At 34.6% G+C, this 131711-nt stretch overlaps 5 protein-coding genes and 1 non-coding gene across 6 annotated transcripts in view; 4 read left to right on the top strand and 2 right to left on the bottom strand.

Annotated features, from left to right (window-relative positions):
- Smp_194710 (putative voltage-gated potassium channel) overlaps positions 1-2643 on the top strand; it is a gene marked incomplete at both ends in the record, with an annotated part of 6940 nt that extends 4297 nt beyond the window's left edge. The window contains 3 exons of the mRNA XM_018798824.1: positions 290-550; positions 1115-1909; positions 2297-2643. Coding sequence (XP_018650674.1) covers positions 290-550; positions 1115-1909; positions 2297-2643 — 1403 coding nt within the window. The remainder of the gene's footprint in view (positions 1-289; positions 551-1114; positions 1910-2296) is intronic.
- A 4255-nt stretch (positions 2644-6898) lies between these two features.
- Smp_tRNA_01513_Pseudo_TTG.1.1 lies at positions 6899-6968 on the top strand. Its single transcript has one exon. It is a non-coding gene (tRNA).
- A 15711-nt stretch (positions 6969-22679) lies between these two features.
- Smp_194720 (family S33 non-peptidase homologue (S33 family)) lies at positions 22680-59833 on the top strand (the record flags this gene model as incomplete). Its single annotated transcript, XM_018798823.1, has 13 exons — positions 22680-22709; positions 24133-24189; positions 24230-24284; positions 24331-24448; positions 25288-25350; positions 25412-25472; positions 25585-25671; positions 29256-29333; positions 32745-32842; positions 50129-50164; positions 52149-52308; positions 57323-57374; positions 59634-59833. The coding sequence occupies exons 1-13, from the start codon at positions 22701-22703 to the stop codon at positions 59831-59833; spliced, it is 1074 nt and encodes a 357-aa protein (XP_018650673.1). The 5' UTR covers positions 22680-22700.
- Positions 59834-64554: 4721 nt separating this feature from the next.
- Smp_121880 lies at positions 64555-76834 on the bottom strand (the record flags this gene model as incomplete). The annotated part of the gene is made up of 9 exons (XM_018798822.1): positions 64555-64889; positions 65461-65592; positions 68388-68494; positions 70515-70627; positions 72979-73220; positions 74280-74343; positions 75393-75602; positions 76588-76704; positions 76742-76834. The coding sequence occupies 9 exons, from the start codon at positions 76832-76834 to the stop codon at positions 64669-64671; spliced, it is 1299 nt and encodes a 432-aa protein (XP_018650672.1). The 3' UTR covers positions 64555-64668.
- A 1478-nt stretch (positions 76835-78312) lies between these two features.
- On the bottom strand, positions 78313-79756 carry Smp_121890 (family C48 unassigned peptidase (C48 family)). The gene has a single exon (XM_018798821.1). It carries the CDS (start codon positions 79667-79669, stop codon positions 79019-79021), a length of 651 nt encoding a protein of 216 aa, XP_018650671.1. The 5' UTR covers positions 79670-79756; the 3' UTR covers positions 78313-79018.
- A 12540-nt stretch (positions 79757-92296) lies between these two features.
- Smp_194730 (hypothetical protein) lies at positions 92297-130089 on the top strand. Its single transcript, XM_018798818.1, has 19 exons — positions 92297-92506; positions 93161-93392; positions 94032-94536; positions 95692-96020; positions 96893-96994; positions 102847-103135; positions 104699-104873; positions 106932-107203; positions 113807-114083; positions 115603-115888; positions 117952-118216; positions 119221-119362; positions 121245-121341; positions 123321-123659; positions 125471-125812; positions 126293-126699; positions 127410-127758; positions 128753-128908; positions 129939-130089. Exons 3-19 carry the CDS (start codon positions 94125-94127, stop codon positions 130017-130019), a joined length of 4320 nt encoding a protein of 1439 aa, XP_018650670.1. The 5' UTR covers positions 92297-92506; positions 93161-93392; positions 94032-94124; the 3' UTR covers positions 130020-130089.
- The last annotated feature ends 1622 nt before the right edge of the window (positions 130090-131711 follow it).

The following is a 131711-nucleotide window of genomic DNA, read 5'->3' as shown; positions in this document are numbered from 1 at the left end:
TATTGGCAAAAAACATTTCATACCAATGAACCATCATCTGATAATTCATATAATATCATAGAGAAAACAACAACAACAACAACAACAATCCCACCAACAACTACATGTCATATAAATTCAATAACTAATGATAATACTATACAATTACATCATATTCCAACTACTAATCTATATCATACTATAACACAATATTCACATGAAAATCAACAACGTATTGTATTAAATATATCAGGTTTACGTTTTGAAACACAATTTAGTACATTAAGAAAATTTCCAAATACATTATTAGGTAATCCGAAAAAATTAGATCGTTATTATGATTCATTAAGAAATGAATATTTTTTTGATCGTAATCGACCTAGTTTTGATGCTATATTATATTATTATCAAAGTGGTGGACGTTTACGTCGTCCAGTTAATGTACCAATTGATGTATTTACTGAAGAAATTAATTTTTATGAAATTGATGAAGATGCTATTGAAAAATATCGTGATGATGAAGGTTTTATACGTGAAGATGTAAAAATTTTACCAGAAAATAAAATTCAACGTAAATTATGGTTATTATTTGAATATCCTGAAAGTTCTATAGCAGCACGTTGTGTTGCTATATGTTCAATATTTGTAATTATATTATCAATTATTATATTTTGTATTGAAACATTACCATCTTTCAAACATTATAAATTTGTTAATTTATCTTCATATAATATACCACCTATATCATTACCCCTGTCATCATCATCATCATCATCAACATCACCACCACCATCATCAATACCGTCATTATTATCATTGCCAAATTTAAATATCACATCAATCAATACTAATCAATTAATTAATGATTTTAATTTATCAATAAAAACTACAGAAGATTTATTTTTAACAATAATTGATTGTAAACAATATTATGATCCAATGAAATGTTTACTTATTACTGAAGATGATATACCAACAGTAATAGATCCATTTTTTTTAATTGAAACAATATGTATTATATGGTTTACATTTGAATTATTAATACGTTTTGCATCATCACCAGAAAAAATTGCATTTTTTAAAAATATTATGAATTTTATTGATATAGTAGCAATTATACCATATTTTATAACAGTTGGTACAATGGTTGCTGATGAAAGTAAAAGTCAAAATCAAGCTATGTCATTAGCTATATTAAGAGTAATACGTCTTGTTCGTGTATTTCGTATATTTAAATTATCAAGACATTCAAAAGGTTTACAAATACTTGGTCAAACATTAAAAGCAAGTACACGTGAATTAGGTTTATTAGTATTTTTTTTACTTATATGTGTAATATTATTTTCATCAGCTGTTTATTTTGCTGAAGTTGATTCAGATAGAACATATTTTCGTAGTATACCAGATGCATTTTGGTGGGCTGTAGTTACAATGACTACAGTTGGTTATGGTGATATGAGACCTGTAACAATGTGGGGTAAACTTGTTGGATCATTATGTGCTATTGCCGGTGTACTAACTATTGCTTTACCAGTACCTGTGATTGTTTCAAATTTCAATTATTTCTATCATAGAGAAACTGAAACTGAAGATAAACAAACATTTATCCATGTACAATCGTGTACAAGTTATGCTAATTTGAGTTTAAGTAGCTTAAATTCTAACAGTAAATGTGATACAGGATCAATGATAAACGAAAAACGACAACAATATAAACCAATAGATACTGGAATAAAGAATGATCAACTTATTGACACGAAACATCAAAATCGAGCTAAATCATTGGCAAGTTGGCCAAATATACATCAAGAGGATAATTATCTAGCTAAACGGAATGAAAATAGATCATCGTTTAAAGAAAATAATGAGTATGATGACCTTTTACTGTCAAAATCAACAATTCATCCCCCACCATCCGTAAATATATTGAGTAACGAGACCACTTGTACATTCGTTAACTCAAGGATTAATGAAGATACTAAAGAGCTGAGAAAAACAAAATCAACAAATGATTCTGGTCCTCTTCCACCTATCCAAATAAACTCAAGTATTCAAGAAGAAAAGAGTGCACCAAATTTAAGCAAAAAGGATGTAAGTCCAACGCCATACATCAGTAAAATTACTCGAAGTTTATCTCTCCCTCTCTGTATTAAAACAGAAGGAGAAAATATGCCAAAATCTGCCCACTCATTTAAAGTTAGTGAGCACCTTAAAGGAAGATTATTAAGTTGTCTACATGAAACAATAAATGAATCATGTGAAAGTCAAGTTGTGGACTCTAAAAACAACCAATATTTACCTGTGAGATATTACTTAGAAGAAAATATTGATAATCATCAAGATGGTCGGGATGATAAGTATAATACTAACGAAACTAGTACAGATAAAGAGATAAACGAAGTCGATATATCAGAGAAGTTATTCAGTGAACAAAAACAACCGGTACTTAAAATTACAGATGACATTACAATCTCAACCTCGCTTGTACAACAACCAGATGATAAAACATGTCATAATTCACCAGCTCAGTTTCTTTCCAATCATGACTGCATCAAAAAGCATGTAAGTAACACTGGTAGTGAAACTGAGAAGACGAAAAAATCTAAAGCCTTCCCTTCTAAACAACAACAGTCATTTAATAAAACTATTGAAACGGACGTCTGATACACCTGACAAAATCAGTGAACTACTTTGAATCCAATACTTTTTACAATATTACCCGAACTCACATGAATCCTATATACATATAACTGTCGTTATATATATTATCTGAGCATATATAGTTATGGTTGCAGTCGATAATCTAAAATAATTTCAATATAACCGTATTCAATAAATACGTATCATATGCTGATGTTAGCGTATATCCAGCAAACTACTTATTATTTAAATTAGTAGCTAAACGTTTGTCTGTAAAAAAATTCCCACATCGTTCTCTCACATAAGTATCGAAGTTTTCAACGGTACATTACAAATATATCAATAATTCTGTCTTCAATTGTAAATAAAATGTAATTTTTCAATAAAATAAAAAGTGCATACTTCCACTATTCCTTTGAGATTATTATTATTCAAATTGATCTATTTTACTCTTCTCTTTTTTTTTATCAAAGATTTCCTTGAAAACTGTGTGTGAACCTTTTCTTTTCTTTTCCAATGATACAAATCTACTTTCACTAGCTGTGTATTTCATAATTATAAAAAGTAAAGTATTCTCAGTGAATAAAGAGTACTTTTACTGAAACAAAACCGTTTCCGTTTTATTCTCTCTACACACTTACCCTACTGCCACTACTAATACTAATACTATTACTACTACCACTACTAATACTAATACTACTACTATGTATAAATAAATATATATATTTGTATTTTTGTAACATTCTCTTATAGTTGTATAATATTTCAGTCATGTATTATGATCTATGAAGATCAATCAGGACTGTTTTGTTTTGTTCTTTGTTGTTTTTGAAACAAATAACATTTTATTTATGTATGGGTATGATCATTTATTAGATTATCTTAATTATTTATTTATTATATGTTAGATGATTGAAAATAATTGGTAAGGACATGTAAATGCCAGTTCTTTATGGAATAATACTAGTTAAGAAAAAATCTGTCATGTGGTAGTAACTAATGATTCTAGTTGAGGGTAGCAATTAACACCGTTGGATGCCGGCTAGCTCAGTGGTCTATCGGTTAAGTGCTCTGGTGCGATACTGGTAGGCCCTGGTTTCGAATCCCGCTATTCGGTGTCGCGGATATGCACTGCCAAGGAGTCCGACAATAGAACGAAACGGCCGTCCATTTCTCCCAGGTTTTCCACGGTGGTCTAGCTTCAATTGACTCATGATCTTAACTATATAAGATTCTAGTAAGATTTGAATTTGTATGTTATCACTAAGCTAATTTTGTAGTGACTATCCTAGTTTGATGACCTATAGTTTTCTTCTAAACTACGTCTGCATCAGTATATATCATGCATAGAGGTATGAAATAGCTGCGGATATACCATATAAGTTTTAACTTTGGTTAATACTAAGTAATCAGCTTTTATAAGAAATATCAATGATTAGTAGTAATAAAGATAGTTTGTTAAATTGTACCATATGAAAGGATAGGAACTGTAACTTTCTTAATAATCTCAAAGCCATGTTAGGTTTACCACTGATCATAAGAAAACATTATTTAAAATAAAGCACTTGATCTATATAAAATATATGGCTCATGATAATGTAATCACAAATAGCTGTTAAGCTATTGATATATTTCAGTAGTAGAGCGAAAAATGACAGTCACATTGTTTCTCATAATCATTTCAATAAACTGATTATTTAGTATATGAGCTGTTGTTAAGCTATTTCACACTAGTCTTAAGCTTCAGCAAATAAGTAATTAGCACATAGTACAATTGGTTAATTTGCTTGTTAGCTCAGGGTAACTTGAGATGATGAGCTCAACCACATATATGAGTTATATCTACTTGTTATGAACAATGGTGAATTTTGTACTTTAGAAAATATAAATTTAGTCTGACTTAGAAAACAAAAAATAAAGAATAAAAATGTCATTTACAACTGCTTTATTTACTGAACAGTGACAAATGTCAATGTTTGTCCAGTCTTTTAGATTCAGTCGAGTTCTATTGGTCAGGTTATAATCTATCTATTATCGTAAGGGACTCAATATCAGATGAACTACATTTAGATGTTAGGTAGTTGTAGGTTGTCGACAGGAAACCCTTTTGACTTAGGTTTCATGCCATATGGAACTCTTCAGCAATGCGAGAAGATTGATGCTCTCTGCGGGATTCCAACTCATGTCATCTAATTTCACTGTCTGTGGAGTTACAACTGAGCTTTTCTGGCTAAAAATAACATTATGCAAGACTAAGATATTCACAATGGTTAATCATGGAGCTGGGAATGAATTTCAGGTTTATTTGATCTATTAATTTCTGAATGGGCTTTATCATTGTAAATGTTTGTATCATTCTGCTTTTAAAAATTCATGACAAAGTTCGATCAGTCTATTTTGACAATATTTGCCTATTGAATTTGTGCTTCCATGTTAAAAACATCCATAATTACATTGTAACAAGTAATAAAATTCAAGATCTGTATCATAAAATCTATTTTCCTAAGATTTTCTGCTTATCTTCCTAATGTGTGCATTATTATCAACGGAAACATATTGTTAACAATCGATTGATAGACTTAGGTCTGGCTTCATTCACTTAAATATTTATCCTGTTTCCACTATCCACCTAACCTAAATAATTGTAGAGATAAAGAACCCAAGTCGATTTGATTATTTGAATCCTACTCTCAAACTTGATAGGAATACTCCGTAAACTTTGATCGGAAATGAAGTTCATTTCAGTACGAATCATCTCCACTTGTTAGTTTCTTACGTCTAACTCTATCGAACTATAACATATTGATTGGAAACTATTTCGGTCATGTGTGGCTCAATTTTGTCGATTATTTGAAGTTAGACATTTCGGCCCAGTGGTTTACAGGTTGAGTGCTCGCGCGCGAGATCTATAGGTCTTGGGTTTGAATCTCGCTAAGTGGGATCGTGGATGCGCACTAATGAGGAGTCTAGCAATGGGACGAAACGGCCGTCCAGTGCTTCCAGGTTTTCCATGGTGGTTCACCTTCAATTTACTAATGATATTTACTATTAAAATTACTATGTTATCCACAAAAACCCCTTCTGATATTTCTGTCATATCTTCAAAAAAAAAGACATTTCGTATACTTCGTTTTTTCCCTAGATAATCGGGTTATTTATTATAAAAGTAAATTAGTATCGCGTCTACTTAGTTATTATTTCTCCCGGATCTTTTCTAGAACTACTCACCTAATTTATCAATGATCATGACCAATGAATAAAGATCGAGACTTGGAATTCTATTGGTCTTTAGGTTCTTCCCCAACCAATGTCCAAACAAAAAGCATCAACCTTCAATCTAAAATCTGATAAACAGTAGATCAATAGTGAACAACAAGAAGCTCAAATAATCCCAAAGAAACAACTTCAATATTGGATAAAGATGAATTTTAATTTTTTATTCAAGAATCAAGAGATGAAATAGTTTATACCAAAACATTAAGTTATCAAATTATATTCATAGTTGAAAACGTGATTCAATTGAAGCTAGACCACCAGGGAAAACCTGGAGGAGTCCCACAATAGGACGAAACGGCCATCCAGTGCTTCCAGGTTTTCCCTGGTGGTTTAGCTTCAATTGACTTACGCTTTCAACTATGAAAATACTAAATCTCCACAAAAACCCCTTCTGATAATATCAAATTATAATTTAATGTCGTAATCATTTATTGGCATCCTATCTATCAAATCAGCAAATTTTCGAGCTGAGAAATGAACTTCAGTTTCATATTGTTTGACAGTTATTAGATTGGTTGTTTTAAATTTCACAGTTTATATCATGTACTGATTGTATGTAGGTAACCATAGTAAAACAAGAAGCACTGAACAACTATTTTAACTCCTCGGTAGTAAATATCACTAATTCCACTCAAAATTGAGTCAAGGACCTCAAAGTCATGTAACTAACTCCTAACCTTTAGACTACTGAATAAACACCTAATAAGTTACATTTCTAGACTGAATCAATTTTATATTTGAATTGTATTATTTCTTCTATATACCAGCTGACGAGTCCCAAATAGAACGAAAGGCGCATCCTGAATTCCACTGCTAGCCACTATCCATCTTTGTTTATAATGCTTGTGTATTAAGGCTATATCGATGCAATACGCACAGTATGCATATATGCCAATTAGAGATTGACCAGTTGCAGTCGTAAACATCAATCGAAAGATTCAAACAAACAATACTAAGTGAATTCAAACTTCACCCCATTGCACAAGCAAGTGGCTATCAGAACTCAGTTGCTAAGTGGATAACGCGATGGCGTTTGAAGCGAGGGTACTGGGTTCGAGTCCCAGAGTGAACATAAACTCTGAGATGCAAGTACATCCAGCTGACGAGTCCCAAATAGGATGAAACGCGCGTTCTGGATTCCACTGCTAGCCACTATTGATCTTTGCTTATAATGCTTGTGAAATAAGGCTATATCGAGGCAATACGCATAGTATGTACATATAACCAATAAGAGACTGATCAATTGCAGTCTTAAACATCAATGGGAAGATTCAAATAAACCATATATACTATCATGTTTTAATCACTATATCCACCCCTAAATCAACTTTCTTCTAATCATCAAAATGTTGGATATAAAACTATAATTTTTCGAGTATTTACAAAAGAAACGTAACAAATAGTTTTTATTGTTGATGAAAAAAAAGAAGATTAGCGACGATATAATTATTAAAATATTGTTACTTTTTATATAGACTAATAAAACGTTGATATGTACTAAGTATCCATTTATTAAAATTACCATCTACCATTTGAAAGAAAAAAAGAAAAACAAAATGTCCGAAAAAAAAACGTTTTTTTTTTTGAAAATAATTTTACACCTTATTTTCAGTTATTATTATGAATTAATATTGTACAATTAAGATTATTTGTTTAATATTTCAGTATCTATGATAGATACTAACTCCGGCTGTAGCTCTCCTAGAGTTGCTGACAGTCCTAAGCCTGGGTAAAGGAGAAGGATTGAGTATGAGGTCAGCAACTACACCCCGTATAAAACAACTTCTAGATTCGTTGGTTGGATATCATCAGTGACGACTTAATATGCCAGAGAATAAACTGGTCTCCATCTGAGGAGGAAATTAGAAAAAGACAATGGTGGTGCATAGAACATATATTACGGAAATCATCAAACCGCATTAAGAGGCAAGTGTTAATTTAAAATTCTGAAAGGAAACGGAAAAGAGGGAGATCAAAGAATACACTGTGTCAGGAAAAGGAAGGAGACATGAAAAGAATGAATAGCAACTGGAAAGGATTACCCAGGACAGAGTTCAATAAAGAATACTGGTGAGTGGCCTATGCTTCTTGATGTGGTGTAACAGAGGTAAGTAAGTAAGTGATTATGATAGATGCTATGTTCTTAAAGATGACCTCTGGATAGAAGAAAACAAGTGCTGATTTAAAAGTAAGTTGTTATACCGATGACAAGATCTATAGAAATTGATGACAGTGAATGTCAACATAGTTGGAGTATTAGTTTTGTTTATGCTATTTTTCAGCATTCATGCATCTATTTTAGTTGAATCTATTTATTTTAAATTCAATTGGCTAATGTATGGGTGAATCAGGTTTGATTAAAGGTGATAGGAAGAACATCAAAGAGAAGTATTGATTTTCAGTTTCTTTTATATAAACCTTAAGTGTTTCAAATAATTGTTATTGTATATAAGCTGTTAAGGCATAAAAATTCCATTATTGTAGTTCTGTCCTGTAATTTTTTATTTGCCTTTGGTCTCGCCAGTTGATAGAAAGTTTGTGCAGACTGTATTTTAAGTCTCGAATACTGACTGTCAACAAGGCACCTCCAAAAATGTACTTTAATTTGTATTTCCTTCTTCACTCCTTTGAAGTACGGAGCTAACATATCAAAAGCTTTCATGAATAAACTGTTTGTCACCATCATTAAACGATCGATCTTTGGGTTCTGCGGTGACCTTCTAAGGTCATTATGATTACCCTTATTCAATTTTCTTTATCATATCTCTTAAGATGAAATTCCACTCTATGATGTGAAAAATCGTGAAGTGACATTTGCACTCATACCTCTAACTAGTTGCATATTACTGACTGACTTGTCTCCTTTACCATCTTGAAAAAAGTAAAAATGAAGACTTGTGCAGGACAACATGAACTGATGTCATCAATTCGTTATGGTTTTTGTCAGCTGCTAACATCCTGTAATGCTTAAAGTTCAAAATTATACGTAAAAGTTAACATAATTAAACAAATTAAGTTAATCAACTTTGTATAATGTTAATTGCTAAATATTGTAGTTAGTACTCAGTTGACAAAAACTAAATAAGATGAATTTGTGTTTAATTCTACTCAAATCGTTCTTCTTGTTGTTATATCGATTGCTTGAGTGCCCTGTTTGATATATGAACGTGATGATCCCCGCCAATCAGAGAGGAGTAAATTATCGATCACAGTTATGATACACAAAGGCCTTATGAGCAGTCTTGAGTACTTATCAGTCCTACTATCTGTCTAGCCCGGTCAGTTAAGTCCACAACACCAAGAACAGCCTCTGCAATATGAATCATTATTCTCAAACATACTGAGTTTATATACCAAACAGACAGATTACATCGTACCATAAAATAGAAAATAACATTTGTACAAGATTTAGCTAAATGAGGCTGTGAATAGGGGGAACAGTAATCAATATACTGGGGATACTCAAGAATGGTAAATCGAATAATAATAGTCTATAGGTCAAAATAAAGCTTATGATAAGAGGGACACGAATACGATTAGTTAAGTTACTTAACAATTATACAATAGGAAATATACATATCACATTGGTCCATAAATAGTCCTCAAAGTTACCATTCACAAATCTCCACGGGATATAACACCCACTTCAAAACATTGAATATAGGAACAAAATTTGCTGGGTAAAAATGCAGAATTTTTAACAATTATTTACTGGTAGATCACAGTTCAACTGGACGCTTCGAAATAACTTACGCGTTACAGTATTTTAAGTGATTAAATTTTGAACAACAACAAGGTTCACAATACAAGAACGAATTTAATTAATCATGTTCACTTCCTAACTTCAGCTGCGAACAACCTTGAATTATAGAGGGTAGTGAAATTACAATCAAGGTTTTAACCTACTTTTGCTACTGACCTTTGGATGGTTGCACGATATGGATATAAAAGTCATAATAAGAAAAATAAAACAGATATTGAGATCACGAAACGATCAATGTTAGACCACCATTGAAAACCTGGAAGCACTGGATGGCCATCTCATTCTATTATGGGATTCCTCAGCAATACGCATCCACCTGCAGTCCGCATTCAACCTTATGTAGATAAAATAGATGTTTATTGTTTATTTTGAATTAATAAATGATATCCACTTAATTCTTATCATCCATCAGGTACCTATCAATTGTATTTGTGAAAAATGTGTTGTCTTTCAGATGAAACTTTATTGTAAAATGTATATAAAACCTAGTGCTTATAGTTGCAAGTATATAAGTAGAACAGGTTTGCTATTTGAAACTAATGGGAAATCATAGATTAGAATGAATTCATTTCATTATTGAAGGCTTGTTGCACTAGCTCTGTTTCAATTTGTCAATGGATCTAGTTGCATAATTTAATTTTTCTTCAGGAAAGTCCAAGACAGTGAATATATAGGATATTGAACTTATCTTTACCATATTACTATAAACCTTCGTCAGTCTTGCCAAATAATTAGGAGAAAAATGGGAACTTCATTATGCTTCATTCAAGCAGTAGCTATTTGAAAATTCAAAAGAATGTATATGTTCAGAAAGAGGTAATTATCAGCTTATTACCACCAAAATAAATCCATAGTTTCTATTAAATCATCCCCAATGGTTAATATTATTATTGTCTGTATTTTATGATTGAAGATAAACCCCAATCTCGTTCACAATTTCGACCTTGCACCTGGCAACCAACCAAAAGGAATCGAGAATGGTTATTTACACTATCGTAATTCATAAAGGAAGGAGTGTTGGCTGGGTATGAACCCCACGTTGTCAAGGTGGTATAGCTTTTGTTATGTTGAAATTTTTCTCCCATCATGACTGACTCGCTACACTTGACACGTCCGTAGCATGATGGAGTGGTGTTTTCGTGATCGAAAAATCTACATTTTTCATGTAAACCAACAAAATGGCTGAGAACAAAATGCAATTTTCGTTTAGCTAATTATTATGTCATCCATTTTAAAATGATCACTTCACTCATTCTTTAATTTTGTTAACCAATTTCTTAAAAGTTACGTAAACACTTCAAATCATCTGTAATTATTGCTTAATATATATCTCAACAATTTTGAATCCAAGATAATTACTGCCTCACGCACTACTTTGACTTATATATCTATTATTAAATGATTTTATACATTGCTTGTTCACAAATAGGAGTACTGATAGCCCATGTCATTTCAATTTTCCAAAGACCTGTGTCTGTCATTTACTATTCTATTTTATTTTGATTTGAATACCACCGATGAGAACCGACAAAATAAAGGTGAGTTTACATTAACATGCGTACGCTATTGTTCATACTTCATTGGAACTCTGAAATGAGAATAATTGTGTGACGTTGTATTTGCTCTTCAACAATGTGTCAAAAGATAATCGCATGTAATTATGGATTTCACGAAATTTGATAAAGTATCATTTAATGTACCCGATTTATAGAGGGAAACTAGAAAAAACTTCAGATCCGATGATACCCAATGTTACATGCTAATCCAAATGAAGCTTCAAAATTAGATAATTAATCTAATAATTATATTAAATGATGGTTACGCTCTGTATCACAGATAGAAGTTTAAAATATGTACCATGTGATTTTGACTATTTGAATGACATTCGTTTAGTGTCATGATGATAAGAATTCCTGACTGTTAATTCTGTATAGAGCCATGTCTATGTGTTATTAAACATTCCCTAAGAGCAAAACGAATAGCTGACTTAGAATTACTTCATTTTTCTTTGTCAAATGACCTATCTACTGACATCAGGTCTTAATAAAAACCACCTCAGAAATAAAATGAAAAACACTACAAGAAATATCCACACCATCATCAAGTCACAGTTTTAATATTTTTCTCCTATGTTTGAAGATATTATGATATTAACTAAATCGAGGGATGGAATGAAGGTCTGAAACCCAACAACAAGACAAGATAAACTATTCCGATGCGCCCCAGCCTTGCTAACCAAAGGTAGAAGACCAGATTCAGCTAAGGGAAAAGTATATTCCACAAGCAGCCAGAAGCGCAAACAAACAAGAACACAACTCAAGCGTATATATATATATATATATATATACGGCATAAAAAAATGTTCTTGGGAAACGTCAAAAAATGGCGTATTAAAAGATGAAACGAAGCAATAACATTTAAGATCCTTACAAGTGGGAAATCTAATCTAAAAGTAAAAATGAGGTGCTTTTAGAGAGAAATTTAAATCTCCAAACTAAAATTACACAAAAAATAAAACTTTGATCAAGTTACAATCCTTGCAAATTTCTACTTTTTCTTCAAGGTAAATAAATCAAACGTTCTCAGACAAAGTAAACCAAAAAATAACTACTGATCAGTTGTAGTCGTTTTTGTTTATCATTCACCTGATTACTTTCTTATTTCCTTGTATGTTTACTTATTAGTCTGATTATATTTGACTAAGTCATTTTATTTCTTTTTCCCTCTCTTCTTAATATCTCTTGTCTGTTTATATTCAAGGAAAAAATAGTAATCAAATAAATTAAACATACAAATGGATATATATTTGAAGGGGGATTTTGTGGGGATTGTAGTGATTTAATATAGTTGAAGTCATGAGTCAATTGAAGCTAGACCACCATGGAAAACCTGAAAGGACTGGACGGGCAACTCGTCCTATTGTGAGACTCCTCACTGGCTGTGAGCATCCACGATCCTGCCTCGCAAGATTCGAACCCAGGACCTGTCAGTCTTGCACGCGAGTACCCAACCGATAGACCATTAATATTCTGTAATTTCTCAACTGATGTCGTTTAATAGTCAAAGCTAAGTTTGACTGAGTCGGTTCTAAAAACAGTAGAAGAATTATTTACTTTATAACAGCTAAAATCAACTGGAAAGGACTGCCCAGGATAGAGTTCAATAGAGAATGCTAATGGGCAATTTATGCTCCCGGACGAGGGATAACAGGCGTAAATAAATAAATGATGTATCCTTAGTTGACATTTGAGCTTTAAAATGTTTCTATTACAAAAGATTAAAGAGTTGTTTACCGATAAAAGATAATTTGTTAAAGGAAAGCTTTTAAGAATAGTATATCTCTTCGTAAACCTATCTGTTTATTCATGAATTTTATTGAGTCAATTGAAGCTAGACCACCATAGGAAACCCGGGAGCTTTGCTTGTCGGCCGTTTTGTCCTATTGTGTGATCATATGCTCACTAGTGACTGGCTCCATGACGTATTTCCTCGAGTTCTAGTGAGAAGCAGTAATCAGTGGAGTTCAACCAGGTCTGTTGCGAGATATCAACTCACTGAAGACATTGGTGAATGGTTGCTCAATTTCGTGGATTGGTTGAAGTTAGAGATCAACACCGTTGGATTTTGGCTCAGTGGTCTACCGGTTAAGTGATCTTGCGCCATACTGGTAGGTCCTGGGTTCGAATCTCGTGAGGCGGGACCGTGGATGCTCACTTCTGAAGAGTACCACAATAAGACGAAACGGCCATCTAGTGCTTCCAGGTTTTCGATGGTGGTTTATCTTCAATTGACTCATGATCTCCACCATATAAAAGGATAAGTGATTAACATTTTTTGCTGCAACAACATTTTAAACTTATCAGTATGGATTGTGAAAATTATTAGGTTTTTGATTGAGATCATGAATCGATTGATGTTAGATCACCATTGAAAACCTGGAAGAGGTTAGGTATTTGCGCACTAGACTGAAGGTACTGGTTTTGAATCTCGTTAGCGAGATCGTGGATGCGTGCTGTTGAGGAGTCACAAAATAGAACGAAACAGCTGTCCAATGCTCTCACGTTTTCAATGGTGGCCTAACATCAATCGTCTGATGATCTCAATCAAAAAATTTCAATTTTATTAAGTCAAATTCAATAAATGGTTCTTAAATTATGATTATGTACAGAAAACTATCCATTAATTCATTACATTAAACTTCAGGGAATGGTGTTAAGCTATATGTTCACTGATCGATACTCTCTCTATCCTATTTCTGCTCAATATTTTCAGCAATCTTCTGTTACTCAATACACTAGTATCATAAGAACTAACATTTTAAAGGCGACGAATCGAGGATATATATATATATATATATGATTTACAACAGTGAAATAATGCTCACCCAGTAGTTAGGAGACGTAATATTTATACAATGACATATTGATTACAAAATAGCATTGACCAATTGGAAGAAAGAGGGTTATAATAATCAAAGTAATTATTCAAAAATCAAAGAGTTGTCACGTATAATATATAATATAAAGGAACTAATTAAATATCTTGATGGAAGGTTAGTATAATAGTAGCTAAGTGAGAATCAAGGAAAATAATCTTGAGTATAATTTAAATTGTGATGTTTGAATGAACTAATCATTCCTTTGTACTTATTGATTGCTTGATTCCGAATTCCAAATACAATATATTTGTTCGTGCTCATCTAGTACTTATTGATTAGATTTCGTTATTTCTGGGATTCCTAGTTTGTAATATAATTCAAATACTCCTAACTATCACACTAGCGTCACGATAAAGCCTGTGATGGAACAGTTGAAAATTCATTCATCTTCTGAAGCTTTCGAGGATTATTTGGAAAGGTTTCAGATATGGGGCATGACAAAGTAAAATGTGAAGGGTGATAAGACTGTGGAACATTCCCTCACATTCATCAGTAAAGAAGCCTACAGTTTATTAAAAACTTTGGCATATCCAGCAAAGTCTACCTCACTTCCCTATGTAACTATTAAGGAACTACTATTAAATCATGTAAAGTGCACCAGTTTTGAATGTCATAACAAGCAAAAGGTTAGGGAATCCATCCTTAAATTGCAAAGACATGCTGCCAAGTGCAATTTTAATGATCTATTTCGACAACAATTAACTCCTTTTAGTCTGTTCAAATAAAACTTTCTTCCATTTGGTTTAAGTTGTTCTTCAGCCATATTTCAGGCAGTTATGAATAAGGTAGTCAGTGTTCATGAAGGTGTTGAAGTTTACCAAGATGATCTCATTGTTCATGGTACTGATAAAGTACTTCATAACCAGAGACTTATTGCTTTTTTGAGTCGTTTGATTGAGAAGAATATTACAGTGAATCCAAAAAAATGTTCATTTTGTGTATCTAGTCTCGAATGTCTTTGATACCTAGTTGATGGTAATGGTTTTAGACCAGATATGAAACGACCAGCTCCACTAGCAAATACACCATCTCCAAAACTCACAGAATTACGTTCACTAGTGGGTGCTCTTTAATACCATTCCCGTTTTATTCCTAATTTTTCTTGTCGTGCCAACTGTTTACCTAATATTTTGACATCCAATGCATTCAAATGAGGGACAAGAGTCATGCCTACGAAGTCTGCTGAAGTTTCTTCAGAGTGATGCTGCTCTTCGAACTTACTCACCCAGTGTACATTTTGTACTTATTACTGATGCAACACCTGTGGGTATTTGTGCAGTTTTGGAACAGGAAGATAGAACAGTTATCTGTGTTTCAGGCAAACTTACGGTTACCGAACAAGGTTATTCACAAATTCTGCGAGAGGCACTGGCTGTTTTTTGGGCTGCTAAAAGACGTATTAAATATTTATTTGGAAAGAACTTCACCATTATTACTGATTGTGAAGCTTCAAAGTTCATTTATCATCCTGAAAAATCCTTAGCATGTTCCTCAGGTGCTATGGTTCAACGCTGGAGTATTGCTTTGATTGCTTATGAGTATATGAATGAGCACAGGAGTTTCAAACAAATTCAACAAGTTGACCACATTACTCGACAAACACTACAAGATAGACTTATCAATACTTCAGAATATTTGCTAGTGCAACCATTACCGGTGAGCCGTCAAGATCTCATTAGAGAAACTCATGGATACTTGGGTTGTATACTCAGTGCTATACGGAAGGGTTGGAATGCTAATCTGAAACGTTAATTTCCTGTCTATTATTCAAAGCGGGACGAGTTATCTACTACTCCTGATGGTATTTTGTGTCTAAATAATCGTGTTGTTATTCCTCCATCATGACGTAAATCTGTCTTTGAAGATCTTCATAGTGGACATTTAGGTGTTGAGAAAATGAAGTCCTTGACAAGACTCATGTTGGTGGCCAGATATAAATGCAGATATATGTCGTAGAGCAAGCAATTGTGAGAAATGTCATAAGCTAAAAAGTCGGCCTTCGAAGTGGACTCCATGGCCTGTATCCTCTGAGGTCTGGCAGAGAAATCAGAAAGACTACTGTGGTCCATTTTTTGGCAAATACTATGCACTTGTAATTATTGATTCTTTTTCTAAGTGGCCTGAAGTTTTTTCACAACTTCACCGAATTCTGACTTCATAATCCCAGCATTAAGGAAGATGTTTGGTCGAGGAGGAGTTCCTAGAGTGTTAGTGACTGATAATGGCTCTCATTTCACTGCGGATTCAGTCACTAATTGGTTGAATGGTATAGGGTGCAGACATATGTTTACTGCTCCCAGGCACCCTTGTTCTAATAGTCAGGCAGAAAATTTCGTAAGAACATTGAAAACTGCTATTGATTCTATTGCTGCTTCAACATTTAATAAACTGGAGAGGGGAGTAGATACATTTCTACTTCAATATAGAAATGCTAAGCATTCTGTGACGTAAGAGACTCCATCAAGGCTATTAAAAGAAAGAATTCTTTGTTTGAATATGAGGTGTTTGGAGTCTACAGAAGTTATGCATTATCGTGGGAACGATCTTCAACCAGCCACGGGGATTATGGTGAAGAATGTAGGAAAATCTACGGTGCAAACTCCAGATATCAATGACTTGAGTATACTGTGATGTTTAAATAAACCAATGACTTCTTAGTATTGATGACTGTTGTAATTTTGAATTCCAAATACAATACATTCGTTCGGGCTCATCTAATACTTCTTGATTACATCGCGTTATTCCGGGGATTACTAGTTCATACTACAATTCAAATACTTCTGATTATCATATTGGCGTCGCGATTGAGCCTGTGATGGAACGGTTGGATATAAATTCAGATTTTAATGCTTTTGAGGAGTACATGGAGAGGTTCGAAATCTGGGCTTTGACCAAGGAAGATGATGAAGATTTTAATATTGTGGCACATTTTCTTACATTCATCGGTCAAGAAGCCTACAGTTTACTAAAAACCTTGGCATATCCAGATAAGCCGATTTCACTCCCATATACAACTCTCAAGGAATTACTATTAAATCATGTGAAGTGCACCAGTTTTGAATGTCGTGAGAGAGCAAAATTTCATAAGGTGATTCGTCAGGATAACCAGAAGGTTAAAGACTTCATCCTTGAATTGCAAAGACAAGCTGCCAAATGCAATTTTGGTGATCAACTTCATGTACAGCTGAGAGATCGGTTAATTGCAGGAATTACCATACCAGGTCTGGAAAAGGAGCTGTTAAGAATGCCAAACTGTTCTTTTCAAGATGCTAGAACTGCATGTATTAACTACGAAGCAGTGAATGAACTTGATATTCAATCGATGAAAATTTCTAATACTTTGCTTAGTCGTCATGATGAAATACAATCTCAGGGTCGATCAAATTTGCGTTCGTTTAATCGTGATTTCTATTCTCGTGGAAATATGAAAGGTGATTCAACAAGGGACTGCCAAAGAAGCAACAGAGGTGAGAATAATTTTGGTAAATGCTTATCTTGTGGCAAATTTCATTCTCGTAATTCATGTGCATTTTGTAATGCTAAATGCTTTAACTGTGGTGAAGCTGGACACATTCAGTCAGTTTGTAATGCCATGCTTCATTTTGCTGTAAGTAATGCTAAGATGGATGTTTCTAATGATCAGTTATCTTTATCTAGAAGTGGTATAACGTTATTTAACAGTCCAGAGTTGAATGAAACCCAGTGTCATTGGGAGACGAAAATTCCCAACCAACCAACTGATCAGATTTCTCATGTTATTGTACCAAATATGGTTTTTCATAATGATTCACATACTTCTGATGAAATTTCCTACAACTCTGAGAATAAAATGTTGAATGAGTCGAATCATGATCAGAAAGCGGATTCACTTTTAGTAGATGCTGATTTTTCTAATGATCCATTATTCTCTAATGAAACTCTTAATCAATTTGAGGAAAATATTTCAGAGAAATCGAATTCTGATATCATATCAAGTGTCAGTGGTCCTCACAATCAATTTATCTCTAATGATATTCCTAATGAATGTGAAAAATATGTTCCGAATGAGTTGAATTCTAGTCATATTTCTGATGTTTTTGTGTCAGATGTTGGATACTCTTACGAACAATGTATGTTGAATAGAATCCCTAGTCAGGGGTATGATGAATCAAAGGGGATAGCAAAATTCACCGAAATAATCAGAGAACCAGTTTGCCCAGAAGTGGAGTTTGCACAGGTAGAGAATCCAAATCAAGTCCAAGATTATCCTAATGAATATGAGGCAGATGAATGTTTTCTATTCGATTGTTTCGCAGGTAAATCAAGCCTAGTTGAATCACATGTGTTAATTACATATATCAATGCATATCCATCTGTGTATTCTAATATGAATAACAAAAAGAATATGTATCATGATTTTTATTCAAGTCAAAGTCACATGATGGAATACCTCAAATTATATATCAGTGTTTATCCCCAAATACTCATATACAGTAGTCGATGCGTGAGATTTAAGAAGATACTGCAAATTGGAAATGTCATATTGGCTAAAACATTGCGACGCAAGGACCCAACATTATTTCGTGGGGGAGGATATTGTTGGAAATTCTATGATGCAAATTCTAAATATCAGTGGTTTCACTACACAACCGACATGCTGATTGTATACAATTCTAGAACCCAGGTGAGTCTGTTCCAATTTCCGTTGTTAATTCTAATACTAATGAGTGCATTCTAGATAATACAGAGTGTACATTCAATACACCATCGGACAGATACACCTACACTTCAATTCGAGCTGTGGCGGATGTGATGTTTAAATAAACCAATGACTTCTTAGTATTGATGACTGTTGTAATTTTGAATTCCAAATACAATACATTCGTTCGGGCTCATCTAATACTTCTTGATTACATCGCGTTATTCCGGGGATTACTAGTTCATACTACAATTCAAATACTTCTGATTATCATATATACATAACCCACATGTTGATCAAACACAATAGCAGTAACCAGATGTCAATGCTATTACTAATGAGTACATTCTAGATAATACAGTGTCTTTATCCAATGTATTGTTGAACAGACATATGATGAACTTAAGGAGAAGAACAATCGATTACAGACACTTAGACTCTTGTTTAAGCAGTAGTAAATGTGGTGTTTGTATGAACTAATCATTCCTTTGTACTTGTTGATTGCTTGATTCCGAATTCCGAATACAATATATTTGTTCGTGCTCATATAGTACTTATTGATTAGATTTCGTTATTTCCGGGATTCCTAGTTTGTAATATAATTCAAATACTCCTAATTATAGCAGGTTATTCGGAAATGTGAAGTTAGCAATTTGATTAAGAAACGTCACGCTTATACCGTACATTTACAAACGAAGAATTTCCAAATGGAAACTGCACAATTCTGGCTCCTTTGGGAAAAAAGTAATCACATCGTCAAAGCCCTCAATATTGTCAGCACAACTGATTTTAAAAATTCTTACTAATCACAGAGGTTGGAATTTCAGATGTTTGGATCTGTCAATGTTACAGGACAATTAACAGAAGGTGGTTTAGGAATCGCACTAGTCCTGAAAACTGTCCTCAAAAGTTAAGAGCAACATACAGGCATCAAGACTCGAATTTTTCGAATTCTCAGACTCAAAAGGTCGGAATGGGTGGAATACATGTGAATAAGAGACGACAGCAAATACAGATATTTCAAACAAGCAGGGAACCGCGTCGCAAAAGCGATTGGATAAGATGGGCTCTAGTATTAGATAAAGCTGACCGATAAATTTGTATCCGATCCGTAAAGATTATTTAAACCCTTCGACAAGACCAAACTGGGGTTTCTCCAGTGCAAGGTCCTAATGGCCAGACCGCCCAAGCTTCTACCAAAACAGCTTTTTCCCAATATTTTACCCACCACATACAGACATAATCAACAAGAGCTTCACCAGAAACTCAAAAAGACTTTCAGAGGTGAACGAGTCCTGACGTAGTGTATTAGGGTCTCCATCGTCTGAACAAGGATATATCTCCTGACACGGATATGGTTCACTTTGCTATACAGAGAGAAGCTAGAAGCTGGGATTAGTTCTTTCAATATTCCTGAAAGTTATGGAGTACTTGATAAACGACGGTCTACGTGACTACTAACTATCTATAAACTCCTCTCCACTCTAATTACACGGTTTCAGGAGGCGTCATTCCTCTGTAGCCAACCTTTTGACTGTAGTGGACAGATGGACAGCCAATCACAAGAAGAAGGTTGATGTCATGAACCTTAACTTCTCAAGAGCTTCTAATAAGGCAAATCGTAAGTGCCTCATCGATGATCTGAAACTTTTAAGCATCAAGTTACCGTTAATAGACTGGTTTACTTCGCATCGAAACACTTGACTTTATAAAGTTATCGTAAACTTTACCTTTCTTCAGGCTAAAGAATATCCTTGTTGATCTGTATTTGTATTAGAGTTTAACTGCACGATCTTTGAAACTGAAAATATGATGACTGAGAAGATGTACATACAGAACCTAATACGGAGAGGTCAGAAATCGTGAACACAGAAGACTTAATAGAGTAGGGTATGGCTTGATCATGCGGACTGGTTATTATGTAGGCTGTTGCTTTCTTTATCAGCTATATTGTTCTGTTACCAGTCAAAATGTATTGTGCAGACGTTCTTCGAAGCAGACACTGACTATCACGGTAGGATGAGTAAGTATGATTAGTGATGTGAATTCCAGCTAAGGTCTGACAGATTAGGTAGTCACATTATGAAAAACCCATAAATGTGAAATAAGTCTCTTGTTCTTGTAGGATAGACAAATGCACTATATACCGACCAAGACCACAATTCCACAGGGTCCCCAGAATTCGGCGCTGGGACCACTTCTTGTCCTAGTTAATATCAATTACCTCTTTCAGCAAGTATCGTCTGATTTATTACTTTACCCTGACAATAATAAAAAAACATTCCGGGAATTCGGAAAGATCTGACTCGACTTCAAAGTTGTGCGGTTAACAAAGGACTTACTTTTAACACTTCAAAGTGTAAAGCAATCCTTCTGATATGAGCTGCAGACCACTAATACAACCTAGTTATCTCCTCTTTGGAGGCCTCCTAAGTTGAAAATGATCTAACAGTCTTGGTACTCTATGTTCTAAAGTCTTACTCTGATTACGACTAAAATACCTTTCGAGTAATGCTTGCACTGATAACCCTGAAGCGCATTTTTGACCAGCTTGACGGTAGAACTTTTCACTCACGTTTCATCAGTTTTATTTGATCCCATTTAGTGCATTGAAAATTAGTGTTCCCTCTCCAATCTCTAAAGGATATGAATACACGACAGAGTATCCTATGGTAACCAACAAAATCAGTCCAAAGACTAAGATTCAAGCCTTTTAAAGTACTCCTTAAATCTTTGGATGATTACCTGTTAGAGCATAGACTCCTGGATATACTCTTTAATACTAACTTAAGGTCAGTCGCAACAGAAACCTTAGCTGTAACACCCGGAAAATAAAGATTCAACCTAGCACGTTGGAATGTAGGAATATCTATTACTTTTTAGGAATAGTTGAACCCTGGAATTGTTTGTCGACTGAGGTGGTCCGAGCGACTTCCCAAGAGTTTTTCAAACAGAAAGTTGACATACTTTTAAGGACTCAGAGCAGCCTTTCACTACAACTTACTAATATTTCCCTTTTACCCGTTGAGTAGACGTCGTTACAGAGCTAAATTCATCGTTGATCCACTGCTACTAAATACGGAGGCCCGTTGGGCGACAGTGTCTTCCATTCCTTCCAGAATCATTTGAAACGTTTGCAAAACTTCATTGCTCAATCGTGCATTGTTCTATAGCAGCTTTCGTAATACCCACAGGTGTTTTAATTCTTTCTGACAACTAAACGTTTCATCCCTTCTGCGTCAAGTAATATGACTTTCCTACATACTTTATTATTTGTGGCCTTGTTAGTTATGTCACATACGCTTTTACATATGCGTTCATCCTTCACACTCCATCCGGTTATCGGTATAAGAAGGTTGATTCCTTCACCGAGTTGACTGTTTTCCGTCTTGAACTTCCATCTCTTAATATATGTGTACTTACGCACTCCTAACTCAACTCTTATTTAGCTTTCATCATTATCCTCTATCTGCGGAGTGAGCCTTAGTATGGTATACGCAATTAAACAGAGAAATTATGTTTCTCGGTTCATCCACCGTCGTTCAGTTGAAGTTAAATAGTTGCTGAAAGACATCATAGTCATTTCATTATTTGTATATTTTACTGTCGACACCTAAAAGCGTCAAAATTCGAAAAGTGTAGTATAACAGTGCAAAACAATATTATTCGAGTCATACTAGTTCGTTGCAAATATATTAGTTATCAGATATTGGGATGCATAATTTGGTCTTTAAAGTAGATAACAGTTTCACAACAGCATTCTGACTTAAGCTCTAGAATTAATATCGATGAATATAACGAAAAATATTTATTTGGACTCACTCTATGCGCTTTAAAACAATTTGTTTACTGAACGTGTTTGTTTGTATCAGTATTCCTATTATGCTCGTGCACTTTTTCAAATAACTTCTGAGTTTCAGCTAACAATGTCAGGAGTGAGTTTTTTAAATATAAAAGAATACGCACCGATTCATTGAGTTCAGCTCATATCATGGCGAAATTTCATTGTTTTTTGGTGAACTCATGAAAAGATTGAAATACCTAAATTATTGTCTTTGAAATAAAAATTTTGTCTGTGGACTGCAATTTTGTAAAATTCCACACTTTTTGATGGAATGTTTCACCATCTTAAGGAGGGCGATGAATCACGGAGTTTATTGATGTTCAAAGTCTTTTTGTAATAGCTGTTTGAAATATTTCGTTCAAACGCTATTTCAAAGGATATTGAATTATCACATATTATACAGATTACATTGTTATTTATAAAACGCATCGCTTTATACCGTGTTCGAATATCCAACATCCACTTGCAAAGTGAAGACGATGTTTTTTGTGCGGTTTAAGGCTTCTAACTATCAACTTTCCGTTGACATTTATTATTTTCATTTCTTTTACCTATAAAGAGAGATCTACTTAATTTCAACTATTTTCGAAAGGGACAGATGTAGCTTTTCCATCTGATTGAGACTACAAACAAATAGCAGTTTACACTTTTAAGCGTAACTACCACTCCAAAAGTATCTAAATACCCTGATCATATACATTGCAAGTATCTTTCACAAAGATATTTCGTCTGTCCCTAGCTGGATACCTCAAAAAGCGTTCAGCATAAGGGATTGTAAAGTTAATGTTGAAAGTCTGTTGCCTTGGCAGAGGCATTGGAACTCTATCGGAAATGAATAACTGGTCAACCTCAGCGAAGTAGGAAAATGTCATTTATTCAGTCAAGAACACAAGATGAATAGTGCTGATAGTCTTCGAATTTTCGAGCAATTAAAAAAAATTATCAAGGTATATAGGGTCGCTCTTATAATTGATTTTGAGCTTGTTTTTAATGAAAAAACGATCAGGATGCGAGTCCATAGTGAGCGAACGTTTTAGATATAGTTCCATCATCGACCGTTGATTATGGCGAAACTATTACGTAGACCATCACTAATAGTTGCGTTTCCAAGGCAAAGGATTTTCTGGGGCATTTACTTCACTCGTCTGTTGAGCTTTCAGAACCAAATTTAAACAAGTACACTTGTTTATAGGAGTACACAAAGAAGTGACAGAATTCCCACTACACTCCAGATTAGTGTTACTATTACTAGTTACCCTTGGTTTTCATGGCGCTTATGCTCATTTAATTCAAAACTTTGTAATAATTTACAAAGCACTTTAAGACAACCACGGGTAAATCATAGCAATTATTTTACAAACCAATACAAATGTCTGCTTGTCTTTTGTTCACTTCATTTAACTTTTCAATTGTCCCAAAATTACAGTTTTAAAAAGCAAGTACAAAATCATAAATTAGGGTGAGATTGATACAATTGTACACTGATTATCACTTAAATACTTATTTTCCGTTAGGTAGAACATCAAGTTGTGAACACTGAAAGTTGTGGAAAAATTAACGTATTCATACAGGTAAAATCACTTATCTTGGAAGTAAATATTCCATAAACAGGGTCCACGTAATACAAAAGTTGCTTTCTTGACAGTTCATGATCTTGGATGCAATCGTATGCTGAATGTTCAAAATAGTTTAAAATGTGCTAATCACTACAGATAATGAAATTGTTAATTTTCTTGCACACGAATCCATGGAACCGTTAGTTAATCGATGTACCTGGGTACATGTAGATGTTCCAGGACAAGGAGACGGGGAATCAGATTTACCTGCAGAGTAAGTCATTTAACTAAAAAAACTTTCACCAGTTTTAAATGACCCTTCAATGATAACGACATTTACAGCTAACTATATAATGTTCGAGAATATCTCAGATACTTACAGTTCATGACGAATTACGCGTCATTTTTAGGTATAAAGGAATAATAATTTCCTGTTTAGTGTCGGTAAAGTAAGCAAATCAACTTGTATTTTGACACATCAAGAAGATGCTCTTCATCTAAATTTCTGTTTAACATAGTTTGATGGCTATGAAAACCCGGTGTGTTGATCTTGATTTATAACCTAAACTTTTGACCTAGGAGCATTTTAATGGACAATGTGGTAAAAACAAAACTATTCACCAGTTTCACAGGCTGAACATGCTTAAAGTTTTGATAGTATCGTTGGCTATTAACATTCTGCCTCCCTACAGACATATAAAAATGTAGATAGTATGTTAGAAGCCTTATAAAATGCACCGATATAATCAGTTTCAAAGAGATCGCATTACTGTTGATCTCAAGCGTCATGACTGTCGATGTCTAGTTTTGTGGAGTTTACCGAGGTCCAATTAAATCTTTGAGGCCAGTTTTTGTGATATATGAAACCCACCTATTTAATGACTTTCAATATACTATAAACGTAGATGTGCTATGTTTCTATGACCGTTTCCAAACAGACTAAGGTAAATAAAAGATGTTATGAGATTTATGAAGTGCGAATAGTCTCTAAGAAATTGAATTTCTTTAAGTATCTTATTTTACTTAAAGTTGATCGTGTTCCAAGCACACATTCTAACTATCCTTTCAAAACTTTAAACTATTCAATATTTGCCATTCTATTGTTTTTTCCAGTTATACATTTCCTTCAGTTCAACAACTTGCAGAAGGCATGAGTGAAGTATGCAATGCACTTAGGTAACCTTTACGTTTTCTAATCAGAAAAATATAAACAATGTTTTTCTTACTATATTACTAGATTACAGTATGTTGTTGTTTTCGGTGAAGGAGCTGGAGCAAATATATTAGTTAGACTGGTGGTATGTACTTTAGAATTCTGTAGTTATAGGAATTAATCATCTTCCTAAACTGATTATCTGATTGATTTAATCCGTATTGTTTTATTTTTGCAATGTGTATATATTATTTCAGATGTTAAGATATGACATAGTTTTGGGTGCTGTTTTAATTCATTGTACTGGGACAACTGCAGGGTTATCTGAAAATCTTCGGGATAGAGTAAGACATTTATCTTTCATGTTGATAGCACCTTCTTTACACTGTTTCATGTTAACATTTAATTTTATATATTTTGTATGACATTCTTATCGTTCGAATCAATAGGTCACGTTTAATTGTCATCAGATTTAGATTATTAAACCCGTTGGAAAACAAAAATGCTGATTTTCATTGCCTATATGTTTCTGTAACATAACCGAGCAGCTACCTTCCCTCCAAGACTTATTCGGAAGTGGTTATCGGCAACGGTCATGAGTGAGATCATTTAAGGCTACTTTGGGAAATGATGGAACCTCTTTATTAAAATCTTAGTAGAGAGAGTTTAAGATCAGATTCATTTTGACGTATAAGTAAGTTGAGGGGCCTAACTACATTTACTCACCAAGAAATACGATCTAGTTAAAACTGCTCAGAAATATAATCTTTAGAATTCGACCTCCATTTTAGTGAACTCCTATAAAGTTTCAACGATTTCAAATCATTTGAACGACAATTTAATCCTCTGATCTCTTCATTCCGTCTTAATATTGAGACAATTAATTATGGTCGTCAGATGAAACTAACCAACTTGTAAGATGGAAATAACGAGGATGAACGTTTCAGACATGTAACACCGACTAAATGTTATTCTTTTTTGACAGCAAATAAGGGTTTCGCGATCCAGAATATGCAGTTAATTCGCGTTTTAGATCAATCTGTGTTTATGAATAACAGTTTTCATTCATAAACCTTGGGAGGTTGAAATTCAAATCCCAACTCGGTGACGTAAACTTATGGTCAATATTACGTATTATGACGAGCGAAATGATTCTCAACCATGACACTTTATTCTAGAGACGTGTATATTTGTACTCATTTCATTGATGAACTAATATTGCTAACATTGATGATTGCGTATGTAAGTGTTAGTTTCATTAGTAAATAACATTTTCCAGCATCTTAACAGAATGCACTTTAGCATTCTGTACGCCCAATCATCCTGGTGTAACATCAACATTCATTCGAGTCCCACATGCGGGATCTTGGGTTCTCAATGCTGAGGAGTCCCACATAAGGACAAAATGGTTGTCCAGTGTTTTCAGGTTTTTATGGCGGTCTAGCTTAGGTCAACTTGTGATTTGAACTGAGAAACAACTATAATCTCTACAAAACACTACATACAAATAAAAATTATATGTTAAGCTTCAAACGCTTTTTGTATTCATTTAAAAGAGACTACAAGTTTGAAATGGACAGGTATATCCGTAGCATTTTCATACCCATCACGTACACTAAATCATCAGGATTCCATCCTCTTAAAATATTTTAAACTTGTTGCAGTTGTGCAGCTATCTTCATTATTTATCTTTTCAAATCATGTGTTTATTTCCATTTTATGCATTATGTCCTTTAATCTTATTCATTTTTCCTAAATATATATTTTTAATGATATGGCTTTTAATTATGTGAGGTGTGTTATTATTATGCCTCTACCTCTACAGCCTATTATCCTGTCAATGTAACCTATTTTAATGTGACAACTTATGGAGAAACTTATATATTACAGATTTTACAGTCTTAATAGCTGACTGATTATAAACTAATTTCTCTAGTTTATTTATTTTGATTTAAACAGATTATTTTGACATATCTGATTCTGTTTAATAATACTTTTATGTACACCTAACTGACTTTTTATTACTATTATTTAAACAAATAAATATTGGTACAAGGAAGCATGAGATATATATGCGCCGCACAAATCTCATTTGATTTGTGTGAGGGCTGTGATACTGCGCAGGTGCCCAAACAGAAGCAAGTGGTTTTTCAGGGGACCACACGCCGAGCCTTTGACCTAGAGGTCTGGTCCACAAGGCAGTAGAGCATCGTAAGGAGATGCAGTCACATGGTAGCCGGTGACCAACAATTAATTTATACGCCATTTGTTCCCTCGGGATACTGGAACCCATGTGCACCATTGGTTTGAAATCAGGGTTTTCCAACTCCCCTAGGTGGACTCTCTGTGTCCACCAACCCGGTTATAGCGCCGGACATTCGCTTTTCGTCCTCTCAATTTCGTAAACAACACCTGTGGTACGAGAAGGCAGTGAGTAGGACTTCCCTAGCAGAGGCTAAATAATCGTGGCCATATGAGAGCATTTGGAGAGGGAGAGCGGACTCTACCCACTGTCGGCCGTACCAGGGCATTCGGGGGCAACTGACCTTTAATTAGTGATCAATTTCATGTTTGTCTGGTCTTTCAGAACTGATCTGATTCTATCGGTCAAGTTATCGTTTGACTACTGTTCTAAGTAACTCAACATCATTAATCAGTTTTTAAGAGGTTGATAAGTTCCCTTAGGATTGCAAGTATTGACAAGAGGCGAATCGCACGAAACCTGGGTGAAATAGGATTCACTGCTGACTATCTCTGATCATTTGATATACTGTATATTGTTTTTCAGATATGGATTATTATGTATGTTAATTCATTTGAATTCCATACATTTTAACTTAAAAATAAAATTATGAAATACCGCTATATAAAGCAATCTATACTCTCTGTTGACTTAAAATGTTGAGAATAAAATTATTCATTTGATATTCGTTAACTTTTAGTAATGATAAATTCAGTATGAAAAAAAGGCAGAATAGTTTGTGAGGGTTTGTACTTTCAATTTGTCAATCTTCAGGACGATCTAGTCTATTACTTTTCCATATCCAAACGCTTCGTCCCTACTCCACCTCTCTACAATGTACTATTTATAGATCTCGAGTGAGAAATGACAAAACCAATCATAAACGATTGGTAAAATTCCCTCTGAATTCTTTTCACTAATCCGAATTATTTTATGTTCATTCAAATTCAATCTTTATCTTAACAAATGAATATTGTCCCAGCCAAATGACCAAACTAAAGTAAGAAAAAGGGAGAAAAATATAATACCGACTAATCTGATTAGGATAAAATCCTGAAATAATGTTGACAATATTCAACTTTGTTCTTTTTCTACGAGGTACGTACTTTCACCTATACCGTACATGGTCTACAAACAAAATAAAAAGTTTTTCATGTATCATTCAGTCTCTTCTGAGTTTTATACTGATAGAATTATTCAAATAATAAGTAACTGATATATTACAACAACAATGATTCTTTGAGGTAAATAGGATATTTAAAGAAAATTGAATGTATAAAATAATGATTTTTAGTGTAGAAACTATTGTTGGTGATAGTATACGACTGAATAGTGTATAAAGTTATCCTTTTCAATTGTCTGTAAACTGAATAATTCAACTCGATTATTCCTTACTAGTCCTTCGTTTTCCCAGTTCATATCTGTATTGGTGTAGTTTAAATCATCGTTCTTGATTTCATGAAATAATTTGTCAACTTAAGTTTTCCAGGAGTTCTACTACACAATAAAACTTTATCTTTTTCCCAAATCTATTCATTTTAATTACTCAAGTTGAAATCTGATCGGTTTGTAATTGAAAGTTGTCCGTTTGATAAACTCCAAACAAAATTCTAATAAATAATAAATATTGAACATTTGTGTGTTTAGTTTAATGTAACCACTATTTTTTTTTTTACAAAATTTCAGTTAATTGGATGGAAATTAAATACAGTTGGAATGAATCCAGCTGCGGAATCATATTTATTAATGCATCGTTTTGGTTCGGTAAGTCTAATCAATCATTGTCTTTAAACGATATAAAAAGAAATTCTAACTAATGTTTAATATAAATCATCACAATTCATTTATAAGCATAAAAATTAAGGTGAATTAGGTAAACGTATCGTGATTATAGGTGGTCGAAGGTAGTCAGCAGAAAATCCTGGCTAGCTTAGTTTTGATGCTGTTTGATATTCGTTAAAAAACCGTAAGAAGTACCAATATTTCCAGTGGATTTCGAACCAGCATGATCCGGCTTCATAGTCTGAGATGTTATCACTGAAATGTTTAGACTTCAACTGACCTATTAGACTGAAATATAGACGATTGGTTCAACACTGAGGTGAAGCGTGCATGAATTTGTAACGAAGCCTCAGTTCCTTTAAGACTACTTTGTTGATTAATCCTAAAACAGCACGGAACCTAAGTTCAGGGATTCCCGCCTACTATCTCCAACCACCTAACAATGAAAACTGATCTATTTTTTCAAATACCTACCAATAACCTCTACAACAATGTGATTAGATTCTTTAAAATATAAGTTTCTCACTGATTAATACTGACCTCTAATAACAGCCACAAAAACACCTTGATAAATAACATTCAATCAGTGTAAATAATCATACAACGTGACATCGCCCTATATTCAATGAGTCTCTAGTATAATGAATGTAACTAAGTCAGCTGTAGTTACGTTATATATATATATATATATATATATATATATATATAATGGCTAACAAAGATATCTTGGATCATATGTTTTAAGATCAGCAGTACTAGGGGAGATCTATTCAGTAATTCATTTCGGTGAGACTATAATTTTTGGATGACCTTTCAGCAACGCTAGACTGACCTTGAGGGTGTCCATTTAATAATCAGGACCAAATGAGAGTTATAAACCAGTGTGAGGAATTAGAATTACGATTTACAGTTGATGATTAAGATTACGAATTAGATTTAGAGTTTCCATCAGGAAATAACATCAGCTATAATCCCAAAACTCGATTTAGCCAAAGGGATGAATGAACCTCGCGCTGAAGTACAAGACCTGTTATCTTATATTTGATTAGTTCGTCCATAAATTATAATCTCGCTGTATATTTTCCTCTCCTGTTATCTTAATATGAAATATGGAGAATTAAACTAAGAAGCATACTGACAAAATAATGATCGAATATTCATATAAAATATTCCAGTGAAAATTTTATAAACAGTTTCAGTTTTATTCGAAAAACTTACAAATCTCATACATTATATCTATGAACGTTATGTTACTAGTATATTCCATATCCATGTCTTAAATTTATGAAAAACATAAACTGTATTATGTCCTGACTATGAACTATTTAATTGAATAGATCAGTGAAAATTCTCTTTTCTTAATAAACAAAGTGTATTATTGATTATAGTTTGGATAATAATAAATAGCGGAACTGATTTTAAGATTCATCAAAGGAGGTTTACTTCCCTCCTTTATTTTAAGACTGATGTTAATGTATCACTGATTCCAAGCACCTCCAGATTGTACTTTCTCATTTCTACAATAATTTGGGAGACTCTTCCGGTCTCCCACATTGTACAGACATTCCATGTACCTATAAAAATTGTTGCTCTGGTTGTTAGAAGGTACATCGGCCTCATGACTTCCGAAGGAACTCGGCTTTCATCATGAAGCGTCATAATTATTGCTTCTACTCCCAGGGCAGAGTTTAAGTGGTTTGAATAATTTTTTCTGGTTAGCGTTTTTTTAGCGAGTTAGTTTTCTACGGAATGGGGTCGCTAACCCCATACCCAGCCCTTCTCCTTTACCCGGGCTTGGGACTGGCAGTAGCCCCCGGAGGAGCTACAGGCGGAGTTACTGATGTTAATACTAAGACTCAAATCTAGTACTCATCTTAATAAACTGTCAATGAAGTTACTCATTAGGAATCTCAGCATAGTGATACAGATACATCCTGGTGATGTGTCTTAGATTCCACTGCTAGTCACTAACATAAATCCAACCAGCTATTGGTTACACTCAATATCATGATATTCTTTCAATGAACAAATATATGTCGACAGACAGCGACAAGTATGAGTGTTACGAACCGGAAAATATAAATGATTGTAAATAATAATAATAATAATAATAATATGAACATATCCATCCAAACATTTATCTGAATATAAGTAAATGAACATTTTAAAAACATTTGAGTAAATTTTCTAGCTAACTAATTGACTAAAAAGTCTTGAACAACTCTCATGCTCACTAAAAGGATAATTAGAATGAAGAAATATTGCTTTTCAATTGGTTTTTCTATTATGGCTCTACAGTAATACACGCATATACATCATTTATAGTAATAATAAAATAATACTAATCAAGTTGTAAAGTTAAATAATATAAAATTTTCAAAACTGATTATGAAAATAATGTTAAATGATTAGCTAAGTGATTAGAAGAGGGAGGATGTGCTAAATATATGATAATCAAAGTAATGATTTGTAAATAGTAAAAACATGTAATCAATAGTAAGCAAAGATGGATAAGGCTATATGGAGGCAATACGCACAGTATGCACATATGCCAATTAGAGACTGACCAGTTGCAGTCCTAAACATCAATGGGAAGATTCAAACAAATAATACTAAGTGAATGTAATCAATTGGTTATCAGATTGTATCATATTATTATTAATGACTTTATTCAATATTATATTTTCGGTACAATATAGAATTCTTAGCGCAAAGTATTTCAACAAGTTTCCTGTTCTTATTTCTTGATCGGTCCTGATGATAAATATTGTGTGATCACATGTTAGATGTAAGCAGTTCAAGAATTGACGTCTGAATAATGTTCCTTCTTTTCGACACATATTGCCAGTCATCCCGATGTCGTTGATTGTACATTTTTGTAACCCGTACAGCGAAAGGTTATAAACTTTTCATAAATGCACCTAAATAGGTCATGCGATTAGTAGACATAATGGTGTGTTAAAACAAACGAAAACAGATAACTTCTTGAAATATTTACATGGCAGGAACAGGTAGCCCAGGTATTCAAGCAGGCCAGAGAGTTAATACAATATTTTGATAAGAAGTCAATTTTATAACACTAAGCAAGAATTAAGCGACAAATATTGAAATCATGTAAATAACTGAAAAATTAGAGAAATTAAAAGACATTTTATAAAACAACCAGATGGATCAAATTTTAATTAATAATTACTTCAATATTGATGTCTAATGTAGACAAAAAGAGTTGAATAGACGTTTTTTAGTACAAAAGTTAGCTTTTTGAATGTGGATGCTAATAGCTTCAGAGGTACCCAAAAGACAAGCGCTCAAAGCATGTGAAAGATCTGATGGATTACAATAGATAACTGTGAAAGCTTTGTTTAAATCAGCCTATTATCCTGTTTCCAATAGATGAAAGAGTATAGAAAACATAATCATTTTGAACTGTCTTTCGCTCAATCAGAATGGATGGTATTCGACGATACGATGACAGACTTATCGAATCGCACGTCATTTTTAACTAGCTTATCATAATTACCGAAATCGTTCTTCCTCCAATCGCTTAATTAATCATTCGAAAACATTTTGTAATCAATTATGAAATTCTAAATTGTGTAACACTGCTAACCAATTAGTATCAATTTATTAGTAATGCAATTCAAACATATATATGCGTATAATGTTGATTGAAGAAAAGGGTTTTTTTCTCCTTGTCCTTTTAGTAATATCCTAACGGGAATTTTCACTCTACCGAAACCTTTATAGATCAGAAGAGGTTTTGTGGTGATTTCACTATTTTCATAGTTGAAATCATGAGTCGATTGAAGCTAGACCACCATGAAAAACCTGGAAGCACTGGACGGCCGTTTCGTCCTACTGTGGGACTCCTCAGTGGCAGCGCGCATCCACGATCCCGCCTCGCGAGATTTAAACCCAAGACCTACCAGTCTCGCGCCAGAGCACTTAACCGATATCATCACAAGTTGGATTTATATATATATATATATATATATATATATATATATATATGAATTTAATTAAGAATGCAATCCTCTTTTCTTTAATTTATCTACCATCGTTCTTTTTCAATCACGACATCATGATAGAATTTTATGAATGAAATTTCTCAGTTAAAATAGATATCTAACATTATTAACATACAAATGTGTAGTGGTGGCTCAATGATTAAGGCTACTGAATTATAGTCCTAATGCTTCAGGTTCTAACTCTACTCTACTTATTTCAGTTTAGAGCAACCGGGTTATGTCACGAATCTTCAACCTTACTGTGGCTCAAAGCCATATTAAATAAATCCACGTGTGGAAAATCAGTAAATCTATATCTGTAACGGTGTATAACTGATGACAGTTATAGAATATTGAATTACTGAAAGTTTTTAAATTATGTTGAGGCTTTTAATCGAAATGTAAACCTTAATTTTGTCTATGGATTATATGGCTGTCTAAGCTTGAGCTAAAATTATGTAATTCTGTCTCCATTTTGAAGATACACATGAATGTGAAATTAACCACTGGAGAAAGTTTACAAGTTCATTGGTTTACGATCATAGGTATTTAGTCTAGAAACTATCAGTTGCTTCAATAAACGTTTCACACATGACATTGTTCGGATTCTCAATCGTAATCAATTCAAAGACTCAATATCATAGGCTGACATCTATCACAGAAATGTTGAACAACGAAGGTCAGTAAGATAATCATTCCATCGTATTAAAAGCTACTCAACATGAATTACATTTGATATCACATAAGTTCTAAATCAAGAATTTAAAATCTCATTATAACCAAGACTTGATGCTAACAAACCTTGAACTGAAAATCTGCTATTTCAAAATATAGCATTTCGATAACTAGTACAGATTTTACTGACCCTGAGATAAAAAAACACCAGATGGTATTAAGAGCTTTTTACTGCAAAACGTTTAATCAACTACTCTCATTTCTATAAGTCAAATGTTGTTGTCATTTCGAAACCATAAAATTTGTATTGGAGAAAATCCTTGAAACATATTTTCTATAAGAAAAAAGTCTTTATGATTAAATTCACTTAGTATTGTTTGTTTGAATCTTTCGATTGATGTTTACGACTGCAATTGGTCAGTCTCTAATTGGCATATGTGCATACTGTGCGTATTGCCTCGATATAGCCTTAATTCACAAGCATCCTAAGCAAAGATGGATAGTGGCTAGTAGTGGAATCCAGTTTGACGCGTTTTTGTCTTATTTGGGACTCGTCAGCTGGATGTACCTGCATCTCAGAGTTGACGTTCACTCTGGGACTCGAACCATTCATGATTGTTAGTTCTGAAGTTGAATGCTTTGAATTTTAAATATCCAGTGTCTTTTCAGGCACAGCTTTACAAGATTTTACCGCAGTGTGCCATGTTGAAAGATACTGACCACTGATTTGAAATTTGAGAAACAATTCCGATCAACAGTTGAAGATGTTAACTGTCATGATTTAAAACAGATTGCATTCGTTTGTATACATTTGTTGATTATCTTCTCTTAGAAGGTAAATTCCTATTTTCTTTATATTTTATTGAACCATATTCGCAGTCTTTAGTTTGTCATTATTCCCACTATTATTAAGGCTCTTTTTCTACTTACGACGTTAGTTTCATTTTGCTTTATTTTTATGGTATGGTAAGTTGAGCTAATGTTTTACGTTGATCACAACTAAACAACCTTATTATTAACTAAATCTCTAAAATTATTGCCCTGGATTATGATGAGCAAATTACTCTAGTGTAGTTTATCATATTCAAATATTTTACGAAGGTTTGCTAAAAATAAATGTTTTAATGCTAAGGCGACAAAAAAAAAACAGAATAATACAATCTTATAATAAAACACTTGACTGGTAAAATACTAAAATGAAAATTGACTTTATAACTAAAGTAATGGTCTAATAAGACCTATAGGTAAGGCGTGAATAATATGGGTGAAACTCTTTTTAAAATGATTTGGTCGTCGTCAAATGTATTCAGGATTACACCGATTATTTGTAAAATTTATGTCCATATACACGAACATGAACAAAATCTCTTCATGATAATTACCAGTCGTTTTTTGTTCAACCCTACGTTTATCCACAAAACTGTCATATTTTCCACGTAGTATTCCTCCTACCTGTTGTTGCAAGCCGATGGCGACCATATGCAAAATTCTGATAGCTTATTTTTTCTGTAATTCGCAATGATAGTGCCGTCTAGGAAGACAGAATCGATAAAAATGTTTGCATCGAAATATATTTCGTTTTTTATAAATTCGAAATAAAACACCTGCATGTGTATCCATACGTATATGTCACATGCGTAAGTAGACTAGGATCCGGGGAGGTCGTGAAACAGTAATTCGTGAATAACACCAAATGAAGATCACGTCCAAACGTAAAATAACTACGGTCAAAGATTTGAACTACTGGATCCCAACATGAAAATTCAAATACATTGTACTTTCCATGAAGTTTCAATGTAATGGGTTGAATCCTGAGTAACATCATGAAAATGCAATCCTTAGAGGTACGAAAACAGAACGAAACAAACGTTTATATCTTCCTACTTTTTAAAGTCTCCGTTTGATGTGAATTTGAGTTGAATTTATCATTTAATAAACATGGTAATTCATGTTTGAACAATTTATCTGACTATAAAGTGTTGTTAAGTAATCTCAGTTAACTAGTTAATAAACATTCAATGATGAATAGATATATATTTAACCTATCTACAGAATCATTTTCACTTAAAATAATCATTAATTGTCGAAATCGGCCAATGAAAGAACTGATGGGTATTTCAAAAACTAGTGACATTAACATAAAGACATTCTTAGGATACAAGGTTTCTGAAGACTGTTAACTTTGAGGATCACGCTCTCCACATTTCTAAGAGTCTAAGGTTTCATCCAAAGCAAAAACGTGAGTGAGATTTTATAAAGTAACCCATACTGAGACGAAACAGTGATGGGTTATTCCTTGGTTTTCCACATTTGTTTGAAATAAACTATTTTAATGAACAAACATATCTACCTTTAGTCATATTGTTTTTCTAACTACTTACGTTGATACAAACCTGTTTTAATGTATCTTATATCCTATTTCAACGGAATCCGAGAGATAAATTAGTAAGTTTCCCTGTCATCATTTTTATATCATCCAAGATACTTTTGACTGACTCTAGCTTGAGGTGTCACCAATGTAAACATAACTTTTGATTGATTTGTCCTTATTTGACCTGTTAAAAAAATTGTCAACTCCTTAAAACTTCCGTTCACCTAATTTGTTTATATTGGTTAACCAGCCAACCTTTTTCCCTAAAGATATTCTGTTACATTTTACTAACCTCATATATATATATATATATATATATATATATATGCTAATTAGAATTAATTGACCAGATGTTGTCCATCAATTCTGTGGTCGGATTTAAGTCGCTAATATAAAAACTTGTGAATTATCGCTAGTGAATGACTTCGAGAGGTGAATACAGGAGTTCTAGTGAGAAGCAGTGACCAGTGGAGTTCAAACCACGTCTGTTGTGAGATAGAAACTCACTAAAGACAATTGGCGAACGGTTGCTCAACTTCGTGGACCAGTTGAAGTTAGACATAAACATCATCGGATGTCGGCTCAGTGGTCTATTGGTGAAGTGCTCTGGCGCGAGACTGGTAGGTCCTGAGTTCGAATCTCGTGAGGTGAGGTCGTGGATGCGCACTACCGAGGTAGTCCCACAATAGGACAAAATGGCCGTCTAGTGCTTCTAGGTTTTCCATGGTTGTCTAGCGAAAACTTATCTTTCAAGAAGTATATTATCGGTTTGAATCCCATCATGGTTACGTTGGTTTAGACAGCTAAGTAGTATCACTGGCTCTTACACAAACAGTAAAGGTCACTAGAGTGCACATAAATTTGTAATCGATAGGTTAGTTACATTATTAATAATTTATACCTCGCTTTGGTAAGATGCAAAGTAAAACAACCTCGTTTCCATTATTTATAATAAAAATGAATTACTGGTCATTGTTCAAGTTCTCTTTGGAATAATAATTAATTATTCTTTTGTTTTTACCAGTTTCCCTAAATTCTTAAAATATAACATTGTTAGAGATTACAGGCGTATAACAGTAAAAAAAGTGTATTTCTATCTGATTAACTTCAACGCCCATTTACATTTACGTTACATATTCTTCTATACACTGAGGGTTGTGCTATTATTAATATTAGTCTTTTGACTTCATAAAATTGTAATTGATTAGTTTACATCACGAACAGACCTTAGAAAAAGATTTGAAACTAAGAAGCACTTAATAGCTACTTCGTTTCAGTATGTAAATCCTAAGCAATGTAGATCAATGACCCCACTGGTAGTCGAACCCAGGACCTACAGGTTGTAATGCAAGCTATGAAGTTTGACAATCTCTACAAATCTCTTATATTGGAATTTTAATTATCATGATATTTAAATGATAAGAATTAGATAACAGTTGATCACATTTTGTGATCTAAACATTAAACAATAATCAACGCTGGTCAATCAATATTGATCTGTTTTTTTAATTTGCCATTGAAATGATCACTTCATAAGTCGTTTCGTGAATGTATTTTGCTGTAGAAACTTTAGTAGAATGAAATACCTATTTAATATTCCCTATTTCTAAATCACTTTACATCTTATATCAATTGCCAATGGAAAAACTACTCACATTTTATTCCACGTTTATATTTCTTCGATTTACATGTATATCTTCTAATTCACATTAATATTTACTTCCTACTAGTGTTCTGCCAGTCCACTTTTACCATCCACTAGATTAGGTTATTTTGAACATATAAAAGACATGAATTCGGAAAATAACTTTAAAAATTCTGTCTTATGAAATAAATGATAGACAATAGTTGAATATAATCTTACTTTACTTACACCTGTTACTCCCAATGGAGCATGGACCGCCGACCAACATTCTCCAACCCACTCTGTTCTGGGCCTTCTTTTGTAGTTCTATCCAGTTTTTGTTCATTCTTCTCATGTCTGTCTCTATTTTTTGGCGTAATGTGTACTGTGGTCTTCCTTTTCTCCTTTGGCCTTCAGGATTCCATGTGAGGGCTTGTCTTGTGACGCAATTGGGTGATTTCCTCAAAGTGTGCCCCTATAATCACTTACAACTAATTTTTTATTTGATTTATATGATATTACTGAAAGCTAGAATCAAAATTCTATACCGAGATTTCCTAATTCCTTCAAAATCACATTTTCAAAGTTTTATACATTTATATTTCTTTATGATGAATGTTGTTTGAAATCTAAACAATTAACGGTACGTAACTGAAGAATGTTGATAGCTTTCGTCAAATGTAATTTTATTCCTATTATCATGATGTCATCAGTTAATTAGTTTACTTTAAATTAAGAAAGCCCTGTTACACCTCTACTTGGTTATTAATTTGCACTCATTAATCCTGTCTTGGAGTTTTGTTTAGTGATTTTGTTAATTTAGAATAAGTTTTCTCATCAAGATATACGATTAGTTTGTAAGTGTATCAGTAGTAAATCTCATTATCAGTCTATCAGTTAATAGAGTATTTTAACAAATGTTTTTTTTAACAGGAATAACATTTCAAAATAATTCTACTACTAATCAATAATAAGACGATTAATTGAGAGAGTAAAGAGTACCGGAGAGATGTCCCATTTAAGCATACCCTCATAACCTGTTAAAAGATTCAGAACTTCATAGTGATCACGAAATTATTGAGCTGTTGAATCAAATTTTCAGGCGTTTACATTTTTAAATCAAATCAATTAATAATACGCCATAGCCTTTATTCAGTATTATCGTTAGGTAATCAATGCACTGCCAACTGACTTGATTGATTGGTGTTTTTTCTTATGCTCTGTTCTAAAGTTGTAAAGCTGAATACAATAACGAAACAATCTTTGCTTACAATGCTTGTAAATTAAGGCTATATCGAGGCAATAAGAACAGTATTCCCGATCCTACCAACGATGATAGTGTTTAAAAGCATGCGCAAGTATTTACAGAAATATTTCAGATGTCCGTTAAAGATTACTCATTAAAAATACTAGTTTTGTACAATTTGATTCAGTCTTACATAGCCAGCTGAAATGTTTTACAAAATTGTGAATCTTTTTAAAACTCTAACAAAAATATCACATTTCCGCTGACGCCACAGGTCACTAAATGTTGTGTTATTGGAAATTGATTATTTTATATAAGCTTACTTTTTTTCTCATAAAAATTGATTAGTCGTTTATTCTGCGATTTTTTCTATTTATAGGCTGCAGATTCAGAGGATGAAGTAGAAGTACGAGAAGTCCTTATAAAATTTCGTCAGTCACTTAGAACGGCGATTAACCCAAGAAATTTAAACAAATTCATTATGTCATTTATGTCGTAAGTGATATGAGATTTTTGAAAATTAATGCATTTATATTAATGAATATGAGGATTTGTGAAGAATATTGAGTGTCATGTAGATAACGAATCGATCTATGATAAACAACCATTAAAAACTAGGAACCATTGGGCAGTTGGTTTGTCCCACTGTGGGACTTTCAGTTCCAGGGAGAGTCCTATAGTAGGACGACTATTTCACTATTCACCTTCTAAATTAATCTCGCCGTGCTACTGTGATACTAGATCTTGGTCTACAGTACATTTTTGCTAGACTTTATGGTGACTGATTACTGAAGTGCAATCTACACTTTGATATTTTGTCTATGCTGGTTTGCGAACAGTTTCAATAGATAAACACAAAACTAAAATAAAATTAATCGTAGATGACAGGATAAAAAAGATTCCTATTCATAATTTAAAAGTAATTTCATCACTCACTGTGGTATTTATTAGAAAAGCTATCTAATGCGTTCATTTTACACGTTTTTAAAAACTCATCAAGGGAATTTAATCTTAAGCCGTTTTTAACCTTGAAACTACATAGTATTTACTCTTTGTTAATATTAGGAACTATAATCGATCAGTCTATATTGGCGTATGTGCATCTTGAGGGGTTCACCTCAGTAAAATGTTATGTTATGGTTTGTTTCAATCAAAATTGAATAATGTCGAGAGGTGGAATTCAGATACAGGATTTTAGTCTCATTACGAACATCAAGACGTAGACTCAGGTGCACTCAGCTGACGAGTTCCAAATAGGATAAAGTTCACAATGTGGATTTCATTCCTAGCCACTATCCATCTTTGCTTTAAAATGCTCGTGATTGATGACAGTACTGTGACAATCCGACCAGGATGCACAAACGCCAAAAAAAGACTGATTAACTGCAGTCCTCAACATCAACAGTGTGGAGATTCAAACCCTTACAACTGGATTTTTCTTTATTCCGTTGGATAAAGCCATTGAATATCTTGGATTGGAAAGTTAGGTCGATAAGACTTTGGCGTTTGAAGTGAAAGGGACTGGGTTCTAGTGTCAGGATGAACATCAACACTGTGCTGAAGGTACATCCAACTGATAAGTCCCAAACAAGACGAAATAAAGATCCGAGATTTCAGTGTTAGCTGTAATTCAACTTTACAGAAAGCAAAACTACAGTCCAAAAGAATAAATTAGGTTAGAAAGTGAATGAAACTATTCTATTGTGATCAATCTTAAACTATGCTACAATCGTAGCTTACTTAAACTCAAATCACTCTTGAGCATCAATCGTTCATCATTCACAAACTGATGAGCGAAGAACATCTTCCATAATGTTCTCTAGTAAAATCAGGTTAACTTGTTTGTTATATATAGTCATCGAGCTTAGAGAGCCAGTTTTATAAAACAAAAGAGTACCAATCACTCCTTCTTTATTCCCAGTTTTTATCAACTAAATTTACTCAGTTGAATAGTTTAGAATCATCTCACTAGCATATTCCAATGATTTGTCGGTAAACTCGGCTGAATTTAAACTGTAGTGTTATCCACAATTTTTATTCTATACCCAGAATATATACATATGTATATGAGTTTACTGAGTATTTTATATTTTGGAACCTCGTTAAACATCTTTGATCTTATTTTTTTCAAAAAAATAAACTAAGAATACGATTAGTTCACCGGTATCCTTTAATTTGTAATGACAGCGGCAAAATTTAAATTAGTTATTTTGAATGACTTATATAATATACTGTCATTTTTCAGGTCATTTCTAATTACAAACCCAAATAATATCAATCGAACAACGTTTCACTATAATATAAACTATCGTTATGATTTTACAGTATTACTCTGATGATACATAACGTTACATCTGTTTACGTGTACAAACTTCAGCAAACTAACTTCTCAGTTGACTTTTAGACCCTTAAAAGTTTTCTCTAAATAGTAATCCCTGGATTGAACAAAAATAATCCTAATACGATATAGAATTCACACTTCAAGGTTTATTCTGATTCAAGTGAAGAAGTGACATCATTGTTATATCTCTTAATCATCAGATACCAGCTTTATGGTCGATCTGATGTAGTTGATTATCTTGATTGATCAGAGATACATGTAGACATGTTTTCACCAATAAATAAGGGTTTGGAACACTCTCCTCATTTAACTCAATTTTTGTGGTATACTTCTATTTTGTCAAGTAAACTCTTAAATCTAAATACGGTTATTTAACGTGTAATTTTACCATTTTACTGTGTATAAACGAAAATTAATTTTATGAGCCATTACTGTGGTGTGAGTTACTGATATCCACATAAGTAGTATATGGTGATGGTCGGGCATTGAATGTATTTCAGTAGAAGATCGATGAAGAGAGAACGGGAAAGGCACGTGTTTGGTACGAAAATGCATGAACAATTTTAATCGGAGACTATGGACGGATAGTTGCGGAAGAAACAGTCAAATTGAGACAATTGATTGTTAGTTTGCAAACTAACTGTTTACTGTATGGTTCTCATATTTTAATGAGATATTCTGTAAGGTTGTGCTAAACTACATTCGATTGTCCCCACCAGTGTTCTTGTTGGTAACTGAACAATGACAAAGAGAAGCTTTACAACGTGATTCTTTCCATCAGATAACCAATATTTTAAACTATAACTAAATGTTTTGTAACCTGAAATGATAACGCTTATTTCTCATTTCAGTTAAGAAGTTGTTTAGAAACAAATGTTTGTACAATTAAGTGTTTTTATATTACTCCACAGATAAAGAGACTGAACAATACTTATATAAGAGATGGGTTATGGTCAGCAGTGGAATCCAGGACGCCCGTTTTATCTTATTTGGCACTGGTCAACTGTATATACCTATCTTATAGTGATACTCAGTCCAGAACTCAGAGTCTGATAGCTTTCGCTTTTAACACCAACATGTTATCCACTGAGCTATTGAGTCCAAATAGTCACTCACTTGTACAATGATTATGATGATTTTTTCACTCCTAGCCACAATACATCATTTCTATAAAAACTTGTTAAAAATATGGCTATGTCGCGACACTTCGCACTGAATGTACGTACATCAACCAAGATTGACCGAAATCCAATCGCCAATGCCAGCAACGGGATAATTTAAAGCCATTCTAAGAATAGTCAATATTCGGTTTTAAATAGACATTTTCTTATGATTGTATGTAGTGTTAAAATTCATGTTAATTCGTTTTCTTTGGTATACGTATACACTGAAACTTTAAGACTTAACTTGATAGTTTTATATCGAAACTTAGTCAGTTAAATAGTCGCATTGTAAATTATTCAAGGAAACTGTTAATCAGCAGTGGAAATATTGAGTAATGAAAATATATATTAGTTATGAATAAGAACATGTAACCTGTGAAATAAACCTGTCAAGAACTTTGGGAAAAAAACATCATTGACGGTGTGTGAGAATCGTGCTGTATAAAACCTTTTGATGTAAATATGTCATGGTCGCCTGTATGCTCTGAGTTGAATGCCAGATGATATCATGTGTGTCTATAACTGATGAATCCGGAGACCAGTCTACAGTTTAAGCTATTTCCAACCATGATAGTGATGACTCTCACCTAAAATGAATCCTTTTGGTATTGTTTAGCTTCTTTTCTGACTTGACTGTTTAATTACCAACTTAAACATGAAATAATCATGGATTTTGTACCTCAGAATAATAACTGAACTACTTCTGAAATCACAGAACTTCAAAATAAGGGAAAACCTTTTCTTAAGAAATTCTCTAACACTTTGTATCAACAAAACAACTCCTAGTTTAAAACTTTTCATAATATAAGATATTGACAATGATTTCAGATGACATTGTCCAAATTTAAGGTTCAATTATAAAATTTTGTCATATTATATAGATTATTACAAATCATTGTATACCGGATATAGAATAATTCCATCAATCATGTCAACTCTTTAAGATTTAATAAAGATATGATTATCGTCATTATTATTATTATTTAATCTCATGATCCACTATATTCATGTTAAACCGCGGATTGTATATTTATACGTATGTTGAACCAAATCAAATCATATCCATTTGATTATTTTATTTAAGTTTAGATTATTAGATCTAATCATGAATATATATATATATATACATATAAGGTCAAAAAGTATACCATCATTATCACTATTTACCGTGAGAATGTAAACAAAAAAACAACATGATCATTCACGTATCAGAGATTATCTTGATCATCTTGATCTGAAAATAGATTTCATTAGTTAATTGTTCTAAAATGTTATTCTTTATTTTCTTCATTCTATCCACCTTTCTCTTTCTCTCCTTCTATTAATTTATCAGACTGCTCTTTTTTATTTTCTGTAAATAGTATTGATTGTTTATTAAAATTCATTGCCTTCAAACACTTATTCTGTTATTATGAACAGTTGATGATCTGATTAAATGGTTAACATTATCTGCAACTTGTTCTAATGTTTAACAATTTTATTGTATCTAACCCGTTTGACCTTTTTTTCTGTTTGTTTAGTGAGTAAATAGTTAATACTTGAATTGTAAGCGAAGATGGGTACTGTCTAGCAGTAGAATCCATGACGCGCGTTTCGTCCTATTTGGGACTCGTCAGCTGAATGTACCTGCATCTCAGAGTTCACTCTGGGACTTGAACCCAGTACCCTCGCTTTAAACGCCATCACGTTATCCACTCAGCTATTGAGTCCAGATTGCCAAATAGGACGAAACGCGCGTCCTGGATTCCACTGCTAACCACTATCCATCTTTGCTTATAATGCTCGTGAATTAAGGCTATATCGAGGAAATACGCACAGTATGCACATATACTAATTAGAGACTGACCAGTTGCAGTCCTAAACATGAATGGGAAGATTCAAACAAGTAATACTAAGTGAATTTAATACTTGAATGTTATGTATCATTCATGGTCTGATTTTAGAACCTAGTAGTTCATAGTATTTGTCATTTTCATTTGGTATATTATACATAGTTACATTGACGTATTCATAGGAAACAGATACTTGGAATGAAATTCTTGCTGAAATATTCACTCCAATATTCATCCGTCCATCATTCATTCATTAAATAACCTTTAAAAACTGATGAAAAACAGCAATATGTAATAGACTTATTGAACACTAGATAAGTTATAAATAACCTTAAACAATTGAATCCATAATATATACATAAATAAATATTATCATACTGTACATCTTTAATAATAATAATAATATATATTCTGAAAATAATATTTACAGAATTCACACCAGTTTACAGGCATGATCAGATTGATATAAAAAGCAACATTTAATGTAGAGAACAAACATGAAATATGAGAAAGTTTTATGTTTGCTGGTTTAGTAATTGATAAGTAGTTTATATATGGCATATATCACGGCAAGCCAATGCAACACCAGGGAACTTTTAATTTTTTCTTAAGTGGATAGCCTGATGATTTATGAACGTTGTTCTGTAAGGTTATTTCCAGTGCCAGAGCGAGTTATTGATAATTATCTACAACTAGAGAAAGTAAGACAAAAGCAAAGAGCATGGAACAACAAAACAATGATAGCAAGTAAGAGGTTAAACATTTAAAGTTCCGATAATCTCACTTGTGGAGTAAGATACACTTACAGGCGCTAGAGCATTTAATGCATTTTCAGAGGAGAAATATGCATTAATGGGGCGAAAAAACAATGGGAGAGAATTTAACGTACGGATAGTTTGTGGTAGATTATTCTAGAGCCTAGAAAACTTACAGGTAAAGTAATTCATATAGAGAGAAGATCTAGAATATGTTTGTTTCGCTAAAGACAAGGAGTTACGAATGTCGTAATGTGAAGTTTCAGCATATTGAATCGCCTGGTTGGATGTGAAGGATAGTTTATTAAGTATTTTGAAAAAGAAGATAAGGTTAAGTTTGAGTCTCCTCTTCCATAAGGAGTCAAGCCCGAGTTTACTACACCTAGAATTAAGAAGGGGTTTTGTGGAGATTTCAGTATTTTTCATAGTTGAAATCATGAGTCAATTAAAGCTAGATCACTAGGGAGAACCTGTAAGCACTGGATGGCCGTTTCGTCCTATTGTGGGACTCCTCGGTTGCAGTGAGCACCCACGATCCTGCCTCACGAGCGAGATTCGAACCCAGGACTTACCAGTCTCGCGCCAGAGCACTTAACCGATAGACCACTGAGCCGCCATCTAACGGTGTTAATGTCTAACTTCAACCAATCCACCAAGTTTAACAACCGTTCACATCTTTGTTGACTCATCAAGTTATTTTATTTCAGTAAATTTTTATCATTTATATTGTTTACAATTCAATTGTTAACAATAATTTAAAAAGGAAAAAACAAAAAATACTTGTTTCATTGTCCTAAGTTTGACCGATTGATAAAATAAATCTGTATCATTTTGATTATTCCAATTTTTTTTTAAATATAAACACACTTATTGTATATAAGTGTAAATATGTTTTTCACTATTCAGTTTATATATTCTTAAAGAAAGGTGAAAATGTTTGTTTGTTTTTTTATACTTAGATATATTTGAATATGAAATATTAAACTATAATCATTTCAAATAAGCTCATGTTATGTCAGGGTGGTATTTTTTGAAAAAATCTGGTAGATCCTGGGAGGCGGGATCGTGGATGCACACTGCCATTGAGGAGTCCCATAATAGGATGAAACGGCTGTCCAGTGCTTCCAGGTTTTCCATGGTGGTCTAGCTTCAATTGACTTAAGATTTCAACTACGAAAACATTCAATGTTCTTTTTTTTTAAATATTTTATTATAATTTTATTTTTTTTATTATTTTCCGTGATTTTTTAATTATAATGGTAGAAATCTTCTATATGTATGTGCATAAACACAAGTATACATTGATCTTATGTATGCGTACAAATACTTCAACAAGAAAGTGCTCATCTACAGAGAAACGGTTCATTCATTTTCTAAATAGGAGTTTTGCAAATGATGTGTTAGTGAAATTCGTTTTTTTCAGTTTTTTTCTACCTTTCCTTTGATTATTTCATCATATTGACTTCTATTTTTAATATAAAGATGAGAAACTAAATTTTGACAAAATAGATGGATATACTGTTGGTTGACTAAAAACTATTTGGTTAGTATTAATTGTTGACACATTTCATTATAAAACTTGTATCAAAATATATCCTCGTTGGTCGTGGAAAAATAGTTTAATTCAATATGAACTAACTTTAGATGGTTTAGTGTTAAAAACCAAATATAATCAATAGGCGATATTATGTACCACCTTTTAAACTTCTTAGCGATGTTAACCTGTTACTTATCACTGGTAAAATTGAAGAACTTTTTAGTTATGTGGTGTGCATGATAACTTTGAACGATTGAGTAAAAATTCAAGAATATACACTTTCAAGTGTTTTTTAATTCATGATATAGTGAGATCATCATCCAATGTTACCAGTGGTATATTTCGTAAGGTCAAAATTATTAAATTTCTCAAGTCATAACTTTCCATTGGAACTTCGAGAGTTTATCACGAGATAAACAAATAATGAGTCAAATGAAACGAGTTATTTCTTGGCTAAGTCTATAGTTTCTGACAACGTTTCAAATGATGAATGATTCGTATTTCCTGATAGAAATAATTTTCAAATTATATGAATTATTTACGAAGTCACCAAAACTCACAAGTGATTAACTTTAAAATAGATCTATTGACATTCTAAGAAGAAGCTCTAGCTGATAGAATCACTCATGAAATAGGATAATAAATCAATCTATATCACAAATTAAGTAAAGTTCATATTAATTGGTTGGATACAGTTGGAAGGGAACCTTGAAACTGGGTTGCACCCTTAATGGACGCATCAACAAGGCTTATCAATGATTTTAAAGCAACTAATACTCTCCATAGGATTACAAATCTAGCTAAGTAGAATTAGTGTCAAAGAAGTTGTCAGTAAACTAGTCGAACTGTGGATTACTTCTTGTAAGACTATGACATTCATATTAACTGGTCGTCAATGTTGACAAATGGGTTCGGAAAAATAGGCTAATGGATTTTCACTTCGTAGTCTAAATGTATCCTGTTTGCTGGATCATCCCAAAGTTTTTCATTGGATCTCCAATAACATCGCAAATATTTGTCCAAAACAGTTATACAGTGACATCTATTTCACAATGCTTCTATTGATATCGGTTCCCGTTAACAATCATATTTATATAATTTAATTCTTCAAAGGAATCATATATTTGGCTTATTCCAGTGAATACTTTGATTACCTATATGATTTACTGACAGTTTTAATTGATTATATTTGGATTATATATTTCAGATACATGCTATTTTGAATATTCTATTATTCATATCCAGTTTGTTTAAATACAGAACTTTTGTTCACTAAACAGTGTATATTTGCATATCTGAATCGAACTGAGTTAGTTCATAGCACAGATTTCAGTGGTTGACTGATCAACTTTTTTTTTCACAATATTAACCCTTTACCAAAATTTTATTACAACTATTTTAAAAACAAAAATTATGTGCTTAGAAAATACACAGTCGTTTATTCTTTAAATATTAGATCATCGAATATGGAACAGAATAAGAAAGTACATTTCATTGAAGGTGAAATTCAACTAAATTTAATTTAGTAGATATGATTTTAGTAATATACCTCTCCTATAAGTAATTTACATATCTAATTTATTATCAGAAGATAGGTTTTGTGGAGATTTGATATTTTCATAGTTGAAAACCTGAGTTAATTGAAGCTAGACCACCAGGGAAAGCCTGGAAGCACTGGACGTCTGTTTCGTCCTATTGTGGGACTACCTCAGCAGTGCGCATACACGACCGCGCCTCGCCAGCGAGGTTCGAACTCAGGACCTACCAGTCTCGTCCCAGAGCACTTCACCAATGGACCACTGAGCCGGCATCTAACGGTGTTAATGTCTAACTTCAAACAATCCACGAAGTTTAACTACCGTTCACCAATTGTCTTCAGTGAGTTCCTATCTCATAATAGACGTGGTTTGGACTCCACTGGTCACTGCTTCTCACTAGAATTCCAGGATTTACCTCTCGAGGTCAGTCACTAGTGAGTATATGATTATTATTATCAGAAGGGGGTTTTTGTGGAGATTTAGTATTTTCATATCTAATTTAAGCCAGAAATAAATATTTCTATAACATTGTTTGTCATTACTTTTGTTTTTATCAGTAGAATATAATTAAAGTTACTAATTACTGAAGATGTAAGCTATTATAAGTCTTTGTAAATGACATTATGCAGATAATCATATTTACTTCATTTTCAATTCAATGTTAATAATAAAAATTAAGGAAGCTGAATCGTGGAGTTTCGTGAAGATCGTTTTAATTTCTCAGTAGTGTTCGTCACAAACTGATTTCACCTTGAGGTACCATTGAAAACTAAACAGTAGTGAATAGTTGGTTTGTCCTAGTGTACATTTGTAATACTATCTTTGATTCTGTGTTCAAGTGACAGTTACTCAAACAAAGGAAGAAACCTATTGTATCAGTGAAAAGAAAGACAACTCAACACAGAAAATCTTTTCGACTATTTCATTTTGTTAAATTGTACAATAGTCAATTTATTTACTAAAAATAGTAGTCTATAGTAAAACAAAAGTGTGTTGTGTGTAATTTTTAAAAATACTAAAGTAATATTGTGCTATAAATAGCCTATCGAAATCACATATTCAAAGAAAACTGTGCGAATACTGAATGGCTAATGAAAGATGCTGAGACGAAGATAGTTTGTGGATGAGTGACAATTGTCTACCTCAGATCAGTATGTAGTTTAAACTGTGAGATTAAATGAATGTTAAAATGATAGTTAATCAGTAATCGTGAGAAAATAATTAGGAGTGAAACAACGGTAGATTATTGAAGACATAAAGGATAGTTAAGACTAAGGTAGAATGGAAGATTAAACAAACTGTTTTTGTATGGAAAAGTTGGGATTGAATTAGTGAACATATAGAGACCCTGTTGTACATTATTTTTTTTTAATTTTTACTCCTTTCGATTTGATCCATTTAACTATAAGATTGATTTCAAATGAGGATTCTGGTGAAACATAGTGACCGGAATTAATTAAATATTCCCAGATTGAGTGTTTGACATACATTTTACAGTTCTTTAGATAGTCAGGCAAAGTAACGTTCAAAATGTTGTTAGAAGGTTGGCTGATATAGTAAATCATATCCGTATAGCCACCTTATTGAACTATATTCATTTCTAAAATGTGTTTTCTTTTTTTTGTATAATCTTGTGGTTTACAAAATATCAAATGAATCAATTTATCTAATTTATACATGAATTTTAGACGTACAAAAATCTTGGAACATGTCGATCAAATAAGGTAAGTTGAATAATTAATAGTTAGTTATTTTGTTTATTGACTGCCGAGGAGTCCCATAATAAGACGAAACGGCCGTCAAGCAGTGCTTCCAGGTTTTCCATGGTGGTCTAGCTTCAATTGACTCATGATTTCAACTATGAAAAGACCAAGTATAAGTCAAACTGAATCAATGAAATAAAATGTCTACAACTTTAGTCTAATTTCTATATTTGCCTTCTAATGTAGAATCAAGTTTCACATGATTAAAACATTCATTAGTATCTAAGTGATGATGTTCAACGTTTCACTTAGTATCAATGTTAAACGAATGAGCAAATCAAATGATCTTATTGTGTAATCTATTCACTAAAACATTTTATAAATAAGCTTACAATAGCAATACACCTATGATAGCTTATATAAATTTGTTTTACTCAAGTTAAACATTATTATCCACAGATCAATTACCTGTAAACGCTAGTCCCAGAGTGAATATCAACTCTGAGATGCAGGTAAATCCAGCTTACGAGTCCAAAATAGGACGAAACGCGCGTGTTGGATTCCACTGCTAGCCACTATCCATCTTTGCTTACAATGCTAGTATAAATAGTTAAATTAACTTATGAAATACATGGTAAGTAACCACAGGTGTAAAACTGATAAACTGGTTTCTTTCATTCTAATCTTCATTAATTTTTAATAGGATAAAAATAGAATCATTTTGTTGTTGTAAATCTGATTTCGTATATAAAGAATTTGTTGTAGGAAACCACAGTATAGACCAATAAAATCCAGTCCTAAATATCACACTTACAAATATCTGACTACCTTTTGAATAGGTCAGTAGCTATCTCGACTCAGTAGCTTGATGAATAATGCTTTAATGTTTGAAGTGATGAATATTAGACTCGAGTGTTAATGTGAACACTAGTACTTGAATCCAGGTACATTCACCTAGCGAGCTCTAAAATATTAGAAGTGCGTCCTGGATTCTAATTTAAATCATAATCCAAAAATATCACAAATCTCCATTTAAATTAATCTGATGGTATTATATAGGGTCCGGAGTATTTTTGTTTATACCATTACTGCTAACAGAGAATCACTAGGATAAATTAACTTAATTTCAGTAGATTGGCTTCTAAGGTTAACAGCTTCTATTAATTTTATTGCAGAATACAGTATTATTTATAGACACTTTTACAGATGCATATAGTCAGATTAAAATATACTTTCCTTCACAAGGTGAACGAAAGCCTAACATGTATAATGTGAAACCAGAATTATCTATGCAAAAGAAACTTGTGTGAACCGTCATGATTGTATAGGATAGATGGATTAGGACTAGAGGTGGAATACAGGGAGCGTATTTCATTATGTTTTGGATTCATCATATTGATTTACCTGTATATCGCAGTCTTGATATTTATATTAGAACTCGATTCAAGTAAGTTTCGCTGACCAGTCCTAAATTGGGACAAATGTGAATAGTGTGATCGGCTGTTAGTTACAATCTATCCATTCTATTAAACTTTTGACAAATGATTATGTTGAAACAATCTATTCAGGATGTACATACACAAGCAACGGTTGGTCAGAGTTCAATTCTAAACACTAACAATGGGGACAACCCAAATACTAAATTGACAACCCACAGTTTTCACAAAAACCAAAACTTTCCTCACTCTATCTACCACCCAAGTTAAACTATTATTCCGAATTAATTTATTATGAATTAAATTTCATATTAAATTTATCATATTATGCAATCTATTTTCGAAATTAGCTATCTATCTTTTATTAAATCCTGACAAAACTATCATGTCTATTGAGTTTCCCAAAAACTTCAAATCTCCTGGAGATTACGTCGCTTTCACACCATTCTGAATTGATATCCAATAATCCACATTATTATTTTCAGGAAGTGTATAATTAGATTGAATTACGGTTGTTTTAAACAAATCTACACTGTTTCATAACTTTGCCACTTTTTTGATGTTTCTAGATGTCCCGTTCTATTTCTAACCGGTGCATTAGCATCACATAATCATACAGTGTTTCGTCTATACAATGCTGTTCTATCCGCTGTACGCAATGATCCGAATCTTCAAGGTAAAGTGGAGTTGATTCAACTAGACAACGTGGCAAATGTATTAAGTGAACAGGTGAGGCTTATGTTGTATTTATAATAAGACTGGAATTTGTTATAAATAGACCTATTTATTTTGAAAATAACTTCTTTATATGACAAAATGATATCATTTCCTTGCATTCATACAACAAATGTTAAATAGTAAGTTTGTCTATGTATAACTATAGGAAAACTGATGTTACATAGTTGGAGGTAGTCGACAGGTAACTTTCGACCTACGTTTCGTGTTAGTTGGTACTTGTCAGTAATAAATACTTGCAGCAACGAGGTAACTGATGCTCCCTGTGGAATTTCATCCCAGACAACTTATTGCTTCACATAAGTCGAATAGATTCCATGAGAAAAATATAATTTATTTTTAGACGAAAACTATGTCACACAACAGCTGGTGAACTGACGATCATACACTTAGACAACCTGAAACAAAGATTATTGAATTTCATAGTTTACATCATAGACTAATCTTAATAAGCAACCACTGAAAGCAAGGGAGCATTCGACAACTGTTCCGTCCCAGTATTAAGCTTCTGACCAGTGAGCATTTGCGAGCTCATTGAAGTTACAACCCAGGACCTCTGATTCTCGCTTCAAGAGCTTAATATTTCGACCAATCAGTTTTAATTCAGTGATTTACATTTCTAACTTAAATCAATTTGAGATGTTGTGTCAGTATCCGAAGGTACTTGATCCCAATCCTGGGGAATCGTGGATGAGCACTACTGAGTCCTGTATTAGAACAAAACACCTTTCTAATGCATCCTGATTTTCAATATCTGTTTAACTGAGATAATTCCATGATGCAAACTACACAACATGCATATTATATAAATCAGTTAGAGATCATCTGATGTATTCTCAAAATCTATGTATTATCATACTCATTATAATTAAATCAATATTCTATTTATTCGCAATTTACTCATATATCACTATGCAATTTTATCAAACCATTGTTAGCCAAGTAAGTAACAAAAATTGCTTCATTCTAAAAACTACATATTTTATAATCTTTTAAAATTACAAAAGAAAATCATCTCATTAACAACGACATAATATTTGCCTAAATACATCTACAAATGTGCACATATAGGGAGAGGAGATGGAGGAATTTCGTAAAAAAGGAGAAAACATCCTATTTTTTTAAATGATATTTAACAGTTATTTATTTAAAACATTTTGTGTATACTAGACGTCTTTTGTCTCCTCATCGTCTTATTCGAAAATTCTAAATTAATATTTCTACAGGAAAAAAAGAGGGGTTAACTTATTGATGTAAGAGTACATCAACACGATCCACTCTCATAGTAGTATATATATATATATATACTATGCTGGAAGAATATTAATCATATGCATTAACTGCGTAGTAATAAACGTGTCAAACATCCATTACAGCATTATTGCATGAACAAATTTTCATAGTTGAAAGCGTGAGCCAATTGAAACTAGACCACTAGGGAAAACCTGGAAGCACTAGACAGCCATTTCGTCCTATTGTGGGACTCTTCAGCACTGCGCATCCACGATCCCGCCTCGAGAGCGAGATTCGAACCCAGGACCTACCAGTCTCGCTCCAGAGCATACGAAAAATCCTTTATGAACAAATTGTCTCTTTTTTCATTATAAATTACAATTCTATTCTTACATTGCATTCGATAAGAATTTCTAGTTGTCTTTTTTTTGTGAATGATTTACTTGGTTAATAATAGTCTTCAACATGAAATAAAAACATTATCTGTTCATATTTCATTATAGTTCTATATTATTCATTATTCACCACATGAAACTCCATATCAAATGAATTACATTATCTGTAAGAGTCGTCATTGGCATATTACGGCAAAATTTAAAGTCTAAATCTTTTAGAGAATGATCACTGAGTAGTCAAAGTAGTAATAATAGAAGTAAATATTATATCAATCAATATGAATGTCTTAATTCTACTGTAGGTCACTGATATATCGGGTACTCAAACTCTTGATAATGACTTCCTAAACACTCATCGATTCCCCAGAATTCTCCTAACTTGCAACTCAAACAGAATATACAAGATGAGAAATGCGAACAGAAGCTTCGCCCCCAAAATTAATTTATGTACAGAAAGCAGGAGGGCCTATACATTTACAAGTGACCCTGGCATCCAGGGAGTTTCTTGAGACAGTAATAATATGGAAAGTTATCCAATCAGAGTGTTACACATAATCCATTGGTTCTTTAGAAATATTTGCTAAGTTTTGACTGAATGTTGATTGAATGAAATGTTTTCAGTCTTTTAGCATCTTCTGAATGTTTAATAGATGAATTCTCGAGAGCTGCCAACTATTAGGAAACTGAACAACATAGTGATAGTGTGGCATGGGCTACTTATGTCCACACAAGTAGTATATAACGATGGTCAGACAGAGAATGTATTTCAGCAGAAGATCGATGAGGAAAGAACGGAAGCGAAACGCTATTGATATGAAAATGCACGAATAATAATAATCAGAGACTATGGGCTGATATTTGCAAAAGTAACGATCAAGATTGAGACGATTGATTGACAGTTTGCAAATTAACTGTTTGCTGCATGGTTGTCAGATTTCAGTGAGATAGTCTGTAATTTTCATGTCTAATACATTCGTTTGTCCCCACTCGTTTTCTCATTCACTACAATAGCATAACTAATTGTGATGCTGAGTGACATAGATTCGAAACCTCCTTCTACTATTAGTTTCATCATGATTACAGATATCTCATGTAGACAATTACCTACTAACAGCAACACTAATTGTTAAGACTTCTTTCTAATTTCATACAGTCACCCAACTATCATAACATTGAGGCATTTGAATTACAATAAATAATCACTGATAATATTAAATAACCATTGTTTTACATTGAAAGTAATTGAATTTTAAAGATGAATATCATTCAACCTTAACCTAATAAATGAATGATAAGTTATTGGTTTGGTAACTAAAAGTAATTTCAGATTAATTTCACTGTAATAGATATGGTGTTATTACAGTACAAAATATACAATAACTATGTATATATATAGTCGATATTCTACTTGTCATTTATTCATTGAATCATTTTAAAAATTAAATAATTATTATCAGAAAGGGTTTTATGTGGAGATTTAGTATTTTCATAGTTGAAAGCGTGAGTCAATGACTAAATCTCCACAAAAAACCCTTTCTGATAATAATAATCATATGCTCACTAGTGACTGACTTCGAGAAGTAAATCCTGGGGTTCTAGTGAGAAGCAGTGACCAGTGGAGTTCAAACTACTTCTGTTGTGAGATAGAAACTCACTGATGACAATTGGTGAACGATTGCTCAACATCGTGGATTGTTTGGAGTTAGACATTAACACCGTTAGATGCCGGCTCAGTGTTCTATCGGTTAAGTGATCTGGAACGAGACTGGTAGGTCCTGGGTTCGAATCTCGCTGAGTCGTCCCGTAGTGGGACGAAACGGCCGTCAAGCAGTGCTTCCAGGTTTCCCCTGATGGTCTAGTTTCAATTGACTCACGCTTTCAACTATGAAAATACTAAATCTCCACAAAAAACTCTTCTGATAATGATTTTGTAATTATTTAAATCCCCTTTGAAGTAATGACCTAATTCTATGAAGTTTTTACAAAAACTAATGATAAACATAAATTTCATAAAAACGTTTATTAAATAAGTCATTAAGATTAATTGTCATTAGTTCTGATAAGGTTATGATATGTATATATATATATTCTTATTTATACAATGATTTACAAGTATATGAATGATTTAATTATACAGGAGTGAAGTAGTTAAAAAAAAGTACGTCAATCATTTTACTTAACTTCAAAGTCTCATCAGGTCTGATGATTTAGTGTCTAACGGAATTTCAACATAAATTAAGGTCTTGACAACTTGAATCACTTGTGACCTGAGCCATTTGTTCATTTACCTAAAAATGGCTTGTATATTGTCCAGATATTTTCTCTGTATTATCTCATGGTTTTTGAAATTCAAAGACATTCCCACGTTGTATGTTTTCAATATTACATGCATTTGAAGCACTTATCACATATATACCGACCATGGAATGAGCAGTAGGGTACTAGGTAAGAGTGGCAAATCAGTTGATGACGTTGTGATCCTCCGCCAACTGAGCGAATTGAAACATGTACCACGTATGTCCGACCAATTCCTGTTTCAATGAGCTATGGTGTCTAAGGTAAGATTAGATTGTAAGAAAGTGTAAAGACGCTAAACGAAAAATGTAGCACAAGTTCATGAATGTCTTAGCTGCTATTTCAAGCTGTGTTGATAGGTATAAACTATGTAATTAGGGTCGGCACGATAATTTTGGACACTGGTTGGAAATATTAGTCAATGTAGCATGCAATCGGTCTCTATGGTGCAGGGCATTCACTCTTTGTTATCTATCGCATCTGGAGGTTTGAATTATGTTTTCTACAGCTAACATTTTCTACTGTAACTCATACTGCCAGTAATTCTACCACTCTGGAATTTATTTTCAAATTTTTTATGATCGTTTAGTATAGCTGCTTAAACCAATGTACATATGTACCAGGTTTTATGTTCCATGTGATCTACTGACCAAATGATGTAGAACCTAGATCTATACTTCATTTAAAATATCGTTCTATTTTCCTTAGTTTTAAATCTCCAGATTAGATTTACTCGAAATATTGGACAATAAATTATCATTGATATGTGGCTAGTGGACTTAAATATGATTGGTTCCCTAATTTTTGTTCATGAATAACGTATCTGGCATAACATGATCCAGTCTAGTGATCGGATAATTTAGATCACCGGTTAACCGCTAAACAGAGAATATTTCTATTCAAACTTGATATCAGTTGGTCAATCTTGCTAAACCAAGCACTGTACGATTATCATTACATTAGATTATGAATTTTCTTAAAATCAACATTTATGTAATTATTGTCTTTGTATTCTATTATGAATATTTATATATTTATTTCAATCAAAAATCAAACCAACTAGATCTTTTTTACTTTCCATTCAGCCCGAAAAAGTTGCCGAATCTCTACAATTTTTTATCCAAGGATTAGGTTTAGGTAAGTATACATATAAATATTACAGTAATGATTCATTCATCACCTTAAGTAATTCTAAACACTTATTACGTAAGCTTTAATTCTAGGAATTCTAAATAATATTTTGTACTTGGCTATATACTCAGTTTTATATTACACTTTACTTCTATGGTACATTATTAATACTGTTTGATCACTGAATTGTAGTCGTCTTTCATTTTGTTTGTTCTTTCAAGTCTTGACTGAACTTCATAAACCAGTTTGAGATGAGGTTATTAGTCTGAATGACTACATATCGCGATAGAGTTTTCTGTCATCTAATTCTTTATATCTGACACCTTAGAATGATGATAGTACCAGACTCCACAAATCTCCACAAAAACATGCAGAACAAGCGTTAAACCTATGGCCTACTGACTAAAAGTCCATTGCTTTATCAACTAAGTCACCAGTTGATCATTAATTCAAAATAAAATATAGCAGTTGCATGACTTCAAAGGATTACCATGTATCGTTATCTTGTTTTATACAAAATGAGAACATTAATTATAAATATGATGGCATCATCTGTAAGACATTTATTCAAACTAGCAATTACAAATCGTTGTTGGATCATTATTCTATATGATTAACACAATTATAAAAGGGGTTTTAAGATTTGTTACTGTGAGTCAGTCAGTAATAATGTAGAACATGTACGTATGTACATTGGTCCAAGTTGTCATACCCCATTATCATAGAGAGCTGAAGTTATCAGGCCATATCCCAGAATAGTAGAGATATTAACGGTATCAGTGGTAATAGGAAAGATTAGGCATCGAAGATACGATTCAAAAAGAAAATATAAATTAGTAAAATAAAAGCAAGGAAAGTTATGAGAAATTCCGGATCTCAGAATTTGAAGGAAGACAAAGAATAGATGCGCCTGTGCTATTGCAAACGATTTTCATCCATGCTATTCAAAGTCTTTAACCATTAATTATGATGATCACGCGGACCACAACCAAGTGGTCTACACCTAACAACATGGCAGTCCAACTGTCAGTGACTTCATAGACTGGCGCCATGTTTTAGTCTGGCCACCCCTAGCTTCCCTCCAGCCTATTCCTACACCATAAAACGTCTCTTGTAAAGTAGGCGGTGGTTAGGCATACGTAGCACATGTCCCAACCACCTCAGTTGATGAAGATTTATACATACAGCTTCATATTAAAAAGTAACACACTATGTTTTCTGTTCGATAAAGGCGCACAATGAGCCTCCATACTTTTTAATAACGAATATTCCTAGGAAATCCAAGAAATATTGAGTACTTATTATGATGATAACACACTAAAGTAAACAACTCTTCAAGTAGATCAAACATTTGAATGGAAGTCACTAAGACTACGAGAATGACGCAAAGTCTTGGAGACTATCGACTTCCTATGTTGATGAAATGTAAAATAAGTGTGATATGTTGTGCTTCCCACTTCCTGATTAACTGCTTATGAACTAAATAGATTACATATATGTATGCACGTGATTTTAATAAAATGTATTCATTCGACTAAGGACCAAAAAATGTGTATAAATTCTTTTATTAGATTATGAAACAAGTAGTCAGCGATGATGCCCCCAGTTACTGAAATCTCAATATTGAATCAGAAATGTAGTGATTTAAAGTCAAAAGGTTAATCTAATTAATTTAATTAAACACATAAATATTGGTAAAATGGGGCACCAGATACGTATGCGCCATACAAATCTCATCTAATTTGTGTGAGGGCTGTGATACTGCCCAGATGCCCAAACCGAAACAGGTGGTTTCCTTAAGGGGCCACACCCGGAGCCTTTGACCTAAAGATCTGATCCACAAGGCAGTAGAGCATTGTAAGGAAACGCAGTCACATGGTAGCCGGTGATCAACAATTGATTCATACGCCATTTGTTCCCTCAGGATACTGGAGCCCATGTGCTCCATTGGTTTGGAACCAGGGTTTTCCCCACTCCCCTAGGTTGACTTTGCGTGTCCACCAACCCGGTTACAGCGTCGGACATTCGCTTTTCGTCCTCTCAATTTCGTAAACAACACCTGTGGTACGAGAAAACAATGAGTAGGACTTCCCTGGCAGAGGCTATATATTCGCGTGGCCATGTGAGAGCATTTCGGGGGTGAAAGCGGATTCTCTCCACTCTCGGCCGTACCAGGGCATTTGGAGGTTAAAATATTATCATAACTACCTACATTTGTAATAAATAAAGCATACATGAATATATATTTTTTTCTTTCATATTTAGCTGGTGGTTTAGTTAGTCGACGAATGAGTAGTACAATACCTGTAGCTAGAAATAGATCATTATCAATGGAAGAATATGATCAACCAAAAGGTGCATCAAATTGTATATTTCATAAAAATCGTAAATATAGTACAACTACTGGTAGATTAATACAAGATGATAGTCCAATTAATGAACAAGAAGATCAAACTGAAGCTTAATTATTATACTCAGCATTATATAAATATATATCGATATATATATATATATACCTACCTATATAATTAGTTTATTCTACCTTTACTATTCTGAAAATAGATTTCCTTTAAAAACTATCATGATACATATACAATAATGATAATCCTCTTTCATAATTAATACAACTTTCTGAATGGGATTTATTTTTTATTCAATCTTTTTTTCTTTACTAATAAATAGGCTTCCTTTTTGTTTCCTGTTTAGTTTACAAAAATCATTCTTTCTTAATAATAATGATAATCAACAATTTTTTTTGGCCGAATGATTTTTCTATTGTTTGTTTTTTTTCTTTTTTGAAAAAAAAAAACTTATTAGCTAGGAAAAAATTTTCTTTTCTCTTCCCTACCTTCTTCGCTACTACTACTACTACTAATGACTACTACTACTACTACCACTACTACTAACGACTACTACTACTACTACCACTACTACTAACGACTACTACTACTACTACCACTACTACTAACGACTACTACTACTACTACCACTACTACTAACGACTACTACTACCATTACTACTACTACTAACTACTACTACTACCACCACTACTATTACTACCGACTACTACTACTACCACTACTACTACTACCACTACTACCTACTACTACTACTACTACTACTACTAGTACTACTAACATTACAAATTATTATATTGTCAATTGAATTATAATCAAAAAAGAAAAGAACAAAAGATTATAAATCATGGAAATAAATCTTTAGTTGATTATTATTATTACTATTACAATCATTTTGTATTGTATTTTTACTGTAGATTTTATAATAATCATCTTGCTTTACAACTATTATTACTGAGTATATACAATTCATCGTCAACTACTTTTTTTATCTTTCACCTTGTTTCTCTTTTTGAATGATTTCTATGTTTGTGTTTTCTTGACACTACAATCTATTGTTTACGTTACATTTTATTTGTAGAATAATTAATAATAATAATATGATTATTGTTACTTGTTATTTTTATTAGATATACCATAGACTTTTTTTCAATTAAATGGGTTGATGAATGTTTACCTATTAATCGTAGCTGGTAGGTTGATGAGGTGGGTGGATGAAGTTATCATCGTGATCCAACCGATCTATATGAGCTGGAATACTTTTTTCTTTATATATTACTATATTAGATAGCTCAGTTGGTGAACGGTACGATTAAAAGCAGAAACTCAAGGTCTGATGGTGAAGTCGTACTGTTGACTATACAGTGGTGTGATCAGAGTAAAATGTTTCCCTCAGCGATCCTGCCATCTCACGATGGAAGGGGTTAGAAAAGGTCGACTGTAAAAACGTTACATCTTATCTTACCACATGGATATCCGTTTCCAACGGTAAGGGCATTAAAGTACGCAGCTAACATATAAAAACTTGGAAGAACTGGACGGTTGTTTCATCCTTTTATGAGACTCCTTAGCAGTGCACATCCACCATCCCGCACTTGCGAGATTCGAGCCCAGGACAATTGGTGAACGGTTGCTCAAAAATCGTGGATTAGTTGAAGTTAGACATTAACACCGTTGGATGCTGGCTCAGTGGTCTATCGGTTAAGTGATCTGGCGCGAGACTGGTAGGTCCTGGGTTCGAATCTCGCGAATGCGGGATTGTGGATGCGCACTGCTGAGAAGTCCCACAGTAAGACGAAACGGCCGTCCAGTGATTCCAGGTTTTCCCTGGTGGTCTAGCTTCGATTGACTCATGATTTCAACTATGAAAATACTGAATTCTCCACAAAACCCCCTGTAATATATAAAAAAACCCACAAAAAGGCTGTGTGTGATCAGTCTCAAGCAGCTGTCTCTCTGAGGTCACTACTAAACTAGTTTACATTATATGGTATAAAGAAGCGGGAAGTGACAAACGCTCTCATACCTATGACGTCGATAACGCTGACAAGAAAAAACATTATCAAAAGAGATTAAAATGAAATCTTTAATGAAAACCATACTAATATCAAGCACTTATTCACCAAATGAACGAAAAACTGATAGAAAGTCTTGGATACAACACACTAGACGACCGTTAAGTATAACCACAACATGAGACGTTTGAAAAGAAGAAACCAATTAGATAATTGTTATATCTTGTGGCCTGCATGCCCTGCTCAATATATGACGTAACGATGCCGCCAATTATAGAGCAGCGAATTATCGATCGGATCAATCACACACGAAACCTGTACGAGCAGTTTAGAGTACTTATCAGTCCTGCTTTCTGTCTAGCCCAGCCAGTCAAGTCCAGAACATCAATAATAGCCTCTGCAATAAGAAGCATTTATTTCAAGCATACTGAGCTTATATACCAAACAAACAGACCACATCGTACAATAAAATAGAAAATAACATTTGTACAAGATTTAGCCAAATGTGGCTGTGAATGTGGGAGGCAGTAATTAATAGACTGGAGATAACTCAAGAACGGTAAATCGTATAGTAATAATTAACAAAAATTAGAAGGATTTCAATGGACAAGGAAAATATAATATTTACTGGTGTATAATGAGTGAAGGGGCTTTTTGTGGAGATTTAGTATTTTCATAATTGAAAGCGTGAGTCAATTGAAACTAGATCACCAGGGAAAACCTGGAAGCACTGAATGGCCGTTTCGTCCTATTGTGGGACTCCTCAGCAGTGCGCATCCACGACCTCGCCTCGCGAGGTTCGAACTCAGGACTTACTAGTCTCGCGCCAGAGCACTTAACCGATAGACCACTGAGCCGGCATCCGGTGGTGTTTACATCTAACTCCGACCAAACCACGAAGTTGAGCAGCTGTTAATGAGTGAGATTAAGAGAAAATAAATTCAACCAACGATTTTTTTACTGGATCATATTACTGTCATTCAATACTAACTAATAAAAGTTTGATTATTTGCTTAAGATAAAAATAAATAAATCGTATATCAATTTTTCATTACCATATGGAAAATACCCATAATAAACTGTCATTAATAGTAAATTCAAATTGATGAAAAACGTTTTACATATCTTTCTTGATAGTAAAACGTTAAGAAATGAAATGGTACCATACTATATACCTGACCTGTAAATAGGTCTACTTCAGTGACTCAATATAACGAATCACTGCCTTATATCTCAATATAGTGCACGCGATGTTGAGTCTGTTAGACTAATCACTATAAAGCAACTTAGTGGATTGAATTTGATCAAAAATAAGAAGGACTTCATTCACATGACATCGATCATTACTCAATAATCAATCAATTGCAAATATATCTCAGTCGTTCGGGAGGTCAGTCCAAACAGTTCAGTGATAACATTTCTGGCTGTGAAGCTAGGTGGCATAGGTTCGGATCCGATAGGGAACATTAATTGCCTCATGATTGCAGGTATACTTTGTTGACCATTACTAAATAGCGCGAAACCTAGTTCGTTTGTTTCCTATCGGCTTCCTTTAACCACAACATTACAACCTAATATAACAATTTGTTTCCGAAAAACATCACTAGCGCGATTATGTATGTAGGAAGGTTTATAGGTCATGTGAAAAATCTACTCCAGTACCTATCATTCACTAAAAATAGTGTACTTATCAAATCCAAGCTTCAGATTTAAGGTATATGTAGTTTAATATTACTGATTATTTGTACACCTTGAAGCTACTGACTTTTTTTAGATGCATGTAAACTGAACTCGATAAAATCTGACCGTTTGTGTACAGATGACATTTATAAACAAGTATCAACATAATCCTGAGAAACGCACAGCTTACGTTGTCGCATTCAGCGATTACTATTACACTATTACTATATTAATTTGTCATATGCTCTCAAACCGACATCGTGAAGTTACTTTACTAACTATTAAGCATTTGCTTATGAGTGAAGCAGCATCATTCGGTCAGAAAGTCAGAATGATTAAAGTGAAGATCATATCAGCAACAGCATGTGTACAATAGGATACACTAATTGAATACATAAAGTTAAAGTGATGAATCGATAACAATATACTTTCACTTAGGTCAACTCTAGCTTTTTCCAGACTAAGCTTATACCAGTCAGTATTGTGATTTCAGGTCAGTGATGGCTACGGATGCGAGTAACACATATCTTGTTCATCTCAAATGATGAAAGTTTAATAGAGATATCAAACGACTTGGGATATCTAACTAATACCGTAAGTTACTCATTCTGGAGTTTCACAAAACACACGCAATGCTTCGAAGACATTTTTGATTGAATACATGTAACAAACTCTTATCTTCTACCTTTAAATGCTACTTTGAGCAGCCGTAAAGCAATATGGAGCGGGCTGTTGTATAGTGTGTTCCCGTCCTTGATTAAGATAGTTATTTCTTCCAGCGCATATCATTTTTATCTTTTATTGACACCGCTATACAATATACTGTTTTGCCCAAGTATCATATCAGAGAATTATATACTTCATCATCAACCTGTTACACTGAAACATACAATCGGTAAACAGATATATCTATTTAACATTGCTGTCTAACTAAATAATATCAAAGACTTTAACAGTTAACAAAATTATTCAGTACTCGCATAAAACAAAAAATTAGAATCACGTGTGTGGGATCGTGGATGAGCACTGTTGAGGAGTTCCATACTAGAACAAAACAGCCATCCAGTACTTTCAGATTTTCAATGTTGGTCGAACATTGAGCGATCCATAATTTCAATGAAATAAGAAGATGGTTTAGACAATGAAAAATACAATTTATTTATTTATTAAGATACATAGAATAAAATATCACATCATTTAACAATTATTACATCATGGAAATTATACATGTAATGCAAAGAAATAAATTAGTTTAATTTCGGTAAACTGCTACGATTATCTATATACTTCTTTTTAATGGTACTAGTACTAGTGGTAGTAGAGCCATTTTTCATCTTTGATCCATGAACTAATGAACGTAAGAATGGTATAAAAGAAAGATAACCCATTTGATCAGCTCCTTTAATTGGTCGAGGACCAATTATTTTACGTCGTCTCAAATATAAATGTCTCATATTATAGTATAAACCTAGGGAGAAAATGAAAATCAATAAAATAGTGTATAAATAAAAAAGAATATAATTTAACTATCCAATTAGAAATTCGTGTACTTAGGGCGATGGGGTTGGGGGGAACAAATTAGGCAGGTAAAGACTATTAAGATAGTATTCTGTTAACAGAGGTGCTTTTTACAGGAATGAAAGTATGACAAACAAACATCTGATGCTTAAAACTGGTCGGTGTGTACAAAGCGTCTACCTAGGAGAGTTGGAAAACTCTGATCTCAAAACAATGATATACATGGGAGTGACTCCAGAATACTCAAGGAAGGAATAGATGTATGAAGTAGTTTTATCGTTTGCTACCATTGGACTGAATCTCTTAAAGTTTGAATCCCATAGGGAGCATCACTTTTCTCAATATGGAAGGTATACCATAATAATGACAAGTATACTAACATAAAACCTAGATCAAGCAGGATTTTCTGCCGGGTACCTTTTAACAATTAACAGTGTACAATTTACCTGAGTAATCATCATTTCATAAATATTGTTAGTTGATAACATGTTTAATAAATATAAGCTCGAGCATTCACTTACCAAAAGACATAGAGAACATATATATTTGAAGAAAAGTTGTAAAATCAAAGCTGACATTAGCTGAATTCGGTAGTTCTAAACAGAATTTTCGGGATTCGATCAATAAAGGCAGTGATCGAATGATTAATTTGCCTGATAATAAGTAAAAAAGTACAGAATACATCTTTTCAATAATAAATAATGATGGAGATGTAGAGACCAAGAAAAAAACAAATCCCCTATTGAAGTATTGATTATTAAATTTCAATTTAAGTGTCGATATTACTAATGATAAGTCAGTCGAGGATTTCGAATAGGAGGGTTGTGATTAGCAGTAAAACTCAGGAAACAGAGTTTCATTCTATTTAGGACTCACTAGCTGAATGCACCTGCACCTCAATGTTTATATTTAGACTGAGACTTCAATCTAGTACCTTTCATTTCACAACCCAACGTATTCACCACTGACTTACTTAGTTCAAATACCTATTAACCTGTTCAACAGGTATGATGGTCATAAGGAGTTAACAATTATTCTGTTGTTGATTGATATTCAGGACTGAATTCCAATCAAACTTTGTTGGTATATATGCGCATCCAGCATGGATCACCTCGATTTAACCATTTTGCTAGGTAATAAAACCTGAATAAAATGAAACATCAGTCATGGATTCCAAAACTGGTTATCGTATCTATCTATTCTGAATAACTTGTGACAAAGTGGATAATATATAAAAGCGATCCGCAAAGAAATCATATATATCCCAAAAAAGATTGACTAAAATTCAGTCCCAAATTTCAACAATGGAATAAGATTCAAACCCTTAAAAATGTTGACAGAATTATTTGAAAGTGTTTTCCCTTTCCTAAACCAAAACGTGGTATCAGAGCTTGAAGTCACTAACTTCTAGTCTAGCCATGTTGGTAGATACAAACTACTTGGTTGGGGTCCGCGTGACTATCGTAACCAATGGTTGGAGACTCTTGGGTGACATGGCTCAAAATCGATCACAATGGCTCAGGTGTATACACTTTTTATCTTCCCTTAAACCTTGAGATTAAAATCGCTTCATATCTGTCTTCCTTCCTATACTATATCCTTATATACAACCTATCTTTTATATATTACCACCACTAAATTAACTATTTCTAGGAATCCGGTGTTCATCTTGTTGTGCTAACGAGGTATTGCAACTTGGACCGATGCATATATGTGCCTGGTTCTACGTTGTAGATGACTGAATGACTGACTTACTTTCTTCAGAAAATTATCATAAAAATGAACAGTTTATAATTATCACCAACTATCACAAAAAAAGGAATCCATCATATGAAATTTAAGGCAATAATACTAATGATAATTTCAATCAAGTTATTCATCTGTTCATTGAAATAAACTAGATGAGAATATAGATGTATAATTACTACTACTGTATAGCTAATTGTAATTTATTCTGGGGTAATAACTAACCAGATGTTGACCCAAATAGGTAAAAAAGATTAAAACAATATATAAGGTTATGATATAACATGATGTACACTATCTCGGTGAAATACTACCAGGGGTGTAAAAGTCTAACTTTGATCAATCCATTCATAATACTACGTGACCATGTTTCATTACCTTCGGTGGGAATCTTTTTCACATCTGACATGATTGAGCGCCACTGATCACAACTTCTAACTATCAATCTAGAAATCTCCCCTTGAATTAAATCACTGAGTACATGTGGACTGAGCATCATTGGATTCCAGCTCAGTAGTTTAGAGGTTCAATGTTCTCGCGTAAGACTGCACATCAGTTCGTTTTGTTTTATTTTACGGCTACGAAACGCGGTCATCAAGAGTAGAAGATACTTGTGATTTACTAGTATCTGATCGCAGATGTCTTAGAAATATAGCTCGCATCTACTAGGATCACCAGGTAAGTGACAGTGAGGTTAGACGCCAGGGTATTAATGAAATGATGGCAAATCAGTTGATGAGTTAGTGAATCTTCATCGACTGAGATGGTTTAGCCAAGTACTACACATGCCCAACCACCAACTACCACGGCGCGTAATGCTGACTAGTGTTGGAAACGGATGGTAGAAAGTTAGAGACCAAACCAAAACGTGATATCAATCCATAAAGTCACTAACTTCTTGTCTGAGTCATGTTGGTAGAGGCAGACAACTCGGTTCGGGTCTGCATGACTATTGTAACCGATGGTTAGAAACTCTGGGTGACATGTAAAACGTGGTATATATCGTGCACATTTAATTTTATTTATTTAAACACATAAATATTGGTACAAGGAGGCACCAGATACATATGCGCCACACGAAAAATTGTCATTTCATTTGATTGTGTAAGGGCTATGATACTGCCCAGGTGCCCAGACTGAAGCAAGTGGTTTTCTTAGGAAACCACATCCGGAGCATTTGACCTAAAGATCTGATCCACAAGGCATTAGTGGATCGTGAGGAGATGCGGTCACATGGTAGCCGGTGACCAACAATTGATTCATACGCAATTTGTTCCTTCAGGATACTGGAGCCCATGTGCTCTATTGGTTTGAAATCAGGGTTTTCCAACTCCCCTAGGTGGACTCGCCGTGTCCACCAACACGGTAAAAGCGTCGGACATTCGCTTTTCGTCCTCTCAATTTCGTAAACAACACTCCCGCCACGAGAAGGCAATGAGTAGGACTTCCCTGGCAGAGGCTATATATTCGCGTGGCCATATGCGAGTATTTCGAGAGAGAGAGAGAGGGCGGGCCCTCCCCACTCTCGGCCGTACCAAGACTTTTTGGGGCTCAGACCCATGTTGCTACATTAAACACCATGATGTTCGAATGGTGAATATTTTCTATAGAGTGAAAACAATAAAAGAATAAATACAATTCACCAAAAAACATTCAGAAAAACAACCTATCGGTATTATTCATGTTTTTAGTTCCTATTTACCTTCACATATAAATCCAATGGGATATAATATTATCCATAATGTATGACGTAAATAAGTGATAAGTCCATTTTGAAAACTTAATAATGACAAAATGTAATATGGATATCTGTAATAATAATAATAATAAGAAAACGAGTGAATGGGGGTAAACAAAAAACAGATGAATATTATAAAAACAACAAATATGTAGGTATACTAAATTACACTAGACCGATAATAACAAGGGGTTAGGTATATTTTACATCCATAAGTACACTCGTTAGTGGTTTGTAGTGTCTACTACTAAATCAAGCCCATATGGGTTATTCTAGCTACCAAGTAGACCGATTTATTCATTCTTGAGTTGGATGTTAACCTCTTTGGTTATTCGTTTATTAACCCTGACTGTTTTTACATAACTGTATGTGTGTTTAGCTTACTTTTGTCTAACAATAAATATTGAGTCACTCTTCTTATTCTGAATGTCTATCTGGATAAACGAGTGCCTGAAATAAATTCATCCAACGCAACCTGTATTTAGCTTCTTATTACCATCATCACACAAACGGGGTTAACCTAGGTAATATACGGAGATAAATAAAAGATTTATGTTCATAGCATATTCATACGTTCATCCAGATCGGATTCACATCAGCAACACAACAAAAGTGGCGAACCCAACATGAAATGTATCATATTTACTAAAGCGTACAGGTTTTTTTCGGCTGTGAATTACATTTGATATTTAGGTAGAATTTAGGCAAAGATGTATTACGTTAAACAGGGTTCATATGTGAGAAATAATAACTGAAAATCAAGTGCCTTAATCACATAAACTAATAGTGTCACTAACTCCGCCTGTAGCTCTTCTAGAGTTACTGACGGTTCCAAGCCTGGGTAAAGAAGGAGGGTTGGGCATAGGGTTAGCGACCCCATCCCGTAGAAAAACCAACTCGCTAAAAAAACGCTAACCAGCAATAGTGTCACTATTTCACTTATTAATATCGAAATTACTAAACATGATATTTCGTTTTGGTTTCTTAATTCATTCACTGGACAGGTAAATAGTAATACTGTTCAGTAATCAATTATATGTTTATACATTAGACTGAAACGTATATACGCTTAGAATGAGTTAATATATACACACTACTTTATTTTTAATAGTCTCACATTAAATCCTTTTCAACGTCAAGCTATCAACCTTTAGCTTGAGATATGAACAGCACATCAAAACACCCTGCTGGAATCTTGTAAAGTTTGTACTATTGGAGATTTTGCTCGAACTTTTATTAGTCTTCTAATGTTTTATTAATATTGAAGAAAGTTTCTCGTCTGACTTATTATATAAAGAGGCTACATATTTACGCCATTATTCATCACTGATAATTTAGAAAACTATTCTTGAATACCGAATCTAGAGGAGATCTTGAATAAACAAATCGATTCATCGAGGATTATTAGACATTTACTTTATGCGGTTTGTAAATTTCCTGAGGTTCTGAGAAAGGTATGTTTGGTGAATCTTTTGATTCTATCGTAAAAATGATTGTGAATAGACAGTTGAAATCTTCCAAAATACTGGGAATTGTTGTTTTATCAAAAACTAACCATCCATTCTAATAACATTTTTCTCGTTGTATATCTTCTGGTAGGACGACATGCCGATAATTAGAATCCATGCACGCAAAAGTATTACAATACTGTACTAGATATATAGTATTGAACAGAATTATTATAGAACAGTAAAAATAAGGTTATACAAAACATCTGAACCCTAAAAGACTCTAACAACCAAAAAGATAAATTTATTGTTTTTAAAGAAAAATGGCTTTTAGCTGAATTACTTTATGTGGTTTCTAAGAAAGACATGGTTAAGGTCATAGGTCGATATTAACGAATAGTCGCTTTTATCGAGACCTAAATAAAGAAATTTAAAATTACTCTCCATTCACAGTATGTACCCGTAGGACCAAGCATGTCTCGATACCTTTTCCTGTAACTTTGTATTCTGCAACTTACAGAGGTGTACCTATCGATGGAATTCGCAAACAGTCTCGTTTCGCCGGTTTCAAATAACTGTGATGGGCATTTATGTATTGATTCATGATGAGATGTTCAGTTTAAAGTGGGTGCAGATCACTTACCTAACAACTTCAATGAGACTCCATGAAAAGAAAAGCCAATAAGTTGTAGACGCAGAATGGAATTCAGCATGTGGCAATACAATACAAAACAAAACAAAGGAACGACCAAACAACTATGGGCAGAATACAAAAAATTTGTAAATAAAAAGTTTTTGTTTTTAATTTTAAAAACCATTAAAAAACTGAGTTAGTGTACAAACAACTGAATACTGTGGTCGAGATTATTCTTAGAAAACTGGTCATTACATTTCATGAGAACACTCAAGATGAGTCCGTTGGAGTTTAGATTAACCTATTCAACAGCGACCCCGAGTGATATATATTTAAGTGACTATTTAGTGATCGATCAGTTTTACGTAAGAGGTAGATAATTAGACCACAGAAGAAAATATGAGTCAAGTGGGCAAAAATGATTCTTACTAAAATAAGGTTTGATTGAATGACTCCTCCCCTTACTTTTGACATCGAGGTTATGATCTTCAAACAGAACAAATAAACCAGAAATATAATAGTTAATATGAACACTTAAAGCATGCAACACGGACTGAATTCTATTCATTCATTGATAGAAGATAAGTTTCACAATCTAGGACATTTTGTGGGTAAAACATTTACTTTTTGAAATTAACTAACATTTGTGGACAAGATTTGGTGTTATTTATGAAATTCAGAGGATGGAAAGCGAATGTCCGACGCTTTAACTGGGTTGATGAGTATGGAGGATCCATCTAGGGGAGTCGGAAAACCCTCATTCCCAGCCAATGATGTACATGGGCTCCAGAATCCAGAGAGTAAAAATGGTGTATTATTGGTCACTGGCTACCATAGGAATGCATCTATTAACTCTGCTCCACTATCTAGTGGATTAGATCTCTAGGTCAAAGGCTTACGGAGTGGCCCCCTAAGAAAACCACTCGCTTCGGTTTGAACGCCCGGACAGTATTCCGGCCCTCACACAAATCGAATGGTGAAGTGTGGCGCAAAATATTTTGGTGCCTCTGTCTACCAATGTTCATGTGTTTAGATAAATAAATAAATAGCGAAGAGTCAGTCATAAACACGGTAGAATCTGACATATAAGTATCTCAGTTCAAATTACTACCCCACTAAATGAGCAGTGGAAACATGAAATTATCAAGACAAATTCCAGCATAGTTAAAGTATTGATAGTATCAGTCGTAGTACAAAAGATCGAGTATACGCCATATGATTCGATGAAAAAGGAACAACGAATTAATAAAGTAGGGAATCCTATGATAAGTCTAAAACTCAAGATCTAAAGGAAGACTGATGGGTAAATAGATTTACTTCTACTGTGACTGATTTCAAGTCATGTCACTTGTTTCCAACCACACACAAAGAACAAAATTAGGGCATAAGAACAGCAATTGGTATACTTGTATTAAAACTAGAAAAAATAAATATGAATAGGTGAAATAAACTATTCGTTTGTTAGTACTATGGTGTGTGCTGCCGATGTCGACAGATATAAGTAGTAAGTATCATCAGTCAAAAGTGAAATGTCTGGCTGCAGAAGGTTAAGAACGAAAGAACAATCAAGCCTGAGACAATTGATTGACATTTTGCAAATGAAGTATTTACTGTATGGTTCTCAGATTTTACTGAGACATTCTGTAATTTCGTATTGAAATACATTTGATTGTCCCCAAATTTTGTTATATGTTTAGAATTTGGGACAAATTCTCATTTATCTACTGAAGAAATCAAAAACTGAACAAAAGTAGTGTGAATTTAGTGCTGTCTTATAAAATTAGCGCTACAATTTTAAGAAATGTTAACCACAAGATATACATAACCAAATGATAGATTTTTTTTAAATTTTATCATCTGTATTATGAATTAGAGTGAGCTGAACAATCGTTGAAAACCAGGAAGGACTGGACAAGTGTTTCGCCCTTGTATGAGACTCGAGAATAAGTATGCACAATCACACTAGAGATTAGAACTCAGGGCAAGCGCGAATCCCTTAAACTATTGAGTCGGTATTTAACGGTTTACATTTCTAACTTCAATTAGGTCGTACTATTATGCAGTCATTAATCGATCCGGTTGGTGAGTCACCCCCTTACACTCAACATAACTGAGAACTCTGCTGGTCACTAGAATTGCAGGAGTTATGGCTCAAAATTGGTTACTACTCAGCACATGATAGGGGACCGTGGATGAACGCTGATGAAGAGTCCTATGATAGCATGGAACAGCTTTCCAGTCCTTCCTAATGTTTTTCTGGTCGTCTAAATAAGGCTAATTCGTGATGTAAACCATAAAATTCAAAAGTAACCACAAACTCCTTACATTAATAGGTATTTTTGAACTGCTCCTAGTCAAGATGAAATATAGTAACAATTCGATCATTTTATCTGTCGAAGCTACAGTTTACATGAGAGAAATCACACAACAGCAGAAGAAAAAACCTATCCCCACTTCAGACAGTCACACTTACCTGAAAAACTACAGGTAAGATACTTCCACCACGAATCCAACCTAAAAAAGCATGCAACGGTTCCAAAATGGATAAAATTTGCACAAAAACTAATCTATCGATAGTCCATTCATAAAATGGTATCTTATGCACTTCTTTGTACTGCATTAATCCATAGACTAGAGCTCCACAAACATAAAGATAACCGGAAAATTGAACGACATTAAAGATGAATAAATAAATTGTTAAAGGATTTTTAATTACTGAAAAAAAGTGAAAAATAGCAGGTGATGAAATTAGTAAGAATAATACATGGAATTTAAAGAACTCAAATAAATAAAACTAATTGGTAGGCTCGGTCGATCAAATATGAGTTTAAGGTCAAAAGATAGGTGCTGATGGGCGCATGCTATTGGTCGAAGTTTAGCTTGATTATCCGAAGGACATCAATATCTGTGGATGAGTTTGCAGACATATTTGATTCAGTGATTCAATAAAATTTTCTATTTAACCCTTGTTTCCCCGTTCAAGTAGCAGGATATGCTCGTACATAGTTTGTCAGTATCAGTTTCAGATGACCACCCAACACAACATATCTTTACAAGTCCGAATAATCGAGTCACAGTTTAAAATCAATTGAATGCTTTATCACTAAACGTCTTAGTAAATTCTATCTACTATGACAAAAATTTTTTTAACTGTCAGTACATGACCAAAACATGGACTTGAACAAGATGGGGAAATATGAAGTAGGTAACAATCCCGACAACATCCATGGAACAGAGGTTTGATATCCAAAACATCTGACTATAAACCGATCAATTCCAGATTTGTTTCTTTCCCTTAGTTCTTGAGTTCTAAATTTATCTTATACTTTCATTTCGTGAACCCCCATATGTTTCTTTACCAAAAGCGATATCACCAATAGGTATCAGTATCGAAGTTTGAATTTACAATTCTAAATAAATAGAGCACTGGGTAGAATTTAAATCATAAAAGAGTATGAATGTATTTGTGATATCCAGTGAGCGGAAATTTGAATTTTGAAAGCTTTTTGACTTAGCATAAGCCACTGCTTTAGAATAAATAAACAACCGAACTAAATATTCAGCAGTTTTCATTTATACAATTTAAATGTTAATTTGATCTGTTTATCTATTTACTATGAAGAAGTAGCCTACACTACGTCACAAAACGTCAGAAATTAAAATTTATATCCATTGGTCCATCATAAATATATCATTATTTTATATTACCAGCTTTATGAAAAAAGATTATGACTAGTTTCAGTAGCCTAGCCCATAATATCAAGTACAACTTACGATTCAAAAATGCCTCCCATTCTTCAGCATCAATAAGCATCATTTGTTCTTCATTATGCTTATCCTAAAATCCAAACACATCATAAAAAAGGAGATTAAATGCTACATTAAAGAAATAGTGATAAAACTCGACAACAGTGAACACATTCGGTTGAATAAAATGGGTAGTTTGTCTGTTCTATTGGGAATAAACTTATGGTCAAACATACGTGAAACCTTTGCATGTTACTTGATTTTGATGTTTGCATAATTTACATGTATATTAACTGATTTCTAAAACCGTTTTAATCACTAGGTCAAGCTAAATATAGATCAAAACTAATCGTAACACATTGTTTTGCAATGATAAAGAAAATTCCCCCATTAGGTGAATAGGTTATGATCTCTGAGCAATACGGTTTAACTTTAAAAATTTTGTTGCCGTTCTGGGCAACATCCAACTCCCCTAGGTGGGCTTTCCGTGTCCACCAACACGGTTAAAGCGTCGGACATTCGCTTTTCGTCCTCTCAATTTCGTAAACAATACACCCGCCACGAGAAGGCAGTGAGTAGGACTTCCCTGGCAGAAGCTGTATACGCGTGGCCATGTGAGAGCATTTTCAGAGAGAGAGCGGACTCTCCCCACTCTCGGCCATACCAGGGCATTTGGGGGCTGAGTATTTCGATTATGATATTTAAATTAATGTGTATTTCGTCAACTTTAAAGCCTAATGGATTAGTTAAATAAATAAAAATCCTGGTATAGTGCTCTACATCGATTCAAGTTGTCATAATTCCCCTGATCGAAATTTCATCAATCTGATTAATCTATTATGATGAGAAAACCACTAAGCAAAGGAAATTTACTCATAAAAACAATCCTTAATAATGATTATTTCTATTCACCTATTTTGTCAAGTGATGTTTGTAAATGAATAAATAAGTAAACAGACATATTCATCAAAACATCTTTGTGTAATAGTTTAAATATTGTTTCGGTGCAGTGAACTACCTTTCGATTTTGAAAGTAGTAGCTAAAAACAATATAATTAAACCAATACAATTGGAAATAAAAACAATGGATAAAGAATTCAAAACACATGTTTTTACAAAATGTTTGTAATATAAACTTACTCTCTCCTCTTTTGATGGATGTACAACGTTAACATTGAGACATTCTTCTTCATTATTTTCCAAATCAGAATCATTAAACTGATAACGATCGAAATCAGAGCGAACCCAAGGCAGGCGCTGATTTCCTAATGTTAACCTTGACCATGAATCTTTAAGTTCTTTTCGTAATTTAACATTAACAGATAAACTTGTAACGACATATCGACTTTCCTAGGAAGTTAATACACGGGTTGTGATGTTAGTGAGATAAACGTTTATAAATAAGTAAATTGTGTTAATCAAACATAATATGATATTTCAGTGATAAGAATACTCATGTTACATAGAGCTTATATACACTGTAAAATGATACTCGTTTGCAATATATTAAAGGTATAAAAAAGAGAATGGGGTATATAATTAGTAAAACATTAAGGAGGAGGAGTAGAAAAGCTGTTAGTGCGTTATCATATTCAAATCTTAGAGATTACAATTTAATAATTCATGTCTAACACTACAGCCGCAAACTATACTTAGATAGTTTATGACAAATTGATGTATATTAGTTTACTTCTTTTAAACTTGTGAGCTGATGAATTACGGGATAGAATTCGCATGGTGATTAGGATGCATTATATTCATATACACCCAATATCATTTATGATCTGAAATATCGAATTAAACTTGCTAGATAAACAAGTTATCGGTCATTGATTTAAGCCATATGAGAAAGTCTGAGATTTATTGACGAATCATAAAATGATACACGTTGATTGAGATCATTTAGTAATGGCTCAAAATGAGTTCTGTATTAATCATATCCCCTAACAGATTAGCATTAAACCAAACAGCCTATTATGTATGGCAAAAACACAATTCACTTCTCATTTGTTTTGGTTCTTCCTCATTTTTATTTTTACTGACAACGTTTCCTCTTCATTTCGTTAAGATATCTATTTGCTGAAGGTTTTTAACTGATAATGACCCCTGAATTTCCTTTCTATGATGTAGGTGATTAATTTGCAGAGCATTTTATCATCATACAAAAAGAAATGTTCTAATCACAGAAGCAATTATCTCCTTCAGTATAGCCAAGCTGAAATGAAATAAGCAGGTTTAACTATTGTAACGGTGAGGTAGTTTGATAGAGATTTAGCAGTGACAAATAAAAAGAGAATGGAATTAAATCGAACACATCTTAAACATGAGAACTTACTTCAGGGATTATAGGAAGATAGTATGAAATAGAAAATTCATATTTCTTAACACCATCAGCTCCAGTGCCCATTGCAGAAAACATAAACTCTTCTTGGTTGATAGTAATCGAATCAACCTAAGTATCTACTGATTGAAGATCAAGGTGAACATACATTTGCATTAGCTACTTTAATAGAAAGAAATACATATTCTTCCGACTGACCCCAATAAACAATTGGATGAATACATTTGGTGGAATTAATCATCTACAGGTAACAAAATTGCTACGATGAAAAAAATTTTTAAGAAAAAGAATAATCTTAGCAGAAAACAAAGTATCAGTTGGATACACAAGCTCTTGTGACTTACAAACACAGATAATAATATTATAGAACACTACAGAATAATTGATCAGTTTTAGCTGTAATACCTCCTAACTGCATTTCAAAGCAGTTCTAGAGGCGAACCGTTTAAGAGCACACTTTAACTTCGAAGATTTTGTCTTACGGGTGAAGTGGTTTGTTTATGTGGCTCTATGTTTTCTCGATGAGAATCAGCGTTAACCCCTATATGAGCAGGACGAAAAAAGGGATTGATCAACTAGCTTTCTACATTTATGTTAGGGATGAGCAGGATCAAATACCATACTTCATAAGTGTAGAAATCATGGGAAAACTTATCGCATTTGCTAGTTAAACATCTAAGCAGGTATCTGAATACATTAAAAACCAGATAATCTCCAAGTAAGTGATTAATACTTGTGCTGGTGACAAAAACTAATCCATAAAAAACATCCACGCTGAAGTAGAATTAGGCTGGAAGTAGAATACCCTTGGGAAACACAATAAGATCCATACGCAAGTTTCCCTTAGAAATCATGATGATTGCTTACTAAGTGAATATCAATAGTAACCTCAACACCATTCCTTTGAACTTCTCACTTTAATGGTTTGAAGACAAAAAAGAATATATAGCATTGAACTTAATACTGAAATGACAACTTTTTATTTCAGCATTAAAAAGTTTATTATCGAGACAAAATAGTCATTGTAGCTTGGATTACCCACATAACTGCATTCGCAACTTCATCGCTGGCTAAAAAATAACACCATGTACATCCGGGACTTATTAACACGCAAACTTTTCATTAGCTAGAACTAAAGATAATTACTAACATAAGCAACATATTAGGCCAGTACTGCCACAGAAGCTAGAGGAGACCACCTATAGTCAGTAGTGTCAACGCAGATATACTTAATGTTTCTATAAATCATGAGCGTATTATTCTTTTAACCCTTACCACTGGCTTTTTCACTTTTTGTTGGGTTATTCCTGGATTTAGAATTATCATTCACAAATCCATTTCCTCTTTTTACCGCAAGAATTTTACCTATCATTCTCGTATCAAGTGTGGTGAGTAGAACTGTCACGCGACTACGTCACACGCAGTTTTTTGCAACTACCATATGGATCATACATTGAATATCACACCACCCAGTCCATCTTAACTTTTAGTGAAAGGCTTACCCCATTCCTGAAAACAACAAAACTACCAACTTGAAAACGGCGGTTTCGACAAACCTGTGGTTTGAGGAGTGTTTAGCACACCCCATCTAATTCCAAAAAAGACCGTCACCGTAAGGGAGTTAATATCAAATACCTAAAACGTTCGACTAGAAGTTATATATAGTCTAAGCTTTCTAGGATGGAAATCAATGAGTTATCTTTTCACTAGCCACGAAACCCATAACTAATAAAACAAAAGTTAGTTCTCTTGATTTGTTGTTTGCTGAAAATCCCTGCAACATAAAAAATTATTTCAAAGTCTGGTATATACAATTCGAGATGCCCCGGATTTATGGGAGAATTACATAGTTCTCATGAGCCTAGATTTATATATTTCTGAGTTTCAGTAACTAGAACAGGAACTTACTTATTTGTTCCCCTAATATTGTTTGGGGCTGATTGTGTTAATCTGATTGTCATGGATAACAAAAGACATCAAAGAAAGTGGTGACAGAGCTTACTATAGAATATCTAGGTCAATATAGGCCAAGACCATGGATGAAGCAAGTGATGAATACTGTTATCAAGGTATTTTATTATACAAGTGTGGACATGTGAGGATCTTAGGGAAAAATCAACTTACTATTTCACCTTGAAAGCATCTGCAAAACCTAAAGGGACTAATTGACCCACCAGAGATGTAGAATAAAGACAGTTCATACAAAAAGGAAGTCTAAATACACCCTAATCTCCGTCTGCGTAATGACCCCAACCAGACAAACGCATAGTTGGCTATAACTTGTGAACAGAAGAAATATTTTTTACAGTGTATATTAGGATAAAATTTAACACATGAAGAGTCTGTAAATGGAAAACGCCAAACAGAACTCAGGTCTGCTTATGTTTGCTGGGTCACGATTCTTCTAGAAACCTTGACGAAAAGCCTACGCATTTGCTGTGGATAAGCCATAGATACACTCTAGCAACGATTTCCTTTTGTGCATCACTTGATGGGAAACCATGTCAGTGGACAGACTCATCTGCCAGGACGTATCACCCTTCAATATCATATCACATATTATTTCTATGAATACCATGCAAAATATTCCACAATCATATCCGTTATTTTGCTTTAGGACATTAGGTAGCTTTATGTCTACAAAAGAAATACCTAAATAGGTGCATAACTTGTTACACAAAGTGATTGCCTCTGAAAAATTAGGACTAGAGTTTAAGGAGTCCAGGTAAAAACTGTGCATAAGATGTGGTGAATAAACCAGCAGTGACCAATGACATCCACCAGATGAAACTCGTGAAGCAGAATCATTGATCACTAAAAATATCCAATCCTTTGACTTGAATTCTAAAGGATCCAGCACCAATCTAATTGATTCCTCATCCATCAGTTTTAAAAGTTGAGATGCTGCTGGATCCATAAGAAGAATATTTGACGAGTGACTTAATTTTGTATGGCGCAGATACTCAAGCTGGAATGTGATTATGTTGTCATTGACGAAGCAACCCTCCTTCAAAGTATCTAGGTCATCTCTGTGCAGAAGGGACTCGTAATAATTTAGAATAACATCAGAAGACATAACACTCCTCTTAAGTTACGTAATTAGGTCACAAAGTAATGGATAATGTTACTGATTCTTATAACGCAAGTACTGAAAACGAGTGGGTGACCTTCATCTCTTTGTCCAATACATTAGTAGTAAGGATACGAGGTCTATCAACCTATATTGATCCGTGCGGTTTGTAGCACTGTGGATGTCGAGTCTCGCTATGAATAATAGAGGCATGTATATTCAATGACTTTTGTAACGATAAAATGAAGACCGCATTTTTCCTTATTTGTGACACTGTGTAATCGCATTTATATCCCATATCTATTGTTTTTCTGTATCAACTGCAAAAAATTGAAATCGTTTTTAAGTTGCACTAATACATACACACAGTACCGCTATTATTATTGGTCATGGCCTGTGTGTTCTGGTTGAGAACTTCAGTAATTCACTTTTCGGTACGAGAAACGAAACTCCAGACAGAAACGATTTGAATTTGGCTTTTGAAATTTCTTTAAGTGTGCTCTCAGGTAACCAATCCTAGATAAAGAAAAGAGATAATACAATAAAACCAAGATCATAGTTCAGGATATTATAAGCCAGTATTAAACCATCCCATTACTTGCTGTAAGGTAAAAAAAAATGGGCTGAGGCGTTGCAGTCTGTATTCACAAGATAAGCCAGAGAGACCTTTGACCATTTTGTTACCTCGCTTTTTAACTCTGGCATGTCAGTATTATACTTGAAACAAAGACTCACTGCTTGGCTTCCATACTTCAAGTGTTGCCTCACAAAGTTCGGGCATAATACCCTTAATATCTCTTTGTGCAAGTACTAAACTGGCTTACGAATTGTCCACAAAACCCTTAAACACTTGGCAGTGCCAGACTTACAGTTACTCGTAGTTCTAAGGTCGCTGCTTATTATCACTCCTAGACCTTAATAATCCATTACTTCAGGTTTCAGAGTCTCGCTAATGGTGTGGTGATATAAGTCTTCTCAATTATCTAGTTGCATAACAACATCCTTGCTAGAACTAACTTCTAATGACCACCTACATATACACCCAACCAGTAAATTAAGGTCATCTTGTTATATCATTCTATCTGACATACCGCGTATTGGTCTTCAAATCTTGGTATCACCGACGAGGATTAGAGAAAATGACCTTGCTGCTGCTGATAAATCATTTATATCAGATAAGATAGGTTGATAGAAATTTAATTTTGGATGTACTACAACTCCAGCCATCTATGCTAAGCTACTACCGTTAAGTTGATCTGCTTTCTTCAGAACCTTTTAATTGTCACACAAATTTACCCATTAGCGTTTTCTCACAACCAGATGCACGGTTTGCCCATTTGCATATCGAATGGGCAGGCCCTTTACCGCGTTGGTTGGTGTTAATTATTTGTTTACATGTATAGATCGTTTCGCGAAATTCCCTATAACCACACAGAAAACGGATATAACAACCGAAACAGTGGTCAAGGTTTTCATGCAGAACTGGATGACCATTTTTGGTACACCTATTACAACAACGACAGATAGAGGAGCACAATTTGAATCTGAACTATTTGACAACTTAGCTAAACTACTAGGCTCCGATAGAATACGTTGCACTGCATACCACCCTCAGGCTAATGGGATTGTGAAACGTTTCCACAGTCAACTAAAAGCTGCCTAATAGCACACCCAAACACCAATCAGTGGACAGAATTCTTGCCATTAGTTATGTTGGGCATACGAACAGCTGACTCACAGTGTTTGGCAGCGCAACTAGTTTTCGGAACGACTCTGAGACTACAGGGTGAGTCTATCAACTCTCGTGCTGACGATAGTAGCTCGATTTAGAAAGTTGCGTATGAGCGTTATACTCATTTCTTTAACACTGAATACACAAGCTATTTGTCAGTAAACAACTTCTGGGTAATATGAGTCAAAAACATAGCAAAAGTCACAAAAGAATGAAGAATCGTTGACTAAGGTGAGTGATGTGAGCAAGCTTCGCCTGCCGAACACGTACTAGAAACTCACACAATAAACCCTCTCAATAACGACGGATTTCAAAAGAAATTCAGGCGGGTTTTACTTTTTTCCTAGTTAATTTACTGTTTTGTACTTCTTAACTTAGACTGGTCGTATATATTTTATATGAATCACTCCCCAAACTATTTATGGTATATGTTTAGTAGCTTTATAAAACCAATACTACTATTAAAAAGTGGTTCTTAAACGGAGCATTTTAGATCAAATACTTTTTTTAAAATACTTGTTAGTGGTTCTCATCGTCATTTTACATGCTTACAAAGGTTATGTACTAAGTTAACGAGTACTGCTGCAGCATGATTTATAATGTAATCATGCAACTTGGTTTCATTGCATCATTCAATTTTTTTATTACATTTTTAATTCCCGACATATCCGAATCAACAACCGTGAGCATGTTCTGAACCATCAAAAATCTTGGACATATGAAGCAGCGCTATGTATTTTATTTTCCAAAGCTAACTTCGAAATCAAAGCTATTCACAAATAATTTCTCGACATCTGAGTAAAGCTTTGTTACAATTTTACGAACACGTAATATAGTCGATTTAAGGGGCGAGACTAAGAACTAAACCAGTCAATAACCTGACTAATAACTATTTGCACAAATAGTGTTGTTTTCCTGCAGCTACCTCTATACAAACACTAACTAAAAGTTCATACAATTATCATCGAGATGGGTTTTAACTTATACTCCTCTTGGCTAAAACATATGCTCTTATGGTTTGCACTCGCTCTGTCGATTGACGAACACTAGATTAACTGAAGATATCGTACAGTGCATTACCTACAAGGTTACTACATTAGCTGCATTGACTTCACACACCTAATTGCAAACTCATTTTATAGGTGATCCGTTAGATAATCATAACATTAAGTTTACGGCACGACTCTTACGGCTACGCTCACATCAAACCAATTATTGTCAGTTGTCCACAGGAAATTATGGGGCTTGCCACTGTCATGATGTTAAGAAAGTACCACTTCATATAAATAACTATTTATGTGTTTTTTTTGTCGTAAAACTGTAACCTACCACATATGTGGCCTTTCTGTTTGGTTGTTATTCATATGAACAGAAAACATTTGTGCTGTTCATACTTTAAGCAGCTAACACTGCAGTCCAGTGTGGGTTGTCAGGGCACTTTGGGATAATAATCCGTCCTTTTGTTGTTATTTTTCCACATGTCTGAACAACTTACAGGATATGAGTTTCGCGAAAGCAAAAGCCGACCCCCACACGTACTCGAACCACTGTCATCCTGAAGGCTACACCACGCACTCAACCAACAGGCCACATCGGCCTATAGCGGACGTGACTGCACTACTCATGACTAATAGAACGTTCACACTTGTAAGATGCCGGCCAACCCGTTTCTTAGGTGAATTGAAACGTAGCTTCAATATAACATGTATACGTACATCTAGTCATCAAACGGTCAATTTGTAAGGCTCTGAATATGTCGCCAACCATTAAAAAAACCCACTAGACCCTCGTACTCTCTGTAATTTCTCTTTTCCCCATAACCGTATATTCTACTTTTCCCAGTCAGGGAGTGCTCTTACGCACCCGGGGCTACAAAACCGGTTATAAAAGGCGGCCAACATAGACATAGGTGAAGAGTCCAACTACCGGCAAATTCACACATTTACGTATATTGAATAAAGCTATTAATTAATAATAATTAATATGCACTTTAAGAAAGCAAACTGTTTTTCTCCTAATACCTTTTCATGCACAAGATGTCTACACTGAATTTATTTCCTTCCAAATAGCCAATACATTCTAGAAACCTAACACTTGTGTAAAACCAAACAATTGTCAACGATATTTGTATATTTCCCCTATGTACCTTATTATTTTATACGTTCAGTGGATCAGTTCCTCGGGTGTGACTGGTTTTCATAATTGCTTTAAAGTAGTTTTTTTGTTTTTTACTTGAGAACTACTCAAGAGGCAGGTGATAGCCGAACAAAGCATGAAAAAATCGTACCCCGTCTACATGATGTCGAGAAGCCCGCTAACGACACTTCCTTAGATGTTATTGTTTCATTTTCACATTCTATTTTCTCTCACAAGTTCTGATCACCATACAGAGAGTACTAAGCAAATCATTAGCGATAGTTGTGGAAGAAATTAAACGCTACGAGGTAAGATGACAAGCTAGTAAGGGATAAGACATCCATGGAGTATCGTCGAATACTGGTGGAGTTGGCCGTCATTGACTGTAAGTCTAAAAGCGTTAAATCACAAATGTTACCCCCTAGCCCTGGAAAAACCTCTGGAGAGGGTATAAAACAAAGCTTACCAAAGGCTTTTCTGCTATACTCAAGAGGTAAACATATCACCTAGGACCAGGGAGCGACACGAAAGTCATCAACACAGCAGTAGGACTATTCCTCTGCCACTCGACCTCGCTAACTAGAAGAAGACGAGGTACAGCCAGAAAAGTATATTAATCCACAAGCACCCCGAAAGAACGAATAACAAGTACACAACTGATTCATATATATACAACATAAAAATATCCTTGAAAAATGTCACAAAATAACGTCCTGAAAGCGAAAACTAACCAATAACGTTTAACACTCTTCCGGATGGAAAACACAAACTGAAGGTAAAAATGAGAAATTTTGGCGAGACAATTGACAATCCGAAATTCCACAGTTCAATTACATAAAGAATAAGTTTGGCACCTCGTCTCTTTAATAGCTTATTTTCTGGGGGCTTATTTGCATCTTGACCGTTTGTAGTTGTTGCCGATGTGACCACCTTCTAGAAAGGTAGTCGATTATTTTGTGGACGTCTTGCGTTGGGACCGGCTTAGGTCTAGGGTGTCCATCCGCTCTTTGACACTGCTTACATCTACCTACCAATTCTGTGATGTGATGGTCCATGAGTGACGAATGTGCAAAACTCTGAGCTGTGAACTTCATTCGTTTTACTCCATGATGACCAGTATGAAACTCCTACAAAACTTTAGGTCACAGGAATTCTGGCACAATCAATATCTCTTCAAATATCAAGCATACTTCTACGACGAGTGACAAGTTACAACGATGGTAAAATTGCTTCGTGTCATCATGTCACCACGAATGACAGTGGTCAAGTGAAATTCTGCCTGGTCTGTTGTAAGAGAGACGATAACCACGTATCCCTCTAACTTGAGGTGTTCACTAATAAGCCGTGACACAACGTCGGACATCGAAATCATAACCCAATAGAACCAAGGCTCAACTCTGGGGACGATTTATAGAATGGCCCGAAATACCCGATTTAAAGCGAAAAGTTTTCAGGTGACGCTTATGGTGTGTCGACAGAGTAAACATTCAGTCATATAAAAACCTGTGGAAACGACACACAGCAAAGACAAGGGCAAGTGAGTCCTTCTCTATCCGACCGTAATTTTCTGCCGGAGTTAATGTGTGGGATGAATGCATAGTGGCTTTTTCTAACACGTTCAGAATTTGATATAAGATGATAGCACCGAATCCAAAAGCTGAAATATCCTCAGATATGATGATTGACACGGACGGACCGTAGTGCGACTGTAACAATTCCAATCCAATAATAGTCTTCAATTTGCAAAGACCTACTTCTCATCCTTTTGTCCAGTTCCAACTGTTTTTATTCAGTAGGCGGATCACTGGGGATCGGACATAATGCATCGACGGTACAAAGGCTGAGTAAAAGCCGATTTATTTCGAAAATGACAGCAAAACAGGGATGCTGATAGAAGCAGGGATCAATTGTATATCTCCAATATTGCTGTAATATGGTTGGAGACCAGCTACGTCGAAGATAAATCCCAAGTATTTCGCCGACTTTGGGAAAAATATACACTCCTGGACGCATTCGGAAACCATTATCATTGATGTGTTTTAGCACAACAGCAGTGAGTTCTTGAAGCACTTCTAATGAAGTGGCAACGATCAAAATATCGTCTAAATAAGTTGTGACCCTCGAGATATCCTATAGGATAGTATCCATTAACTTGCTGGAAAATAGTTAGGGAGGTCTTAACTTTAGGTAGCAGACGATTATACTGAAACAAACCACCATGGTTGTCAGAGACCAGTAGTTCTCCCGATTATTCATCCACCACACGTAAATTGGCACCGTCCAACATTGCAAAACATTTCCCACCGTTTAGCACTGTCAATAAATTTGCGGGAACTGCCAGTAGATAATGATCTCGTTCTAGGGCTCGCCTAAAATCTTCAGAGAAGTCTGCACACATGCTTGTTGTGTCATTTGCCTTCTTGATAACCACAACTGGTGCTGCCCAAGCAGAACAAGAAAGAGGAGTGATAAGTATTTGTAGTTGCAGGCGTTCGAGTCATACATCAATTTTTGATAATGCCGAATATAGCGCTGAGCTCTTCGGACAGGAAACTGGTTTAGCCCCTGACTTCAACCGAAGGGTTGTTTTCATAGAGGAGAACCGACTCAACAAAACCTGGAGGATAACTGAGAACTGAGCCATTAAATTTCATTTCATGTACCTCCGGTCCGGGAGGTTGTCTCACCAGATGGCGTGCAATACTTGATGAGACGTCGGCTATCTGCAAGTGGTCAAACGAACCTAAATCAAGTAAATTTAATTCAGCTGACGTTACGTCACGCCCCCCGATAAACGTCAATTCTCTGGAGAAAAACCCATATCCTAGTTGCTCCAAAGAACGCAGATAACTGCCTCATGCTGTACGAAGCTCCTGTGTTGTCGACCCCACGCGTTGGCTACTTACTTTGATTTAAAATCTCCGAGAGATTATGATGATGTTTGATGTAGTGTCTATTTGCAGTCTAGATGGTTGTTTACTTATATTAAGAGTAATAATGTTTATTCTACCCGGCTTCGTGCTTTGATAGGAAGGTTATTGGCTCAACGAATTAGCGCAAGGTTGAGGAGCAGGCTTACTGATACTCCAGGACGAATATCGTGGTTGACTAGTCCTTGTTAGCTGAAATGAGCTCGGGTAAGACAGCCTGGGTATACGAGGCTCAGGTTTGACATAGTTGGATGCTTACTGAACAACTTGAACTTTTGAGAAATCGAAACCTACATACGGAACTATAGTAGCGTCACTCTGAAGAATAATTGGAAGTTGGTGTTTGCTTGCAATATTACTTGGAGTTAGTTTATGGTCCTAGTTCAGTCGACACAGCAACTGCGTTCCAATGTCACTAAACTTTGTGATTGTATACTGTAGATGAGAATGAGGGCTCTAGATCGATCCACAGTCAACGAATTCGAACGAATGCATTCTCATTCGCAGCTAATTCTGGCCGTGTGAGTAGAGAAGTCAGGGTCATCGATCGTAATCAGCTTTAAACCTCGATAACATGTGTTATTAATGATGGGTTATCTCCATATTGTTAGCTTAATGACTAAATACTGTCAGCCAGTGAGCGGTCATATGAGGTTCAACGATAATATCAAATTCCATCATTTATTTATCTCACTTGGACTCAGTCTTCAAAGCAGAGGCTGAACCTTCCAAGTATCGTATTAGCTGGCAAAATCAAATACAAAGATATTGAAAGTAATAAAAAGGGATTTGGCAGTGCAGAGTTTATGAAGGACCTGTATAAATTAGCAATATGACCTAGCATTCAACGATAGCCAATATGTCTCTACAAGGGGATTATAACGCATATTTTAAGTTGTCAAGTGTAGAACACTGCATAAAATTAATCAGCTACAGCCTAGTGAGATAATGAACAGCTAAATATGGTTTAATGAATGACAATCAACTGATTCCCAGAGTTTCCAAGATGATGAGTGGCAAGAACTTGGTACCTGGAACGACTCCTTGTCTGGTGACGGTCTCCAGATTACTCATTATTAATCCCACTCTCAATATGTTGTTGTAGTGGTATTGGTTCCTAACCATACGATTCTCGAAGCTGAACGTATAATTACTAAGATAATTGACATTCAACATGTAACACTTGGAAGAAGTTCCATAATGATGGACGCGAGAATTATTATTCAAGATGGCGCGGCTCAGCCATACAGACATGGTTACCACATGTAGCCTTTCGACTTTGTATTGAATATATCAACACCTACCCAGCCCCAATGTGTTCTTCAGAAGTGTTAGACGTCACAACGCTGATTGTCGCAATAGGACGAGTTGGGGCAGACCATTGTGTGATTACATGTAAGATTTTATAGATAAGGCAGTTACATCACGATATGTCCAAAATTTTTGGATTTGCCTGCTATCATAATAGCAAACATGAATGTACTAATATAGAAATAGATCATAATTCTATAGTTTCTTGTTTTCACTGGCAGAAAATCTTATTGTTACACACAACCTTAGGTTTCTAGAACCATACCAAATATAATGGCGGTGTGGGCAAATACCCAATCAAAAACACCACACGTGCTTTCTCATATTCTAAATATTTCTGGGGAGCTTCTATTCAACTCTGATTGGACAGTGTTTCTAAGCTTTCTCTAGGCCCCTAGTGACTTTTATGAGGAATACTTTAAAAGCCCTTGACAGAAGTTAGAACTTGAAATGAAATCACCCGTAAAACTTACACTATTTGCACCGAATCCATGGAACTATAGACTTTACACCTCTACACTCACATGAAGCTCGGTCAAGCAAAAAGGCTATGAAAATTTACTAGTTTTAAGCAGAAAGTATCGACAAATTATTTGCGAAGGTCAAAAGTTTATCCAACACTTAAGTAGTTAGGCGGTGCAAGTAACGCTTACCTGATAAACGTAACAAAAAAAGAAATCCAAGATTACTATCCGGAAATTTGGGATACTCTGCATATCATAGTTTCAGAAGTTATAAGAAAATCAGGTCAGGCGGTGGTGCTCCTTTGTACGCAGTTTCGCGCTTGGTATCATGTTAGATTTACATTCAACAAATCAGAAGGATGTCCTGTAAGATTTCGCGTTGAAGTTGTTGACAGAAAGTCTGCTGATGATATCGTGTACGTCAACCAAATGCTGAGAGAGCTTAGCTACTATCTTGAGTTAGGACATGATACCATTCAAATCCTTAGAGATTTTAGACTTTCATAGATCAATTTCATTAAATACGCTTGCAGTACAACCACAATTCACTCATAAAACGCTGTTGCTGATAGTATCCGGCCAGTGAATGTTGAGTATTTTGCGTAGACAACTGTTTATAAATACTTGTACCCTCTTGATGATGATTGTAGTGGTTCGCCACGTTTCAGTTCCATACACTAGGACTGTGCTGACGTTCGTATTGAAGATTCTCATTTCGATATTGGTTGGCAGTGGTTTTGGGTTCCATATGTTCTTCAGTTGTAGGGATGCAATGCTTGCCTTGCCAATACGTCTGCGTCAGATCCTCCTTGTTCATCAATGATGCTTCCCAGGTACGTGAATGTTTCCACATCTTCCAGGGTTTCGCCATAGTGTGATTGGCTTGGAGTTCTCAGTGTTGTATTTGAGAATCTTGCTTTTTCCTTTTTATGTGTTGAGGCCTATTGATGCAGAGGCTACTGCTACATTTGCTGTCTCCATCTGCATTTGTTCGTGTGTATGGGATAGGAGGGCTAGGTCATCTTCGATGTCCAAATCGTCTAACTGATCCTGAGCTGTCCATTGTATTCCGTGCTTCCTTCAGACTAAGTACCAACTAAAACACTTTTAATGCAGTTCGGCAAGAAAAGTAGAAACTCTGTGAAGGCGAAAGGCAAGCAGAAACTACGATAAGATGCAAATATTACCATCAAAAAGGCTGACAGAATGTACAACTGTAGGAATCGATAGGAATAAAATTCAAGTATATACATAGAGGGATTTTCGCACACAAAACCTTCAAAGTGGATCTTTCCAAAACATTTCTTGTGCAGTATTCCCATATGGTGTTGTCCAACGTGGTAACTCCAAGGATATTTAGAAGAAAATTAGTTCTGATAAATATTACGCTGGAACTGGATGAACTAGCATAGCAGAACGATCTCAGGGCAATCTCAGGGGATAAATTCTATACTCAGCGTAACAAGACTGTTCACTATGAATTCTTGCCGAACGTTGTAGTATGTTCTTTCATTCAGTCTGGTCCATTAAAGTTTCAGGCAACCTTAGGTCATACTGAATTACACCTTCAGATTGCTCAAACTGGAAGGACGCTTCTGAGAGGAATTTAAATGGACCAGGAGCAATTGGAAATATGGGAATTTCATGGACGCCAAGAATATCCACTCAGAGTCCCGAACAATGAAATAGACATGAGGAGCATACCAGGGTGACTATACGGATCGTATTCAACTTGTAAAACCAAACTTCGCGTCTTCTAGCTGTTAGATCTTAATGGCCAGAGCAGTAATAGAGGAGACTCTGTAGAACTCGTGGTTAGTCAGTATTTCCAAACACCCGAACCACCATCTGCAACTACGATAAGTGAGGGCTTCATGTCAAACGTGTCATAAATGTCTGAAGGAAGTGAAGCACTATTTGCTTCAGTATCCTAAGGAAAAACACATCTAACATCGGTGTGGTTTACCCTACTGTCGTGAAAGAAGCAGCCTCGATTTAGCTGACATTGGTCAGTTTGCCGCTCCAACACTCCTTACACCAAAGCGTAGGAGTTGATATACATCACTTAAGCCTTTAAAAGTTGCCAAACTAACTACCCTTCAAACCATCGGTTTGTCGCTTTACTTTTAACGTTTCAAGGTTATGGAGTCGCTGGTTTGTTGTGTGGTTTCTTCATGTGTACAAGCTTCTATACACTCTGGCAGTTTTTCCACTGCTAGTAACAACAAAAATGTCAAACAATTATCATGAGTTCTAATTCTGGTTCAAATCCAATCCCATTACTACTTCAGTTCAGTAGTGCCCATTATGATTTGATTCTGTTTGCTGCTACCGTACATGTCAGGCAATTCAACTATCCAAATAAAAATCGAGGAATACCACCATTCCGGTTCTTACTTAATCTGTTCATCCTCAGTCATCGATTTAAAAACCACGAATTTAACACAAAATCATATTTTCAGATGTGACCTTGCACAAGTAACACAAACATAGTCTCGCCGGTTTAGTAGTAGGACTTTCCATCTAATCCTCAAGTTTTACTCGACTTCGATCAGAGTAAAAAACATTGTGTCTCCTCCTTCAAAAGGACAAAACTACTGTTGAATACATTCAAAAATTAACAGCTAAACCAGTTTTTGCTCACAAGTCTGAATGAAATGTTTCGTGATGCCGGCTGATCTGACTTCGATTTGTATGAACATATGAATATAAATCTCCCATCGAACTCCGTATATTACCTAGGTTAACTCTGTTTGTACGAGTGGCGTTGGATGAATTTATTTCAAGCATTCGTTTATCCAGACAGAGATCTAGGATAAGAAGTGGCAAAGCGAAGAGGAGAGAGTGAAGCGGATCAGAGAAGGCGAGTGAGTCAACTCGATTCGAACAAACAAAAATAGGTTACAGACATGTTGTGAGTAGGGTATGGGACCAACACACACGCTCATATAAAAACAGTAAAGGTTATTAAATGAATGACCTACGTGGGCTTGACATTGTAACTGCACAAATTATGAGAATGAATGAAAAAATGCAAATAAGAACAAAAACCAATTACAAAATAAGTCCATGTTAACTATCCTCACATGTGAAACGAGTTGAAACGAGAAACACTATTCCTAAGAACCAGGTCAATTCATAAGTGACCATGCAACGACTCATAATATACTAAAATTCTCCGACCATGTTCTGGAACATTCAGTTACTTCCCACACCTTAGGGTGATACTCGGAATTCGGAGGTGCAACATAGTTCGACTGATTACGAGTGGCCAAGTTTCTGAATTCAACGAAGGCTCAAAAGACTCAAGAAAGTTCGTTGGAGCCATTCAAGTGTAAACTTGGTATATTTTTTAGAGATATGGGATAGAATAGCATGGCAGTTTTGTTTTGATTTCTTTCCGTTCTGTCTGCTTCACTTATTCAGGTCCTTGCCTGAACCACTGACATTAGAATGGGAAACATTGTCATATTCCATCAACAACCATTTGAATAAACCAGAGATTGGATATTGGATGCATATTTTCGATTTTGTCTTGAAGGCTAAGTTCGAAGGTCACTCAGCCGTCCTCTAACGTAATTCGATCTGGGGTCATGCCTGTTGCTTTATCTGAGTTATATGCTCTAGACAGTCTTGCGGTTGGAGATATTCCTACCATAAAAATAAATTGTGGTAATTAAATTTCAAATTAAAGCTAAGGTTTAGACACGTTTTTGAGAACGCTTCAAGATGTTAGTTTTCCCGACAAAGCTGGTGGGTTCACCTTTTCCGACTCGACAGTTGCTTTGACAACTCGTTTTATCTTGTGGTAAGATAAAAATTGATTCATTTATCTTTAGGCGTTCACATAAAGACATAATAGAATTGCAAGAACTGTCTTTACATCATGACCTCCCAAATAACGTTATGAAGATCTCTTTCGGAGGTTCCGCTGTAGTTAATTGCCAAATAGCCGAAACTCCTGAAAATATTGTGTGCCTCGTGTGCACCTCTCACGGCGCCTCACAGCTGATGTTCCCTCACCCACGTGTGGTAATCAGATAATAATAAACTTCATTATACGTCTAGATTGCGACTTCTGTTCAACAGTCCATTATCGGTAGCAGGAGAAATGTTCACCATACTTTCCATCAAATAAAAGGGCTTCAGCCGATGAACATCCGTTGTGGAACAGCCTTCATTCAGAGTCATTCAGGTGTCTTAGTCTTTGCCTATGGATTATCTACGGGTTCCATACTCGTTGCAAGGGTGAATCCACATACTTCTTCTGGTAAGGAGTCATAACTAATGACAATACTTCTATTTAACTCTTTATATTTTCTAAAGCAGAGCGTCCGTAGCACAGAGTGCGTCGTTGCAACCAGAGTATATCTGGTCCTTTTTACATTTTTTGTATCCGCTTTTTTAGAGCATTTAAGGGTTTCAGAATCGTAGTGTTCACAATAACCTAGCTGATTCCTCCCAGACCTCTTTAGTTATGATATCAATAATCGGATGGTATTAGGCGTAAATTTAAACCTTTACTGGGTCAATATCTTTTGTCACAATGCCTGTTGTGTATAATTTTGACATCAGATGTTGTTTCAAATATTTCCTATAAACAAACAACTAGAAAAATCAGTAATTGTATACATATGGTGTTATATTGGAAACCACGTACACAATCCGACATAATGTAATACCACCACCCATAAAACATTTTGTATGCTAATTACCAGATGACAATATTGTAGAGGTGTATCAGTAGTTGGAGTACTAGTCGTATCACCGAAGTTCACACATCGTAGCTCGAAACCAGGTACACGAATTCGGTGTATAAGTTTAAAAATATGTGGATGTCTTGGTTTATTTATTTTAGATAAGTCCTCTTGACCACCCTAGTAATGAAATAATTAAGTTTTCATACTTTTCGTTTTACCCACAGAAGTCACTGAAGTTTTTGAGTTATGTCAAGCTTCAATGATTCAGAAGATATGGTGCGGTATTACACCGTTTTCTAGGTAATTGTCCTGTTCTAATATAATTTTTATTTCAGCAAAAATGACAATGATTCTTCTTCCTCACCACTAGACATAAGTTTTTTGAGTCTTGGATCCGATGAGTACTTCTTAGCCACTATTTGCAAAGATCACCGTTTGAGGATATGGGACCTCAAGGTAAGTATTCTTTTTCAGTTTGTCACCAAGATGTTCCAGTTTCTTAATGTTTGTAGTGTATCTTATCACATCGTTAATGGTGCTTTTACTTAACCATTTATAACAAGACTAAAACCTCTGGTATTTCCATATTAACATTATATAGAAAGTATCGGAGATATGAGATATTGGTGAGTGGGTTGAATAAGTATCAGACTTGTTTTCTCTAACATTTTTGCAATATTGATAAACTGTTCGTGGTAAGAACAGTATATTAGTTGCTAACCAAATAGTTTGTTGTGAGCTTATTGAGGGTTTAAGTGCAGGTACTTTTCACCTCCGCGAATCCAAGTTAACCGATCCCTTAATTATAAAACCTTTATTGATTTACCGGAATATAAAAATAGGTTATTTGATACTACCCGGTTGTCGAAACTAAGTTAGGTGAGGTGGGATTCAAGTTGTCGCGTCAGTGATTCAAAGTAAGGTCATTCAGTTAATAATGTTTCCCTGAATTTTATCCACAATTCGGCCGGCGTACAAATAACAAATATTCACTTCACTAAAAACTGTAGGTCTTATTTTGTAAGCCCAGATAATCATGTCTTTCATTCAGATTTTACCGTTTTCTCAACTTATGTGTTTTTTATATTAATTTAGCATCGTAGCTGTTTTGTTGCATTAGATCTTCTGGAGGTGTTACCCAAAACGTTTGATCTTGATTCTACTTATGATCCATCTGCATCACACTCGATGTTTTCACCTGGTTTGTGTCATCGTCTATCTTCCTATCCCGCGTCTGATCGTGATATCACATTAGTTGTATACTTGTCTCTGTGTTTGTCTTCATCCAACGGCATTAGTTTCGACACCACCCCTTCTGAAGGAGTAAATTCAAGCTATTGGTGCTGGATGAGTTTGGATATCAACAAAGCTCTAAGTCGTAATCGAGAAAGTTTAAGGGTACTAAGAGTAGAACCACTATTTCAACCTTCATGGGGAAATAACGCAGAGTTATGGCCACACAATAGTAATCTGAACATGTTGCCTAAAATAAAAAGACCAGATGTTAGTGTCTTGGATTTTATTCCTTCACAAGTAATCCAGAAGCCAGGCTGTTTAGACGATTCGTCTGAAAGCAGAAAAAAGTATAAGAAAGCTCTCGGTAAGTATCAGTTTCTGTTTTTAAACATTATCTTACTTTATGTAGTTAAAATGTTATGTGTTTACCTGTCTATTTATCACTCCTGGTCATATCAAAGAGCTCTATAAAACATTCAGATACTTAATAATTGTGTTTCCGTACACCTAAAAGCAAGAAATGTTTCGTGAGGCTCATGAGTTTCGCGATGGCTATCATCATACCGAAGTTTAATTTTAAGGGCGAATTAAGGCATAAAATATATTCCCTACTGACCAACATTGCTTGCATCAAAATATCACGAGAGTTAGAACAGTGCCATGCTAAGTTTCTTGAAGCAGTAGGTAGTATTTTGAAGTATCTACCTCTCTTGTAATTTCTCTCATTACGACTCACCTACTCTTATTGATTAATGTTCTTGGACACTACTTCATTCTAGTCCCTAAATCAGAACATAGTTGGACAGAAACGAAATTATATTCCAAATAACAGGGGTAGATGGAAGTAGGAATGACAACAAGAAAAACGGTATATTTGTAATATTTACATAAAAAGATTCTAGAGTCTTCTCCAAGTATCTACTGGCGCTGGTTGGATAAGGAATAGTCAGTCAGCGTGCCCCAACACAATCCTGTATGGAACATTCCTTAACCCAATCTATATCCCGCTAACAACCTCTGAACCATTGAATTGTAAATCTCACCAACTAGTTAGTAGGGCAACGTCAAGCAATACATTTTTCGGTATGTTGTGCCCAAATAAGCTTCACAGACTATTCGTTCATGCAGAATATAATAAACAATGTGTTTCTCTAGATTTAGATCAGAGTTTTGATTTCCCTGGGTGAACTTTCTGTACCCATCAACCTGATTTAAGCACTGGGCATCCGTTTTCACTCTCACTTTAGTGAAATCATTCCTGTCATTTAAGCGTGTCGTATAGAATTTCCCTGGAAACGAATACACATTTGTAACCGTGTGTGAATGGACTATCCCTACACTGATTACACCAGGCTGTTTATGAGCCATTCGTACAGTCGCTTTTTCGAACTTTTTCTCTTCTTTTAACATGAATCATAGGCTATACATATTATTATTACTGCTAGTTTATAAACGTACTTTAAATTTGCATGCAATTCAATATTTACAGGTTTATTGTAACTGTATAAACTTATTTTAGGCGGGATATGGTGGATAGCACACCAGACAAACGCTGAAAACACTGATCTGGACAGTAATTACTTTGTTAGGTGGACAGAAATTCAAAACCCAGACTATGATACTAAAAATCGTAGAGGGACTATTTCAGCCTTCCCTCCTGGTGTAAATCTTCTTGAACCTGTGCCTAGCTGGTATAGACATCCTACTTATTTAACACAATCCTTAGATGATAGCCCAACAGACAATCTATGGGATGAATCTAGTGTTGATGTTCAGTTACATATATTTTTGGATCAACTTTTTCACCCTGGTTGCTTGTCTTGGTTCGCGATCGCAAATGCATTCAAAGTAAGTGTTTTTTTCATTTTTCTCGTGGATATTTGTTTGTCCTCATTTTAAAGTTTACCTTGGTTAAACTACACAACATCATGACGTTTAACATCAGATACATTTTATTGTTGTTTCACTCAACCAAGGAGAAATACCCTTTTCCTCGGTTTATTCATTTTGAAAAACACTTAATTGAGTCGGTAGCTTATTTATTAAGAAACGCATCAAAAATCGGGCTAGAACCCTGCGTCATTTATTTTAGTTTGGGTAGTACAGTTCATTCACTAGCTCACACCATTTGCGTGATTCAGCTCTAAGTAAATAAATCTGTACTTAGTCACTGAATTGAACTACTAGCTCATAAACTTAGTCACAGTCCACAATGTTCTTTGTGTAAATTTTATGTATCTACATTTTAACCACTCGTCTATAGCACTAATTGAGTGTCAACATACTTATTCGCGATTGTTTCTACGTGCTCGTTTAAATGATTCCTCTACAATTCACTACTATTAAGTATCTTCGGAGGACTGATTGGATTCAGTTGGTTGAATGTCAACCTCTGTTCCCAGGAGAGAATGATTTACGTAATTTTCGATTGCTATTTTAGCTGATACTTGTGTAAACTTTTGTTATATCACAGAATCATATTGAGGGATGGAGTGGACTCTGCTTTAATCTATTCACATTACAGAAATCCCTCAGTAGAAATTTACAATAATCTTTTACGACATATAAAAGTAAGGAGAGAATCTAATTCTCACCAACGTTTGTATTTGTCTTATATCTTATCTGACTAATAGTTAGTTTGGTTCTTCCTTTGCTCTAACTAGACCTTTAAAGCATCATTATTTTCTGTGTTTCTTAATTAAATTCATGTTTTGATTTAGTCAATTTGTGAAAGTTATTCACTCCTGGATTGTGATTCAGTGTTCACCGTCAGTAATCTTCATGAAATGCGTGTTTTTATACATCGCACTTTGATGGATAAGGTTAGTTTCTCGTTGTTGGGTTTTATTTACCTTTCATAAATATAAATATGCGTGTTAAAGCAAATGGTAAAGTCGTAGTACATAGTCACTAACAATTTTCACGATGAAAGTTTATGGATTTCCATCTTATTTTGACACCTGAAAAAATGGACTAAAACATGTCACTGTCCACTACTCAGTGATCAGTTAGCTGTAAATATCTTAATCCTACAGGAGCTCAGTGGTAACGTTTTAAACTATGAATCTGAATGACACGTGATCGAATTCAATAAAGATCTCCAGTTCCTTCAAAATTACAGGTACACGTTGCTAACAAGTATCATATAACATGAAACCTAGGTCAAATACGGTTTCCAGACGAATACCTTCACCTATGTATGATCTCATTCGTTTACCTTTTGAGTGTAAATTTTATGAAGATACACCTTGTAAATAACATTTAGTTGAGCATTACTTGGATTATGTTCATTTCATTAAAATACTGTTCAATTGTATGAAAATCTTAATTTCCATCAGAGTTTTGTGGATTTCAACCTTCTCTCTACGTAATTCATACTAAAAAAATGGCTAGAAAGATTTATCAACCGTGTAACCTCACAGTCAAGTCCGTTAATTAGTTATTCGTATTAATTACAAAGCCTGAAAAATATGTGTAGTTGCCATATCACAACACAGCGAGATGGAGTTAACAAGATGAATGGCAAATAAATAAAAATCATATCAGTTATAATGAGAAAGACTAAACACTAAGAATATGGCTCAAAAAGACAGAATGAAAAAGTATTAGTGAAGGAAGACTGGAGCTCAGGCTTCAAGGTAGGTGGTGGTTGGAAGTACTTAACACAAATCCTCCTCAACTTCCAATGGATGAGAAATTGCTATCCTACAAATTAATTTGCCACCTCTACCTATTACCCTGAATCAAGCCTCAAGCTTACTCAATATGCGCGAAAGGTGTCTCTAAGCATCTATGACTAAATATTTGTAACCTGCCAATATCTCCTGTTTTTCAAAAAACCATATTCCATATTCACGAAGTAAAAGTATACTCGCTCTTTCGTTGGTATACAGACATCCCTTCCACTCTGCAGGTAACGCAAGTTGCGGAACGTCAACTGAGCTTTTTGAATACATGCTGAAATTTAGTCAGACACCAACCCATAAGGACGGATGAGACTTCCAAGATAAGTGAAATGGTCGATACGTCCAACTTCACCCCCTTTCAATAGTTCAGACGCTGTTGTAGATTTTTAATATACTTTGCACATGTTTCGTGAATTCCATCCTATTTGGTTTTTTAGATATTTAAGAATTAGTTTAAAGAAAGAAACTGTTGTTACCATGTTATGAATAAATAAAGAATGGATCAATTTTTAAAGGAACCTATATAAGCCTACAAAAGTTTTAGGAGTAAAGGAAGAAAACAGAACTGCTATTTGTAGATTTCATAATGTGATCATTATGTTTCTAGCGTACTTAATTTTTGAATTATTGGAGATAACTTTAGTTGGTAGACTCCTAGTGATAATAATAACACATAAAATAAGATGAAACGTTAGTTTGTAACCTCATTCAAATGGACAAATGGTATTCATTGTATTGATTTGATAGACCGTTGTGTTTGTGTGTAACTATTAACAACGTAACACCAACTCATTTGCCAGATATTTAAGCTTGAGTCACACTTTAAGTGTGGAGGATAGGTTTACTACCCGGTTGCCGAAACCTGAAGTAGGTGTAATGGGTTGTGAACCTGGGACTTAGCGGGTGATAGTCAAACGCCTTAACAACTATGCCACCGCTCCACCACGCTACACCTAATAATTTCATTTGTTAAGCCCAGCATTCCAATAATTAAAATTACGTATGATTTATTTATCCCTCAGGGTCCTGGAGCCAAATGTACACCATTAGTTTGGGATGAGGGTTTTCTAACTTGCCTAGGTGGGTCCTCCATATCCACCAATCCGGTTTAAATGCCGTACATTCGCTTTTCGTTCTCTCGATTTCGTAAACTACACTGCCGCCATGAGAAGGCAGTGAACTGGACTTCTCTGGTTAGTGGCTATATACACGTGGCCATACGAAAACATTTCAAGAGGATAGACCCTTTTCATCCTCGGCTGTACCAGGGTATTTGATGGTGATTGCTGACTGATTGTTAATTACATCCAAGATATTTTGAATTTACTGATTATTGCAATTCTTTTAAGTTGTAGCCCAACCGTTGCTGCTACCTTGATATGGTGATTAGACTTGCTTATCGTGATGACCACTTGGGCTACACTGACTGGAACAATCGTTCCTCAAGGTCCTATCATGCCAGATAGGTCTGTTGAAGAGCGGTGAGACTAGAAGCAGCAAACCCAAGGTCCGAAGGCGTATTCTTACTGCTGACTGTACACAAGTGTGACGGCAGTAAGGTTTTTTCTTCAGACAACCAGCATAACAGCGATGCTGCCTTCCCATAAGGAGGGGTGAGGTTAGAAAAATTCGGCCTTAAAGATTTACACCTCACCTTATCCCACGGATATCCACCTCCGGCGGTAAGGCCTCAACAAGTAAGGAGCTGGCACTAAAGCTACTCACAAAATGGTCGTGTGTGACCGACCACAAGCAGTTGTCCCTCGGGCACTGCGGCCATGCTCTCAAGTCATTAAGACCAGCCCTAACCCAATCCCGTTTTCAGGTACCTCTAGAAGAACCCTTCCACGGTGTGGGCAACCGGGAAGTGATAACTTCCTTCATATCCCTAACAGCACTCAAGATCACTGTATTCATAATCAATCTCCTTCTTCAATTCCTATTATTTCTCCTACATCGACTTTCAATTCTAAACTTTCTCCTCAAGTGTCATCATGGCCAACGATTCTAGTGCGCGAAATACGGTCTCAGGTCTTCTGAAACCTCGCTCCAAACTACACATTAAGGCTTTCAACGTACCTACCCTATGTCAAATCGGGCAACAGGCCTCTTTGGCTGAAACTCTAGAGTCTCGTACGATTGACGTATGCTGTGTCTCCAAAACACGCATACAGAATCCTAGTGTGATCACTCACTTGACCTCAACTCTGCAAAACGGAGAGACAACGAGATACACCCTCCGTTTGTCTGGTGACCTGATGGTTAATTCTCGTGGACTGGAGGGTTTAGGCATAGCACTAAGTACGAAGGCAGAGCAAGAAATGATACGATGGATCCCTGTTAACAGTCGCCTATGTGCTGTTCGACCAAAAGGCTCCGTAAGAACTCGGAAGGATAGGGACACACGTCGTTGCCTTTTCGTCGTTTCTGCCTACGCTCCCACTGACTGCAGACCGGATGATGTGAAAGATGACTTTTACATAAAGCTCTCTGAACTTCTTCAAAAAGCTAAAAGCTCGGACATAGTACTCGTAGCAGGTGACTTTAATACGCAGGTAGGTAGCTTAAACCAACCAGAAAGACATTTAGGTGGGTATTTTAGTATCCCGGCTCAGCGAACAAATAATGTTGATCGTCTGCGGCAACTGTGCTCAGACAACAATTTACTTTTAGCAAGCACCAATTTTTAGCATAGAAAGAGACATCGTCTAGCGTGGCGACCATCAAACCAACAATGGACTCAAATAGACCATATTGCCATCAGTCATGGTTGGAGAGGCTCGATAAAAAGCTGTCGCTCGTTCTGGAATGCATGTTTAGACTCTGATCATACTTTAATGCAAGCACGCATTTGCTTGCGCCTTACTGAACGCAAAAGAAACAACATTAAGAAAACCCATTAGAATTGAACTGGAGGGACGAGAAAGCCAAAAGTAGTTTCCAGGAACAACTGGGTTCTCATCTAGGTAGTTCTTAAAACGAGGCTGACCCAAATGTTGCTTGGAAAGATATACAAACAACTGTGGAAACAGCAGCGACATTTATTAGTGATTTGAACCAAAGGGTCACGAAAAACCAATGGGTTTCTACTAAATCTGTTGCATCGATGGATTCTCATAAACTCATTCCATCGAACTCTGAGCACGATGAAGGGCGTAAACAAATCAGGTCGAGGTTAACCAAAAGTCTACGGAACGATCGTGTGCAGTGGTGGGCAACGAAAGCTAAAGAAATGGAGAAGATAGTGGGTGTAGGCAACACCAGACAGCTTTTCAAACTGGGATTGAGAAGTCAAGTGTAAGTGAGACGATCTCGGAAAAGAACGACTATTTTATCTGCCCTCAGCCCAGGCGTTTAGAACGATGGGCGGAACACTTTAAGGAGCAGTTCAACTGGCCTTCAACTAATGTACAACTACCCACCATTGTCAAACAATCTGAATGGAACATTGAGGTAGACCCCCCAACTCTAATTGAAGTTCAAAAAGCTATGGCTAATCTGAAAAGAGGAAGGGCAGCTGGTCCAGTTGGATTGACTCCAGAGGTCTTTAAATATGGTGGTCGAATTTCGGCGATTAGGTTGACTAGTATTTTAGCTAAAATATGAGAGTTGGACGTAATCCCATCTGACTGGTAGCAATCACTGATTGTCCCAATATATAAAGAGGGGCCAAAATCATCCTGCGATAACCATAGAGTGATTAGTCTGACTAACATAGCATCTAAAATACTAGCCTCAATAATTATCGGACGCCTACCAGGGACTCGTGAATTGCAAACACGAAAAAATCAGGCTGGTTTCAGACGTGGTCGTGGCTGCATCGACCGCATATTCACTATTCGTCAGGTTTTAGAACACAGGCATGCTTATGGGCGTCGGACTATGATAGTTTTTCTTGACTTGAAAGCAGCATTTGACTCTGTTGACCGAGAAGTTCTGTGGCAGTGTCTGTCATTTAAAGGTGTATCTCAGAAGTACATAAACCTTATGAAGACTCTTTGCTCGAACACTACCAGTCGAGTGAGAGCTTATGGCGAACTGTCATCTGATTTTACAACCTCAAGTGGTGTCCGACAAGGTTGTTCACTATCCCCATTTTTGTTTAACTTCATTATAGACCTATTGCTGGAAATAACGTTCACGTCGACTGAATTTTCAGGAATCGATCTCCTTACAGGAGGTCTACTTATCGACTTAGAATACGTAGATGACATAGTCCTGTTTGGTGAAAACGCTGATAAGATCCAGAGTCTTTTGGTTGCACTAAGCAACAATGCTAGGAAGTTTGGGATGCGTTTCTACCCCTCCAAATGCTTCATGACTGGCCTGCGTCAACACCTGAACTAAAGTTAGTGAGCGAAGAAGTCGAACGCGTCAACAACTTCACTTATCCTGGAAGTCTGATCAGCCGTAATGTGTTGGTGTCTGACGAAATCTCAGCACGAATTCAAAAGGCTCGTTTGGGTTTTGCCAACTTACGTGACCTATGGAGAAGGCGAGATATCCGTCTATCAATTAAGGGACGAGTATACTGCACAGCAGTTCGCTCTGTTCTACTTTACGGCTGTGAAACATGGCCATTAAGAGTAGAAGGTACTCGTAAGTTGACGCAGGTTACTTATTTATGGTCCGCGCGACTATCGTGACTAATGGTTGGAGACTCTGTGTGACATGGCTGAGAATCGATCACAATGGCATAGGTGTATAAACTCTTTATCTACCCTTAAACAGTGAGATTAAAATTACTTAAAATTACTTCTACGAAGTAATTCTTTCTCCCTGTATCATATCCTCATATGAAATCTTTATTTGATATATTATTACCTTTGAAGTAATTACTGCTAGTAATTTGATGTTCATCTTGTTATGCTAATAAGGTGTGGCGATGCATATATGTACCTGGTTCTACGTTGTAACTGTCTGATTGACTTTTAGTTGTAGCTCACTCGAATTGCTTTATTATGACTAAATTTTTCTCCTTCTGGCAGCTAATTCCAAATCTTGATCATGCTGGTTTCAAAACAATGTTAAATACATTTTATGCTACGGCTATTGATTATCATGAACATGGTTTACAACCTTTAGGATTGTTACGTTTAAGTACTACAGATACTACTACTAGTAGTGGTAGTAGTACGTCAGGAAAGATGTTTCCCAGTGAAGATGATACTATTATAGTTATTCGTCGATGGGGATTTTCTATTCTACGTCATTTACAAGATGTGGAAATTCTATTATGGAATAATATACCTCCTATAATTGATCGAATACAATCACGTAAGTACTCTGAGTTTTTTTAGTTTGGTGTTATATGTATTGTTGGTTAACATTTTCCCGCCTATTTCTGGAGAACTTTTTTGCACTATGTACTAAACCACGCCTGATGCATGAGGTCAATTATCATTACTAAGTAGTCTATGGTGGAGTAGATAAATTGAGTTGGAAATTTCCAAGTTCATACCGTTGAATTATCTATCTACGTGTATTTACTATTCATTATGTTGTGATGACGAATACTACCGTATATTTAGGTTACTAATTCTCGTCTTTAAAACTAAGGGTGACCTATAACGGAGGCATCAAGTCGGTCAATTATGAGTTTAATCGTTGTTTTTCTAAGTAGAAGCGACCAGTCAATTAATCAGCTTGTGAAACCTCATCAATTGAATTGGTTTGCATCCTTGTCACACATGCCCAGCCACCTTCTGTCTGAATATAAGCGTTAAGTAGCATGGACTTGGGCTGAAATAAATAAAGAGCTGGTCAGACGATGACATGTCATCTCTCCATGAAGTAGTTCACCGTTTTTTAGAGTCTTTCCGGGAGATTCAGGCTTCCGTGTCTTTGACGTTGATAAGATGATTTGTTACCTATGGTTGGAAACCGTCAATGATTTGAGTCAAAATCAGTCTCAGTGATTGATCCATTTATTGTTTACTCTTCTTAAAATCCTAAGCTTTATATTCTATGGTTTTCATTCTTCATCCTTCTCAACAGTCTCTACTTTATATTCTTCTTCTTCTTCTTCTTCTTCTTCTTATTATTATTATTATTATTATTATTATTATTACCAGTGATATTTTCAAACTTCCTCTCTTCTCGTTATATGTTCTCGAATTCATTGGCATAAAGTACAACAGCTCGTGACCAGTATGTATATGTTTGTACGTTATTTATGGATTGGTTTACCCTTAACAAGTATCCCAAGTAGTTAATCATACATAATACGCATAGAAGTAAGATTGTCATTGATTGTTACCACACTACGTCAACTCAGAGAGATTAACTTATCAAAATGAAAAGCAGAGGAGTCGAAATAATGGTAGCATCAATTGTATTACTGGAAAAGAGAATATAAAATGAATAACGTATGTAAAGTATTCAGAGGAACATAAAAATTGAATATATGTACTCCACTGTGATCAGTTCTCAGCCATCTATGCCATCTGGAATCTCCAACTATTGATCACGATTATCTCGCCAACTCCAACCAAGTAGTTCATACTTTTCGATACAACGCAGATTAACAGTCAAAGACTTCATGGGAGGATTACACGTTTAGCTTTCTGCCGACCTACTTCTATCACTATCACCATTAGACGTTATAATAGGCAGTACTTGAACATATGTAAGATATGTCTTAGTCATCTTAGTTGGTAAAGATTTGCAGCCTCGTCAACCAAATTACTGATTTTGACAACAGTCATGTAGTTTTGTATGTTCACAAGTTTTCCAAATTAAAATAATCTTAGGATTGAATGAAACTACTTCATATATATATATATGTATATATATATAATATCTAGTTATCCTGTGGATTCTATCTCTATTCTCCTTTAGCTCATCTTGATACAAAAGTAAACACACAAAACGTCGTTGATCTAACTACGGATTGTAGAAAGATTCTGCATATTCTCCAAGCTCAACCTAAATGGCCCCATTGGAAAGCTAATCTTTTTGGTCGTACAAAATCTAATTTAAACATCAGCCCATTGGTATTAGTTGAACAAATAATGTAAGTGTCTGTCAGTAAGCTTTTTTTTCTTAATCCTTATTTATGGGCAAATATGATATCCAATGTGGTTTTTAATGCTGTTTTTTCGTATTTGGCTATTAAACCTACCCGTTCAACAGCGCGATCAATTACTTTATACCATGCTTGAAAAAAAACGCTACAAGGTAGAGGTCTCTCACCAACTTATAAATACAGCCATTGGGTGATTTTTTATCAAATTGTTCATGTTCGACTCTCTATTCTTACTACCATGTAGAAGATAGTGATTCTGAATACGTTACAATGCACAGGCCGTGAATTATCTATAGATAAGGAATTTCATTTTAGTATCCAACTGAAATTTTAAACGTCATATATGGCACTATATATGTTTAGTTTCAATTAACTACTCGTTCACCAATTACTTGGTTATGTGCAATATTCTGTGACGGCTTTTGATACTACTCGGTTGCCCAAAGCGAAGTAAATGAAGGGTTTCAAACATGGAACAAAGTAGATGAAAGCCAAACGTCTTAGCCGGTAAGATACTGCCTAGTTGGTATGTTTTTCAATGTTCTAACAAACTGTTTGCATCTTACTTGATTTCATATTTCAGAGCTCTTTTAAGCTTTATACCTAATGATAGTTCGAAAAAACTAAATATATAATTATTATAGGTCAAACAGACTTAAAACTTTATGAAGGTTCAGCTAAGTAAGATGGAATCGACGGAGATATATTTTAGTTTTTAAACCCAGTCTTCGTGAGACTGAAAACCTTTTAGAAACAAAGAATCCCGCGAGGCGGGATCGTGGATGCGCACTGCTGAGGAGTCCCACAATAGGACGAAGCGACCGTCCAGTGCTTCCAGGTTTTCCATGGTGGTCTAGCTTCAACTGACTCATGATCTTAACTATATAAAAATTATCTTTTTGTTATCCTTTTCTATATGTATTATTTTGTCATATTTCCTGTCGTCCATAAGGTAGATCGTTTTACGTACTATATCTGTAATTAACCAGTTTTTTTACTTTAAGTGCTTATCAGTATAAAATTGACTGATCTACATCAATCTCACTAGAAGACAAGTTGTTTGGTTAACTACATTTTTTTTCGTGATTCTTATATAGTAAATATTTGTCTTTATTGAAACGTGTGAATATATTTAGTCATCTTTTGAGTTCCAGTGTATCGGTTGATAAATTTCCATTAGTTTTCACATTTTTTGGATTATCTGCTTTTATTCTTTTCGGTTTCAGATTCATATCTGTACTATAAGGGTGAAAGACCAGGGGGCTGTGTTAATTTTTTACTAGTCAGCTTCTGTGCTTGTCTATTCTTCTGTTGAATAAATCAATTAAGAATCCAGAGACCACTTTCTCAGGTGGTAGTTTCAAGAGTTGACTTCTGGATATGAAATCTGCATGCCACTGGGATTCTGTTGGTTTATAGCTTTTGAACTCTCCTTCTATATCCTCTAAGTTGTTCTGATATACTTGGAAGAAAAAGAGATGTATTAGCTCGAAAATCAGTTCTTAGTATGCCATGTATTATAGGTAAATCAACTTTTATCTGCAATAGGAAGATGTAAAGATGGTTAGCTTCTCGCGCTGCTCAGTGTATATTAATCCATACAGTTACGTAATTGCACAGATAGCAATCCTATGTACTATTTCATAGAGGTGTGAGTTGACTTTAAAACAGAAACTCAAAGCCTATACACACTTTCTCAATCTGAATCACAGTAGAGATTCGTTAATCATAGTGAGGTTATTTATATCTTACTTGATGAGAGCTTATCCTAATGCCTGTATAAGTCAGAGCCGTTCGGCTTCAATCGAAAGACATTAAACCATGGTCTTATGGTTAGTAAAACTAATTAGCTAACTGAAACTAAGTATAGTTCTTAAAGTTAGTCACATTGTCTAGAACTTCCACACCTGTAGTCATCTAAGATGAAGAGAAAATACTGTAAGGAATAATGTGTCCAGGTTAAATTGTTACTTTTGAAAATACCATTACTGAAAATTGGTACCATTGACTCACTTGAGTTCATCATCTGATACTTTTTTTCCCTAGTGAAGAACTCGACCAAATCAATGAATGTTGGCTACCACCACCTATTATTTCATCTGTAAAATTTAAAAGCCCATTTTGCACTGGCTCTCTGTCCAATTCACATCTCACTGCTGTCATCTATTTATTATCGCTTCTGGATAATTGTGATATTATGAATAAAAGTGTTCAATCTTTACAAAGCTTATTCGATATGGATACTAATTCAACGTATGAAGATATGGAAATAACTAATCAATCGTGGTATAATAATAGTAGATCTATTGGAGAGAGAAGTAAGTTAATTCTCGGCGAGAACTTCTGTCCTTGTTGTCTTTTGGATTTGACTAACGCTTCTGACTGTAACATTAAGTAGTAACTTTAGTTCCAGCTTCATAGGGAGCACTATTTTCTTCAAGACTAGATAAACCTTGCTGATTAGAGTCAATTAGAATAAAATCTAGCTGTTAGACCCATCGAAAGAGTTCACTCGAGGTCGTTTGAAGTCAGAAGACTGAATTTCTCAGGATGATTCTACAGTAAATGATAATTAACTTATGTTAAAACGACTTCAAATTCAAAGTGAAAAACTCACCAACGACAGTCAACATGCAACATAGACAAGCAAAAAAGACCAATTCAATATTATAGCTAGATCGGAACATTGTGTATTCACCGATAGCAGGACAGTTAGTTTAAGATAAACTAATGAAATACAAAAAAGAAATTTTACTATAAGTAGGGAAGTTATGGTACATAAGTCGTACACAATATTTTCTTCTTGATTGCCTTCGATCACTTAACATAGTCCCTATTTATTAAGATGAAATGTATTTTTCCAATATAATTCCTGATGTTAATAAAATTTTTTGATTACTGAACACACCTTTGATAACTTACTGCTGTATAAGTTTTCATTCAGTTTTGATTAGTTGATTAGTACCATTTATTAGTTAGTGTATACGTTATACCTATTTCATAACCTACTTTATTCAAGTATCCTAAACTGCGGGGAATGGGTACACACTATCTGAGCGCTTAAATCAAAGTTAGTAAAAGTTAGTTTTTTAAAATGCTTCTCAATCTTTGGAAAGAAAGTTCTTATACTGGTGACGTCACCTATCTGGATAACTTAAAGGATGAGTATTATTTTATTTCGGTTACTGTATCTAAAGAAGTATTGCGGAGGACTTTGTTTATAATAATTATATTATTAGTGTAAGTGGTTTTTGAAGTTCTTTTTTGAATTTTATAGTTTACATCTTAAACTGACCATAATTGGGCAACCATTAAAGACCAGAAAGTTCACTTTACAGTCATTTCTTCCTAGTATGGGACAGCTCATCAGAGCTCACCCATAACCTCAGTGGGGGTCGAGCTCACTACCTTCGGGTATCACAGCTAGAGCCTAACCTTTACGTTTCTCAGTCGGTATATAATAGCATACAAATTTAGCTTTGATAGCTTCGTGATACTGTGCAATCAATTGTGAAGTTCAACTATGCTGGGTTTCAGGCTACTACCCACCAGGGGCATTATAATGTGACTGAAGTGTATTGCAAAGTGAGTTAATGTAGGCTTGCGAAAAGCTTGGTACCGAGTCAGTGACTTAATTACTAGCCTCAAGACCCTAGAGTCCTGAGCTTAATCTTTGCTGATTTGTGAATAAACACTATTGAGGTGTTTCATACTTAACAGGAAGATACAACTGTTCAGTGTCTCCTGGCTTTCAATAGTTAATCTAATTATTATCAGTTCGTAATGTTAATTATAAGTTAGTAATAATAATATCTTTCTTAAATTTTAATTCTATCTAATGTGTACTTTCAATTATTATTTTAACAAAAAACAAAAAAGCAAGTTCTTTCATCCCAACAAATGGTCAAACAATTGATAAAGAATCTAAGAAATTTACCAGAAAACTTTCTAATTCAAGTGTCCAATTTATACGTTTATCACTTGCTGAATCTACTGAAACTCGTATTTTATTTGCATTCGCTTTATTAATTTTAATACGACGTAATGAACTTGCTTCAAATGGTTTAATAATGTTACGTAATAATAATAATAACAACAATAATAATGATGCTGATGAGGATGATGAAGATGATGATTGTTTAGCTGATAAACAACCGAAAGGTATAGATATTAATTGGCATAATAATGCAAAAAATCGACTTGTCTCATTAATTCAAAGTCTTGGATTTTTACATAATTTAACGGTTGTTCGTGTACGACCTACTCCTGATATGGATAAATTGTAAGTTGTATTTACTTAACAGTTATAATAGAATTTTTTTCTTCAATGATTAAATGTTTTTCAATAATAACCATCATTTTTGGTTGATTTGTAAATAGTGAGTTGGATATCTTTGAATGTAAAATATACTTCATTGTTAATGAATGAACTTACTATTTCTTTGCCATAAGTCCAACACTAACTTGTTTAACATCATGGTTAAAGTTTCTTTGCATTTTCATGTGATGATGTAATTTACTTTATACTACTGATATTCAGCATTGAATAATGATAGGTAATTGATAGAAGTGAACAATATTGCCTAAACTGATCATGTCTATGATATCAGCTGTTCAATTTTTGCACCAATTTTAAAATGCAATAATGGAAAGTTCATAATCATTTTAAAAAAACTTGATAAAGTCTAACAATATGTAATTATTATTCAGACCCTTAAAATTGGTAAACAAAAGAAAGAAGTAAGAATAGAGATTGTTATAACGTATGAGTGCGTGCGTGCCCTGTTTGATATATGAACGTGCTGATCCCCGCCAATCAGAGAGGAGCGAATTATCTATCAGAGCTATGATACACAAAAGCCGTATAAGTAGCCTTGAGTACTTATCCGTCCTGCTTTCTGCCTAGCCCAGCCAGTTAAGTCCAGAACACCAATAACAGCCTCTGCAATATGAATAATTATTCACAAACATACTGGGTTTATATGCCAAACAAACAGACCACATCGTACCATAAAATAGAAAATAACATTTGTACAAGATTTAGCCAAATGTGGCTGTGAATAGGGGGAACAGTAATCAATAGACTGGGGATAACTCAAGAATGGTAAATCGTATAATAATAGTCTATAGGTCAAAATAAAGCTTATGATAAGAGAACACGAATATGAATAGTTTAGTTACTTCACAATTATCACAATAGGAAATATACATATCACATGTACCATAAATAGTTCTTAAAGTTACCATTCATAAATCTCCACGGGATATAACAGAGATGAATCTTAGTGATTCGTCAAGTAACAACGAGAAAGTGGTTAATTTTCTTTCTAAGAAGATAACAAGAAACACAATTAAGCAGAAATCAAATGTACATAACATCTTTACATAATTTATAAATCATTCAATCTCATTTCAAAGTTCAATGGGAATATAGTATAGCAGTGAATTTGAAATAGTTGTAACTAATTTCCAACTGCCCCCAAATGCCCTGGTACGGCTGATAGTGGGGAGAGTCCACTCTCCCTCTTGAAATGCTCTCACATGGCAAAATATTATTTATTATCATTTCATATTATCACTCAGTATATAATCGAATTGCAAGTGTTCAATTACTCAGCTTTGAAATCAGATTTTCATGAGTCACAATAACAAAATATTAGCCACTCTGTTATTGATTCATGTCTGAAAAACAGTAATGGATTATTCGCTAAAGGAGTCTTAATATTTTGCGATTTGTTCAGTTCAGCATACGGTAACTGCTAGCCCCCAAATGCCCTGGTACAGCCGAGAGTGAGGAGAGTCCGCTCCCCCTCTCGAAATTCTCTCACATGGCCACACGTATATAGCCTCTGTTAGGGAAGTCCTACTCACTGCCTTCTCGTGGTGGGGGTGTTGTTTACGAAATTGAGAGGACGTAAAGCGAATGCCCGGCGCTTTAACCAGGTTGGTGGACACGGCGAGTCCATCTAGGGGAGTAGGCGATCTTATGGTTAGGTCATTGTTGATAATATTAATCTATAGATGAAACAGCACTTCATAATTTATACTACAGACTGATTTTATGTAGAAAAACATATGTTAGGAGGCAGTGATCTGATATTTGTCTTACAATGGGACTGCTAAACAGTACATATCCACGACCCGACTGGGGACCGAACCCACGGTCTTCAAGTCTCGCGCAGGTCTCTTAACCTTCGAATCACTGATTTAGAACTGTAGACTGTTGTATGCCAACTCAGTAGTTCGAATGCTATTCGCTCATAGAAAGACATGAAGGCCTTAATTTCTATCCCGTTTTCGGTCATGGATACTTGCAGTTACAGTCTTACACTCCAACGAATCAGCTATTCAGTCCTTCCTCCTGGTTTTTAATCATTGTTTAATTAACATTAGTCCATTATGTAAACTATATATATAATGTTTGTGTGAGTGCAAATTCGATCGCTAGTTGTTTTTATTTTCACAGATCTATCATTAGAGATCATCTGAATATCCTTGGAATTCATGATATCCTCTTTCCTATTGAAAGACTGAATACTAATTCTACAACTGCTCTGTTATCAGTACCGCCAGCCAATCAAACACCTGGTTTGACAATATTTGATCAAATCTGGTTGAACTGGGATTGGTTGAAATTATGTTCTTCAAAGACTGACATCTCATCCCCCTCCTTTTCTAGTTGGTTTGAATTCATTAATTATGTTCTATCAGAATTTTCAAGATTATTATCTCCTACAATAGATGGTGGACAAGGGATTGTCTCTGTGCTTTGGTTGTTATTATGGTGTGGACATGTAAGTTTTCAATTAAATAAATTTTATTTGAAATTGTGTAATTTTAATATTACTAAAAATTTGGTTTAGTTAAACACATAAATATTGATACAAAGGGGCACAAGTCACTTGATTTGTGTGTGGGCTATGATACTACCCGGGTGCCCAAACCGAAGATTATTCATTGAGAGTATGGTTCTAAAAAGACTGAATAAAAAATATTTATAAAAGAAATCCTAGGACTCAGGAATTAGAAAAAGATAAAGTTTGAATGGATCTTATTTATTTAGTTAATTAAACACATAAACATTGATACATAGAGGCACCAAATATATATGCGTCACACAAATCGGATGATTTGTGTGAGGGCCAGAATACTCCACAGGAGCCCATACCCAACCAAATGATTTTCTTAGGAGGCCACTCCTCGAGCCTTCGATCTGGAGATATGATCCACAACGCAGTGGATCAGCCTTAGGAAATCCAGTCTAATGGTAGCCAGTGACCAACAACAGGTTGATACACCATTTGTTCACTCAGGATCCTGGAACCCATGTACACCATTGATTTGGAATCAATGTTTTCCAGATCTCCTGGATGGATCCTCCATACTCAACAACCCCGTTAAAGCGTCGGATATTCGCTTTTCGTCCTCTCAATAACAAATAACACACTTAACATGAGAGAGAGAGAGAGTGAGTAGGGCTGTACTATCAGTGGCTATATACACGTGACTATGTGAGAGCATTTCGAGAGGGAGAGCTGACTCTCCCCAGCCTCGGTCGTACCAGGGCATTTGGGGGGAAACAGATTAAGAACTAGCAAAAGATGAATATATACCGAAACGTAGGAGTGTGCTGGATACACAAACACTTTGTTACAAGCTGTTTTAAAATGTATAGATAGATTATGATCAGTAGTGGAATCCTGGATACACCTTTAATCCTATTTAAGTACATCATGGCAATCCTGAAAATCAATAACAGGCGCTTACTAATAATAGTAATATCAACATCGTGTCCGTTGATGAATAAGATAGTGGCTATCTTAACTAAGTGGTTTAGTGATTAATGACACTTTAGCATTTGGCCTCCAAATGCCCTGGTACGGCTGAGAGTGGGGAGAGTCCGCTCTCCCTCTCCAAATGCTCTCACATGGCCACGCGTATATAGCCTCTGCCAGGGAAGTTCTACTAACTACCTTCTCGTGACGGGGGTGTTGTTTACGAAATTGAGAGGACGAAAAGCGAATGCCCGGTGCTTTAACCGGGTTGGTGGACACGGTGGGTCCACCTAGAGGAGTTGGAAAACCGTGATTCCAAGCAATGATGCACATGGGCTCCAGTATCCTGAGGGAACAAATGACGTATGAATCAATCGTTGATCACCGGCTATCAATGGATATCATCTCCTTACGATGCTCCATTGCCCTGTGGATCAGGTATTTGGGTCAAAGGCTCCGGGTGTGACCCCCTGAGAAAACCACCTGCTTCAGTTTGGGCATCTGAGCAGTATCACAGCCCTCACACAAATCAAATGAGATTTGTGTGGCGCATATGTATCTGGTGCTTCCTTGTACCTATATTAATGTGTTCAAATAAATAAATAATTAGACTTTGGCATTTGAAGCGAAAGAGAATGAGCTCAAGTCTCAATTTCAACATCAACTAACTTTACTTGGATCCTGACTCACAATAGTCTTAACATTAAACCAGCTCTGGGAGACTTGAAGGTCCTGTGTTCAATCTTCTATGTGATCATGAATGTACACAGTACTTCGCGCTTTTCAATATCTACTCAGTGTATGATGTAAACCATTAAAATAAATTTAACTTGTTAAAATAGACTGTAATACAACTGTCATTTTTGTTTTATGTACAACAATCTGTTCAATTTTACAATTTTTTATGTTTTTATTCGTATGTGTGTATGTATTATGTGGTGTTAGAAAAAAAGAAGTTACGGAAGCTGTAAAATACAACATTTTGTCATCATTTAGTTTGTTTATTCTTTCCTTTTTTAAATAGTTTAGTTTTCTCTCAACATTTCTACCATTAAATGAAGAACCTATGTTTTTTCCCTTTATATTGTAATTAGTCGAATGAAGTGATGAAGTTGTGTATGCTTCTGTTACCTCCAACACGATCAGCTCGAATGGTTGGGAATGCTGCTAAACAGTTTGTTGGTGATATTAATAATAATAATCAAGACCATAGAACTTGGCAACTATTGTTCAGTTCTCCAGATTTGATCAATACCAATGATGACGGGGAATTGTGGCAATCTCAAAATGTTGATAATGACACTTTAGATTATGATGATGATAGTAATAATAATGATGGTAGTAGCGGTAGGATTTCTTGGTGGTGGGAGAAAGATTTCAGTTTTGTTCATTTATGCATTGGCTTAGCGAAATTATGGTCAGGGTATGTGATTCATAATATTGGTTTGAAAAGAAACATACAATTTGTAATTATAATTACTATTATTAGGTATTATATGTTAGTCCGAAGTACCTCACTTTGTCGTTCATAGTTTATATTATGAACTGGTTTTAGTTAGACGACTATTTAATGCCAGGTAGCACTAAATAGCTGTTTTGGCTCTAGTATCGGACTTCTTAGTAGTACGTATTCACGACCCCATCGGAGATTGAACTTCAGAACCATCCTCAAGTCACTGAATCATTATCTAATGGCTTATATGTCAATTCGTGATGTTGTGCGACCATCTTCCAATGACAGCGGTGGCTAGCCGCCTCATACTTCAGTCTATCTTTTGGTAAGATGATGGTATACATAAAATAGTAGTGAATAAAATCTGCATCAGTAAATCAACCTTATACTAAAGTAAGCGGAGCTGAATAGCTACATCTTAGCTTGTGGCAATTATCTTAATTTGTTAATAACAATCTCTATTTACTTAGACGACAGTTTATTTTGTAACTACCCCATTGCTTTTAAACGAGTGTATTGAAAGCCATTATGTCAGTGGTATATTGCGGATATACTCAGTTTATAACTCCTTACTCGGCCGTTATTAGTTTGTCTCATTAATCCCCAAGATGAATGAGACTTTAAACTTGATTGAACAAGCAGCACGTGAAACTAAACAATATGAGGTTCGTGTTACCCTATTAATGTTCAAGGTCTCATGTGAGCTACACTTTAGATGTCATCAAGTCTGTTTTATACATGTTGTAACTAGGAGCAGGGCTTTCAATTATCTCTTTTTAAGGAAGAAATTCCTGGTAAATCCCAGGTCATATACCCTCTCTGACTATGTCCCCGTCCTTTGCACACATCATCCATCACACCTACTACTACATAGATGGTTGAGTCAAATTGTTAAATTATCGTCATAGTGGCTCTGTCACTCGATTGTTCTTTAAAAGATCACTTAAAATATGTAAATAATCAATTTTGAAGTAGGATTATTTCATTTTGATTGAATTTATACTACTAATTTTTTGCGTACAATACAACTTATACCTACGATGATGGAGAATATTTATAGTTCAAGATGATGTTAGTGTTATGTTTTGATCTCTTCTGAGTTAGATGGTTTAATTGTCAAGCTTTCAATATTCTTCTGAACAACATCATCAGTACATATTTTTCAAAAGAAGTGAGCTGTTGGAATGTTTCCATCATTGACTAACAACTTGTTCTATTGACTTGGAATCTGATTGATTTGGTTATTCCTACAACTATGTTATGGTTGTTTGTCTGTCTTCTGTTACAATTATGGGTAACAATTTACTGAATTTTCAAGTTAACAGAACTGATGTTGTTCAACAGAGCATTGAAAGCTTCACTATTAAATCATCTAGCTCAGAAGAGATTACAATACCTCCAACAAAAGTCTACTCAATCTGTCGTTACTCATTAATTTATTCAATCTTTTTCAATCTATTTAATGTATTTATTTCTCGTGTACTTTTAGTGAATCAGGATCAGCTAAGAAACATTTTATTACTGCTAGTAATTGGTTGTATTGTTATACACAATCATTTATGAATTATTTAACAGAATCATCAATTCATCATTCTAATTCAACAACCAATCAAAATGTTCCCAAATTGTTAATACCAATATTATTTCCAAAAGAATTTTCATTATCGAAATTATTTTGTTTAAGTGAATCAATAGTGAATGGTGATGGTAACAGTAGGAATACCAATGGACTATCACTTTCTCCAATTGAAGTACAAATTCGATTTTTAATGAAGGTAAGCATCTCTTTTTGGCAAGTTTTGTAATTTTAAAATAATAATGTAACTGTTAAATGGTGTTTTGGGATGTGTCCGATCATAGCTGCAATCTTGACGCGTGGTGTTCAGGTTTGGATTTCGTGATGACCCAACAGAGCTATATTGCCAGAAGTATTCGTTACCTTAGGTTCTACGACGAAAGACAAGTCGATTAGAGAACGGTAAAAGTAAATGTAGGAACTTAAATTCCAAGGTTGGTCCTTCATGATGCCCTGGCTGGGGTCCTAGTAGAGATAGTGCAAGACAATGGTTTGAAACATTATCAGACATGGTTCAGAATAGAAGCCAGTGGCAGTCCTGCTGTAACTTTTTGTGTGTGACTTTTTTCATATAAGTGAGAGGAATGGCTATAACTAAAAGATTCCATTCCAGTTGTATTTTTTTTAAACTAAAATGTTCCTCTTATAATAATAATGATAATGATAGTAATTATTATTATTCACTTTTATGCACCAATTTATCTTCGTCCTTTTTTGTTTTATTATTATAATCATCTTCCTTTTCTAATCTCTTTACAACCTCATTTCTATTGTGTGATAGATATATATATTGGTGTACCTTTGCACCAATGTTTGTGTTTAAAATAAATAAATTCCGAGGAACAAGTTATACTGCTAATGCAAAGGTAGTGTGATGGCATTAGGGTTTTCCGGTCAGGTAATCAAAGTCTATGGCAATGTCGCTTTTCCACAACGAAAGAAGTTTAAAAATAGATAGGACCTAAAAAAAACACATCTCACCTTACTCTATGCATTTCTGTCACCGTCTGTAAGGCCTTATAAGTGTGCAGTTCACAACCATTAGGCAGTTGTCAGTTGGACTCTATGGTCATTCCTCCTTGTAACCAAGACCACTAGTAATCCAATTTCTTTTTCAGTTGTCTAAAGAAAAGGTATCATTCCATTGTTTAGGGCCATACACCTCTAGTAGCACCTTATTTACGATTAACTAGTGAATATCAAACGGACTCAACTAATAACTCCTTCAAACCAGATATTCTCTCCTAAATTTGAGAAATAGCCTATCTTTTTAACTTAATACTAATTCGTGTGGTTGGATTTAAGCCACACCTTGTATGGTGTGTAATGGTGTGAGTAATATTTTCAACTTTTATAATAAACATCATCTACCACTGAAACATGAGCTTAGTCAGTCAGTAGCATGATTTAGTAAAACATTTTAAATCGTTTAGAGTTATTAAACAAATCATTCTTGTGTATTTACGGACCAAGGGAGGGGGGAAATATATTTGATTTTGTTGGTTTTTTGATAACCGTGGCTACAGAATCTCACTTTCCATTCTAAGTCATTTGTCTCACTGCAAAAAGTTTTGTTTCATCATTAAAGATCAGATGTATAACGCTTTGGTACATCTAACCCTATTGTTTGAAACGAATGATTATCCGTCTGAACAGTTATACAAATTAAGAAACAGATTCAGTCAGTCAGCTACAACGTAGGACCAGATGCATATATGCATCGGTCCAAGTTGCCACACCTCATTAACGTAACAAGATGAACACCAAATTACTAGAGATAGTCACTTCAAAGGTAGTAATATATCAAATAAATATTTCATATAAGGATATGATACAAGGAGAAAGAATTAGTTCGTAGAAAGACCACTTTTTACGATATCTGTATGATACTGTTTCTGTTTTACCACTACTACACATTCATTTGAAGTGACTTTTTTACAATCTAATGGTTAATAGTCCAAATCTTTTCTGTTTTGAACAGTTGGTTAGTTTGTATCTGCTAGTGTTTGACACAAGTAGTATAGCTCAATAAACTCAATTACATGACCATGTAATTGACTAGTGAATTGTATTACTTTACATAGTACTGGGTAGTAAACCTATACAGTAATGGATATTTTAGTTCGATACGATTTATGGAAAGTAAGTAGTCTTTATTTTAAAAGTCAAAAATAGATAATTACTGTTATTTTTGTTCTATGAAATAATTCATTCATCTTTGTCAACTTTCTTCCCCCCGCTCCTGCTGGATTTCGTTTATAGTTAATGTCTATTTTCGAAGTGTCTAACTATGTACCGGAAATTCTCGATCTTGCGGAATTCTGTTTAAATCGTTTAGCTGAGACACAAAATTCAATCAAATCGGAAAATTGTTTAAATCAAAACAGTGGAGGTAGATCAACTCATCGTTTAGCTTCTGTTTTGGCAAGTTTACGTGGAATCATGGAAAATGATAATTTAAGCGGATTTCTATGTGGTTCAGTAAAGAAACATCCAGATTTTATTGAGAATGAATGTAGTGTTAAAGGTAAGCGTTGCATACATTTTAATATCGTCTAAAAGTTATGTATTTTTGTTGTTTGTGGTTGATATGGTCAGCATCAAAAATCCGTTTATCTAAAGCTCGATTTTGAAGGAGACACAATGGATAACATTTGAGTAAGTCGACCTGGAAGATGTATTGAAAGGACATTTAATGACTATAAGTTACAAGTGACCACAACTAAACCAGCATTTGCACAATAAATCAAGAATAACTTAGTGATGATAGGCTCCTCTATGTGTGTATACCAGTTTCACTGCTACTGTGGAGCTAGCCACTGACATTGATTCCAAATCAATGGTACACATTGGCTCCGGGATCCTGAGTGGACAAATGGTGTATAAACCTGTTGTTGGTCACTGGCTACCATTAGACTGGATTTCCTAAAGCTGCTCTACTGCCTTCTAGATCAAAGGCTTGAGGAATGGTCTCCTAAGAAAACCATTTGGTTGGGTATGGGCCCCTGTGGAGTATTCTGGCCCTCACACAAATCATCCGATTTGTGTGACGCATATATATTTGGTGCCTCTATGTATCAATGTTTATGTGTTTAATTAACTAAATAAATAAGATCCATTCAAAATTTATCTTTTTCTAATTCTTGAGTCCTAGGATTTCTTTTATAAATATTTTTTATTCAATCTCTTTAGAACCATACTCTCAATGAATAGTCTTTTCTCATTGACATTATCAATAAGTTATTTCGATCCCTTTATCATTTTATTTCATCATGCTGATATGGTCTGGCAATTTGAGCGACCGATATATATATATATATATATATATATATATATATATATTACGAAGGTAACCACTAACCCCGATTCCTTTTCAGATCCCCAATGAAATATCTATGGTATGTAGGCAGTCAGGAAGCAACATTCGTCCTCATAACTATCACAACACCGAAGACTGACCTATTTTACGTTAATTACTAATTATTTCACTCATTAACTGAATAATATGCTTTGTTTGTCGTTATTTAACAGATAATGATCCTCAATCTAGAATTAATACACGTTTAGCTGATTTAGAAGCTACTTTATGGACACGAATGTTTAAACATGAACTTGTGTTAGGAAATTATACCAAAGCATATATGATACTTCAAAGTAATCCAGATATTGCCAGGTAAGTGATTAAATGAATTTTTAATGTATAATAAGTATGACGATTAATTTTTCTTTGTTAAGATTGATATAAGTTTAAGAATAATTAATAAGACTATAGAGGAAGCAAATACAACAACTGTCAGTAGTGTACATCTGTGATGTTACATAACATGCTTATAATGCATATTTCATAAATGGAAAAGTGTGAAGGGTTGCTCAGGTTATCAAATTATCTCGTAGTATAAACGAAATATTAGTATAGGACTAATATACATCAGTCCTACGTAACTTCCCAGTTGGGATATTCTAGAAATTCTTCAACTGCAATGGCTTGAGATGTTATTACTTATATAAGTCAGAATAAAAGTCATCAGTGATCATACTATAGTTTTATCATACCTTTATTATTATTATTATTATTATTTGAACACATAAATATTGGTACAAAGGGGAACCAGATACATATGGGCCGCACAAATCTCATTTGATTTGTGTGAGGGCTGTGATACTGCTCAGGTGCCCAAACCGAAGCAGGTGGTTTTCTTAGGGGGCCACACACGGAGCCTTTGACCCAAAGATCTGATCCACAAGGCAGTGGAGCATCGTGAGGAGATGCAGTCCCATGGTAGCCAGTGACCAACAATTGATTCATACGCCATTTGTTCCCTCAGGATTCTAGAGCCCATGTACACCATTGGTTTGGAATCAGGGTTTTCCAACTCCCCTAGGTGGACACTCCACATCCACCGACCCGATTAAAGCGCCGGACATTCGCTTTTCGTCTTCTCAATTTCGTAAACAACAGTAATGCCACGAGAAGGCAGTGAGTAGGACTTCCTTGGCAGAGGCTATATGTGCGTTGCCATGTGAGAGCATTTTGAGAGGGAGAACGGATTGTCCCCACTCTCGGCCGTACCAGGGCATTTGGGGGCATTGTACATTCATAAAAGTGAGGGAAATTTCTTGAACTCAAAGAACTTATTCTTTTTTTAAATTTTAACTGAACTGTATCTCTTGTTTCATGTCATTATTGTCTACTTTATTTTAACTGTACTTCTGTTCTGCCATTTTTATTTCTTCATAATGTTATTGTCTTTAATTGTACGACCCTTAGCTGTTTTGATATCCAGTTTTAAGTGAATGTATGTAGTAAATCTAATAAAATGAGAGTTTCTCATTGAATCAGTAATAATAATTGTTTAGGATTAAATTTCTCAACAATTATTTGGTCTACCAAAATCATATCTAAAGTTTTAAATAAGCTCTTCAAAATGGGTTACGTTTATTGGGTTGATCAAAAATACCCCTTATCCAAATATGTAGAAGTCCAGGGAACACCAGGAAGTTTTATAGTTAATCAGTAATGAATAGGAGCGCATCAGAAACATTTGGAAGGACTTAAGGGTCATATGTTATTGACTAGAAATTTATCTATACGTTGTTATTTTTACCTTACTTCCAGAAGGTTTTAGAAGACCAACGCCGCGTAAAACTTTATGGATACACTCTATCTTTTGTGAATAGCCTAATCTTTAAGTAAGGTTCTTAAATCTCACGCCTCTTTATTGTTCAAGCTGACGCGTAAAAGTAGTCTGGTGTTTTAGGAAGCGGCTAGGAATTCGATAACGAGCGTTCTGGTAGTAGACTTATTAACATTCTCTGTATAATAATGTTTATATATTCAAATATGATTCATACTCTTTAAGCGCAAATGTGTGATATCATTTATTTTAGTAGTCAGTCTTTCCAACAGTTGAATACTGCACTTGCTCTAAGACATCGGACTGATTATGAATTCTTGAATTTACCAAAACGATATTACGTTAATTACATTTTTTATATTTGATTAACTTATGCGGATAACATATTAATCTGTAATAAATTTTTATAACTTTATTAAGGCGTCGAGATTGTTTACGTCAGTTGATTGTCACTGTTTGTGATCGTGGTGAAGCATCTAAGTTGATTTCTTTTCAGTATGGACCTATGGAAAACGAAGTAAGTGAAAGAATTTACTATAAACTTTGTGGGAGCTAGTATTTTAACACTTTTTCCATGTTTGTTGTTTTTCATTTCAAAAGTCAAATAGTTATCAAATTCTTCTCTGATAATTATTACTAAATTAATACAAAATCATAAGATAGAATGGTAGTTTTACCAGTTAAAAAAGGAGCTTCACTTATGACTGTCAGTAAGATCACAGATTCGAATTTCACTCCATCATCTTTTTGGTTAGTTTTAGACTGTACAACCACATTTTGGCCAGACCAAAACGTGGAACAAATCCATGAAGTCATTGAAAATTGGACTGAGTCATGCTGGTAGGTGTAGACTACCTGGTTGGGATTCGCGAGATGATAGCAAACGATGGTTAGAGACCTTGAATGACATGGGTCAAAATCGTTTGCAATGGCGAAGGTGCATCCACTCTTTGTGTTCTACCGAATTCTAATCTTCTGAATTCCTCATGTCCCTATCCTTTTTCTCTTTTCAAATTTATTTCACTGTATTATACTCCTTCAATAACATCTTCAAACCCTGATCTTTCACACAATGCTTATACCCTTACTACTTCTACCACTGTGGGATTTGAATCGACAATTGCATCTCTGTACTAATGTGGTATGGCAACTCGAATTGATGTACGTACGTACGAAGTCCTACGTTGTGACTGACTGACTGATTGTACAACCTAAGGTTCATCTTACAGTGATGTTATTTAGATATTTGATATATTCCCTGTTGAATATCTAATCCTGCCCAAAATATTACTTGATATTGGTGGGGCAGGGGGGGCGTTCAACTTTCAAACGAAACTAATGCGAAAATTAAATTCTGAATTTTCTTATAATTTATTCCAAGTGTTGAAGTATGTACAGGGATCTAGTGCATTGTTACATCACTTAGCTTAATAAGATAACCAAACATATTTGTTCGTTAATAGAATCTATTCGGATTTTAAATTTCTGCACTTGGTGTCCTACCATTGATTCGTTTACAAAATATATGCTGCTTATTACTTGTTCAGATCATTTTCCTTATTAAACTGAATAGGAAATTAGTATTATGTTCGTGCTTTGGATTAAAATGTTAGTCATAAGCATTTACAACTGTTCAAGTTACGCCTACAAATCTCTCCTCTGAAGAAATAAGATTCAGGTCAATTTGAACCGAGAATCAAATTGAATGTGACCATATTTTTAAAACAGGCGATCTCAGTCAGTGCTATTGTTAAATCTATAGAAGCGATCAACTACACGATTGAAATAGGCGTGAAATGAAGTTTCAAAAAAACAAAAACAAAACAACAATATGTCTAAGAAACGGTTCTGTTGGTGAGGAATATACATAAATTGGTTATAAACCTCAGCTTGTTAGGTATCTGCAGCGATTAACATATCTGTGTGTTTAGAAAGTGAAAGGTCACCTGTATTAATAACATAAAGAGTAATTAAAACAAACGTTAGCATTAATGACAGCTGATAACTGTATCTAATGTTAACAAGACTTCATCGATAACGAAAATGGTAACTAAGAGCACCCAAATAAGGAAATTGATGCGTTTAAACAAAGATTCAAGGGACGTACAAAACTGGAATTAATTGTTATGTAAATACTTTAAGATATCACGACGAATAAACGTGCGTTACACTATACGTTCAAAAATTACTAGAAACATAACTGTTCACTGTATGCTATCAAGTAGTATGAAGGAGTAAAGAAAAAAAACCCACTTTTGTGAGATAAGAATGAAGTCAAAGAATATAAAGAAGCTTAACAGTTGTAATTCTTAGAAGCTCGGTACACCACCTACATTGAAAATTAACAAATGATAAAGTTTTCACCCTAAAAATGTCAATATGATGTTTATACTTTATATTTCAAACACTGGTTAAGTTCTCTGTCGATCCAGTGTTTTGTTTGTATGTAGTGAATATTTAATCATCTCATTTATTATCCAAATTTGTGGTTTTTAGTTTATTGCTATATTGGAAGCTAGAGCTCGTGCTGCTGATGTTGTCATAGTACCTGATCCATCTACGAAGAAATCTGTCCCTTCATCACCAGCTGGTTCTAATCCATACTATGATGTGTTATACGCTTACCATATTCATCGAGCTGATTATCGTGCTGCTGCTTCTGTTATGTTTGAACATTCTTATCGATTAATTGAAGATACTATGTTGGCTGCTTCACGGTTGAATAACTTTCGTTCTGGTGGTGCACGTATTCTGATTGGATTACAACGTCAAGCTGCTTGTCTTGCATCAGCTATTAATACACTTTATTTAGTGCCTAAAGATAATCAATGGCTTGTATGTATAGGTCCTGTGAATGAGGATGTAGTTGTTAGTGTTGACAATGAGGATGATGAAGATGGTGATAATATGACTGAAACTGAATCGGACAATATGGTAATGTCATACTTGTAGTTCCCTTTATTATTTTAAAAAGAGCAGAAATGAAGATTGGTGCAGAATAATATGAATTCATTTTATTTCGTTAGGTTCTCATCAGCTGCTTACAACCTATAATATTTTGAAATCAACGTTATTACAGATATTGACGTACTTATACGAGGGTGATTAGAGATGAATATGTCTGTCATGATGTAGCGAAGATTCTAATAGGGTTAATAAGGTCATAAAATTTTTTTGTTTCGGATAACTAAATAAAATTCGAGAGGGAAAGTTCCAGAAAATGGAACTAGTGTTTATAACCCATAGGGTTAATAAACATTAGACGATCGCGTATTGAAGCAAATGAAAAGAGAATAATGGTAACAAATAATCAGTACTTCATTTTAGTGCGTTGATAACAATAATTGGTAACGATTATTTTGAATCGCTGTAAATTATTGTGAGAGACTGTACTTAAGTCAAATACTTTGTTTGGTAGGACTTTGAATTTATAATTATAAACGAAGTTCGTCTACTATTGTAATGTCCGAATGAGGAGTAAATGAATGATCACTTCTTGGAGTTAGTTGTGGACTAATATTACATATATTCCTATTGGATAAATAATTAGTAATCAGATTATATATATTCGCATTCCTTTTGTCATAAGTTTCCATTTGATCTATTGGCTATTGTTATACGATTTACCATTCTTAACTTGATTCCAATTTATTAGTTACAATCTCCCATCCTGACAACTACTTTTGGCTTGATTTTGTATAATTGTTATTTTCTATTTTATGGTGTGATGCGGTCTGGTCTGCTTGTAGATAAACCACATATGTCCGAAATATACGGTTCACTCAGCGGAGACTGATATTTGTGTTCTGAAGTAAATGGGCTGGGCTACTGTTATATACAGAGGACCGATAAGAACTCAGAGTTGAATCAAGGCTTCTAGTGCTGGTTGACGCATTGTTTGTTTAGCACAGGGGAAAGGTCATATAAGTCGGTGTTCGGATTAGCGATTTTGTCAGGCGATAATTGACAGGGCCATAAGTCATAACAATTCGGGGATGGGGCGGTTTTGAGAAAAAGAGAAAGCTATGACAAACTGGCGATGCGGATTTCAAAAATAAGCTATTATAATTGCCGGGGAATTTCGGACTGAGAAAATAATCGCGGCATTAGGAAAGATGACACTCTTTTCCAAACTATTGCGTCAGCCACAGCAGATTCTTAAAAAAAACCCAGTTTCGCATTCATAGAGAACTTACACACGGGGCTGCTGTATCATTCACGTCTCTCAGATATGATAGAAATGGATGAATTACTTTTTAAATTTCGTACAGAATTTGAAAATAGCTGCAAAATGAATGAATGTGTTAGTGAAGGGCTTCATGAATCGTTAATAAGCAGTAATTTAAACGATACAGTATCAGTTGTACATGGTTCTTTCAATGATCCGGTAATGGCCGTTTCAGAAACATGTCCTGTTATGAGTGAATTGTCTAGATTTGGTATAGGTTTCGCGAAATTTCGGACTAAGCGATAATTATCAGAAGAGGGTTTTGTGGAGATTTTAGTAATTTTTTATATAGTTGAAATTATGAGTCAATTGAAGCTAGACCACCATGGAAAACCTGGACTCTAATTTATAAGAGTGTATAAATTTCTGATGTCAAAAATTCATTTTTAATTTATTCGTCGTTATGCTTTCTTTACAGGATCCTAATGACGACTGGGCGTTTGCTAATCCTGATGACCTTGCTTTAGACAATATTATTGATGAAAAGCATACAGGTGATCAACATCGTTTCGAGGATAATTCTCTAGACCAAGAACAACCAATTCCAAGTGCAAAACGTAATGCAACAATTGATCCATCTTCACAACAACTTGGAAAAGATAAACGAATACTTACTTTGAAAGATTTATTAAATGCTTATATACTGACACGTGCACGACTTCGTCTTGCTCAGGCTTGTTGGGAACAGGGAATGTTAAGGGCAGGTGTATTTACACCAGATGAAGTTGTTCGAGGATTATTGTCTGTTGCGTTATATGATGTAAGTCTAAGTATTTGTCACGGCTAATTCAACAGAGTAATGCAAAACCTTCCTCATTTTTGGTTGGTTAATCTCGGTTGATAAATACAGTGATTAATAACGAATATCATGTGTTTTAATCCTTAGTGCTGATCGAATTCTATCGGTCAAGTTTCACTATGACCATCAGTCTGATTAGGAGACACTAAATGAACTATCTTTCAATGTCATAATTAACAGCAGTCGACAGGATACCCCACTTTTGAATTAGGTTTCGTACTAGTTGACACTCGTCATCATGGGTGTGAACTTGTCATTCTGGTCGTACCAACGGCTTTCCTCCTGTTAAGTGTTAACTGTCCCTGAATGCTACACGTTCCTTAGATTTACTTATCGTTAACTAGTTGAACAGTCGGTTTACTCTAAATATTAGGTATGAGTCAATCGTAAATCAGTTCTCATAATCTTCTACATAATTTTCAAATTTCTTTTTTTTTTCAGGAAGCTGTTCGTCTTTGTGAATCCTACGATCTTGATCCTGCACTTATCATTAATAGTATAAGTTTACGCTGTAGCGAGCTTGCTCAATGTGCAACTGGTAGTGTCAATTTGGTGAATTTTTCACAGCCTACGGTTAATTATGAACTTCGTCGAAAAGAGGTTTACGATATTCATCGTACCACTTCTATCATCACATCAACTGGTTTAAATCAATTCCCGGTACTACCAGGATTGGCGAATGATTCATCTCCTTTAGAACATGAAGCTGATCTAGTTCAACAGTCTTTATCTAATTTGGCCACGTTAAGTTTTGATAAAGTTGGAAACGACGGTGATAATATCGGCGCTATTGAAAAATCCAGTAGCCTAAAAATAGTACCATATCATTCTAATTATAATTATTCTAGGTAAGATTTGGTTGTTGTTTTATTGGCCGGATAAAATAATCTTTTATTTCAAAGTGTTTGTTGTTTATATTCAAATAGAACTGGTATAATGTTGTTGTGGTTTTTGGAGATTATTCGAATTTGTAGTCAGTATTCGTCACTGATATGATTAGCCGCTAACCAATTCTCCGATCCTCTTGAATACCCATGATGATGAATACATACAGTGTTTCAAAGCTTTGACATTGTTACTGAAATCACGAACTGATGCTAGCTAGACCAATGTTGGAAATATAGAAACACTAAACGACCATCTTGTCCTACTATAGGATTCATCCTTGACCTTACCACAAAGAATCGAATTCAGTCTTGCACGCGGACGCTTAATCTCTACAACACAGCCGAAATTCAATGGTGTACAAGTCTAACTTTTATCAATCCATGATATTGCGCGACTTGTACACCGTTGTGTGTTGGCTCAATAGTCTAGAGTTTGACCCCCTGTGGTTAGGTCGTAGATGTTTGATGCTGAGAAGTCGTAAGCTAAAATGAAGCAGTCGACAGTGCTTCCAAATTTCCAATGATAGTCTAGTTAAGATTAGTTCGTGATCTAAACAAAATCCAACAATCTCTACGACCTTTGTACAGATAATTTGACATTTTTGTTCATTATTCGTTGTTTGTTGTCAAACATCCTCTTAAATTTCCGGTCGTTTCTTCTCTCTACATAGTCGATGCAGCTTACCAGAATTGTATTGGCGTCTCCTAGAAACAGTTCTCACACGTCTAGATCCTCCAAGTAAAATTAATGAGAAAAAAACAACTTTTCAAACAAAATATCATGGTCTTCTACATTTAATTGCTTGCGAAAATATACTTGCCTCAGGTCCTAATCAATTATATCTACCCGAGTGGTTAACTTCACGTTTATTGTCTACTTCATACGCAACAGAACGAGCTGTTAACTTATTACGACTGTATATAAAATTCAATCGTTTAGAAACAGCTTATCGATTAGCAATGGTTATGCTCGAAGCAGCTATGAATAATGGTGCAGATCCATCATCGTTTGGTTTACGAGTAAGCATACTTAATCTTCTCTATGTTTTTTTGTGTGGTATTTTAATAAGATATTCGTGTGTACTTCTGAAATCTATGATTTTAATTATAGGAAATTATAAATCTGTTGTGTCATTAATATTTGTTTATAGGTGTCTTCCAGGCATTGTTTAGGTATATTAAAATCGTCAAGTGACCATTACTATGATTAGAAACATAGTACTAGACGGATGTAATAAATTGATCAATTACGTTAGAATTTTCATCGATTGAGGTGATTGGGATATGTGTAGTGTAGTCCTAACAACCGCTTACTTCTATGAACATTGTTGGGCGGTGTCAAAAGATTGGTGTAAAAGTAAGAGCAGCTAAAATGAATCATGATATCAGTTTATATAGTTATAGATTGTTGTCCTGAGCGATCCACATAGATGTAAACTATCTAGTTGAGGTTCATCTATTTATCAGAACCGTTGGTTTGAGACGTTAGACAACACTGTTTTCAGACTCGATCACAATGGCGAAAATGCATTCATTCTCTATCTTATTTTAAATCTTGAACTTTAGATATTTTATTCTGTGAAATAATTTATTCTTTTCGAATCATATCCTCTATGGTTAATCTTTTACATCACCACTAATACTACTATTATCACTACTATTGCTTCTCCTGTACTAACCATACTATCCAGATATATTGTAGCAGCTTAAATCAACACACAATTGTCAGGTTTTATCTTGCTTTTAACTGGCTGCCTAAAGGGATGAATGAAAAAGAAACACACTAAAACAAAACTGATCCTCAGAACAACACAGAATCAAATTCACAACATATAAACGTCATCACAAATGAATGTTATCATTAAGTCGGTTAAGTTGGCCTTTTACTCTCTCTCTCTCTCTCGGTTTTCATTGCTTATTTCTAATCACGCAATTCATCGTTGTTTTGTCTGGACAATTAATTTTATTTTTGAATTTTCTCTTCTCTCATCCTTCTCTACCACTACTGTTTTAGTCTACTTTATCCAATTCAATGGATCCAACAAATCCTATACGAAAAACCAATAAAACTATGATGATGTCAGGCACAATGTATCTTCCACATACATTATTTGTTTATATATTGAATGCATTGAAATTATTATCACCTGAATCAAAAACCTGTGAAGCTGTAAGTTTTTTTGTAATCACATTCATCTATTATTTTCTTAATTTCACTAAATAATCAAATTTATACCTAATGTTATCGATGTGGATTGTTGTATGGATAGATAATAAACCATGTCTCTCTAGTAATGGTAATAACCTGGATACTTGTAATAGATAGATCAGTTATTCTTTCAATGGTTTAGGGATTCGATTTTCAACTGCTAAGTCTCAGGTTCAAACCTTCCTCCGTCTATTTCAACCAAGCGGGTAATATCACTCACCTGCATACTTAGAGTATGTGGTTCGTAGCCAACTGCATTAGTCTTTACTTGGTGGATAAGCTGATCAATAAAATCTTATATTTGAGATCTTAGTCTATCATAATTTCATCTGATTTTTTAATATTTCCAAATTAAGAAACCTATCTTACTATGTAAAATTGAGTCTCGTAAAGAACGGATTAAAAGTATTACAATGAGAGTCTTAGAGAGGTTTCTCAGTTTTTGATGATAATCTACGAAATCGACTAAATATATTCACAAAATAATTGTTAGAAAATCCCTTGGAGCACTAGATAGCTTTTTTGTCCTAGTTGTGGGATTTCTTGAGTGTATACACACGTGACCCTCCTAGGATTGAAATACGAAATCTTCAAATTTAATGACGGCCACCTCACCTTCAAACCCTTTAGTCATAACTGTCTTATCCCTGAAAAAATTGAACTCTTCCAACACATTGTAAATGTCTTCGCATTAGAAATTTCTCCCGAAATTATAGTGATGATACTCTTTATCTGGAAGTTTTTGAATTCCCCCCGTTATTGATGTTAAAGACTGATCATTCTCTTTACATAAATATAATGATGATAACCTTTTAAATACATTGTCCTGCTTAAATAATACATATATCGACAAAATATTCACAGATGTCCTAAATTTCCCCACTACGTAAATTATTTCCACCTGGCACATAGTTACTACTTAATGTTTTAAGTAGTAAAGGTGACTCATTTAAATTATCATTAACTTTGTCTATTTTTTTTTGATACACAGATGCACGACAATTTAGAATCGGCACTAAGAAATTATTTTGTTAAACTTCAATCAATATGCCGTGGTTTAATCGTTCATTAAGGTGCAAATGTGGATCTACATTTTAAAAGATTATTGTTAACTCGTGATAATTACACCTGAGTATTCTAATCCTTCCATGCACACACACACACAAACCTTATCAATGCTTGTCTTGTAACCGAAATATTAATTGTATTATATTTTATTTGTACAATACCCATATTTAAATATATATTGTGTACTAATTTCGTGTTGTTTTGTGTCGCCGACAAATTATTTGATTAATTGTACACAGTTACTAGTCAATCAATAGTAAGCAAAGTGGACCCTGACAAATACATGCTTACAGCGATTCATGTTACCACATCAATATCAACACAGTGAGGTGGAATTATCAGAGTAAATACCTGATTGGAAGAATTAGTAACAGTATTAGTGGTACTAGTGTAGATAATATGAATCGAGAAGAATGAAACATCAGTTACAAGGAAATGGGAAACGGATGAATTTTCAAATGAAGCTGTAACTCATAAGTTCTCATCAACGTAATGTTATGAATAAAATTGATTTACATAGTATTCGTATACGTGCGCTCGTCTTTGAACTACACTATTCTTATTGCCAAAATTGATGTAGATTTGCCGGATTTCCAACACGCTACCTATTGGTTATAACCTGAGTGATTTAACCACTACTCATCATCGTAAACTGACACAATATCAACTCTTGGGTTTTGTAAAATCTTGTTGAGAAGACTCAACATTACTAAAGATTAGTCTTTGATGTTCTCATGATTTTTTGGGATTATCAGACCACAGTATAATTATTGTTAATTAACCTGTAAGAAGTCCTTAAATCCTTAACTGGCAAATGTTTCACCATATGCACGTTATGAAACGGTATCCAATTAGTTTCACATATATTTTTTCTGACAGTTATATACAAATCCTTATCGAACCACTCGGGATTTCAAAATAAGTTTTGTGTCAATTTACACTTTGGTATTCTAACGGTGGGCAGTGAGTTACCAGATAATATTTAGTCTTAAGTCATTCAACGTTATACTTGTTTTTTTATATGCTTTCAGGAGGTTCTACGTAATGAAATGAATTTGGGGCTATACTTTCGAAATAGGGAAAGTGATTAAATTAAACCAGGTACAAACAGTGAAATATGTAATAGAGATTGCACAAATAGAAATAAGAAATTCTACTTGAAGTAGGAATGCGTCACAACAATGTTGAAATCTACGTATTTAAAAGTACAAGTAGAAACGAGCTTTTTGAATGGCTCGATAAATACAAGCTACTGAATAGTGGTCAGTAGTATAGTTTATTACATGTAAAACATTTAAATAAGCTGATGGAGACAATTGCTGCACTTCGTTTTATAAGTTGTAATGACTGGAGAATGTCTCACACGGACTTCACTAACTAGTGGCAAAGAACGCTGCTTACGTTTAGAGTTTAGGCCAATTTTTTTCCTGAATACTGTGTAGTTATAAAACGGTGTAAATAAAGATTTCCTGACTCCGAATATTATTAACTCTAATTCCGCATACATTCTTCAGCTAAATCTCGACCTATAATTAAGGAAGTAAATGTGGCTGGATAAATATATATTGAGAGCAGGTCACGTATTATTGACCGAGCAAATTCATAATCTATAAGATAGATAGGGACAAAGATCCAGCCAGTCACACACAAACATAAATGTATATATCTAATTATATATCTTAGTTACGGTATAGTG

The sequence above is a fragment of the Schistosoma mansoni genome, chromosome 3, assembly GCF_000237925.1.
Source record: "Schistosoma mansoni strain Puerto Rico chromosome 3, complete genome".
Taxonomy (NCBI): domain Eukaryota; kingdom Metazoa; phylum Platyhelminthes; class Trematoda; order Strigeidida; family Schistosomatidae; genus Schistosoma; species Schistosoma mansoni.
The sequence above is the reverse complement of the archived record's forward strand: the minus strand, read 5'-3'. Positions and strand labels throughout refer to the sequence as shown.

Excerpts from the sequence above, each read along its gene's own strand:
- Smp_121890 (XM_018798821.1), bottom strand. The coding sequence starts at position 79,669 with ATGTCTTCTGATGTTATTCTAAATTATTACGAGTCCCTTCTGCACAGA.
- Smp_194730 (XM_018798818.1), top strand. The coding sequence starts at position 94,125 with ATGTTTTCACCTGGTTTGTGTCATCGTCTATCTTCCTATCCCGCGTCT. Across the intron at positions 94,537-95,691 it reads AAAGTATAAGAAAGCTCTCG|GCGGGATATGGTGGATAGCA; the intron begins GTAAGTATCAGT and ends AACTTATTTTAG. Across the intron at positions 96,021-96,892 it reads CGATCGCAAATGCATTCAAA|TCAATTTGTGAAAGTTATTC; the intron begins GTAAGTGTTTTT and ends GTTTTGATTTAG.